Source organism: Crinia signifera, chromosome 8 (assembly GCF_055691185.1).
Source record: "Crinia signifera chromosome 8, ASM5569118v1, whole genome shotgun sequence".
NCBI lineage: Eukaryota > Metazoa > Chordata > Amphibia > Anura > Myobatrachidae > Crinia > Crinia signifera.
In genome coordinates, this window is record NC_139224.1 from 99,456,155 (window position 1) to 99,600,333 (window position 144,179).

Here is a 144,179-nt window from a genome sequence, read left to right on the forward strand (position 1 = left end):
GTACCACAATTGGTGAAACCCCTGGGGGTTTGAAATGTACACTATACCCCTAGATGAATTCCCTGAGGGGTGTAGTTTGCAAAATGGGGTCACTTGTGGGGGGGGTTCCACTGTATTGGTGCTTCGGGGGTCTTGCTAATGCTACATAGCACCCACCATTCATTCCACCAGAATGTGTGCTGCAAAATCCAAATATCACTCCTTCCCTTCTGAGTCCTGCCATGCACCCAAATGGTATTTTTTGGTCACATATGAGGCATTGCCGTACTCGGGAGAAATTGCGGCACAGATTTTGGGGTGCTTTGTCTCCTTCATTCCTTGTGAAAATGAAAAATTTTGAGCCAGAACTGCATTTTTGTGTAAAAAAATGTAATTTTTCATTTTCACAACCCAGTTGTACCAAAATTGGTGAAACCCCTGGGGTTTGAAATGTACACTATACCCCTAGATGAATTCCCTGAGGGGTGTAGTTTGCAAAATGGGGTCACTTGTGGGGGGGTTCCTAACTTTTAGCATCTTATGGTGCCTAGAAACCTACATGGTGCCTAAAAAATAATCTCATAAAAAGGAGGCTCCAAAATCAAGTAGGTGCTCCTTCTATTATGAAGCCTGTGGTTTGGTCAACGTGCACACTAGGGCCACATATAGGATATTTATGAACACAAAAGAATTGGGGGAATCAATTTTTAGTCACATTTCTCTAGTAAAATCTACTGTGTTCCTTAGAAAAATGTATTAAAATTGAAAATCTGCAAAAAAAATTAAATTTTGAAATTTCACCTACACTTTGTTTTAATTCCTGTGAAACACCTAAAGGGTTAACAAACTTCTAAAATGCTGTTTTGAATACTGTGAGGGGTGCAGTTTTTGAAATGGCATCATTTATGGGGGTGTCTCACATACAAGTCCCTCAAAGTCACATCAGAACTGAACTGGTCCCTAAAAAAATCAGTGTTTGAAATTTTCTTGAAAATTTGAGAATTTGCTATTCATATTTCAAGCCTCCTAGTGTCCAAAAAAATTAAAAGGAGGTTGAAATAATGATGGCAACATAAAGTAGACATATGGTCTTTGTTAGTTATTAACTATTTTGAGTGGTATGATTATTTGTCTCACAAGCAGAAAATTTAACATTTTGAAAATTGCAAAATTTTCAATTTTTTTACGACATTTTGGTATTTTTCACAAAAAACACAGACTGTATCAACCAAAATTTACCACTAACTTTAAGTACAATGTGTCACGAGAAAACAATCTCAAAATCACTGGGATAAGTAAAAGCAAAAAAAGTTATCCCCACTTAAGTGATACATGTCAGATTTGAAAAAAAGGGCTCTGTCAGGAAGGCAAAAACAGGCTGCGGCGGTAAGGGGTTAAAAAAGCAATTTGCTAAAAATATCGATAATTCACCCATTCCACATGAATAACTTACACATGGATCCGGATCGGGTTTAAAACCTAAATCGACTTTTTACCCGGTCGAATCCCATGGTTCTATATAGAGACATTTTCTAACCATATTAAACAGGATTTTGAAAAATTATGTAAAAATAATATATCCAGAAAAACTAATATGTCTAGAAATTAATATACAGCTGTCCGTAATTTGAAAACCAATAATGACATAATTATAAAACAGGCGGACAAGGGGGGGATAGTCGTTTTAGATCGAAATCACTATATGGAGGAGATTACAGATTATTGAATGATGTTGGTAGAAAAAATAATCACACTAGTTAATTGTGGAGTTAATGATAACTTATAAAACCCCCTGGATGACCTATCGTCGCAGGTATAGGCTCCGCAACATCGTCTCTCTCTGAATTTATCGATGTTCATATTAGAAAGTATGTGGTTAGTCTTAAATCCTATCTTAGAGATTCCACACAGGTGTTATCATTTCTGGAGAACTTTAAATGGAACCCTAGTTTTTTTTATGGTGTACTGTTGATGTAGAGGCACTTTACACCTCGATACTCCACGAAGGGGGGTTTGCAGGTGTTAGATACTATTTAGAAAAGGATACCAACATCGATAGTCGATTCTGTGCTTTTCTTTTAAATTGCTTAAGATTAGTATTGGAAAACAATTACTTTGTCCTTCAAAAGGAATATTTTTTGCAAAAACATGGGGTTGCTATGGGGACGCTATATGCCTCGTGAATTTATACCTTGGTGAATGGGAGAACAACATTGAGATTAATAACATCTTTAAGTCTTATATCAAATGCTATAAAAGATATATAGACAATCTCTTAATTAAATGGGACGGTGATATGAGATCATTTGAAATGTTTGTTGAGAAATTGAACATCAACAGTTACAATTTAAGATTTACATCTAAATGTAGTCCAGCCAAAATTGAATTTTTGGATCTTGTTTTGGACACCCATGATTGGACCGAAGGTTCCGATATATCTACTTATACCGATGATAAAACTGCCGATAGCAACCGTTATTTACATTTTGATAGTAGTCACTATCACAAATGGCTATCGAACATACCATACTCCCAATTTAGACAAATTAGAAAAAACTGTAATTCCATTAATAAATATGATGAACAATCCGAGATTTTCGATAAAAGGTTCAAAGAAAAGAAATACCCTCCAGTTCTGATCGATAAATGTCCAGATAGAGCAAGGAATCTTGATGGAAACAAATTACTTGTATATAAAGATAAGTCTGTTTCGGTTTCCAAAGATAGTAGTATTTTTATACCATTTATTACACTCTAGTCTGTTTCGATTTCCAAAGATAGTAGTATTTTTATACCATTTATTACACTCTACAATTCATCTGATGGTGAGATAAGAAATATATTAAATAAACATTGGGATATTCTGCTGCTTGACCCTCTATTGGCTGATGGTTTACCAAAAAAAAAAAAACCAGCTAGTTTTTAAGAAGGCCAATACTTTAAAATCTGTGTTAGCCCCTAGTAATTTGAAGAAGGTACAGAGTGCCGGTTGGTTACATTACACTCTACAATTCATGTGATGGTGAGATAAGAAATATATTAAATAAACATTGGGATATTCTGCTGCTTGACCCTCTGTTGGCTGATGGTTTATCAAAAAAAAAAAAAAACAGCTAGTTTTTAAGAAGGCCAATACTTTAAAATCTGTGTTAGCCCCTAGTAATTTGAAGACGGTACACAGTGCCGGTTGCTTACATCAACTTAAAGGATTCTATCCATGCAATAAATGTAAAGTCTGTCGAAATGCTAATAAAGACAGGTTGAAAGTTTGGAATTATGATAGAAGTAAATCCTTTGAAATCAAAAGTAAAATCACATGTACGACTATTAATGTTATAAATGTACCAGATTATAAATGTGGTAAACGTTACGTGGGAAAAACAAAACACCCACTTAAAATTCGTATCCTCGAGCATATGAGGAACATTAGAAATAATTTTTCTCATCACAGTGTTCTTAGGCACTTTAATTGTTGCCATTCTAACTCAGATAAAGCAATAGAGCATGTTATTTTAAATAACAGGGGTGGTGATCTTAGTATTAAATTAGGGAAACGTGAGACCTACTGGATATACATGTTGGGTACACTTAGTCCAGCAGGTATAAATAAGGGTTGCGAGATCACTCCTTTCCTGCATTGAGGGCGCATGTTGGGAGCATTCGTGGTATCAGGGGTGTTGTTGGGTGAATAACCCCACTCACTGAGACCTTAACGTATGTTTCCGAAGCGTCCTGATGCAGGGCTGCATCTCTCCTTTATTCATTGCCGCTAATGAGTGTCTACGTGTGTATCTATATATCCCCCCCCCCCCCTTATATATAGATAGATAGATAGATAGATAGATAGATAGATAGATAGATAGATAGATATTTTATCAATCATTATTCTGGTTTGCTGATATATAATTTTTTTTTATTTTTTATGCATTTAGTTTGTATTAAAAAATAATCATCTGTATGCTTTTGAATATGTATAATATGTCATGTCTTGCAGGCTGATACTGTTGAAAGCTGTTACTACAGATATTTAAACACTACTTAATTAAAATTGTATGTATTATATATAGTGATATGCTATATATTTATATTATTTGCACTTTCTATTAATATATGTAGTTTTTTTTTTTTTTTTCGCACTCATCACTTTATCACTTATTATTAATTTACCGTATTTGCCGGTGTATCAGACGACCGGCCGTATAAGACGACCCCCCAACAATAGGAGGGCCCAGCTAAATGCAATAAGGGCCAGGAGGGAATGAAATGCCAACGGGCCGAGAGGGCCCGACTATCATGCCCACAGGCCAGAGGGGCCTGATCTGTACCCACAGGCCTAGTGCCCGATCACCCGGTGGTCTAGGGAGGGGTAGGTGGCCTGGGGCCGCCTACCTGCTGTTGGGAGAGGCCGCAGGGGGGAGCTTCGTCAGCTCTTCTGCTTTCCACCCCTGCTGGCCTCTCCAGATCCGGCCGCCATCTTTCTTCTGCCGCTGGCCTGTCCTGGCAAGCGGGGGCGCTGCTTCTCCTCTTCTCTGCCCCGGCGTCTTCTGGCCTCTTCAGCTGCCGCGGGAGCTCTTCTCCCCGCCGCAATCTTCTGTGCCGTCCTCCAGCGGCATCCGGCGTCCTATTGCTCCGCAGCCAGGGAACTTCCTCGCCCTCCCAGCGGCATCTGACGTCAGACGCCGGGGGCGAGGCTGAGTACGGCGCGGCAAGCGCTGATTGGCTTGCCGCAGCCATCTGCCATTGGCTCCCGACTCGGGAGCCAATGGCAGATGGCTGCGGCGAGCGGGACAGCAGAACATTCAAACCGCCATGAGCGGCGCTTTGGATTGGCGGCCGCAGCGGCACCAGATTCAAAGCACCGCTCCATTCAACGCCTCTTCCATCCCTGCTGCATCTGTACTGTGGGTGCGGGGATCATACAGCTGATCCCCACGCCCGCCTCCATTAACCCTGCGCAGACCCGGCGTATAAGGTGTATCCGGCGTATAAAACGACCCCCCCCCACTTGGAGGCATTTTTTTCAGGGGTAAAAAGTCGTCTTATACGCCGGCAAATACGATAATATAATTGTAGATATTATGTATTTTCAAAATCTTTATAAATGTGTTTTTCATCTTTCAAATATGTAGCAGTGTGCACGATAATAATATGTATGTATTTATATGTTTATGATATTATTACTGCAAATGAATGTTAAGCACTTTAAGGCTATTAATTCTTTGCCTGGCGGCACCTGCGATAAATTGAATGCGGGTATAAAAGTATGTGGATATCAGGAGATAGCCACACCACCTGATGAGGTCCGTGACAAATCGCATTGGGCGTGGCTGCTGTGGTCTTGACGCTGTGAAGTCCTTGCTGGTCCGTGTCATCTATCGGAGTTCCCTGACTGGTGGCTGCCGGTGCCGTGTTTCCGCCAGTAACTGATCATCCCCATGAGCTGCTTCTACATCTGTGCATGCCCTGCAGTACCGCCTTGTGATCATCTGTGGCAAGCTTTTATTTGATAACCCCCATGTATGTCAGCATATTATAAGTAAATGTTGTTTATATATTCTGCTGATTGGTGCGCTTCATTGGTACGCTGTGGTCTCAGTAAAGACTTGTTACTTTTATTGCTGTGGTCATGTCTCAGGCTAACTGTCCGGGGTGCCTCCTGGTAGGCACAACAACCTTATCAAGGCCCCCGGTTCACTTACCAGTCAGCCCCTATGCCTGTGGTTACCTCCAGTCAGGATCTAGCCACAGGTGTGACATGCCCAACACGCTGGTCACATCCCTCTACCTCGGTTGCCAAGTATGGGGGTTGTAGACATTAGAGCTGGCAACAGGACTAGTCGACAGGAGTCAGGAACAGGGGCAGAATCACTGTGAAACTAATGAGGCCTAAGCTTCAGGGCCCCTAATCTTAGACATGGCCTGAAGCAATTTTTTCTATTAATCAGTAAAAATTTGAACAAAATCAATGGAGTTTTTATATTAGTGATAGAATTAGTACTAGTCTCTCATGTACATTTTAACACCAAAAATCCAATTTTCACGTTGTATTTATGTACTGTATGATTATAATATAGTTCATCATCAATAGCACTATGATAACCAGGCTTCTAATATAGCAAAGCTGCTATTACAGCTTAAATGCATGTTGCTTAGAACAGCTGGAGCTGTTGAGAGTTGTAGTCTAGCTCTGTGATTTGCACTCTGTATACAGTGCAAAACATTTAGGTTCAGATGCACTAAGCTTCAAAAGTGATAAAATGGAGAGTGATAAACTCCATTGTCTGTCCACCCACCCCAACCTGTCCCTGCTCATGGCTGTGTATACTAGAAACTTTTTTTTCTCAAAAATCTAGACCAAATTACTTTTATTCTGTATCTTTAAAAAAAAAACTACTAAGGTGTCCTACTAAGCAGTGTCAGGCCAGCTCTTCTTTATGCACATTATGTACAGGGGATGCAGTTTAAATCCCGGCGGTCGGGATCCCGGCCTTCAAAATCCCAACGCCGGAATCCCGCATGCCGAAATCCCGACACTTTCTCCCCCCGTGGGTGTCCACGACACCCTCGGAGGGAGAATAAATTAGCGAGGGAGTGGCGAGCGCAGCGAGCCTGCAAGGGGGGGCGATCCACGTCCCCCCCTTGTCGGGATTTCGGCATTCGGGATTCCGGCATCTGGATTTTGAACGCTGGGATCCCGACCGCCGGCTTTTCATGCCGAATCCTATGTACAGAGGTGAGAGCAGGAATCCCCACTGTGTGTGACTACATCCATATAGCCTCCATGCTGTGCTCCTATGTGTGAGCTTGATTCAGTGGTCGTGTGGGTCTTGAGCTGGTCCTGTATGCCAACATTACAGAGGAAGGACAACCATGGTTCTTATATGCTGTAGCTTTAAATAATACAACTGAATTTGTTCTGTAATGACTCAATCCCATAAAATCTCTAGTCAGTTAGGTGATAAAATGTATATCAGCATATATGAATGTAAACTACAGAATGATGAGCAAAAATGTATGTAGTCTTGCAACAATAATTTGTATCCTAAAATAGATAGAATTCCATAGATATATAATGATAGGCATGTGGGGAGATTTGAGGGGTATCTATGTAGGCCTGAGGGATAGTATTTGGAGGTCTGGATACATGTAGAGGAGTAAGGTATGGCATGTGGGGGGGGGGGGGGGGTGGGGTCAGAGTATTAATGTGTTTATTTTGTGGCATGTAAGGGTCTGAGGGAACACGGGGCTATTTTGGAGTAAGTGAGGGACACGCGGGACACTTTGATATTAGTGAAGTGGCCAAGCACAGGTTGTTCTGGGCTGTTTTTAATTCTAAATTAAAATTAAAAAATTCTAATTAAAAACTAGTGTACAACTTTTTTAAAGTTTAAGAACTCATGAAATGTATGATGATGCCCTTTCCTGTACAACAGAGTGTTTTTTGGGGTAATACTACTGTTTGTAACTACTGTATACATAGGTGCCGATTCTGTGGGTGCTCAAGGGCCCGAGCACCCACGAAAATTGATGAGCACCCATGGGCCCGAGTCCTGCTGCTGGGCCGCCATATTAACTTGCTAATTTGCGGCTGCAGCACCCACATCGCCGGACCGGCCACCTGAAAAACAGAATGCCGGGAAGAGTGTATTCTGTCCGCAGAATACCTGCACTGTGGGGGTATTTATGTACCTGCACTGTGGGGGCATTTATGTACCTGCATTGTGGGGGCAATTATGTATGTGGAACTCTGTTGCTGTAATTTGAATATTGGAGACAACTGTGCTCCATAATATAAATTGGTATTATTTTGTGGCCACACCCCTTCCCCATGAAGCCACTCTATATTTTTGGCTTGAGCACCCGCCAGCAAACACAAAAATCGGCACCTATGACTGTATATAGTACAGATGGTGTAATAGTTAGCATTACTGCCTCACAGCACTAAGGTCATGGATTCGATTCCCACCATGGCTCTAACTGTGCGTAGTTTGTATATTCTCCCGCACTTGCGTGGGTTTCCTCTGGGTACTCTGGTTTCCTCCCACAATCCAAAAATATACTGGTAGATTAATTGGCTTTCAACAAAATTAACCCTAGAATGTCTGTGTGTGTGTGTACATGTGGTAGGGAATATAGATTGTAAGCTCCATTGGGGCAGGGACTGTTGTGAAAGTTCATATATATTCTCTGTAAAGCCAATATCATAAGACAATACGTTCCTATCTGATTGGGAACGGTCCTCTTCTCCAAATAAGGAAAGCCAAAAGAAATATATATCGTACGCCCCTTGATGGAGACAAAGGATCCTCTTCTCCGTATGCAAAGCTCAGTGTAATCCCAGATAGAAGCTATCACATTGATTTGGGTGGGTCTCCAAATTTTTCCTCCCTCGCAGGATATGTGATCACAAGATGTTACCCAAAACAGAGATGATTGGAAGATATTGTTAGGTTTGACTGAGGTTTGTGCACTAGTGCACCAGGAAGAAGGGAGTGGGAGGTCAGGCGAGAGCCCGTAGCCGTGACCGCTGTTTAGGACGGCCACGGCGAACCCTACACTCACTCTGTTGAGCTCCTCGGACAGATGGCAAACCCCTGCAGAAGCTAGTCTTCACCTGTTGCTGACGCGTCCGAAGGAGCGAGTTATGCCAACCCCGCTGCAGCTAGGTCTATGTTCGGACAAAGAGCTTGCAATCGTCAGAGGTAGGCACAAAAGGAAAAAGACTAACTACCAGGCCAAGGATGGGATCGCGACCCAGTCGCAAACACCAGAGAGAGTAAGGGGAATCTCCACGGTAATACAACAGGAGGGGGAGTGAATTCCCAAAACAGAAATACTATGAAACGCCCTGCCTACAGAAAGACTAAAAAGAGAATAAATGACATAGGAAGTGGAACCTGGTAACCACCAGGAAGGGTGACAGGCCAGACCCACGGCGGGGAAGAGGCCTGAACCCACAAAGTAACCCCACAGGCAGGTCAGACAGGTATGCAAAGAATTGTTGATGTCAATTTTTCTAAGCACAGAACACACATAATCGGCACTATAAGGGATGAAAGCCCATATGCCGACCTGTATAAATGACCGCTGAATACAGCAATAAAAGTGTAAAATAACCGCATGGGTCATAAACAGGCTGTTATAGAGTGCAATAAGTTAAATTGACAGACAACATATGAGTAAAAAACTAAGGTTCAATTGAATGATCACCAATACGCAAGTGATCAAATAAAACAAAACTAACAAAATTGAACGCTTACTGGAAGAATTGGACTGTGTATGTGCATTACTAGAACCCGCAAATCAGCCAAATGACCGGCTATGAAGGTGTAATGTTGAAAAAATCACATTAAATACACACGAATAAATCCTTAAAGGACTGTACAAATATATTATCTGCACTCCACTGAGAAGTTGGACTGCAAAAACGGGGTGGAGTGTGCGGAATTAATCTAAATATCCAACATACCAAGGGAAAGTCCAGGAAAATTGGTTAGTGTGTATCACTAACACAATTTAAGTATAACACATCCGCACAGTGAAATTAGTGCTTTATGTCCAGATATTAACCAATCGAAATCACAGTGTATTAAAAGGTTCATAGGCACATAAAAGAATCAACAGCCAGAAAAAATACATTTGGTCTGAGCAAGAATATCAGAATCAGGCAACTGATTAGTAAAAATAATAAAGTCTTCTTCTTCTTTCTCTGAACAGAGAGAAGCAAAATTTGGAGACAGTATCACACATAAAATTGAAAGAGCTTCTACAACACGATCTTTTTTTAAATCACTATTTCTAATCTTTACTCACTTCAACGCATTTGTTCTAAACTGAGAAGCAGTAATTAGGATACTACTTCTCTTTTAATGTATATTCAATAAAAGCTAATTTTTACAAGTGTAAATTATCAGTTGGACGCCTTAAATAAATTATCTGCAGTGTGCACCCCCCAAATCTCTACTGTTCCCTTCCCCTTTTTTGCATATCTAAAATTTAGAGAAGGGTAGCACCACCACTCTTTTTGAGAATAAAACAATTGAAATTAATTTAAGAATCAAAAGAGAACGCAGATATAGCCTATTAAAGGCGAACAATAGGATATCAGTGCGGAACTTATCCCCCTTTCCCCTTTCCCTCATATTTTTGAGGTATGCAAAGAACAGCTGACGGAGAAAAGAAATATAACCAGGCTCCACTGGAGCACTAACGTAGATAGGGAAGGTGGAAGAGGATCCACAGGCAAAGGGTAGAGGAAATGTCCGAACAGGACTGCACCCTGCACCAACCAGGAACCGGGTCAGCAGATGAGACACCAGGAAAACAGCAGACAAGACACCATGGAGGCAGCAGGCACAATGGGGAGCCTCTGCCAGGAGAACCAGGAAGCTGAAAGCAACGCTGGGGACCAGGAAAAGCTACCCAGAGCTATAACCGGCGTCTGTATGCAGCAGATGCCGGTCTTTTATTTGAATCAGACGCCCCTTCAGTGAGGCTGGCATCTGACGTTGCCAGGCGCCGGGCGGAAGTTCAGGTGCGTTGCCTAGCAACGCCCCGACGCCCGGCGTCAGATTGCAGGCTGGGACTTTGCCTAGTGACGTCCCCCGGCCTGCCGTTGTACACGCCCCCCGCCGACCGTCCGGAATCCCCAGTATCCGGACGGCGGCTGTTGGGACATCGCTGGGCGGTGAGCCTGGCGCTGCTGCGCTGCCCCCGCACCACCGTTCGCCCAGAATCCCTGGCACCCGGGCGACGGTGTCTAACAGATATATAGTGTAAAATCATTTATTGTACAACATATACATATAAAAAAAACTGGATGTGAAATGAACCAAGTGGCATGTTACCGTGGATGGTGGAGAACCAGACAGAAATCTGAGTTCTCAAACAAGCATGAGTGAGCAGGGCTGGTCTCCTGTACCAGCGCCGCGTCAAAACAGAAATTGGAAGTCGTCACCTGCCGACCGGAAGTCATGTTTAGCATGACGGAGATCGCGGGATTCGTGACTATTGGAGACAACATATGTTTGTTTTACTTTGTTTTTTTGTGATTGGGCGGGAGGGGTATTTAAGGTATACCCGGGAACCCTATCATCATTCTCCTTGAAAAAGACTGCAGAGGCAGTCGAAAACGCGCTCAGAGTTCCATAGGATTTCCTCTGGAGGGATTGGACTTGGTTGGACTTTACCGTGCAACACACAGAAGGAGCAGTACCTGCTGTCCCAGGCATCAGCCCTGCTCACTCATGCTTGTTTGAGAACTCAGATTTCTGTCTGGTTCTCCACCATCCACGGTAACATGCCACTTGGTTCATTTCACATCCAGTTTTTATATGTATATGTTGTACAATAAATTATTTTACACTATATATCTTCCAATCATCTCTGTTTTGGGTAACATCTTGTGATCACATATCCTGTGAGGGAGGAAAATTTTGCAGACCCACACAAATCAATGTGATAGTTTATATCTGGGATCACACTGAGCTTTGCATACGGAGAAGAGGATCCTTTGTCTCCATCAAGGGTTGTACGGTATATATTTATTTTGGCTTTCCTTGTTTGGAGAAGAGGACCGTTCCCAATCAGATAGAAACGTATTGTCTTATGATATTGGCGCCAGTGGAGGATATATCTATCTGTCTTCTTGCAATTTGGTTTTTAGTGGTCATAGGGTTACCACTGTCTGGTACATCCACCACAAGGCAGCCAATCAGGGCACACGTACCGCAGACTCTCTTTCTTTTGCATTCTCTGTAAAGAGCTGCGGAATATGTGTGCGCCAAAATTAAAATTGTTAATAAAATAATAACATAAATATAAATCACTATAATCATACAAAGTCATATCATTGTATCGTAACGTTAGGAGAAAAGTGTTAAAAACTTGAAAAGCAGAATCAGTGCACAAACCACTTCTCATTATGTATTCATGGATTTTCTGTGCTGTTCAGTAGAAGGAAGATTATCACTCTGCCATAGCACCGTGCAATATAATCTAGGTGCTAGAAGGCTCGGGCTATCATGTGTATACACAGATCTCTGAAAACTGGTGAAGCGAAGCGAAATTTTTGCAGCCATTTCTGCATTGATGCTTCCATCATTGCGGGACTCCTAGAGGGGTATTAGGAGCGGGGCTGCCATGATGCACCCCCCCCCCCCTCCTCCACTGCCGCCGCTGTTGTGCACCGCTACAAAAGAATGTTGGTTCCAGCCGCCGGTTCCCTGCATGGGCCAGCGCATGCACAGTAGCTTCTTACATACTGCGCATGCACTGGTCCCAGAATTTATGGGCTGCTTCTTGCAGCAGCCCCCAGAGTCCTGGGTCCGGCACATGCTCGGTATCATATGCGGTACTGCGCAAAGGCATCCCGTTGGGAGGAAACATCTCCCAATGGGACTGACTGCCTTGAGTGACTGGCAGGTCGGACTTCCAACAGGAAGTCACCGCATGTCACAGTGAAGCCAGAGCAGTCTCAGAGACTGCATCTGGCCTCACTTAGGCCGAGAACAGTGGCGCATTTTACTGGGGGGGCGCCAGCGTATAAGTAGTGGGCCAGTATGTACCACACCCTACACCAATTTTGAATGCGCTACTGTCTCAGTGGCTGTGCAGTAGAGAGAACACAGAGACGCCAGGATGTGAGAATAAATCTGTGCATGCGTAGGAAGGCAACGCGACACGGAAACTATTAGTGGGCTCTCTGCTGAGGCGAGGACTTTCACCCCATTTAGCATCAGAATTATTAGTAACCTTCCGGGTAGTAGTTGCCTTCTGCTTGGCAGTGAGGACTGGCTCTTATTCTGCAGTAAGTGACCACATTGTGCATATACTGTATCTCAAAATTTAAAAAACAGATGAAAAATGTAGACAGAAAAATGTGACAAGACAGTGTCACAACTGTCTAACACTTACTGATTTGGATTGCTGTGATACATGCCTTTTTTAATGGCATAATGTATTGCAATATTTAGGGTCGCTCTATCATTTTATTTCAGAAATTATATAATAAACAAGGTTTGCAAACTTGATTCATTTAAGCCTGCATATATCACCAGAATTATCACATCACTGTTTTATTTTAACACCAACCACAGTAAAAACTCATATCCCATGGTAAAAGTTTGTGTGGTCAGAAAATGACTTGGTTTTGAGCACCACATGTTTACACACACATCATTTGTCTGGCGCTAAGAGAGATTTCTGGCTGGTACCATCTAGCCCAGCTTATAATGCAGCTTTGTTTTAAAAGCAATCTGTCAGTCCTTGCTCTGTGAATTACTGGGAGTGTCTCTCCTAGGATCCCCATAAACTGATGCCATATATTTTTAGTGTTGTAGATCAATATTATATCAACATGACTGTTGACATGTAAGCAATTTCAAAATAATTATTTATTTAGTTTGTAGTCATAGGGAGCAGTGTCATAGTTTCCTAGATTTAGAGTATAAAGAAGGAAAACTTTTGTAAATATTTTTTTATGTGTTTTTCTTTTTTTTTTTATAAAAGTGGTCAGCAGAAAGTAGGAGTAAATTGTCCTTAAATAGTTCCCAGGTGTTGCAAAGTCTTGGATAAAAAAAATGTTGGTTATATTTTATACAATATATTCATTTCAAACTATTTTGAAAGCAATTTACATTCAACTTTTTATATTTTATCTGAGTTTTGACTCCCTAGTAAAAATTTTATATGTAAAATAAGTAAAAATATTATATGTATTATATTATAGGTACATGCATATTATATGTTTTATGTTTGGCTGCTCACAGAATTTTTTCTCAATATACAGTATTCTTCTCATAAATCAATCAAATTTCCAATTTCTCATTTATTAATTAAAGTATTCTTCTTTTTACTGTTGGTTTGAGCCCCATGGTATAGATATGTCTTTTTACATCTATCCTCCATTAAATTGGCAGGTAATGCGCCCTGCAACTCGCGTTCTGCTGTGTTGCTTCTGCCCATTGTAAGTCATCAAATGCTTATTAAGTATATCATAATGTAACATAGTAATAGCAAAGTGTAATAACACGTTCTGTACATATGATGTCGTATTTCCTAAACTGCCTTGCGCATGCATTAAGTTGCAAAAGAAGTGCTGGTTGCCTGAAGGAACCTGTATTGTAATTCAGTACATGGTAGAACTGAACAGTTACAGTAGTTTGAATCCAGTTAAGGAGCATTGACAGCTGCAAATCATTTTAATTTTATCATCAGCAGAATGTACAGGAATTATTTTTTAATTGTTTATTAATTGTTTTGTACGTAAGAGATGCTCGCTCAGCATTTCACTCAGTGAGCTCAATTGAAGTTTCTCAGAATCCTGGTGGACAGGTGTCTGGGTGATGCCTTTATAAACCAATGCTAGGCACTGCACTGCTGTAGACATGCTTACTGCCCCATAGCCTCTCAGAACTTTGGAGCCCCTCACACAGTTGGGGCCCAGTATAAGTGACCACTTTGACCCCCTGTCACCTGCTATTTGTAGATGACATGAAGGTCAAGGTGAAGCTGTACATTGCAGGCACCCTGAATTCAAATTCAGGGTGCCTGCAATACAGGGCATAAAGTGGTCGTGCCGAGGTGGGGGAACTCATTTCTCTATGTCACCTAATTAAACCCCCTCCCCCCATTAGGCAGAGACAGGGTCAGTGTTAGGGTTTTTGGCATCCCCCTGCAAACTAGAATGCTCTTCTGTGAGAATTACTGTGCAGGGCCAATGTGGAGGTTAAAATGTACCACCTCACCATTAGAGGTGGTGGAACTCAGTTCCACCCCGTTCCCCCTCCCTTAAACCCCTGCCATTGGTGCCTGTAAATCTTTTCCATTTTATCACCAGTACACTATACAGTAAACATTATTATTATTATTATTATTATTATTATTATTTGCAGAACAGACACACAGCCTTTCATGCAGTGAGACCAATTCAGATTCAATTATGTTCAGTCATCTTTAATTATGTTCAGCTATTTTGCTGAACTCTCTCCATATAGATTGTAAGCTTGCGAGCAGGGCCCTCCTACATTTTGACTGTCTGTAAATACCCTGTTTTGTTGTATCACTGTCTGCTATTGTAAAGCGCAACAGAATATGCTGCGCTATATAAGAAACTGTTAATTAATAAATAAATAAATAAATAAATACTGTCAAAAGCTACTGTAGGCATGTCTGCCCACATTTTAACATCTACAGTTACACTATATCCCCAAGCTGCATTGGATGGTAAACTGCATGACTGTCTAGTGATAAAGAGACCTCTTTTTCATAGATGAGACATTCACATGGCATTTCACACCGTGAGCCTAATTCAGGTTCAAACCTTCTGTCACAAACTACTGTAGATTCCTTTGCACAAGCTTTGACTTTTACAGTTATGCTATATCCCCAAGCTGCATTGCACTCTAAACTGACTGATTGTCAAGTGGTAGACTTTCACAAGCATTACACACAATGAGCTCAATTCAGGTTCAATCATGTTTGGCACCTCCACCTTGACTACAGTTATGCTATGTCCCCCTGCAACAAATACTAAAGAGCCTCATCAGCAAGTGGTAAAGAGCAGTGTTCCCTCTAAGCTGTGCGCGCGTGCGCGCGCACACAACTCGACAAGCATGCGCACAGATATTACAACAGAGCGCACAAAGCAGCAGTGGTCCCTTTTTGCAGTTGTGGTCTCAATTAATGTGTGTTTCACCCATTAACTACATTGTGTGCTGTGTTTTGAATGTTTAAATGTTTAATATAATTTTAAAGTAAAGTTAACACAAATGGTGAACGTCATTTTCCAGTTATATATAAGTGATGCACAAAAATTTTAATTTCCTTCCAAAGTTGCACAGCCAAAATCATTTGCCGCACACAGCCTTCGTAAAATTAGAGGGAACATTGGTAAAGAGACCTTCGTACTATTGTGGAATAATCAGTACACTTTAGAGTAATTATTATTATTTATCTATTTTCATTATTATTATTTACCTATTTGCGGAAGAGATGCTCGCACAGCATTTCCCACAATGAGCTCAATACAGGTTCAATCACGTTTGACTACATGCAGTTATGTGACCTGAGATGCAAAAACAATTTTTTGATACACACACACACACACACACACATATATATATATATATATATATATATATATATATATATATATATATGTGTGTGTGTGTGTGTGTGTGTGTGTGTGTTTAAGATTGTGAAAGTAAACGGAAAAATAAACACATTATAATTTAAGAAAAATGCATTTGTTACATCTGCCCACCTGCAGTGCAAATAGTTTTGTCCATTAAAGGAGTTTGTTTTTGCAAACCGACCTGAATCATCCCATTTGTCTAATGCTGAGCATGAGTCTTTTAAACACCATAGTTACGTGTCGCGGTCTTTCTACAGTAAGGTACATTACAAGGTGAAAAGCGCTTTAGCATCCAATGTAGCAGAGTGTCAGAGCATAGAGATGAAAGTTCTTTGGGGAGTTGCCTAGTTACGGAAAGAGTTCAGTAGAGTACCCAAACATTAGTGAATGTGAATAGAAGGAACTCTAATGCTGAATGTTTGTTTCATTCACACTAAAGTTACGCACGTGTGCCATTTTGCAAAATTTAAATAAATAGAAACACATTATAATGTTAAAATAACACAGTAATAATAATAATCAATCACCACTATGGCATGGAGACTGCATGCAGACCTGTAAGGTCAGTTACACCTAATATCTACAGCAGCACATACATTGCTATTGAACATGAATAGAAAGCACTATGTCGATTTTGTCCGTACAGCATTTACCATTCAACTCTGGGAGGCAATGGAGTCATCTGCCGCCGGGCTCTTGCTCCTAAGGGGGCACCTCTTTTCCCCTGAGAGTTTAAATCAGGTTATAGAAAACCATTGGTAATGCTTCTTTGGCTGACTCCCACTCTTAACAGGGCATTACATGTCACATTCTTTATTCTAAACATCATTTTTGCAAGTGTCACACCCTAGCTATATGAAGTTATTACACTACATAGCTCTTCCTAATAGCAATGGTTTGAACTAACAATTATACATAGTCAATCTACTACACAGTCTGCATACTGACTGTGTAGTAACAAATAGCTCTATCAGTAAGGTGACTGCCTCCAGTAAGATATATCATAGTTTCTAATCCTGGGTATTACTGCTAAGCAATGTATTTTTTTTTTAAATACATGATAATGTAACTAAATGTCATGCAATGTAACAAGATTTAAAGAAATATTTTCTGGATTGATCTTTTAAATATATATATGGGGGGGCCACCAATATTTATCTTGCCTCCAGGCAAATGGGACGAACTTGCGCCACTTATTCAGTGCAACTAAGCATTGTGTGGCTCTCTTGTGGCATGGCACATCTTACTGAAATGTGACAACTTAGATGCCACACTATGCCATGCTGCAGCTGGGAGGCTTGAATACCCAGTTATAATGATAGGTGTAAGAGCACACATCATTCACAATGTTGACATTCATAATTTCAGCAGTTGTGATATAAACATGGCATCAGTGTCAACATCATACCTGTCGATATCTAGAAAATATTGCAAAATAAAATATTGACATTGTGAAAATGGCAACATTAGCGGTAGGGTTAGGGATAGACTAAAGTTAAAGATAACCGGTACTTGTGAGTTATCCGGGCGTCCGATTTTAAAATCGGGTCGGATCGGGACATCGCATCGCATCGCATGCGACCATCGGATGCGATGCGATGCGATGACCCGATTTTTCCATAGGAATCAATGTTAAAATGGACTGAGTCCATTTTAACATGGAATTCAATGGGAAAAAGGGGTCCTTTTCATACCCCTACTATCCAAGTGGGCATGGAGTTGGATATAAACCTGTGGCGAGCGTAGCGAGCCACCGAGCCCGAAGCGTGGCGAGCGTAGCGAGCCCCGCGAGGGGACACGGAATACCGTCCCCTCGCGGGGCTCGCTTCGCTCGCCACGCTTCGGGCTCGGTGGCTCGCTACGCTCGCCACAGGTTTATATCCAACTCCATGCCCACTTGGATAGTAGGGGTATGAAAAGGACCCCTTTTTCCATAGGAATCATTTTAACATTGATTCCTATGGAAAAATCGGGTCATCGCATCCGATGGTCGGATGCGATGCGATGCGATGCGATATCGTATCGCATCGCATCGGATTGTATGCCTTAACTTAAGGCATACAATCAAAAAATCGGGAGCCCGGATAACTCACAAGTACCAGATAACCTATTGACATTGTGACCATGGCAAATGGCTAAGAAAATACAGAGATTGCGGTTATTTTGCAACTACTGATGGTGTGCTTAAAAAGGGATACACATAACATTAACATGTGAAAGAAGAGATACATAGAGATTAGATATAATTGTAATGTGGCATTGTAAACAATAATCATGTTTCCTGAACCCTACAGCTCTATGACATTTAAGTCCTTGCCTTTTAGGGAATGAGCTGCCATGGTACATTCCGTGAACGTTCTGTGAAAATGTGAACATGGAAAAGCTCTGTATAATATTGATTTACTGCATCACTTCAACAGCAAAACCTCTCAGTCTTGCGTTAGCCACGCTCTAGTTCCTGGAGCTCTGGGCTTTCCTCACCTCCCTCTCAGGAATAAGATCTAATCTTTATGTGGTCCATGTAAAACTCAGAGAAATGTAGCACAATAGCAGTCTGATTGTTCAGACGCACTCTCTTTTGAAATTATCTCTATCATGGAAAGTCTGTCCCTTGCATTTATGAGTTTTATTTTTTCCCCCTCTGAATATTTTTTACTGCATTTGACAGAGAACAATCTCAATGAAAAGAAAGTCTTTCACTCAGTAATAGTTTACACATTAGAGGTTTTTTTGGCCACCTTCTCTATCTACACCTTCTTCTGTCTCCAGTACCATCTCTATGCTGTTGACAACTATATCTATTTGTCCTCCCCTGACTTCTCTGCCTATGTCTTACTCACATTGGCCACCAACATCTACAATGTTCCCAAACTTAACATGTTCAAATGTGACCTCATTATCTTGGCTCTGCTTATGTAGGTCAACATGCATTGGGTTGACCACTGAAGGTCAGCAGGCCTTAGGTTGACACCTGAAATAGGTCAATATGGCTAAGGTACACAGTGTCAGAAGGTTGACACAATCATTAGGGTGACAATGGCAAGGTCGATAGTCAAAAGGTTTGTTTTTCATGTTACAGGAGTCCCTGTCTGTCACAGGAGAGTGCTGATGCGGAGGCCTAGCTGTCACCTGGTTCCTCTCGGGGCACTACAGGATAGACGCTAGCTAAAAGAACCTGAAAAACCTGGAGATATCCAAGAACTGCTAAAGCAGCAGCTAAAAGGGGATTGGAGGCGCTGCTGCTGGTGCTTCTGCCTGTCAGACTGTATGACGAACGCAACAGCTGCACAGCAGCAGAATACAGAATGAGAAGAGCGCCTATCCTGCCTGGTATGTTCCCACTCTGCAGACCAGGTGTGTGCAGAGGCACCGATGGCACACACCTAGTCGCAGCCCTAGCTGTGTGCCACACTACAGTACAGGCAATATGATGAGCTGGAGGGCATATGCTACATAATATTGAAAATGTATGTACTGTACCTTCCTAAAAGGCTACATGCAATGTAAAATGTCTACCTTGTATATCACCAATTAAAAACCTTATATTAACTGAGCCTCACATGAGAGCAATGTAGGTTAAAATGCATTAAATTGTTGTGTGGCAATACAGTGCACAATCCAGTACACCCTGCCTGTCTGCCAATTTGGAGACATGATTGTAAACTTGCAAATTAAAAAGCAGCAGGAAAGACAGGTTTGGATGCCTGACCGGTATATGACAATGAGTATAATGCTGCCAAAAAATGTATTCTACAACAAGTCATGTTCCTAGAAAGACCTGAGGTAGACACCTCCCCTTCTCATTCAGGCTTAGCTGAGGACTGACATAAAATAATCAACCTTTATGATTAATACTTATGAAGAGGATTGGAAGCTATGTGGGACATTGTCAACGGTAATGTCAACATTGTAATTAGCTCATCACAGCTCCCAGAAACCATACCTTATCCACAGAAATCCCCCTCATCATACCTTCCTCACACCACACCCACTGAAACACTGAAATATTCACCACCATGCTCTGGCACTTAACGTCACCCACAGAAATACCATTTTCAAAATAAAAAATGTATTTCTTGAATGAAAGTATCCTACTTCTAAATGCCACATTGCTCATTCCTCCTCCAGCAGAATAAATTCATTTTTCAGCTTGAGGTTGTTGCTGTATTCCAATAGCGGCCTATCATACACTAGTTTGTGGCTATAAAGGGAGTTTTTTTCAAAAAAGCAAAAACAGAAATAAAAGTGCACACCCTGCACCATGATATTCAATACTTACCTTTCTGGAGTCCCACATCAGCAGTACAGCAATTCATAAGTCTCCAGAAATGGTGCAGTGCTCATTTTCTCCATGATCTATGCATGTTTCTGGGTGGAGAAAGCACACAGACCCCTACTTTCTGTATGTGCCCATGCTTGTATAGAATGTATATTATGATGGCAATTGTGATGTTAATAAAAAGGCTAGCTATCCAAATTTTTTAATCTATCTGAATATTTAAACTTCAAAGCACTTTATTTTTATGATACTATCATTGATGAGACCATTATAGCCACAGTATAAAGTTCTACAAGCCTATAACAGCTGCTCCTGTTCCCATAGAACTCAATGTGTTCACCGGTACTTGAGATGCCGCCAGGTCTTATGCTCTCATGCTATAGCTGCTATCTAATACAATGGCAGATCGTAGTTGTAATTTAAGGTGAAGTATCAAGGACCAGATGAAGAAACAGAGTAGCAGCAGGTGTACTATGCAAAGTGAAATGGTGCAAGGAGCAACTTACACTTACACCTGAGGAATCTTAATGGTTGGGGACCAGTCAGGGCCAACAGATAATCGAACATACAGCTGATGGACATTGTATACATGAGCAAAACTGGTGTATTGCACACACACAGGGACCATGTGTGTGCTTTGAGTGCAAGCACTAACAGGAATGTACTGGTCGGATATACATTTATTAGTAAGCCCCACCAATCACAAGAGGCACAGAGAAGGCAGGTAATTATTTGGTTTATCACAGAAAGGTGAAGGGCTGCATGTAGCAGCACTTCCACAGGGTAGTTCAGGAACACGGAAGCACTCTGGCATGCTGGTTGCCTAGCAGCAGGTGGCACCCATCAACCCCTGTGCATAGCTGGCACGACCTCCCAGTTTCTAGCGAAAGCCAGACTCGCATTGGGAATCAGCAGCTGCCGCGCTGTAAGAAGGAAGAGTCGCTGCATGGCTTGAAAAGAGGGCGGCCATGTGTCTTCTAACACTTATAGAGAAAGTAAATGTGAGCTGTAGTTAGAAAAGATAATCGATATATAATAATAATTGTGTACAGATCTAAATGACCTTCTCTATAAAATGATTTGAGGCTTATTAGATTTAAAAAAGCCTTTATACTATCATTATTTTAATCATAATATATTTTAATTTTTTTGTTTGTCTTGTCCTTTTACATGTGAATATCTATGTCTTAGTGTGCTCCTCAGAGTCACCTCATTTGTCAGCAATTACCACAATGTACTCCAGACACACCCATTGCTTAAGTAATTACCATTCAGAATGAGTTGTAGTTTTGTGAAGATTCGCAAAGCCACAACTCACAGTGCAAGCATGCAGATGCCAGGCCTTACCCCTCACTTACATGTGCACACTTCACTATACAGCGAAGAGCTTGCATGTCTAGGGTGGCCTCTGCCTGGTCAGTCTCACGGGTGTCAGGCTGCCATGGTTATAGTCACAGCTGTTGACTTAATTTAGACCTGCCCCTGCAATGCTACTCCGCCGACCACCGCCAGCCCTAAAGGCCCTCACACACTTGTGTGACTCCCCTTGAACTGCCCAGCAGCTTCTCGTGCAGCAGGATCGCATACAATACACAGTATGCAGTCATTTTGCATATGATGTATCATAATAGAACCCAGCAAGTGCTGCGGGATCTGACAAATCCTTAGTTCGGCAATTGCTCATAAGATAAGAATTGGAGACAAAACACATACGATTGGCCACTTTTCTCCTGATTTCTCAGCCCGATCCATCAAAATTGGGTGAAAAGGGCCCAAATTGTATAAGTGTATGGTCAGCTTTATTTAGTCTGTGGTTGCATGCAACCACAGTTTCAGGACCTGCGCATGTGCGCTACCTTGCGTGCAAGCACAGAAGTGCAGAAATCACTGAATAGTAATTTCTGCACTCCAGTGTTAGAAGCTGAATAATGCGCAATGGGGTAGATGTATTACTCTGCCCCTAACGTTTTTTAAAATAACGGGTCCCGCTTCTCCTGCATAACGTGGATAATGATGGCCAAGTGTATTAACCCATTATCTCCATAAGGAGAGTCATTATGCCCAGCATTAATGGTTCTCTTTATCAGCACCCCGGCATCCCTGCCCATGCACATTATTCCTTTCCGCCCAGTCGGCTGTGATGGGCATGGGCAAGATCTTGCTATTACCGCAAGATCTCCAGCACAGCCCGAAGCCAGCAGCAGGGCTAGTGTTGTCCCTGCGGTGGGGATAGAACAATGCTAGCCCTGAGCTGGCAAAGCGGCCAGGGTGATTTAACTCCTAGGTGGCTGTTAATACATGGCCTCGGCTGCTCAATACTGGGGGAATTGCAGGGGACAGCCCCACCGAGCATTAATCGGCAGGCTGTCCCTAGCGCATGTAAGGTGTGCTAGTAATACATTAGAAAAAATGTAATCCCCCCCAGTTAACTAGCATTAAGTGCAGAAATGTACTTAACGCTAGTTCATACGTCTGCCCCTAGTGTCCTGCAGAATCAGTAGGTTTTTTTTAATGACACTCACCTTCCTTCTATCCATATGCTCTATTATGTGCTCCTTACACACCACCCTATTACTGATCACCTTAATATGTTTAGTGTGTAAATACCATATTACCCTACAGTATCCCATGGCACTGTAAATTACATAATGGCCCAGAAGCACTAAGTTTCAAAAGTGATAAAATGAAGAGTGATAAAAAACCAACCAATCAGCTCCTGCCTGACATTTTTCAAACCCAACCTGTAACATGGCAGTTAGAAGCTGATTGGCTCTCCATGTTAATACTTTTTGATGCTTAGTGCATCTGGCGCAATGTCTCTCCCTGGCTGTAATTAGAACAGAGTGTACCATCCCAAACTGTCATAATTTGCCTCTGAAAGCCTGAAGTACCATAACCCCCTCCGCCACACCTCCACTTTTAATTACCAATAATGCCCCCCTTTGTTGTAACTACAACAATGTACTGTAGCATCTTCCCAAGATCTAACTTTCTAAATGTAATTTAATTTAAAGGGGAACCAGATATTGTAGCCCAACAAACATTTAATTCTGCAGTTGTCAATGGGAGTTTGAGGGGTTCACCTATGGAATAGCACTCCCTGACTGGACTGTGAACTCCAAAGTGCTGCGAGCCATCTCTGAACAGAATTGAAGAAGGTGGAAGTGTGGAGGTAGCATGGAGGTGCAAATAAATTAGGCTGGACACGTTTCGCCATGGTATCAATAAAGTCATGGCATCGGAAAAACACTCTGGTGGTTGAGAGCGCGTATACTGCCCAGCCCCATTGCCCTACAGGCAGTGCTTAAAGTGGTCCAAGGGAGGTGGTGGAACTCACCCCTCTAGACCCACCCTTGTGGGCCACACCCCTAGCACCTCCCACCTGGCAGAAGCCATGCCCATATCCACGCCCCTTTAAGTATATTCATTGTTTACCCATTTGCTATTGGACTTTAAATTATATCCACGCAGTAGGAGGATCAGCTGTTCTTTTATTTTTACAAATAACATAAGTTTTTAACCATATAAGATACAATAGAGAAAATTGTACTTGAAATACCCGGGAAACTGGCGGGGGCTACTGCAATTAGCGTCCAGCGGAGGCAGCGTGTGGTAAGCTGGAGGCTGCACAGCGTCCGCTCTAGCTTGCTGCCGGTCTGTGTCTTTCTGAGTGACAGCCTGCGCATAAGCGCAGGTCCCTCCTCTGTCCCCTTGGTGGCCAATCCCAACAGCAGGAGGGGAAGGCAGTCAGTTCAGTCCCCGCCCGGCGCTGTGTACCGCTCGGCGCTCATAGTCACAGCCGCCTGTCACTCAATAGAGCAGGGGTGGCCCGACTTTTGTTACCCAGGATCTACTTTTTGTACACTTACTTACCGGTTATCTACTGGCGTTTCCCATGTGCAAAAAATATTCCCTTCCCAGTGCAATATGCCCCAAAATTTACATTAGGACAAACGGTATGAGCCAAAATTCACATCCTGACACAGCATATAAACCAAAATTCACATCAGGACACAGCATATGAGCTAAAATTCACATTTTGCCACACATGAGCCAAAATTCACATCCGGACACATGCTTTGAGCCAAAATTCACATTTGGACACACAGTATGATCCCAAATTCACATTGTGACACAGGGTTTGAGCCAAAATTCACATCAGGACACAGCATATGAGCCAAATTCACATCAGGACACAGGGTATGAGCCAAAATTCACATTTTGCCACACAATATGAGCCAAAATTCACACCAGAACACAGGTTTTAAACCAAAATTCACATTTGCCACACAGTAGGAGACAAAATTCACATTATGACACAGGGTTTGAGCCAAAATTCACATTAGGACACAGGGTATAAGCCAAAATTCACATTAGGACACAGGGTATGAGCCAAAATTCACATCAGGACACAGGGTATGAGCCAAAATTCACATCAGGACACAGGGTATGTGCCAAAATTCACATTAGGGCACATGGACATATAAAAAATATATCTGTTATATGCAACATTTTTAATATGCAATATTTTTAATATGCAATGTAGCCCACCACCCTATAATGGCGATGGGTGGTGGGATGTGCCATTACTGCTTGGTACATCCCACCCACTGTGTTGTAATTCTGCTGATATTTGGAAAACAATAAACCACAAATGTGAGCTTATTATTCTTTATGAAATGCTGCCAGAATACAGTTGCCATAAAGCAGTATGGTGGAGGCAATATCAATAATGCAGACTGTAGTACAGTATGTAGATTTTATCTCCCACAAATGCTCCCATATCAGTATATTGGTAAAAGTGTCAAATTGCGCCAGATCTAGCTCATTTGACACACTGTAATTTGCTAATATAATTTTAGATTTGTCACTAACACTTATAATCGAATAATGCACACACTGCCCATAAGACTCAATCCCTTCCAGACATTCCACAGCAGCTGCAGGGTCCACATTTGATGCTCTGGGACAGTAATTGCCTGGCTGGACATGGCCACATAAGGTAGTAGTAGGTACAAAGACATGTATTTATTCTTACAGGGCAGGCATAAAAAACAGTGAGAGTGAGGCTGCCTGTCAGCAGGGGAAGAGGCGGGACCCAAACAGGCACTCACTGTAAAGAACAGTTGCGGACCATGCAGCGATATCCCGGCATATGGAGCATGCAGCTACAGCAAGCCAGCGGCCCCAAACAATGAAGTTACCTCCCGGTCCCAGCTCGCCGCTGTTGCCACTGCTCTCCATGAGCCTTCCGGCAGCCGCTGATCCCCGTGAGTCTTTACACCCGCGCAAGGCAGACTCACCAGTCGTACGCGTCACCATAGCTCCTCCTCACTAGCGGTGCGCGGTGACATCACTCGTGCACCCACGCACCAGCCGCGGTGCTTTCCTGGGACCGCTGCACTCAGTCTCACGGCAGCCGCAGCACCCACATCGGCGTATGCCGCGTGTCCCCGCATTGAGATCCATATGGATTCTTGGCAGGGCGGCAGCAGCAGCAGGCTGGCTGAAGGAGGCGGAACTGAGTTCCGGCTTCAATTGGAACTGCCGGAACTCAGTTCCGGTGCGTTCCGGCCCACTTTAACCCCTGCCTACAGGACCCTGCTTTTGCACCAGAGACCAGACCAGACTCATCTATTTGCACCTCCATTCTACCTCCACACTTCCACCTCCTTCAATTCTGTTCAGAGGTGGCTCGCAGCACCTTGGAGTTCACAGACCCCCAAATGATCAGGACCCTGCAAAAGGAGCCAATTATCCCATTCACAACTGAGGAATTAAATGTTTGTGGAACTACAATATCTGGATCCCCTTTAAAGAGGCACTATAGAAACAGTTCTGGAGACCAAGCAGACTTTCAATACGGTACTGTATGGAGTAGCTTTCCAGTTACTCCCTCCAGGCATTTAACTTGCCTTTTCCTTTTAATGTTATTGCATTATTTTTTTATATGCGCAATGTTTCATTTGTGTTATTAAATATTATTTTTTGTCATTATACATATTATTGGCACCTCAATATTTAAATTTACTGAATATTATTACATGGAGCACAAACCTCTTTTTCCTCCATTGTTTATCTTTGTACAGGTGTGACAACCCCAATATGTGCACCGCAGCTTGACGATGCATCTCTACCACCTGCTCCCCTTTTTTGATAACTTGTTATAATTTTCCTTTTTCCATTCTAACTACCTTAATGTGCCCTTTACTGTTATTGCTATAAATTGTTACATCATCCCTCAGGTTGTAATTACCATGGTGTCTCCCAGGTTTTGTTAAAAGATGAATGCGCTGCTACGCACACACTAGAATTACTGTCCTCAAGGGGGATTTCATGCCCTATCCCAAAATTGATGCCGAAAAAACTACTGAGCAGGGGCCATCTTGCCTTTACTGTACAATGACAGGGTGGGAGACCGAAGCCTTCTTCTAAGCTCCTATTAAATACCTGCTATAAAACTGTTTCAGCATCCCTGTACCACTTCCAACTTGCAGCATACACTCTTTGGCTGGTGAGTTGTATGATCTCCTACTCCACCTAAGTTCCACTCCATCACCTGTGTACATGCAACAGTGAGTACAACAATACCTGTGGTCTTTCAATAAACCAACAGTATCACACACAGCGGGTTATTCTGGTTGAATCGCTCAGATGCGAGTTCACACCCTTGCGAGTCAACCAGATCCCGTTCTGTGAATGGTGGTACGCGCTACCGCCTCACAGCATGAGTTCGCACGCAGGGCCTGCGAATAGATGTTTAACATAAACATCTATTCTACGTGAACTCACAGGTCACGTAGACTTGCGTGCACCCCCCGGAGGAAGTGGGTGGGCAGCTGACATCCGTTGATGGCCCAACTACCCCAGGAACGCCCTGCGGTTACATGGGAACACCCGTGAAATGCATGGCACGTTCCCATGGGTGCGAATATCCACCGCCGCCCCACAACCCCTGGGCGCAGCCTTGGGTGCGTGTACCCAGCGAACAGTCTGGTGTATGCATATGCTTAGAAATGCAGCTGTGCATGCGCATATGCCAAACATCAGTCCCCATGCGAACGAACGCTGCCTGCGAACAGACCAGAATAAGGTCCATCATTTTTAGCACTATGTTCGGTACTTATGTATTATCTGGGCTCCCATGTTAAATGCACCCCATTTTTTCATACCCCTACTATCCAACTACGCATGGAGTTGAATTTATATAGTGTGGCGAGCGCAGCGAGCCACCGTGCCCGAAGCGTGGCGAGCGCAGTGAGCCTCGCGAGGGGACGCGGTCTCATAAGAAAAACGGGAGCCCAGATATTACATAAGTACCCTATGTTCTTCCCTGCCCCAGCTGCAATTACAACAATTATTATGCTGTGCCTCTTCCTCCACCTCACTTGGCATCCTGAGGTGCATATGACATGGAAGCTCCATCTTGATAAGCTACATAAGTCTCAATCTCCATCCCCCCACCACATTGGCTCCCTACACTACAGTTGCCACTTAAAGCACTTGCTCAATGTTCTCTGCCCACACTATACCCCTGCCAGACACCTTGCTAAGCAGGCAGATTTCCAAAAGGAAGGCCATGGAGCATGCTGGCAACGTTTATGTTTTGACTTAAGGCTTGTTAAAAACTTTGTGAAAACATTAGTTTGTCCATTCCAGTCTATGGCATACCTGTAGTTAACATTTATTTCCCAGTATCAATAGTGAAACTCCACCACCCATAACAATTCACAGATGAATAATTGGTCGCTTAACATAAAAGAAATTGTAAAACATTCATCCATAAATACATTTGTCAATCAATGTTTTATTTTTTGTACTGTGGTATAAATGTTTGTGGATTTGTTTGTGTACATGCGCTGTCTTTACAACGGAGGTCATCATGACATGAATAAATGGGTCTAAACCAGGGGTGGCCAAACCTGTCCCCAAGATCTACCAATGGTGCATGTTTTCCAGGCAACCTGTGGATCTATAGTAGGAATGAATGCAGCAAGTTTTAAAATGTGACAGTTAGTAATGACTACAGCTGTGCATTAGCTAGGTACCCTGGAAAACGTGGACCGGTTGTAGATCTCGAGGACCGGTTTGGCCATCCCTGGTCTAAATGATATTTTAGATAGGTGGGCATAGCTATTTTTCTATCTACAGTCTCTTACTCATAAGGCAAATTCATAAATACAGCTGTCTGCTTCAATTCCATAAACAGTTAAAAGAAAGTGGAGCTCATAAAAGCATAGTAAAGTGCCTTCTGCATCTGCTGGCAACACAAACATCCATTATTAACACTGCACTAATCAATTTAAAGTTTTATAACATACGTGATACAGATGCATCTTTCAGACACGATCTACGGTCTAGCTGTGAAATACTGGGAGATTCAGTATCAAGGATAAAGGATGGACAAAGAAGTTTGATAAAGGATGGATGCAAGGCTGATGTTTGCGGATCTGTTTCTACTGTCACTGTGCATGTACCGAGTGACACTGAGGCACTGAATGTGGGTGGAATTCCCTAAACCTACAGCATTTACATATTTTTACATGTGTGGTTTATACGCAATTGCAGTGGAATTGGGATTTGCATCTACCACTGAATAAGGTCCTTACACTTTAAATATTGCGGAAAGCACAATTTCACCTATGGTAATGAACTGACTGCAAATTGATTCACAAACCCCAAAGGAGTAATTATTAGAGATGTGCAGGCTCAGATTTCCCAGATCCGAACCTGCACGCACGTCATCAATCCGAGCCCGGATCCGAGCGGGGCTCGGAGCTTCCCGCCTAACTCGTATCCAGGTGGGCAGGCAAAACATCATCGCCAGGCATTAGATTCTCGCGAGATCACAGAATCCCTTAAATTCCACATCCCCGCACCGCTATCTTCACTCCAGTATAGGAGCAGGGTGGGATAGGGTGTGGTGCTGTGTACTGTCTCTGCTGGGCCTCGTGTGCTGCTGTCTACTGTGTCTCTCCTCTCCTCAGTGGGATCATCAGCATTGCATGGACGACTGCTGTGTACTGTCTCTCCTCCTTTGTGCTGGGGCCTGCCTCAGCTGTATAGTCCACTGGTGCTGCTAGTGCCTGCCCTGCTCTGCCTAGTGGCTGCCAGTACCTACCTACTTACCTACCTACTGCTGTATATAATTCCAGTCTGCTGGTGCCCTGCCAACCTGTACCCAGTGGCGTAAGTATGTTTTGCCCCCCCACCGGAAATTTCGGCTGCCCCCTCCCCTTAAAATAAAGCCCATCCCCAACCCCGCTACTTAACCCTCTGCTTGCCGTCACCGGGACACGCAGATTTACTTGTCTCTTGTCTGCGGTCCTGGGCGATCTCCTCCGTTCTTGAGGATGCTAGAGGAGGCCGACGCCTCCTCTAGCATCCTCAAAAAGTGTCCCCCTTGGTTGCCCATTTTTTATGGGTCATTTTCATTTACAAGCCTGCATGGAGGAGAGCCGCCCCAGACTGCAGACGAGAGACAAGTAGATCTGCGGGTCCCGGCGGCGGCGAACAGAGGGGCCCCATCAGTAGTGCAGCGCATGATAGCCCCGCAGACCCCCGGCGCCCACACTTAATCAGTGCCTCCCCGCGACCGCAGGGTCTGCGGGGCTATAGTTACGCCATTGCCAGTACCTATTGCAGTATATAATTCCAGTCTGCTCTCTGCTATTGCCATTGGCTATCCGTACCTATTGCAGTTTATAATTCCAGTCTGCTCTTGCTACTGGCTCCCAGTACCTATCGCAGTATATAATCCAGTCTGCTGTTGCCCCTGGCGACCAGTACCTATCGCAGCATATCATTCCAGTCGGCTGTCGCCCCTGGTGACCAGTACCTACCGCAGTATATAATTCCAGTTGGCTGTTGCCTCTGGTGACCAGTACCTACCGCAGTATATAATTCCAGTCTGCTGTTGCCCCTGGCGACCAGTACATACCGCAGTATATAATTCCAGCCGGCTGTTGCCCCTGGCTACCAGTACCTACCACAGTATATAATTCCAGTCTGCTGTTGCCCCTGGCGACCAGTACCTACCGCAGTATATCATTTCAGTCAACTGTTGCCCCTGGCGACCAGCACCTACCGCTGTATATAAATCCAGTCGGCTGTTGCCCCTCGTGACCAGTACCTACCGCAGTATATAATTCCAGTCTGCTGTTGTGAAATACTGGGAGATTCAGAGTCAAGGATAAAGGATGGACAAAGAAGTTTGATAAAGGATGGATGCAAGGCTGATGTTTGCGGATCTCTTAATATTTGTTTCTACTGTCACTGTGCATGTACCGAGTGACACTGAGGCACTGAATGTGGGTACAATTCCCAAAACCTACAGCATTTACATATTTTTACACGTGTGGTTTATACGCAATTGCAGTGGAATTGGGATTTGCATCTACCACTGAATCAGGTCCTTACACTTTAAATATTGCAGAAAGCACAATTTCACCTATGGTCATGAACTGACTGCAAATTGATTCACAAACCCCAAAGGAGTAATTATTAGAGATGTGCAGGCTCAGATTTCCCAGATCCGAGCCTGCACGCACGTCATCAATCCGAGCCCGGATCCGAGCAGCGCTCGGAGCTTCCCGCCTAACTCGGATCCAGGCGCGCGGGCAAAATGTCATCGCTCTTGCTACTGGCTCCCAGTACCTATCGCAGTATATAATCCAGTCTGCTGTTGCCCCTGGCGACCAGTACCTATCGCAGCATATCATTACAGTCGGCTGTTTCCCCTGGTGACCAGTACCTACCGCAGTATATAATTCCAGTTGGCTGTTGCCTCTGGTGACCAGTACCTACCGCAGTATATAATTCCAGTCTGCTGTTGCCCCTGGCGACCAGTAAGTACCACAGTATATAATTCCAGCCGGCTGTTGCCCCTGGCTACCAGTACCTACCACAGTATATAATTCCAGTCTGCTGTTTCCCCTGGCGACCAGTACCTACCGCAGTATATAATTTCAGTCAACTATTGCCCCTGGCGACCAGCACCTACCGCTGTATATAAATCCAGTCGGCTGTTGCCCCTGGTGACCAGTACCTACCGCAGTATATAATTCCAGTCTGCTGTTGCCCCTGGCGACCAGTACCTACCGCAGTATATAATTCCAGTCGGCTGTTGCCCCTAGTGACCAACACCTACCGCAGTATATAATTCCAGTCGGCTGTTGCCCCTGGTGACCTGTACCTACCGCAGTATATAATTCCAGTCTGCTGTTGCCCCTGGTGACCAGTACCTACCGCAGTATATAATTCCAGTCGGCTGTTTCCCCTGGTGACCAGTACCTACCGCAGTATATAATTCCAGTCTGCTGTTGCCCCTGGCGACCAGTACCTACCACAGTATATAATTCCAGTCTGCTGTTGCCTACTGCTGAATATAATTCCAGTCTGCTAGTGTATCAGTATCAGTCCAGGGGTGCCCGCATGTGTGCCTTGTAATTCCATGGGTGCCCCCATGTGTCCCGTATCAGTCCAAGGGTGCTTGCATGTGTGCTGTATAATTCCAGGAGTGAGCCAAGTCTGACGTATGATTCATGGGGTGCTGACAAGTGTGCTTTATCAGTCATGGGGTAATGCTAAGTGTGCTGTATCAGTCCAGGGGCAATACTAAGTTTTCCATATCAGTCCAGGGGTGCTATTAAGTGTGCTGTATCAGTCCAGTGTTTGTGTCGCCCACTTATGTCGCATATCATAGTCATCCAGCTACCTTGGTGCAACCTTTTGGCCTAAAAACAATATTGTGAGGTGTTCAGAATAGACTGGAAATGAATGTTATTGATGTTTTTTTTTTGGTTTAAAAATCAGAACCCAAAACCTTGAGGGGGTATTTTGGCAAAACCTATTAGAACCCAAAACCTGAAGGTAATCAGAACCCAAAACGCGAAAAAGTGGCCGGTGCACATCCCTAGTAATTATATTGTCCACCTGTACATTTCTTTTCAAATGTAATTTATAATGTTTCAAATGGATTCCATTAATCATGGTTTCTGTAAGTAAAATCCTGAAAGCTCTGTATTAAGTTCTGGCTAATTTAAAAAAAAAAAATGTAGAGGAGAACCGAAGGCATAACTACATGGCCAACAACTATTAGACACAACTGGAAACATTCTAGCCAATATTTATATTGAATCTCTAGTACTGAATAGCTGACGGAGCTAGCAAATGAATCGTCAAAAATCTTAATCTGATCTCCTGAGGGGTAAAGGAGATCTGCAAATTGCATTCCCAGTCTCCTAGAAAATTTGGGGGTGAGCATTTACAATGAGCAATCCATAACATAGAGATAGAAAATGAGATGGGTGTTTTGATTCCATGCAACTAATGTACATTTTAAACTGGTTAATAGTCTACTGCAGGCCAAGTGAACATCTCTTCTTTGCACAAAATGCTTGATCTCAAGATTCCACCAGATCTCCGCAGCCGGCAAATCCCATTTGGTCTAAAGGCTACAAAAAAGGAAACACCTTTCCGGATTTCACCAGCTGGCCGACTGTGCTATCCAATTATGAAATAAAGGACTAGATGTACCTGGAGGGAAATCAGGGTTATCAGAAGGGTTAGCAAAGAAAAGAGGGAAGAAATCCAAGTGTGTCTCCTCAGTTCATTCCATCTGACTAGGGCCAATTGTAGGGTGATACAAAGTGGGCACTTGTCAGCCAGTGAGAACTCCGCGATTTCCGCTGGCCGGAAGTGCCGCGCCTTCCACACAGCACTTCCAGTTGTGTTCCGCCAGCCGAATCGTCACTTCTGCTTCCGGTTTTTCAATCGTTTGCGGGGACAGCTCTCATAGAGTCTTTCAATACAGTATGCACTTTTTCCTTTAATCTCTTATACTCCTGTTGCTTTCCATTTCACTTGAATCCTCTAACTTTCAAAGTGTTTTATTTTCTTTAATATTGCGCTGAATCTCCTCCCACCATCTAGATTATGGGCAGAAGTGAGGGCAACTGTAGGAATGCCTTTTCTTTTTTCTTTTCAGGATTACCAGTGGGGAAAATGGCTTCTCCTCATAATACCTTCTGTGCAGTACTTCGTATTCCTGCATAGTCCATCCCTCATTACCGAGAGAGCCTTTCCGCACTGGATTCATATTTGGATTCAATATCATCCGGAAATACATGTAAAAATAATGATATTAAGAGAGAAAATTAAAACCAGAGTAATATAACATGATAAAAGATAATTGAATAAAATTAGTAATTAAAACTAATCTAAAAAACACTTTAATTAAAAATCAGCATTATGACCATTTGGGTGAAGACTAGTCAATGTAAAAATCCACTTCATCTCACTTTTTGCCAACCTTGTTTCAAGGTCCCTGGTTTTCCAATTCGTAACAACTTGTTGGATCCCCAGAAATCTTTTTATTGCTCCCTCACATTTGTGATAGAGTTTAAAAAAAATGGTCCAAAAGTGGATGGGTCAAACAGCCTTTTTTATGTTATAAATATGTTCTGCTGACCGCATTTTTAAATCTTGAGTGGTTTTTCCTATATATATTTTATTGCACTCACATTCCAATAAATGTATCACGTTTCTCGAGTGGCATGTGATAAATTGATTTATCTTATGTTTCACCCCATTTACCTCAAAATGAGTTGCTTTCTTATCAAATGGTTTGGTGTTGTTCGTGACTCAGGCAGGACCTGCATCGATGGAACCCCTTATTGCGGTCACTGCCTCCAGTTTTTTGTGGCAGAGCACTCTTCACCAAAAGGTTTCTTAAAGATGGTGCTCACCTGTAAATAAATCTTGGTTTTTCCGGCATAGCTTTACCCAAAACCGGATCATCTAAAAGGATCTGCCAGTTTTTCTTAATAATTGTCTCTACCTTTTTGTGATGGGACCCATACTGTGAGTGGAATGCCCACTCGGTGAAACTAGAATAATTTTTTATGTCTTTTTTTGGTTTTACTTTCAGTAAATAATTTCTACTCATTTTATTTACTTTTTCTTTTGAGTCTTGTAAGTTTTCATATGTGTAACCTTTTTGGATGAATCTTTGGTCAATCTCAGTGAACTGTTCTTCTAGTATTTCCTGTTTTGTACAGTTTCTTTTTAAGCGCATGTACTGTTCGACAGGGATACTGCTCACCCATCTTTCATGCTGTTCACTGTTCTTTTAAATATACAGTATGAATTAGAATCGGTTTCCTTTCTGTGAGTTGTAGTATGGATTTTTCCTTGATCTATGTATATGTTTAGATCAAGAAAAAATAAAAATTGACTTACTAATATTAAAATTTAATTTAATATTAAAATTATTGAGGTTTAAAAAGTCACAAAAATCATTTAAAAAACTTTCCTCACCCCTCCATATGAATAAAACATCATCTATGAATTGCCACCAGGCCACCAGGTCCACCCCCCCCCGCCAACCTTTCATCCACCGCACCTATCTCCCAAAATGCCATGAACAGTTTGGCGTAACTGGGGGCAAACGTGGTGCCCATGGCTGTTCCCTTTATCTGCAAAGAGTAGCTGCCATTGAAGTAAAAATAACTGTTGGATAAAATTTATAAAATGGACTCGACTATAAAATCTTGTTATTCACTTGAATACTCTTTTTTTTTTTAAATAAAGTCAGTGCAGATGCACTATATTAGATTGGAATAAAGGACAAGAAGCAATTAGATTATTTTTAAATAAAAGTGAGTATTCAAGTGAATTACAAGAAACGTGATATAATTACTGACTTGAGTAAGTCATATCTATAGGATTCCCTTAGTGGCCAAAAAATGTATCCAGTTGTGCTTTAAATTTATTAACAGTTGTTGTTGTAATCACCCCCACTGGCAATGAGTTCCAGAATTTTCCTGCTCTAATGGTGAATAATCCTCTTCTTAATTAAGTATGGAATTTATTTTCCTCAAGCCTCAGTACATGCCAGTGTGTCCTAAGTATAGGCCTGTTAGTGAACAAATCATCTCCCAGTACCATATGATTCCCAATCCTGTATTTGAACATATTAATCACATCACCTGTCAACCTTAGTTTGTCCAGTGAAAACATATTCAGCCTGGTTAACCTATCTTTGTATTCTAGTGATTTGAGACCTTTTACTAGCTTAGTCGCTCTTCTCTGTACCTGTTCCAATTCATTTATGTCCTTTTTAAGTCCTTTTGGTGCCTAGAACTAGACACAGTATTCCAAGTGTGGTCCAAGTGTGGTCTCACCAATGACTTGAAAAGAGGCACTATGCCTTGTAAAGAGGCAGCTTTTGCTGCTGCACTTGAGCAGTGTGCGCTATTACCCAATTTTTTCATCTATGATGACCCCCAACTTCTACAGCAGAATTACCTATAATAACTCCATTTTGCCTATAAGTAGCTTGTATATTTTTGTTACCATAACAAATCACTTTAAATTATGCATTTCCCATAATGAATTACTTTAAAACTGCATTTTCCACCTTTACACCCACCTTTCCAGTTTAATTAAGTAAACTTCATATCCTCTCCTAAGTTAATTTCCTTACTCAATTTTGTGTTGTCCGCAAATATTGCAATTTTAATCACTATGGGCCTTATTTTGGTTCATTCTTTCTGACAAAATCCTTCTTAGATGGAAAAAACCATGTGCACTGCAGGGGGGCAGATGTAACATGTGCAGAGAGAATTAGATATGGGTGAGTAATTTTGTTTCTGTGCAGGGAAAATACTGACTGCTTTATTTTTACACTGCAATATAGATCTCACTTTGAAGTAAAACCCCACCCATCTAATTCTCTCTGCACAAGTAACATCTGCCCCACCTGCAGTGCACATGGTTTTGCCCATCTAAGAAGGATTTTGTCAGAAAGAATGAACCAAAATAAGGCCCTATGTTACTTCCTATATCCCCCAGATGGAATGTATGCCATTTTACCACCACTCTCTGTCCCTGATTGTGCAACCAGTTATTAATCCAATTACAAATGTTATCTCCTAACCCTAAATTACCTAGTGTCATTAATAACCTTTTATGAGGCACCTTGTCAAAAGCTTTAGCGAAATCAAGCAGTATTACATCAACAGATTTCCCTAAATCCAGTCCCCTACCTACCTCCTTAAAGAAGCTAATTAAATTAGTCTGACATGATCTATTTTTGACGAACCCATGCTGAGCAAATTGAGAAATTTTGGATACTATCTCTTATTATTCCTTCTAATATTTTCCCCACAATGGATGTAAGGCTGACTGGTCTATAATTTTCAGGGTTAGTTTTGCTACCTTTCTTCCATATTGGTACTATGTTCGCTATGCACCAGTCCCTTGACGCCGTCCCTGAGTTTATTGATTCCTCAAATATCAGATATAATGGTAGTGCTATGACAGAACTCAATTATTTTAGTATCCTAGGGTGTGTTTCCTCTGGGCCAGGAGATTTGTTACTATTTAGGTTCTGTAATCTATTTTTGACTATTTACTCACTCAAAAATATAGTTTGGGAACAATCAAGAGATGAGCATTTAATCTGTGGGAAATCTTCTGAAGATTCTTCCCTTGTAAATACTGAAGCAAAAATGTAATGGAATAACTCTCTTCCTTCTATTGCCAGGGTACCCTGCTTTTTAGTGGGACAATATTTTCCTTCCTTATCCGTTTCCCATTTATATAACGTTATAACTATAAATTTTTGGGATTAGATTTGCTATCTGCGGCTATTTTATGTTCAGTCTCTAATTTAGCCATCTAGATTGTATTTTTACATTTCTTATTCCATTCTTTAAATATGGCAAATGATTTGGGTGTCCCATCTTTTTTAAATGCTTTCAATGCCCTCCTTTTTTAGGATTCAGTATTAAATCCCGGCAGCCGGGATCCCGGCGTTCAAAATCCCGACGCCGGAATCCCGACCGACGAAATCCCGACAAGGGGGGAACGTGGATCGCCCCCCCTTGCGGGCTCGCTGCGCTCGCCACGCAGCGGGCCCGGTGCCTCTCTACGCTCGGCATGCTAATTTATTCTCCCTCCAGGGGTGTCATGGACACCCACGGAGGGAGAAATTGTCGGGATTTCGGCGGTTGGGATTCCGGCGTCGGGATTCTGAATGCCAGGATCCCGACCGCCGGGATTTTAACTGCATCCCCTTTTTTAGCTACAGTATTTCAAATTTGACTTTGCTGTTGCGGTTAAGGCAGCGAGCTTGCTGCATATAGCCGCGAGCCTCGACGTTTTTATGGATGCACTCAGCGTTTCCACCTCGCTTTGTAGAAGTGGAAATGGCGAGTGCAGGCTGTCAGTTGAATATTGAGGGCAGGCTATTACAGTGACCATTAGGCACTACTCGCCATCGTAGCTCGCCTGATCGGCATTAAATATACCCCAATGACTGAGTACCACAGAATATATTTTTTTTATTTAGACTAACCTGGATATAGATTGTCATTATTATTGGACTAAAGAGGACAGGATTATATTTATTACAGTGAAGATGACACAGATTATCATCATTATTATTATTATTATTATTATTATTATTATTATTATTATTATATAAATGCTGCAACTAATCATTACTATTATTGTTATTGTTATTATTATTATTATTATTATTATTATTACTATCAATAATGAACTAAAGAAGGCAAAGGTAAAATGTATTAAACTAAATTGGGCACAGTCCTGTTTCAGGGAAAATCAGAGAATGCAAAATATAATGGGTGAAATTTAATAACATGAGAGATTCAGAAAGTGAGAGATTTGCTAAGAAATCTCCAGTTTTTTTAAAGCGACAATCATTTACCCTGCAAATAAAACTGGTATTGCAGTGTAAATGATTGCCGCTTTAAAAAAAAACTGGAGATTTCTTACCAAATCTCTCACTTTCTGAATCTCTCATCCTATTAAATTTCCCCTATGTCTTTGTGGGATGGCCATGCCCCCAACATAGATGACCATGCCCCCAACATTGATATCGAAACCCCTTCAGCACCCTTGCAGCTCCATTTCCCTGGTGGGCCCTTAGTTCACAAGTCACTATCATAGGGTGCACTATAACATAGACTGTCTGTAAGACTGTAACTGTGCAGACACAGTGAGATCTGGTTTTGATTCGATTTGGGTTATTCGATTTGTTCTATTTGATTTCTCTACTGCTTTTCAATTTTCACTTTTTGGCTTTACATGCAGCACTGAACCCGCTGTGCCTTTCAGTTTATGCAAGTGAGCATAAATGTCAATCAATATGCATGTTTCAGAGCAAATGTGCTGCAAGTATGGTATATGTGCAGCAGTCTGCATTGTTTTTCTGTGCAATGCAAAAACATGATTTTCATGATTTCATTTTTTATCATGTTACATAATAAAATAATCAAATGTAATCAAATTATGTAATACAGTATAATGAAATATTGCAATATAATGAAATAAAGTAATATAATGAAATAAACAATAATCACACATCCTGATGCGACAGTAAATGTTATATATTTTAACTGATTTTTGTTGTCTGAATTTTATATCAAAAAGTTGTCTTACATGTTTGTGTCTTTATATCTGATATAAAAGGTTCTACTAACAATATTGTATAGTGCTTTTTATTTATAGAAATGAAAATGTATTCAAAGTCCCAAAACGAAAATAGTTTTCTAGCCCAGATCTACTTACACTATGGAAATGAATTGAGATTGGCTTGGATCTCCTTTTACCCATCAGTCCAGATGGAACGTATGCTTTAGAACAAAAGGGGAGTTATTGATTTGAGGTCACACAGCATGCTGTGGATATAAGGAGGGGGGTGGGCAGTCACTCTTTGGATGACTGAAACCCTCCTTTCTGCCTTGTCCTGAAAGTCAGAGGTCATGGGAAAGGATCAGATATTAGGTAACACCTCACACACCCTCTCTAGAGCCCATATGAAATATATTTCATGTCCTGCAGATTCTTATGGCCTGCCTTCTACCTGAGACAGCAACCCCTTTTTCTTGCATTGATTGTATGAGCTGCTGGCTAAAGTCAAGTAAACACTATATTGTGTAGTGTGTTGCCCAATTTGTGCAATAAGCGTGTTTGATAGTGTCATCTTCTGGTTGGCCCTGCTACAGGGCCTTGTGAGGAGCTGCCTTGCTCTGGAAAAGACTGAGAAAACAGTAAGGCTGTAGTATTATGTTTAAGTGGCATTACAGTGTGTAGCATTATGTGTAAGAGGCATTATGGTGTGTGGCATTATGTGTAATGGGCATTATGATGTATGGTAATATGTGTAAGAGGCATGATGTGGGCATTATGTGTAACGGGCATTATGGTTTGTGGCATTATGTGTAAGAGGCATTACGGCAGGCATTCCCAACCACGGTCCTCAAGGCACACCAACAGTGCAGGTTTTGTAGATATCCAGGCTAGAGCACAGGTGACTTAATTAGTATCTGAGGGATTCTGATTAAACAATCTGTGCTGAAGCCTGGATATCACTAAAACCTGCACTGTTGGTGTGCCTTGAGGACCGTGGTTGGGACTGCCTGCATTACGGTATGGCACTATGTGTAAAAGGCATTACAATGTGTGACATTATGTGTAACTGACACTACAGTGTGTGACATAATGTGTAAGGGGCACTACGGTGTCTAGCATAATGTGTAATGGGCATTATGGTGGAGGCACTTTTAGTGGTGCAGGGCTGCACGCCCATAGCAGCACTCTTCATATATTTAGCTGAGGGGCTCTACCTGGTATAATGTGTACACAGGCTGTGGTCACTCCCGTTTGCAATCAATAGTGGCACTACTGTGTGGTGTAATGTAAATAACAGACACTACTGTAGGGTGTAATGTGAATTGGCACTTTTATGTGGCACGACCCTTCCCCATGAAGTCTTGCCCCTACATTTTAGATGCGCACTTTTGGCATTCACTGGCAATATTTTGAGAATAAGTTGGGGGGGGGGCACCTCATTCACTAAATGGGTAGACCCATACTGTATGCTGGAACACATTGTATCATAGTAGCCTACCTTTCATATTTCCTCTCAGGAGAAACCAGAGAGTAGATGCAGGTGGGCAGTGATGGGGGTATGAGCTGGCTATTTCTGTCACTAGGCCCTGCCCTCCATGAGAAAATGTCATGATTTATCCATTTTTGCATAGGGAGTGGCCCTAAAATGGTGCAATTACAATAGTACCAATGGACCACATAGTTAAGGTACATTTCTCCACCATTCTGCCCACTTCGCTAGAAAGGGGGCAGGATGCGGGAGGGATGCCACTGATTTGGGGGCTAGGGGGTACTACCCCAAAAATCAGGTATCTCTGCAGAATCCGTGAAAGCAGGTAAGTATACCTTGTATGCTAAAAATAGTTAACAAGTCTTTAATAAATTATAATGATTTAGAAAATCCTTAAAGTATACAATAGTGAGATGTGTTATAAAACATTATTCCTTTAAACTATCTCCACATACTGTAAATGTGGAGAAAAGGCAATACTAGTCACAAAAGGAAATATATAGCAGAATATCCAATGAAAGTTAATTGTGTCTATATAGGATTTTATAAAACACTAGGTGATTAATCGCGCCCTATGGGCGCTCTTCACACCGTCATAAGGGGATCCGCCCCCTTAACATGTGAATGCCTTTGTTGCATGAAATATAGTTTGGGTTAGTGTGTCGTGGATTGGGAGGGTGCGGTTGTACCGCGGGTGCGGGAGGGGCGGGTGTGGTGTTTTACAGGTGGATGTGGGGGTGATGGAGCTACTCTCCTCCTACATAGTGACTGCTGCCATGTTCTCAGGCTGCAGACCCCACTGGGCGGCATGGAGTGGTGAGTAGGGCTCCTGGTGATGCTGCGCCCGTAATAAATTATAGTGCCAGGGCTGGCCGGGGTCCCGCGTCAGGAGGTGCTGGCTGGCAGGAAGCGCACCACATGCTGTTGATGGAGGGGGTGTGGTGGTGATGGAGCTCCCCTGGATGGAGTGCTGCGGTGCCAGCTCTGCCTGTCGCCGGCTATGTGGGCCGCCATGTGCCATTGCTGCCAGTGTGTACATGGTACTGCACGTACCCCACAGCATGCAGCTCCTGCTTCACACATGCTGGGCATGAAGTGCCTGGTCCGCAGTGATCACTGGCCCCAACTTGACTGCCGGTGGGCCGCTTCGGAGTGAGTGGGGGATCTTCGGCACATGAGGAAAGGAAGAAGGCCGAGACCCCAATGACAGCATGGGGGAACTGCCTACTCCCTGCCCCCTGTCAGCGGCAGCAGCCTAATCCTGGGCACCCGGCAGCACACACATCAGCCCCTATGTACTGTCTGTACATGCTGCTGTGCCCCACTGCCCCCCTATTACTGTACATGCTGCTGTGCCCTACTATATCTCTATATATCACTATATACCCCCTATATATCTCCTCAGTCGTTGGTGGTACGGTGGAATCCCCTGATGTGTGGTGACTGTAGTCAGGATTTACCGCATTGGTGGTACAGCGGTAGGTGTCCGGCTACTGCTGTGGTCCAGACGGCAGCTACCCTGCGGCAATGCAGTCACACACTTGTCCCTGCTGGAGGAGGCACCGTTGGTCAGTGTGGGTTGAGGTTGCAGGCGGCAGTGCTAGTCCACGCTCACCTTATAGTGCCGGGGGGTTGGGGAGCAGGCGCTGTCAGTGTGTCTTGAAGTTGCAGGCAGTGGTGCCTTATACTTACGTGGGTCACGGCTGCTGCTCTCACACACTTAGCTGCTACTTCCGAGTGCGGGGGTAGAGGGTGGCATGTTCTCGAGAGATTTCAGTGTCTCACTGCACGGCACAGGACAGGAGGTACTGAAATATATGTGGGTGCAGTGGGGTGTGGGAGCAGTGGGGTGTATATATATATATATATATATATATATATATATATATATATATATATATATACATATATATGTCCAAGATACATTCATTAGTGTTTAAGTGTTACACAGCTCTATATGCCAGATCCTTGTGTGTATAATGCTGGGCGGGGGCGGAGTTAACTGCATGTCTCCGCCCAGCGTTATTCACACACTCACAGAGCGACAGTTCTGGCCTATTTATAGGAGATAAATAAAAGTAGTCATAAGTCTTAAGATTTGGCAGCCGCCGATATCGATTTGATATTGGTGGCCACCAGGACCCAGTGGGGTGCCAGCATCAGCTGGCAGGGAGGGAGGGACGGTGGGGGTGTGGGGGTCATGCTGCATTGTGTGCTTTGGGTACTTGTGTATTATCTGGGCACCCATGATGTACATCGTAGGGCATTATGGTCGCATCGCATACGATCATATCGCATGCGATGCGATGCGATTTTTAATTGTACAGCCACCCTGATGGGTGGTTACTATTTAAATGCACCCCCCCCCCATTTTTAACGCCACCCCCAGTATCAAAGCGAACCCGAAGCGTGGCGAGCGCAGCGACCCCGCAAGGGGCGGCGGTACGCGTCCTACGACCTTTTCATACTCCCACTATCCACGTCGGCGTGGAGTTGATTTTATAAAGTGTGGCGAGCCCAAAGCATGATAGTGGATAGTGGGGGTATGAAAAGGTCGGAGGAGGCGTATCGATGCCCCTGGCGGGCTCGCTGCGCTCGCCGCGGTTCGGGTTGCCGTGGATAGTGGCCTGGTTGTGGGCCTTGGGGACACATTCACACCACCAATATCAATCATCTGACACAGTAATGACAACAGGTGTTAACGAAGAACTTCATTTTTAGAAGATTATGATTAAATAGGAAAGAACAATAAATATCATAAAAAAAACAATAAAAGTGGCAATGACAGGCCAATGAAAATGACATTAAATACAACATGAATCACAATAACAACTAAAATAATTAGAAAAGTCAATTTGATTTTGGGAGCAGTGTCAATGTATGCAAGATGCGGTCAAAAGGTTGGTCTCCTGCAAGGCATTTCCTCCACGCAAATTCTTGCATATCTGAATCAAGGTTCTGGTGAGCAGTACCTCGATGGCGCTTGTTTCGCCATTTCCCACATCCCCAAAGGCGCTCAATATGATGTGTGTGAGCTCCACTGTCAGGATCAACAAAGTTATATCGATGGTTAACCCGCTCATGGTGGTATCCAGCGCGTTCAAGTTCCTGTGTGCTGTAAGCACGCCAGCAGTCGCTGAATATAGTTTTGCCGGTTCATTTTTTGCAATGATTGCCGCCATGAGGGTAGATGCGTCCCGTTGCGGCACAGGGGTCATGAAACATTGTCCCGTCTCTCTGGAAATTCCTCCGAAAACCCACTGTTGGGGTAATACTCGCCTCACATTGCTCTGTCTTTTGATAAATAGGGTCTCATCAATTTCCACAATTTAACCCGGGCCCCCAAAGCGGCGCTGCAGCTGTGCCAATAAATCAAGTTCACAGGCCTCCCGCATTAAGCCATTATACATCACAGCTGTCTTGTTTGAAAGGTTTAGCTGCCGATCACAGAAGTCAATTGATGTTAGCTCCTCGCACCAGGAGTATATAAATCTGACCAACTTCACAAACGGCAAGTGGCACCCGGGGAAGAAAAGCCCTGCCCTCAGGCTCACCTTCTTCCTACAGCTCCTGATGTGGCACCTCCACTTATATTCTTTTATGGACAGCTTCGTTGGATGTCCATTGCTGCATATTGCCGTCACTGGAAGCAGATTACGGTCCTGCAAAACCGCACAGCATACTCCTCACTCTGCGGCAGGCTGAACAGGCTCACAGAAGATGCTGAAGATGCAGCCATCGTCAGATCGATCAAATTAAGTCCAAAACACCTCACAATCACAGCAGCTCTCCAATACACTTGTTATCACCTCACTAAGGGGCAGATGTATTAAGCCTGGAGAAGAGATAAACTGAAGATAAAGTGGAAGGAGAAAACGCACCAGCCAATCAGCTGTGTTTGTAATATGACAGTTGGGAGTTGATTGGCTGCTGCGTTATCTCTTTCCACTTTATCTCCACTTTATCTCTTCTCCAGGCTTAATACATCTGCCCCACAATCACCTCAGAGTGAAATTCTGCCAGATGTGCCAGAGGGCGGGATTAACATTGGGCGGGAAGGGTTAAATCGCATCGCATTGTATGCCATTTTATGCCATTTTATACGATTTGGGTTGTACAAGCACTCCCCGTTAATTTCACGGGGAAATCGGCTCCCATCGCATACCACCCACCCAATAGGGCATGCGATGCGATGGGCGCCCAGATAATACACAAGTACCGTGCTTTGTACTATTTGCTATGCGATTTTGACTATATAGTCAAAATCGACAGTGCAAATTGCACCTTGTGTTCACAGCATAACTCTCTACACAAACACACACACAAGACATAGATAGGCCCTTATTCTGGTTGGTGCGGTAATGTCCGCGTGCGTTCGTGCCGCCGATGTTTTGTGTCTGCGCATGTGCAGAGGCGTCTCTGCGCATGTGCGAACGGGACGCACGTCCAAATTCCGCATGAAATGTGTACACTACGAACAGGGGGTGGAGAGGGGCGTGAAGGGCTGTTTGGGCTCATTACCATATGTTTACACCCTGCGTTTCATGGGCGTTCCCATGAAAACGCTGGGCGTACATATGGTAATGCGGCCGTGACGCACGTGTAGGGGGCGGACATATGACATTGCCGGATGTCAGCTGCCCGCCCAGATCCCTGCTTTTGCACGGAGAAATGCCCGTGTGGTCTGAGGTTGCGGGAGCTGGCGGACCACTCGGTCCTGCATTCGATGGTCTGCGACCATCGAATGATGGGGGAGGTTCCAAGAGATGGAGGAGGTGTATCCGTGAGAAATCCACTCGTGCTCCGTGCGGTCAGCGGCTTACCGCATTCGGACGGAGTGAGCGATCCGTACGAAAGGCGGGGTTTAGGACGAACGGTCCTGCCCGCATATTCGGCTCGGTCCGCACCGACCAGAATAAGGCCCATAGACACAATTCCTATAGCTGTGACCGCTGAGAAAGAATACAGCAGACAGTAAAGTTCCTGAACAACATACTGGGTGATAGCTTCCGTTCGCTGAGCAAATCACTTTATATGGAGCATTTAGTGACACAGGTGTCATCCTACCTTGTGCCCCCTGTTACACAGACATTTTGTTGTGACAGAATTGCTGCTGTAATAAATCATTGTTATTGTTCTCTGTTCAGTATATCAGTCTGGAGACAAGTGTTGTGACAATTTTATAGAGAAAGGAAGCAGGTTTACTGTGTCTGTGAGTGTGGATGGCTTGCATTTAGCATGTTACTTCTATTGCTGCTCCCTAATGCTGATCTCTGCAGGGAACAAAGCAGGCTGGAGCACCTGAGTAAAGTGCTAGTGTTGCTCACTAAAAGCAGAAGCTTTTGTTTAACCCCTTTGTTCACAGACAGCCAGACATGAAACTGTTGTGATTTCGTAAGCCAAGTGGAACTTCCACAATGAGAAAATTCCTCCAGTCATTCTTCAACACACTAAAAAAAAAATTCTAATAGGAGGATCCCCTAAGGCATAGAGTTTTTAATTTGGCCAATCCTGCTGCCTTAATGTCTGTAAGTGCAGCCAATGTTCAGGCCCAGTGCCTGTCATGTGGTATCACCCACCCCTCCTCTCCCTATGCTGCCTTTTCAGAAGACAGGGGGAAAAAAAATCTCCAGTTCATGTAAGGTCTGCAGCACTCATAGACGCACAGTCCCCAGCAGCAGACCAGGCTGCTTTCATTTGTTTCTCTGCGTCTACATCCAGGAATGCTTGTGCAATGTACCTGAGCAGAAGACCCTGCAATATGCTGTAAGTAGCCTCTAAAATCTACCATATATCATTAATATTTCTTGGTACAGTATATATTGTCAGAGAACAATTATTGGCTGATGGTATTTTGAAAGGAGTTAACTCAAGTCAGTGATTTCCATTACAGAAGTGTATTACTTGCATCAATGAAGCATACATCAATAGAATACTTGACATTTAACTCCTTAGCTTTCAGCTACTATTTCTGTATAATACAAAAATAGTATACAGTATGTCACTCACTATTGGTTTTACAAATATTTAACTGAAAAAGAATGATCCACCACTATCATCTGTTTAATATTGTGTGCTCCTCGGGGTGCTGTTGCCTGCAGTGTGTGGCAAATCACCACGTTGTTGGCTTTTACTGTGAATTTAACTATAAAAGACCAGTTAGCAAGAAGGGAAAATGAAAGATCCCTCAAGTTCAACACTTCAGAAATTCTGATTCAGTCAGACCAGAGAAAGACTAAACAAAGCCTTCAGTTGCTGTCTTACCCCACCTGGTTGGTAAAAGCTTATTTTGCTGTATATACTTGCACAGGATGGCTGATATTTCTTCACACTGCTTACAAAGTGTCCTTTCCCATTGTTTTCTTTATAATGAGATGTACTGCATTTCTATTGCAGATTCAATTGCACACTACACTCCCAATTAAGCACCAGCGCCGCGTGTAATTTGTGTTACAGTATATCATAAATGAATGGCAATTCAACCTGCACTCCGATAACTGTCAGTTAAATGAAGTGCAGCGTCATTTTTCCAACTGCTCATCGGTATTGTCTAACGTAATTCTGCTTCTGATGTCCGTGGAATACAATAGTAAAAATGAGCTTCACCTTTCTTCTCAGTTCACTATGAGAATGTACTGTATTTGAGCTGTTTATATATTACTAGAAGGTTTCATTAGAAACCATGCAAATATGATTTATGACAGAAATTGGTCACAAACTATCATTCTGTTTCTTATTTCTTTGCGTCTTATCCATCGGGATCAGGTACAGGTGACTGAATAGGCCTTTGGTGACTGAATAGTTAATGGCTTACTCTTTCTAGATTGGGCTGCCTCTGGGATAAAACCATCATATTGCACACTATGTGATCACAGATCACTCTCACGTGTTAGAGAGCACCAGTGACATTCTATTGTACACTTCATGTTGTGGAAACAATCCTGGGAAAAATCTAACTCTCACAGCAATGTTTTGATTAAGGCCTTTATGATACATTGTTTTTAAAAGGAAGTATAGTTTTACGCATTATAATCTAGAATGTCTCAGAGCACATCTCTAGAGAATATGATGTAACATAGGGAGTGGTTGTTCTGAGCAGTAATTGTAAGAGCCAGACACAAGAATAAAGAGAGGTACAGTAATGGGAGGGTCTACAAAAAGTAATAAGGAAAGTTGCACTGAGTTGCTGTATGAAGCTGCATCTCTGCCAGGGTTTTGTTGTATATAAAATTCTATCATCATATACTTTGACAAATAGGTCTACCACATGAACTCATTACTTGTAATGATGCATGCTTCAGAGTACTTAGTTAGTCCATATATCACGGCTCCGTCCTCTATTTCTTTGTCTGTTTAGTGTTCCTGTCTGCCATCCCCCACCCCCTTTCCATCACCCACAATGTTGGAGACACCTGAATGCCGACAGTGTGATCTGCAGAGGTTCAGACTGTCTGGAATTCAGCCATGTACCCAGACTTCATTTTCTGCCATAGAGCAGACAGCACTTTGTATATTCTTGGCTGTGAATAATTATGATCTCTTTGTAGGGGGAAAATAGGGTGAAAGATTTGAATCATCTTGACCGTTTTCTTGTTCTCCAATATCAATATACAGAAATCTTTGCAGAAATCCATGTGTATTCCTTTGATTCTTCAGATTTTTCCCCCTTAAGAGTTTTCACCCATTGCCAGTTATTGGTCTTCGCATTGCTTGTTGTGGGTATATATACTATTATTATTAATAATATTATATTAATACTATTATTATGTGGGATCAATTTGTACAGCTTTATTATTCCAGGTGTATACTGTGTTCAATAATAAGCTTGTTAGATTTAGCAGTTTTGTGCATGAAGGCAAATCCAACAGCCAAACAATTGTTACAGATCAACAACCAAATGCAAATTATTATTCCCAAATGATTGTTTTCTTTATATAAGTTCTGCACGGTGAGGTTCTTACGTACACTTTAGTCAGTTTTGATTTCAGACATTGTTAGTGACTACATTGACTTGCATACAGTATGCAATAATATACATTGTTTTATTCTTAGGCTCCCCTACACCATAACTTGACTGTTTTGTATGGTACTGGATACCAAAATAGGACCATAAGGATCCAGGAACACAACTCCAAATAAATAATGTCCTATAGGCTGCTGGCTAGCAATGCTTAAAGTGTCATATTTTTGGAGGCACAATTCTATTGTAAGTTCATCCGTTATCAGATGATTACATCCACTGACTTATACAGACTCTGAAAATAATAGCAGCTTGAGGATAAAACAAGGCAAAACAGAGCCAAATGAGTTTCTTACCGCTGTGATCTCATTACATTATTCCTGCAGGGTAGAATTTAGTGTACAGACAGATATGGAGAAGACCTTCAAATGGAATATAGGAACGATAAATTAAAATCTTTTAACAATGGTTAATTGTTTGATCATTTTCATTTAATAATTCTTCTAACCTAAATGCAACATGCATGAACCCACCTTAATACTGCAAAGGCCATATACAATAACGCCTACATATCGATCATGCACTATAGTAGCAATTCTCAAGAAAACATTGCTGAAATACAGCTAAATTATGGAGTGCGGTCTGAAAAACGACATTGATGCAATGTATATTTTAGTGTATAAATCATTGTTTTGTGTAGCCAAGCCTATAACCACACTTCAATGTTCCTCACATCATATTGACCATTTATACTATTTAGTTTGTATATAAAACAAAATTAGGTATACTGTATGTTTAGGTACGGAGTAATATTTTTGATCAAACTGTTGTCACTATAAAAGAAGCCACAGTCTCAAGGTTTAATTGATGCCTTTTTTGTTTATTTTATTTTGTATCCTGTGTTCACAAAGTATGGTGTATAGTGTATTTAAACTGCAGTTGTTTTTAAATTTTAATTAGTTTCCTGCTTTATTTCCAATTGTTGTATGTTGCTATTAAGTGACAAGATTGTTCTGTCCTTCATCAACACCGCTCTAGTGTGTACAGGCAATGCGCACTGACTGGGATTTGTTCCGATGTTGGAACAAATCCCTATCGCTGGAGTTCCAAACACCATATACATGGGGCGATCCTGCTTAGCATTGTGTGCTAACTAATCTAGGGCTAGATCATCCATTTACATGTAGCAATGTGTGTATGGATGATCTGTGCAAACTCATTGTTCTTTATGCACATGTAGGCAATCTATCTAGATCTTGACTGCATGTGCTAAAGATCTGAGTGGCTATGGGCATACACATGGGACGATGTGTGCTTAATTTCTAAGCAATCTAGACCGATCGCTTACAAAAAAGGAAAAATCGCCCGTGTGTGTGTATGCCCCCTTAGACTTATATGTTTTGAAGATTCAAAAAAAGTTGCATTCGCTTTGTGCTGAGCTCCAGAGATAAACCTGTTTCTCACCGGTGTGGCATTGAGTTAGTGCGACCTTTATAGATCTGCTTTTGATTCGTCATTTTATGCTGTATTTTTATATTAGCAAATATTATCACATTTGTATTCTTTGAATTAAAGTAGGTTGATGATGATTATTTCAATGTGCTCTGTGTTATGGTTGGGGGAAGAACACATAAGGCAAGCACTATAAAATAAAAATATGGTGAGATGTGTCCTTCCCTTTGGACACCGATATTTGATGTATTGAGCAAGGTCCTGTCACTTTCCTATAGCCCATTGTTTCCCAAACCCTGTTTAATCACTGCACCCTAGATTATCAGCATTTGTTTCATGGCACCTCTAGAATAAGTTTTTTTTAGTGATTAGATTTTGTGAAAACAAAGTATGAAGCTTATTAAATCGTGTCTACCTTTCATCCTTCGGGTCAGTGATGTGTTGGTGTACAGTATTGCAACTAAGTTCTGCTAATTGGATGTCCATCTCTTTTTTCATTGTCTATGAAATATCTGACATTGGTCTCTGTGCAGCAATGGTTCTGAGGAAGTCTGTTTTGCTGACGTAAAATAATTTTATATTGCTTTACTGTACAGTCTCCTGTTGCCAGTTATTGTAAAACTATGATGTTCTCAGCATAATTCATGGTGTCTGTAGTAAATGAACTTAAACTCCTCTCTGACATCAATAGGGCTGGTGTCACCAATAACTAAATTGGGGGAAGCATGGGGACATGACATTGAAAGTGTGGCAGTTAGGAAATGATTGGCTGGTACTGTAACACCCTCAACTTTAACAATTTTCAAGCTAAGTACATCTGGCCCTAAATAACCTACATATAACATCATCTTTTCATGTACAACTATACGATTTAATAAGATACTTGACCCAATACAGTGCAATAAGCATTTTTTTGTTATATATGATTACATATGTGATGATACTATACCAGTGGTTCCCAAACTGTGCGCCTAGGCTCCCTGGGGTGCCTCGGGACACTTGCAGGGGTGCCTCGGGTTGGTCGTCCAGGACCAATTCAAATTATTTATGATCAATTATTTCTGGACAAGACCAGTGCTGGTGGCTGCCAATCATAAAATGTGTACAATCAGAACCAAATCCTGCCTTGTACCAAATAACTGAACCTTAGAAGCACATATAAACACAATCTACTTAATTTGATATATATTTTTGGGGGCCTAGGGGTGCCTTGGAAAAATTCTGATACTCTAGGGTGCCGTGATTAGAAAAAGATTGGGAACCCCTGTACTATACTATTGGATTAATTTTGGGAGCTCTTTTCTGTATATACATTTCTGTGATACACATATTGAGTAATAGGAGGAGTTAACTAGATGTGTTTCAGGCCTCTAAGCAGTGGAGCGCCTGAGAAAATAATAGAGCGCTTGTTCGTTTGGTGTATTACGTGCATAAAATGAATTCGGTAAAGTTTATTTGCAGTGGGCCATGGAAGATTAAAATGAAATCTTTCTGCAGGCTCAGCAGTCCTGCTCCCCGCTGTCTGTGTGAGGGAGACTTTACTCTTTTATTCCAAACAGCTTTTTTTCCTCTTTCTGCCTCACTGGGTCAAGTGAAAACAAACATTTTTGCCATTTTCGATGACTATTTATACGTAGTTCCACATTAGAGACCATTTGCTTTATTTTGGTGTTCTTTGCACATGTGGATATTACATGCTGCACACAATGACTGTGCGTGGCTGATGCTTCTGCACTAAGGGCCTTATTCAGATCTGAGCTCAGTACAAATTTGTTTGGAAAATGGGCAAAACCATGTGCTCTGCAGGTGGGGCAGATGTAACATGTATAGAGAGAGTTAAATTTGGGTGGGGTGTGTTGAAACTGAAATCTAAATTGCAGTGTAAAAATAATGCAGCCAGTATTTTACCCGCACAGAAACAAAATAACACAAATCTAAATCTCTATATACATGTTACATCTGCCCCACCTGCAGCGCACATGGTTTTGCCCATTTTCCAAACAAATTTGTACTGAGCTCAGATCTGAATAAGACCCTAAATGACAGTTCAACTGCTTCTGTCTGTTCAGAAACTCTAAGCATTCCAGCTTGCAAATCGTTGTTCTTTTATTAATAGTCATTTTGGGTTTGTGTAATAAATACCACATGTTCTGTCTTAATTGACTTAATATCTTGACTTGACAAGTAAACAGCAGGTCTCAATGATTTATAGCAATAGACAGGTGCATTTGCTACTGTTGGAAATGTAATTTTAGTTGTTTTTTTATGTACACAATTTCTACTTTTAATCTGTACTATAAAGGAATGATATTGTAAATCCTTAAATCTAGCTAAAACTGAGAAAAGTTCTCCCCACCGCTGTGTTATAGGCATTGCCTCACCAATGTATACCATTCCTTAACACTGCATACTGTGGCAGTGTTTGTGGTGTTCTGCTTTCATTTCAAGTTCTCCTCTTGGAGCAAGTATAGGCTACTGGTGAAAGGTCTTACAGATTTGCAATTGCTCATTGCCATCTAAAAACAGTAATTACTAGCTTAACCAATACAATGTGCCAAGGTCAGGTAAATGTGACTGCGGCAGGGGTTAAAGTGGGAGAGAATGGGGTGGAACTGAGTTCCACCACCTCAAATGGTTAGGTGGAACTAGTTCCACCTCCACCTTGGCCCTACACCGTATTCTAGCAGAAAAGCATTATACAGTAGTTTGCAGGGGGTGCCAAACACCCTACCACAGGCCCTGTCTCTGCCTAATGGGAGGTGGGGGATAAGTTGTCAGAGGGAATGAGTTCAACCACCTCTCCAGGTCCACTTTAAGCCCTGGACTGCGGCATCTTTTGCCTAGCACAGGAGTGATCACGGATATATTTGTATGATTTTCAGGGATATTTACTGTCCTAAATAGGCCCCTTAGAGCTCAGACCAGGCAGCCTGATCTCACTGGGTCCAAAGAGTCCAGTCAACCGATGACATATGACCGCTGTCAGCACACAACTGGATTTGCAGTTAATCTCCTATGGCAATAGGTAGTTGTTTCAGACCACTCAACAATCTGATAGATCTGAAATAATCAAATTTCATCTTCTAACCTGCTAATTATATGATTGCATTACAAATTCATTATATTTCCTTTTCTTTTCCTTGCTGCATGCTTTTAAGTAACTTTGCTATGATAAACTACACTTTCCGCATTGTCAACATCAAGAAATTAGCTATAAGCATCTTATTAAAAACAAAGTATAATAAAGTTGCATGACAAGTGATACTGGTTAGTTAGGTTTGATTTTCCATTTATCATGCTATAGTTCAGCATCTACAATCCAAACTTTACAACTCTTATCATTTTTAAGATTTCTTGTTTAAGAGAAATGTTTTAGATATTTTCTCATAATCCCTGCATCAGTGCCACTATTTTCTGCTTCATATGACGTCTGCCAATGACAGCTAATGTCTTATTCACATGAGAGCTTGTTTCAATAACATCTTTCTTCCTGAACTTATTATAGATTCAAGCGCATTAAAATCAACACCACATTTTCAATTCTAATTGGACTTGTGTGCAGGGTGGGAGTAGGAAAATAAGAGAGTTCTTTGTAGGCTGTCTGCCCCCAGTCAATCTTCCCTTTGTCTTTTTTCTGTTATGTCCCTGGTTTAACCCAAATTATTGAAGAATTTAGAAAGTAAAAAAGGAAAACCAAACATTCTAAATTCTACATGTTGAAATAAGCAAAATAACAAAAAGTTTGGTGATCTTACTGGGAAGATGCTTGACAATGCTGTATTGTGCGTCGATAAATCAACTATTTCATTGCTTGGGGAGTGTCTGAAAGTCTACCAACACACGTTTCACTGTATCACTGTTGCAACCCACAATGGAAATGTTTCAGCAGAAAATCGAATAGTAAAAAATATGATATTCTTTTATTTTGTGTTGTGTATCTATTGAGATGGATTTTGTATTTTGATTAACTGTCTTAGGAATGTATTTCTTTGCTTCATTTGGTGTTGCGAATGGTTTCTTTTTCAGCACTGAAATCAGTTACACTTTTAAGAACCACTTTAGCTGGGCTACTGGTTACAGGGCTACAGGCAAAAGGTTGACCACTATTGGTTGGCATGTATTTGGTCGACATAGTCCAAAGGTCAACACAGTAAAAGTTTGACACGCAAAAATATTGATATGTGTTTTTTTTAAGGGGGGTGTCTATTTTGACATAAGTCGACATAAGTGTACAGCGCCTGGCACAGTGCCCCGCTACCCTCGCCACAATTCTGGCACACTGCCCTGCAGCACTCAGAACACTATTATATCCCCCCCCCCATGACAAGGGGGATGGTAAAGTATGAAGAAGCCTTTTAAAAAAAAAAACATGAAACGCATGTCAACATTTTGCTTGTGTCCACCTTTTGACCATGTCAAACGAATGCATTTAGACTTGTTTTCATGTGTCAACCTTTTGGCTGTTGACCAATAATGGATGACCTTGACTGTTGACTTAATGACAGCATCCCTTTTGGTACATTTTAGATAATAAAACCTACTTTTAAGATTATACCTGATGCAAGTTGTGTTTTATACAAAGAAGATGTTAATTTGGCCAGTCGAGGCCCTCGAGGGTAGGATAAACATGTAACTTCAAACGGTATCTTTTGTTATTGCATCTATTTTAGTTGAGCACATTTTCTATTATGAACACTCCAATCCAGTTTAAATATTGATGGGAACTTTAGTTTTCTGGTAATTGCTGAACTCACTTCTGTACATGTACTAGTTCTCATTCTACTGGGTGTATAGACAAAAGAGAAGACCAATATTGTTGAAACATTTTTGACACATGAATTTAAGGATTTTTACTTCTCATAGTAAACTTCTATTAAAAGCATTTTCATTAAAGGCGTAATTTGCTGTTAAGAAATAGTCAGGAAGTAGCTGCTGTACTGGGGTTATTTTAGGCAAGCCTTTTTTTTCCCGCCTAAATACACTCCCTTTTCTTCTTTCTAGCTCCACACTAAAATACATACTGTATGGATCTCTTTTCACATATATTTTTTTTATTTTTTTATTGAGAGAGGCCTTGTGTGCATGTGGTGACCAGACCTGCTGTTTTTATCCAGGATACATCTGAATGAAATCTGTATCCTTGAGTGCCATGAAGGAAGACTTCTATTTCAAATGAAATGGTGATGTAATTCATGTAATATGTAAATTGCTAACTCCACTTATAACTAACTTTTAGATCTGAATGGATGTAACAGACCTGATATAAAATTCTTTACCTTGGTGTATCAGGTTTGGTGACTCTGCTGATACAGTATATGATACATCCACCAACTGTCCCAGTGAGAGATCTCTGAAGTTTGTGTGCACCTTATGGCTTTTGTAAAAGCCCCTCTGGCCATGTAAACTTCCCATTCTTGCCAATAAGATATACAAACCACACTGTGCTAGATGCACTACAGCAGACAGCGACACCCCAGGCAGGGAAGAGGAACTGCATAGGTTTTCAAAGATGGCGGGTGCTAGAATGAACACTACATTCATGCTCTTATGATAAATTCTTCCCGCTCTAGCAGTTGCTCCATTTCAAGATTTGTTTTTGTTCTGTGGATGATGTGCTTGCTATTCTGTCTATTTCTACCTTTGAACCCATTCCCCACTTCTTCTCTGCTTGCTTTTTCTCTACACCTACTAACACCTCACCAACTTTTTTAACACAACCCTCTTCTGTGGGGTTTTCCTCTAAAAGTTAAAACCCTCTAGTCCTCCAACTAAAACGCGTTACTTGTGCAGTTTCACGGCGCCAGCATGGCGCCGTGCTACTTCCGGGTTCTACACTCGCCACAAACTATGTTAAAAAAAAGTAACTTAACTCCATGCCAACATGTATAGTTCATACCTCCACTATCCACGTTGGCATGGAGTTGATTTTAAATAGCGTGGCGAGCGTAGCGAGCCACCGAGCCCACAGTGTGGGCGAGTGAAGTGAGCCCCGCAAGGGGACTCAGACGCACGGTGCCATACTGACGCCGTGAAACTACACAAGTACCTAAATCTCTTTCTAGCCCACATATTTACATCTAAATTACTAATTGTTGCAATCCACTTTCTTTTTTAATTCTGCAGTGTGCTCTTACCAGAAGTCAAAAATAATCCCTCCTGAGGGTCAGTCTTTCCTCCTCAATCTCTTTGATATTATAGTCCTTCCTCCAACTGGCACACCCTGCACTCTATTGGCCAGTATTCTTTCCTGATTCACTTTCTACCTCTACAACAGTACTTTTTCTTTTTTTGCCTTTGGCTCTTCCTAAAACTGCATCTTATGGGGGTTTGCAAAAAGAATACATACTTGGCCTTCTTTCTATAGTGAACTAATCAAATCTGTAAGTCTTCAGTACCACCTGAATGCAAGTGGATCAACACACCTACGGTACCTTTCCTCTCCTAACATGTTGCATTACCATCTTTTCGTGGATGTCTCAACATTCTCTAAATCTCAGTTTACTGTTTGCTGAACTATTCATTCCTCACCCCATCTTAGTCACTGTTAACAATTCATTGTCTCATCTGTACCTTATGGCTACTGCCTGGGTTTCATCCTCAACCCCAACCAATTATTTTGTCTCTCACAAACCTTCCTTCATCCAATCCTTTTTTGACCATCACAACATTTCCAGGATTAGACCTTTTACTCTTGATGCAACCAAAACTGTAATAAAATTTCTTATAATTTGTAACCTTAACTACTACATCGCTCTACAATGAATCTGCAATGTTATCACAAGATTGATTTTGCTGTCGACACTATGCTTCCACCTTCCCTCTGTCAATACCTGTACTGTCTCCCCATCTTCTACAGAATCAAATTCAACCCCCCTTCAATTCTCTTGCTCCCTCTGGTCAGACAACTAGTGTAGTCTTAATGTATTCTTAAATATTCACTGACAATCACATATTGCTTCCACCACCAAGACATCTGTGCCACCCCTTATATTCAGACTCTCCCTCATACTTCACTTTATAAAATTCTTCCTTGTATCTGACCTATTCATCAATATCTCAGTCCCCCTCTTTCCCTACTCTCACATCTTCTGTGTCACACACCCTTACTCCATCCCTTTTTGGATCATAATATCATGGCCCTCCTCTCCATCTTTTGGCCCTCCTTTAGCTGCCACCTTACTTATATGTTATAATAATAATGTCTTTATTGTAATAAAATGCCCACATGCATGAACATTAAACGAAACTCAGTGTAAACAGTACAGAGTAAAAGACAATGGGCCGTATTCAATGAGATTATTCGCCGTGTACGGCGAGTGGTTTTTTTTCGCTCGCCGTGCACTCACCGTGTTTTTTCGCGATTCTCTAAGTTTGGAGATTCGCCGTCACGGGACTTTATACACTATTCAATGTGGCTGATACTCGCCGCCCCTCACGGCGAGTATCAGCCAATCCGGCGTATGAGGTGACGCCGCAGGGAGCCCGAGGATGGTGGCAAGCAGGGAGATGGAAGTCTCCCTGCCTGCCCCAGAACATATGTGGGGGGGAGGTGGGCTCCCCGGGAGCCAGGCAGCACAAGCTGCCCCCCCCCCCCCAGAGCCAGCAGGGGACCGGGTATATTCACTGTTCCCGATCATGCATATGTAATGATCGGGTGCAGTGAATATATGAATATCTAATGAGCGGCTCGGGTCCCGGCCCCCTGCTGGCTACTCTGTGTAAAAAGAAAAAAATATATATTTTTTTTGTAAATTAAATATATATTCATGTGCTATAAGCACATGAATAGAAATAGCATGCCCCTTCACAGAAAAAAAATCCTGATTTTTTTACACCAAAATTAAAACAAAAAAACTTTTATTTTAAAAGTTCACTTTCCACTTCTCCATGAAAAGATGGAGAATTGCTACACGGAGAGACACGGCGAAAATCACTTAGAAAGATGGCGAAAATATCACATTGAATAGGGTGGTTCACTTTTGGAGAGCAAAATGCTCCTTCCAACGCGAAAATAGCACAAACTCGCCATAAAACACGGCAAATTTTTCTCATTGAATACGGCCCAGTAAAAGGAAATGGCATTGGAGAACCGAATTATACTTAGTACAATATGCCCACTAAGTATTTAAAGTACAGATTGCTACCGGGAAAAAACTCTCTCTATATCATTTAGTCTTACACAAAACTGAACGATATTGCTTATTTGAAAGAAGAAAAGAAAACCAATCGCTACTAGGATGGAAAGCGTCCCTCAGAATACTTTTTGTCTTTGAGAGAAGCCGGTTTTCAAATACGTGTTTTATACTTGGTAAGGCAACACCTGTTATTTTACTAGCCGCAGGTACCACCCTCTGAAGGATTTCCAATCAGCGACAGAGCAAAAGACAAACCACGCCACAATACCATAAGTGAGAACACTCTCGATAACACTGGTGTAGAAATTCACCAGGGTTCTCCTACACATACCAGCCAAACGTAGTTTCCTAAAAAAAAAAACATACGTTGATGGGCCTTTTTTGTAACATTGTTTATGTGGGTACTCCATAGAAGGTCTTTAGACATGCTTATACCCAAAAATGTAAAAGAATCAACTAACTCCACTTGTTGACCATTTAAAACCAGTGGGCAGTATGAATCTTTAGTGGATTTCCTAAAATCTACAATCATTTCTCTGGTCTTATTCACATTTAAGACCAAACAATTTTCCCTACTCCAAGACTCCAGCCGGGATACTTCCGGACTGTAGTCAGACTCATTGTCATTAACAATAAGACCCACCATAGCGATATCATCTGCAAATTTAACAATTTGAACAGATTTAGAACCTGAGGAGCAATCATGGGGAAACAGGGAATACATCAGGGGGCTCAGGACACACCCCTGAGGGACTATCAATTCACCAGACACTCAATCCCTGATCCTAACAACCTGAGGCCTATTTGACAAAAAAATCCAAAATCCATCTACACATAGACCCACTTAAACCAATGTTAAACAGTTTGTTCACTAACGTTGATGGGACTACCAAATTAAAAGCCGAGCTATAATCTACGAATAAAACCCGGACATGATTCAAGGTGGGCCAGTGTTTGGTGTAATAAAAGGAGCGCTGCGTCATCCGTAGATCTGTTTGCTTTATAGGCAAACTGAAAGGGGTCGAAGCCAGATGGAATACTTTTCTTAATATGTTCTAGGACCAGCCTCTCAAATGCTTTCATAATGAGAGATGTTAAAGCAATCGGCCGATAATCATTTAGGCCAGTGGTTCCCAACCTGGGGTACTAGTACCCCTGGGGTTACTCTGCAGACCAGTTGGGGGTACTTGAAAATAACATTGGTAATGGCAGAAGAAGAAAAAGTGTCCCTATGGCAAAAGAAGTCTACCATTGCCATGGAGACGAACCACATTGCGTCACATCTGGTTCTATCTGCAGCATCATCAGCATCTCCTTGTGTTTTGCCCAACCAGCAATCCACTGAGAGCTAACTGCGCTGCCCTCAGACATCAGCAAACATCTGCCCTGTACTGACATGGGTGGAAGAAGCATTAATCCTACAGGCGTTAGCGGGAACTCTGGAGACAATACACAGCCAGCGGCCAGACAAAGAGGGACCCGATTCCTGACCATATACTGTACTAGTCCACGGCTACCGCTCACTTCCACTCATAAGTACTGTGGATATTTCAAATTGAGAGGAAACTGTAACCCAACTACCTGCATCAACATCTGTTTTTTCATGTGCCTGTCTGCCCCTCCCTGTTAGAATGTTAGCTCTCACAAGCAGGGCCCTCTCCCTTCATATACTTTTTCTCCTTAAGGTGCATTCACACTATGTGTTTTTTGCCCAGTGAAAAAAAATCATGTCCACCATGTGACTGTTGACCACTCTCCCGTCTAAACGCAGTCAACTATCTTTAGGTATCTAACTAGATGGGTTCAACTAAGGGTGGTTGACCATAACATTGACGATCTAGGCAGCGTTGAGCCACTATACCATAACCCTATTATGCAGGGAACAATATTATAGTTCCCCTTTGTGCAGACATTTTTCCCTGGGCTCTGTTATAAGTCTCCCAATCCTCACTGCACAGCTGTTTATTTTTTTATTGAGGGGTGAACAATAAAAATCAGCACTTACTAACAAGGAAAGGTTGTCAGGAATCACAGTGAACACCTACACCACTTACTGGCACGCTGGTGCATCTTGCGAAGCACACCCTCTGTCAGCTTTCTCTTTGGCCAAAATCCATGGCAGGATGTCCTGATGATATCTCCCGTTATTGCCTCAGGCCTGTTGGGCATTCGCTGCCAGTCCCACACTGCATGGGCACCACCGTGACACCTGATGTCAGCTGACCTGTCAATCGTCCATCGGTTACCTGCAAACACCATTTCTCTTATTTTGCACTAGTCACATGACTCAGGTGAACAAAGGTAACATGCTTCCTGGTTCTAGCTTATGGCTGCTGCATCTTGCACCTTGGGGGATATAAGCAAGGCTCCCAGAATCCCACATTACCTTGTACAACTCATCTGATCCCTCTGTATTCCCAGAATCAGCTACCAATGCTCCAGGTTATCTTTACCTGGCATGCAGTGCCTTGCAGTGGTCAGCGCCCATAGGCAGATGCCTAATGGTGGAGCCAGCCCTGTTTGTTGAGCATTTCTGGTAATTGTGACCAAATTAGCTTATCAGTGTACTGTGTCTGTGTAGCCAATGCATCCTTGAACAAAACCTGATTTAGTCTGATCTGATTGTTGAATGGAAAATGTGGTCAGACAATTGCAGAGTGACCACCAATCTATAATTTTTCTGGACAGTTTGAGATTTTAAAGCTGTGTGCGTGAAAATGTCACTAGTCTTCAAAATTGATTAACTTCTAATATCATAATAAGAACTGCCATGCTCCTAGACCAAACTGTGGTTGACTTGATGTACAGTACCAGTACAACAATGTTCATGGAAACTACTTTTGATATGTTGGCAATTGTGTAGGCGCCAATTCAGCTGCAAAAAGAATGTGCCAAACGACCAAATGCACATTTGTGATCTGCTGCCAGAACAAACTATTTTGTTATATTGCACAGACCTAATAGGTGCATTGTACACCTTTTTATAAAATCACTAGTATTCCTTAGTATACATCACTAGTATTCCATTCTCAGTCACATTCCCCATTTTCCCTGTCCTTCCTCCATTTCTCCCATCTCATCCTATTCCTCCATGCTCCCCAATCTTCCCCCTTCCCTCACATCTCACCCTATGTTCTTTTGGTTTGATTTGCTGTACTCTGGCAGGAGTTTGGGGGTTTATTGTGGCTTATGCGACCTTCATGTGGTCCTTCTGTGTGATAGATGGTGGTTCAGCAGGTGCCAATTTATGAGACCTTAGGCAGGGAGATGCTGAAAGTACTGATATGTGGAGGAAGGGGACATGCAGGTAGGTCTCTTTTTCTATGTCTCTAGTAGGCAAAATGGTTACCCTTTTGTGGTTGAAGCATTTTTGTTTTTACTGTTACAGTATTTTTTTCATAATCACCGTAGTGATGGTGGTGGTGAGTGCCGTTTATATGAAGGTGCTTCCATTAGAGCAGGAAAATCTGCTCCAGGATTGAACCCTAAGACCTATTGATTGATTCATGATGTTCATGCCAACACTATTTTTGATAGATGCAGCTGTCATAGAATAACATATATTCTGTTGACATTTTTTGTTAAGTGAACTGCATAGTGTGTTAATTTGTCCCCAATACCAAATGTGCCTTTTATATGATTATAGTGTGATGATCCTGTTAACAGGTAGTCATGGAATAAATCGTACTGCCGCAGTTTGCAGTTCCACTGACTTGGAAGTGATGGGCTGTTTACAATTTATAGCTATGGGATATTTATCTGGAAACCCAGAATATATCCAGAAGTAATGAGTAAAAACACACACGCATGCACTGTTAAACAGATTAAGAAATGAATGCGAAAAACAGCACGCGTAAAGGTATGGGTAACGTAAATTTAAACTCTAGCATAACATTCAGTAGTACAGGGAAAAAAAACCTCGCCTTCTAGATTTACTCCCAGTATTGATTGCCATTCTAGCAGTTTACGGTGTTTCTATGAAAACTTGTTTGCATTGTAGTCTGGCAACTGTTCTCCCTAACTGGTCACCTGGGTAGTATATTATCTTGTTGCTTAGGTTTAATGCAGAAGCCATCATCAATCAGACGGATGAGCCAAAGCAGCAGCTGATATGCAGGCCGCTAGCTGTTTCAAGAGAAGAAGATACTCAACTACATTAGTCATTAATTTACCACTGCATGCAAATAGGTCACACAGTCACTTTATAGGGAACAGGGAGTACAAGCATTTTAGACTTGTGCTTTGGATCCTATTTTAGCTACCAGAAGTGTTAAGTGCTTGGGCTAGTGCATTATGGGTAACACTGTAGTGAAAGAAGGGACAGACAAGGAATAAGGTAACACCCTGCAGGGATTCTGTCTGACAAAGAAAGGCCTGTTTATTCTATGTTTTAATGCCTAGGCTTGACCCCTGACCTTCTTGTCTTTGTGTAGCCAGGTGCAAGTTTCAGTGGAGGTTCATGCACTATTAACTGCCTAGTTTCCAGAAAGTACTGCGCTGCTTTTAAAAAATATAGAATTTTTCTCTGTTTATAGAAACTTCTTTACCTTTAGCAGGAGTTTTGTGCAGGAATGTGCAAGAATGTTCCAGCATTTATTTTTACCCCATTAATTTTTAAAAATAATTAATATTATTCTGTCGGTATGTTGTTGTAAGTGTTTTGATTTTGACTCCAGGTTTTTATTATTATTATTATTATTATTATTATTATTATTATTATTATTACTACTACTACTACTACTACTACTACTACTACTACTACTACTACTACTACTACTACTACTACTACTACTTATGTTGTTCTTTTGCCACAAATAAGCATTTCACTTACCCAGAGTTGTAAGAACTGGGTGTCCAATATAACACTCATCAGTGATGCCAGTTGAGTGGGACATTACCCAACTCAACAACTCACAAATTGTAACTCCTGGGTGTACCACAGCTGCCGGATACTTGTGAAGTCCCTCCACAATTTACTCCGGCATTGCCTTTTGGTATAATCTCCCACATCTTCCATGTTGTTGTGGCCCAGCAGTATATTGTGCATAACATCATGATGCTGCAAGTTTTTTAATCATTTTGCTTGGAGCACGCTCTTGGAGACCTCATGGATATGGTAGTAATTCCAATTGTCAGTCCTGATCAAATAAATAATAAATAAAAAAATGACTGTTAAGCGCCATACACACACTAGGCGATTTTCTCCAGTAGCGATATCTTAACGCAATGGGTCCCAAACAATGTGGGCACCCTGGGATGCCAGAAGACCCTAGCAGGGTACAAGTGTTGGTGGTCCAGACCCAAAACAAATGTAATTATGGTTAAAGTGATAGGCAAAACTAGTGCTATTGGCTGCCAATCATAAAATACAGTATGTGGACAAGTAGAATCACAATAATGTTTACTATTACATAACTGAACCCAAGGGTGACAGGTAAGCCCAAATTTACTTTTCCCTTTTTTTAAGTTACCAATAAGAAACTTTTGAACATGGGGTGCCTTTAAAAAATGCTGATACTCTAGGGTGCCATTAATCAAGAAATTTTGGGAACCACTGCCTTAACAATATCGTCTGAGCGCCCGGCAACTAACTGAACAATATAGTTAATGATATCTTTCAGTGGTGTCACTGGGTGCCGCTGCCAGCATGCCTTGTTTGATGATATACTGTATAGTGAACATTGAGTGTGCAGCACAAATGAAGGGGGAATCATTAACTATGTGCAGGAGCACGCATTGCTTATAAGTTAGCTTAGTTTGTATGGGGCTATACTCAGTGACTTACATTATTTAACTGGATACATAAGGCCCCATTTAACACCAAGTGATAAAGCTATTATCACTTGTTACTCATGTTTAAAAGGTGCTTAATTACCTTGTTGCTATCTAATAACACAGATAGCCCTGTTTAACTAATATGCGGCTGCAGTGCTAGACAGATTTCTACTGTCCATACAGAATCTATGGATTTGGGATTTAACAATAAATTGTGTTTTTAACATCTCTTCTCCTGGTCTTGCAGGCTTAATTTAGCGTATCCCAACAGTAATATCCCAGTAAGAAGGTGATGGCATCCATTAAATTGCCCATGATGCACTGCTACTGTTCCTTTTCCCTTTCCTTCCACTTTTCTCCCACTTTATAATATTATATTATATTTATGATGGGGTTTTTGTGTGTGTTATAAATCACACTAATCCAAATCATTATTTTTTAATTCGCCCCTTCTAATTTAACATAATATCCATTCACAGCCTGTGGGTGAACACCCACATCATGTGATGGTCACCGACCATCACATGATGTGGAACATGCACACATATCTAAGTGACTCTCAGGTCACTTAGATTTGCGTGCACCCTCGGGAAGAAGTGGGCGGGCAGCTGACATCTCTTGATGTCAGCTGCCCAACCCCGGCACCGGCGTCACGTGCGACTACCATGGGAGCGGCTATCTGCCACCACCCCATGCCCCTGACCGCAGGTTTGGGTGCGTGCACCCGGTGAACAGTCTGTTTGCCGTGGCCGCATGTACCCGGTGTATGCGCATGCGCAGAAATGACCCTGCGCATACACATGACCCTGCACATACACGTAAGAATGTTCTGGTCCGTGCGAATGCACAAGAATAACCCCCAGTATGTCTTGTTGAAAATGATTGTGGATACTTACAGGGTAGCCTATTAGCACCAATGCGCTTTCACATGAAATGAAACAGCTGATGGTTATTATCGGGGTATCTAATTACTGTCCAGTTTTTTGGACAAAAGATTTCCCATTTTTAAGGGGATAACACATCCCAGATGTGTCAAACATTACAAGTGGTTAGCCCACCTGACGCACACTACAATAAAATGCTTAGAATAAATTAGTGTGTGCCCGTAGATTGATTCGTGTGGATGCCTGTTTTTCTCAGCAGAGATAACCCGCGCCGTGCGTAAAGTACCTGTTTTTTCCCCTTTATTACCCATCTCAGTGATGTCATATAGAGGTACTGTAATACATACCTCAGTTTATTTCTAGGTCACTATACAATAGAGAAAATGTCATCTAAATTCATCCAATAGTTTTGGCATGATGCCTGAACGAACAGTCATACTGTAAATTCTGAATTTATTTTTTCATCTTTATAGTTCATTAACAGTCCATAGAAAAAAATCTATGTACAAACAACACTTTTATAAAAACAGTTTTATAACATTTAAAGATATACTGTATATTGTTTTTAGAAATGTATCAAACTATATTTTATCATTATTAACATAAATAGACCTATCAATCATATTGTGGATCTGTGTTCTGACCATAAAAACATGGGATGGAATACCATCTTTAGTTTTCCAATAATATTCTATATATTTCCCTTAGCAAGCTAGACAGTCTCACGTAAAAAGGTCTCCTGATAGCTTTTTGTACTGTAGGTGTGTATAGCCCTTTCTTTCAAATGTGTTACAGAGTGTATGTACAGTAATTGTGGTTTGTGATTGACTACATAAGGGGGGGAAGCACACTTTCCTACTATGTAGAAATGCATACACTGCAGATTATTGTTGGCAATTAGGGGTTAGCATACACAGTGTGCTGCTGATAGATAAGCATCTGGTTGACGCCAGACAGTTGAAGAAGTAATGAGCCACTTTGCAAACCTCTCTGTTGGTTTTAAACCAGTAGTAGACACTAACGTTACATGTTCAATGCCAGATAGTCTCCTCTTCAAGTTATTCCCATTACAGAAAAATATAAAGTTTGACATAACTGTACGTGTGGTTTCTCTGATCTTATTTGAAATGTTTACAAGTAATATGTAAATCATATAGAATATATAGATGTGCAGCAAATTTGTAATACCGAGACTTTGGAAATCGTTGCTGCCATCAGCATGGGGCTCAGGACAGATGAAACAGTCTGGGCCCCCTCATCCAACCTGCATCCCCCAGCCCCAAGGGCATGATGTAGCAAGCCACAATGGGGACTGGTGAAGGGGAGGGGCTTGAAAAGTTGATGTGGCGATGCCCATTTATATTAAATTATTAGAAACGTAGGTATCCACGTCCTTCATACCATTTTAACACATTGGGTCAGCGGGAGGCAGAGGGGGATGTGGGTCAGAGCTCTCAGGGGTAGATTTATTAAGCTCGGTGAAGTGATAAAGTGTTTTTATTACCGGCCAATCAGCTACTAGCTGTCATTCTTCAAACTAAACCTGTAACTTCACAGGTAGGAACTGATTGGGCGTGATAAAAACCAGACACTTTATCACTTCACCGAGCTTAATAAATCTGCCCCTCAGTTCCTACCTTACTTGATCAGGAAGAGAGTCCCTCCTTCCCAGCCAGCACAAACTTCCCAGTTGTATTTGGGAGATTGACGCTGTCCACTAGAGAGCAAAGACTCTGACACAATGCTTTGCCTTCACTGGGAAGATTGCATCAACCCCAGATACACTTTGGGGATCAGCTGATCCAGGGTCATCCAGTAGCTCTAGCAAGCCCCCCTCCCCCCTCTCTACACACCCTGTTCAGTCATGTAGGCACAGAAGTGACATGGAGCCCAGGCACTCAGAGCAAACACATACTATGTCCCCGTCCCCCCTCACAGTGCCAACACATGTGCTTAAGTTTCCCAAAACCTCTGAGGCACATTTGCTGATGGAGCAGAGCAGATACAGTGTTGGGAAACTTCTTTCAATGTGCACCTCTTTACTATAAAGTATGATGGCAAATACAATGGGAGCAGCAGGTTAACAGGAAGTATAAAGGAAGGAAGTTGGGGCAGGATATATGAAGAGCCAATGATTATATTGAAGTTTCCATCATCCTATAAGAGGAGGACACAGGGCATGCAACGCCTATGCCCCACCCTTCATTTAAATTACGGATGTTCACCGGCCACTTTTCGTGTTTTGGGTTTTGGGTTCTGATTACCTTCAGGTTTTGGGTTCTAATAGGTTTTGCCAAAACACCCCCTAAAAGTTTTGTGTTTGGATTTTTGGGTTTTGGTTTCTGATTAAAATAATAAATATAGGAGTGCTATTATTAACCTCAATAGCATTCATCTCCACTCATTTCCAGTCTATTCTGAACACCTCACACCTCACAATATTGTTTTAAGGCCAAAAGGTTGCACGGAAGTAGTTGGATAACTATGATAAGCGACACAAGTGGGCGGCACAAACACTAGACTGATACGGCACACTTAATAGCACTCCTGGACTGATATGGCACACTTAGAATCACCCCTGGACTGATATGGCACACTTAGCATCACAGACGTGAGTGAGTCCGCACACAAAGATTCTTGCTCATGAGCGTTTTGGTTAGTATTATAGTAAAAACCAACATAAAGTCATCGTGGCTATTAATGCCTATTAAAGAGGTTGGTGGTGCTCCCAGTATAAGTTCAGAAGAAAACTCTATTTTAAGGGATTTGGGGTTCTTGCAAGAGAGATGCAAGAGAAAAAGGCTGATTAAGTCTTTTGGGGGCACTCTTTTATTGTTTAATTATTGTGTATATGTCAAAAATTAAGATTTAACTTTTATTATGATATGCCTTAAAATTTAATGTGCCCTGTCAAATAAGACAGATGTCAGTCTTATTGACAGAAAGGAATACACAAATCCCCAGTTTATTTCTGAGGTCATTAGATTCAGATCTGTGTCAAAATTATTCTCACACCATGTGGTATTTTGCCTGAATGGCACAAAACAGATCTGCAATGACTAATTAATTTTTTGGTGATTACCCAGTTAGCGAAATTAGTGTTTTAAATCAACATTGTTAGATAAAACAACTCCACATAATTGCGTGATACCCTGTACAAATATTCAGAGTTATTACTGCTCTCCTCCCAAAAAAGAAAAAGAAAAAGAGACACGCCCCTTAGTTGACTCTTAAAAATAATTAATATATCTTCTTTTGATTAAACATGTAAGATGGATATATAGAGTCTGGGGTTTGTGTCACCACGCTGTTATTCTAAACACTGATTGTAGTTAGATACTCTGTGCAATTGTGACTCTGTTGCCATTCATCAAAATTCTGTACGTTTCATATAATGTTTCAATTTGGTTGGTATACAGAAAGCAAAAAGGAAAGGTGCACTTTCTCTTATGCTGGGTCCTTTCTCTTTTCCAGTATCATGTAAGATTACATCAAATACTGGGTAAGAGTTAGATCCCTCCGTCCTATGTGCACTAAGGTATAGATATAAAGTGGTGTATTAATTCCCTTTGGACCAAAATATTCCTGCTCAGATTGTCCCTGTTGCAATTAATGCAGCGCAGAGAGTACAAACGGCTGGTTTGGCCCAAACAGGTTACACTGAACCTCGGTTGTGATAGAGGAGTTCAAAAAGGGGGCGCATGCACCTCTTAAGGAGAGAAAGAGGTTTGGGATATTCACACAAACCTTTATTCTGCTGTCTGGCATCTGTTTTATTACAAACATAGAATGGCAGATGAGAGATATTGGTTGGTGTCACCCAAACGGAAAAACATAGGTAGCAGTCCTCTGCTGTTCCGACAAATGGTGCCAGACGCTAGTCCTGATGCTAGTGCATTTGCAGGGCATGCGTCTGTTCCTGTCAGAATGAGAGAGACTACTGAATAGAGAAAGTTTAAGGATTATATCTGAACAGAGTAGTGCTCCTTTGAACACAATTGTGGATTGGCACGTGTATCTATATATCAGAGTCACAATCACTCGGACATAATGGTCGACACATCAACAGTGTCGGCTTTATTTTAAACAGAGAAAGTGTTTTTCTAACGCATATGAATATCCAGCAATATTGACTCCTTTTAAGGTGCAGCTTTAAATATTACATTTAATTTGGTTTTAAAAGACAGTAGTCGACATGTGTCGATTTTTTACAAGAAAAAAATATACATAAACATATTTTCAGGTCTGTGCACGTAATTACCAAATATTCGAATGTTGTATCTTGCTGCCAATATATCCACAAATCACATCAACAATTTGTTTATAGATAGTTATTATGCAACCTTTTCTGATAATTGATTCACTGAAATAGTTACAATCGCTAGTTACGTGTAAGCAAATGACACGAACTGTGAGTAAGAAAAGCAACTGCAACAATCACATAGGAGGAAACAAGAGGATTTACAATTAAATCTTCATCACACCCATTATCAACACAAGGGTCGACATACCATAAGTGTTGACGATTTTTGTGGTAGAAAAATTTCTATAGAGTCTATGCAGGGAAAGGAGCATGCAGTCCTAGGACTGAGTTATTCTAATGATATATACAGTTTTTAGTTTTAGGCACAATGGTCGACATGTAATCAGTGTCAACTTGTTATGTAAACTGAGCTTAAAGTCTTGTGCAGAAAACCTAAACTGTGTTACACGTCATACACTGTTGCTAGTATATCAAAAGCACACATTTTTGACCGTCATTGACAGTAACTTTTGCTGATTCTTTAATAAGAGCCACACTTTCCACAGGCAATTAGGGGAGAGATAGCGCTACAGCAGCAGCCGCCACATAGAGTTTAAAGTCCTGTGCAGAAAAATTAAACTGTGTTACCCGTCATGTAATGTTGCTAGTATATCAAAAGCACACATTTTTGACCATCATTGCCAGTAACTTGTGCTGATTCTTTAATAAGAACCAAATTTTCCACAGATCTACAGACAAATGAGCTCCCGGCCGCAGCTTGATGATTTCCGGCTGCTACTTGTGGCCACGCCCACTTCTTGGCGCTCAGGAGGTGGGAAAATTAACCCCGCCTGCAAAATCAAAGTAGAGCTGGCTGAGAACGGGGCAGGGTCACGGCTGTCGGGCAAGCCCGATAGTCATGACCATACATTGAATACCCCCCTAAGTCGCTAAGCTGAATCGCTGGTGCACATCGCTGACACTTTCTAAGCAATCTAGATCCCGGGAAGCTCAAGGGGAATTGCCCATGCTTAATCATTTATGCTAAGTTGCTGGTACAAATAGCTATATGTAGGCCCCATCTCACTAGATCGCTTAGAAAATGCCCCTACATCGCTCCGTATGTAGGGGCATAGTGAAAGCGATGTGTTGCCCAGCACTTCACTATCACCCCGGCAATTAATATCAAGCACACTGGTTAATCTAGTTAATCACCAGAGGATGGGCCAGTGTTGACATGGAGAACAGGTGCACATTGCTGTGCAGCACTGTGTGCTGAGCGATCTGAGCAATCTAGCATTGCTCAGAATGATCATCGCTACGTGTGTAGGCCCCATAACTTCTGAGAGTTGTTTGGTCAGCTGATCAAATGAATGGACCTGTTTGGAACAAGAGCTATAGGGGCTGATTTATCATATGTATCGCATTTTAAATGTGAGTGAAATATTATATATTGCACAAATTTAAGAGACCTGGAGACCGTCTCTGATAATAACCATACTTGGAGAAGAGTTGGATGCAGCTGGATGCTTATGTACAGATGGAGCCGGGCTCCCTCTTGCTGGCGAATCACCAGAATGTCACCGCTGGCGATCCGCCAGCAGCCCAGCGTCCATCTGACTGAAACGCGCGTGTGTCTCACGCGCACGCGCGTCTCAGTTTCCGGGCGGCGGGGCGACGGGAACCCTGTCCATCTCCGCTTCAGGGAGATGGACAGGGTTAGGGGCGGTGCGGGGAGGTGGTGGGGACCCCGGGGAAATCGTGCGAAAGGGGACGCGCGCGCATCCCCTTTCGCAGATACAGATGGCGGGTGGCGGGGGATGGCGGGGGATGGCGGCTGGCGTCGCCATCGCCATCCCCTGCAAGGAAGAGACCCGCATCATCTGTAGCCCCCAAAATTTGTGTTGCAATAGCCCATAGGCTACTAGATTCTAATACCTTGTTAAGATGGAATTAACGCTCGATGCCAAGCTCCAGAATGCTATACATTCCGCAGCATAGTAAATCCTGCAGCCTATAGGCAGTTCTTTGTTGTTGTAAATGGATGGACCCAGCAGATAAGATGATGGAATGAAGCAATTGTATCTTTTGCCCAAGGGAGGGCAGAGAGAAAAAGGGAACTTTCGTGTTGGGGCCCTCTGCCTAAGATATCTGAAACGTAACTTTAAAACATAACTTTTATCAAGTGTAGTAAAAGAAGGGCATGATTGTCCTTGTAAATGACAATATGCAAAAAGTGGAAAACTATATGGACATATATACACAGTTGTGATTAGAGAACAAATATTTCAAGGTGTGCTGCACGACAATAATGTATAAAACATTGATATTAAGGAGCAAATATCTCATGGTAGGTTAGTATACCATTATTAAAAAGCCACCACAGATATGAAAGTTCCAATATTATTAATTATGAGAGGCTGTGTTCTATAGCTCTTGCAAAAAAAATTGCTGTGACTAATAGAGTATACTCACAGTTTGATGTAGTCTATTTTTATATTCCATTTTGTTTTTATAAGCTAAGTTAAACGCATTTCGATTTGATCCCGATGTGCGGCCCCGCTGCATTGAAAAAAAAATAGATTTTCAATGCCGATCCGATTCGATTCCAATCAAATCAGGATTAATTAGGAAAGGAACAGCACCATGTGTACACCCCTTAAGGATGGATTCCCCCTATTGTACCGACAGAAGAAAAACATACATGATCTGTGGCAATAACATTTATAGCAGGATAATCAATTTTACTTTTTTTTTGCAGGAAGTACAGATCACAGCTTCTCATGATTAATAGTACTGGAACTTGCATATCTATGGTGATTTTTTAATAATGGTATAGTAACATTCCGTGAGATACTGTATTTGCTCCTTAATCACAATTGTCGTACAACACATCATGAAATATATGTTCTGTAATCACAAATGTGTATATGCTATTGTTTTTTACTTTTTTCATATTGTCATTCACAGGAAAAATCATACCTTTTTATATATTTTTAAATGTTTTTATTAAGGCACAATAAACAATAGAATACATCTTATAGGTATGCTGGTTGTACAATGTCATCATTTACAGTGAAACAAGCTGATAAGTCAAGACAGAAACTCAGACTATGATTGTGGATACATATACATAGATATGATTTAATATCTGTCCTTAATATTGTGGTATATCATCCATAAGTTTAACTATATCAAATAATGTTTAGGATAATGAACGATATAAAATATGACGACTACGATAGGATACATTGTCATACAACAATAAACTGCGTCCATGGTAGAAACATGTTAAACAAAATATTAAAATAAAGGTACTTGTGTACTAGCACGGCGCCCATCGCATCGCAGACCATAAGGCATGCGATGGTATGCGATGCGACGCGATTGGCACCCGATGGTATACAATTTAAAATTGTATGGCATTGTATATGGCATACAATACCATGCGATGCGATGCGATTTTAAATTGTATAAACACCCTAATGGGGGCTTACAATGTTAAATGCACCCCAACGCCACCCCCACTATGAACGTGAACCCCGAAGCGTGGCGAGCGCAGTGAGCCTGCGAGGGGCGGAGGTACGCGTCCTACGACCTTTTCATACCCCCACTATCCACGTTGGCGTGGACTTGATTTTATATAGTGTGGCGAGCGCAGCGAGCTACCCAGTCCGAAGCGTGGCAAGCGAGGGGACGCGGAATACATGTAGAGTAATACGTGTCCCCTCACGGGGCTCGCCACGCTTCGGGCTCGGGGGCTCGCCACACTATATAAAATCAACTCCATTAGGGTGCTTATACAATTTAAAATCGTATAGGGGGCTTATACAATTTTTAATCGCATCGCAGTGCATCGGGTGTATGCCATGCGATGCGATGCGATTATATGATGTGCGACCAAATATTGTGGGCGCCGTGCTAGTACACAAGTACCAAAATAAATTATAACACAAAATAAAGATAAATGCATTAATAGATAATTGAAACTAAGGTGTGACTCTACCTCATCTCACCCCCCCCCCCCCCCCCCCCCCCGGCAACCTTACCCCATTGTAAATAGTACGATTAGGTCATTGTCTCTACAAATGTGATGGGAGGGTCGTTAGCTACTAGGCGTAGTAGATACTAAGATGTGTTATGTAAACTTTGGTGAATTTGTTGCCTCATATCCACCGACAGAGTGGCAATATATCTTTTCCATATTGTAAAGAATTTATTAATTTTGTGCTCCTTGTCCAGACTGACTTCAATCCAGTCCATCCTGAACAAGTAAAATACAGTAATTTGCATTTAAATAAAGAAAATGTTGGAGGTAACCTTGAAATTCACTCATGAAGAATAGTTTATCATACTCTTTTTTATTATACTTATTAAAAGTTAAGTTGTTTAGATTTCTTAGGCAGAGTTCCCTTTTTCTCTTTGCCCTCCCTTGGACAAAGATACAATTGCTATATGCCATTTACTCTCAGGGAGCACCATCACTGAGACGTAACAAATTATTGTTTGATATTTCCTATTATGTAAATTAGCCTATCCACTCAATCCATTACCAGCCTATGATATACCAGTGCCCTACCATCATTCCCTAATCCCCACTCCCACATTACTAACTGGCAAATAAGCCAGTTAGTTTTGAAGCATTGGTTAATATATTTTGCTGCCCTTTAAGTCCCGGAGTGCCACCTCATTTATTATAGTACTATTATGTGTTTTTGTGTGTGCTGTTGTAGGAAGGCACTATTACAGTATCTCCTCAACCCATTTATTGCAGGTCCTACTGTGGATTCTTTGTGTGTGTGTGTGTGTGTGTGTGTGTGTATGTATGTATGTATCTATATATATATATATATATATATATATATATATATATATAAAATGTTATTATTTATCCTGCATTCAAACGTATAGAACTGAATGTTCTGTTAGGGCGCTTAGATGATATATTCAGTGAAAATAAAGTTAAGCTATGAAAATCATTCCAAGTTTTCAATTGTAATATGTACTTTGTGTAATATCAATGGTCAAATGTTGTATATATAATTTGTTATTATGAAGTATAATCGTATAAAATCTAGAGCTTGCCCAAGCAATTATCAATAAACTCTAAAACTGCTACCTCACATCCATAAGGTACAGACAAGTAGACCAAACGTGTGACCAAAATGAATACAAAATTTAAAACAAGTTTATTAAAATTACCGTAAGTAGATACTGTATATAAAATTCTGTTGTCAGCACAACAATGTACAAATCTATAGTAGAAATGGAATCCATACTCCTTCCATTAGAGTGTGTATAGCTGACTGTTGTAATTCCAAACGCGTTTTGTCTCCCACCGAGACTTCATCAGGGTACATGGTCTGCTGACTGAAAACTGATCTATCTATCTATCTATCTATCTATCTATCTATCTTTAGTGGTTTGTGTGTATGTATCTATCTATCTATCTTAGTTGAACAAATTAGTGGCTCTACATCAGGCATGTCCAACCTGCAGCCCTCCAGCTTTTGTGAAACTATACATCCCAGCATCCCTTGCCACAGTTTTGCTATTAGGGAACGCTAAAATTATGGCAAGGCATGCTGGAATGTGTAGTTTTAAAACAGCTGGAGGGCCGCAGATTGAGCCTGCTCTACATTATCTTTCACAAAACAAATGCTTTTTATCAATTTTAGTATGTTTATTGATTTTTATCATTCTTTAGGAGGGAAACTTGGTGACCAGGAGTTTTCCCTTTCTTGCTATATAGAAAAAAACTTTTTGCACTAATAACCAGGATACAGTATGTGTTTGGTTGAAAAAAACAAAAAGCACCTTGGAGATCCCAATGATAGCATGTAGCTAATAGCTGGTGCTAATTACAAGCACAGACAGTAATTAGGCAGGTAATGATGCAGTAATTTTTAAACAGCTACAGTATAGAATTCAGGGAATACACAAAATACAGTCGCCTGGCATATGTCACAGATATTATGGGGTAAATTTACTAAAAACTTCTAAAAATGAAAAGAGGTGTTTGTTGTCATTACCAATCAGATACTGTCTTTCATTTTCTAGAATGCAATAGAAAAATGATAGACATACTCTGATTGCAACATCACCTGTTTTAATTGTTAGAAGTTTAGTCAATTTTCGCCCTTTTTTTACTGGGCCTATTTTCCCTAAGGATCTACAGTAGCTCTGATAGCCAGGCTTTAGACTGTGACAGACGAATGCTGGTACGCTCGCACGGGCTGCGAATGGATGAGTGACATAAATGCCCAATCGCAGGCTGTGCGAAAACACCCACATCATTCGATGGTCACGACCATCAAATGATGTGGAAGGCCCGCACATATCTAAAGTTACTCTCAGGTAACCTAAGATATGCGTGGCCATTTGTCAGGAAGTTGCTGGGCAGCTGACATCAGTTGATGTCAGCTGCCTGTCCCCGGTACCCACATATCGGGCTGATTTCAATGGAAATGCCCATTATTTTCATGGCAATGCCCATGTAACATTGGGCGTTCCCATGGACGCGACTATCCGTGCCCCCCCCCCTACCTGCTGTCTTGGGTGCGTGCACCTGGCACACAGTCTGTTCACCATGGCTGCAGGCACCCGGCATATGCACATGCTCAGAAATGTGGCTGTGCGTGTGCATACGCCAAACATAGTGAATAAGGTCCAGTATTTCAGTAGATCAGAATAAGGGCCAGTATTTTAACCTACATTTTGATGTGGATTTTCATTCTGTAGTTTTAGAATGCATTGTTTACTAACATCAGTGCTAACCGTGACTAGATATATGTGCTTAACTTGACTTAACATTTTATCTGTTACATTTGGATGTAATTTTTTTTTAATTGACATTGCTAGTACCATCTGTAGCCAATAAAGTAATGGAATGTTCATAATTCTAGAACAGACCTGTAGCCAATCAAAACATTTGGAATGTATTCAACAGACGTTAACAGACAAAACTATAACATAAACGGCAACTTCTTTTAAATGAATTCAATCATACTTATTGAAAAAGTAACTGGTACTTTCACACTACTGCATATTCAGCATGTATCTCATTACCATAGGCGAATCAAAGGGGTGGTCCGGAGGTGCACCGGACCACCCATTAGACTGCCCGTGTCTGTACCTTTAAATATTGAATCACCGCCGTGGCCCGTTTTTTACACAAAAAACATGGCCATAGGAGGGCTGCGCGCATGCCCGACTGCATACAGGTCCTCCCATGGTCCTTCGGTAGTGTGAGCAGTGCACCCTGGCCTGGGAGGCTCCCTCCGTGTCCTCCTCAGTCTTCCCTCCTCCACGTGCTGCTGCGGCTTAACTCGTGTGTGCAGCAGAAGCCAGCCAGCAGGGTCCGGGTCACGTGGCGGCGTCGGGGAATGACAGTCCCATCTTGAGACTGTCTCTGTCTGCTCCTGACTCTGACCTCTGGACGCCGGGCAGTGCAGTGAGGGACTGTCTCACTGTGATTTCTGTGCATTGCGTACGGTATGCCTTGCCCTGCCTGCTGTTTACTGGGCACTCTGCAATGGCCTAAAAAAACGCGGTAATCTGTCCCACTGCGCAGTGCCCTGCAAATTGCAGGGCACTGGGCAGGGCACTGCACAGTGGGACAGATTACTGCATTTGTTTTTTTTAAAGGCCATTGCGTACGGTATGCCTTGCCCTGCCTGCTGTTTACTGGGCACTCTGCAATGACCTAAAAAAAACCAACAACGCGGTAATCTGTCCCACTGCGCAGTGCCCTGCAAATTGCAGAGCACTGGGCAGGGCACTGTGCAGTGGGACAGATTACTGCATTTGGTTTTTTTTAAAGGCCATTGTAGGCTGCAATGGCCTTAAAAAAAACAAAACGTGGTAATCTGTCCCCCCCTCCTGCCTGGCCCTGTTTTTATTTGACTGTATGCTCCCACAGGGTGCATTGGGGTGTGGAAGTGGGGGGAGATGGGTGGATGGGTTGCGGTAGTGTTGGGTGGGGTTGTGTGACAAAGATGCAGGGAGACACAATGTGGGAGGGACTTGCCCCTGTTAAGCCATGCCCCCTTTTTTTCATGCGCGGCTTTGCAGCACGCAAATCCATTATATTTAGTCTGGGACCACTCATTAGCATATTTCTAGATTCGCCTAAAGCTGGCCATACATCAGAAAGATCGATCTTAAGATCGATTGCGCTCATGATTGTGTCCAATTTCCCTTCAATACCCCGGCAGTCCTTGGTGGTTTCTGGACACACAATCTGCATACAATCCATCTTACAATCAATTAAGATTGTATGATTGGGTACAATATCTTTCTGATGTATGGCCACCTTAAGCTCATTACATACTATACAATTTCTTCCAATGGGTTGCGGTAGTGTTGGGTGGGGTTGTGTGACAAAGATCCATGTAGAAAAAATGTGGTAGTGACTTGCCCCTGTTAAGCCATTCCCCTTTTTTTCACACGCGGCTTTGCAGCACGCAAATCCATTATATTTTGTCTGGGACCACTCATTAGCATAATTTTAGATTCGCCTATGCTCATTACATACTATACAATTTCTTCCAACTATACCAAAATGCGGTGGTTCCCAAACTTTTTGAATCAATGCACCCTAAAGTATCAGAATATTTTTCACGACACCCCTAGGCCAAAAGTTGGTTACTAGTTTCAGGAAAGATATTAAATAAGTTGTTATTTAAATGTTTCATTCGGTCCACTTTTGTGGTTAGAAACATGATTCACTTCTGTTCCCCCACATATTCTTAATTGGAAGCCACAAGCATTGATTTTGCCTACTTCATTGGCCATAAATAACTTGAACCACCAACCTGAGGCACCCCTGCAAGTGCTCCAAGGCACCCCAGGGAGCCTTGGCGCACAGTTTGGGAACCACTGCCATAATATCATATTAAAGAGTATATTGTGTTCATTGGTATTCTAGTAATTGTAAGGCCACTGATGCAGAAATCTGAGATTACAGGTCTCGTTATGTCCCAGCTTCAGGAGATGGTTTTGGTTTTGGTCTCCATACAATGAGAAGTCTATTTGTGTGCAAAATGATTATGCCCAATATGTTTTTACCTATACCATTTATCGATTTCATTAAAAGTTTGAAATGAAGAGTAGCATGCTTAAGAGTCCCTGTAAGAAGACTCCATACTGTATACAGTATCCACAGACATCATTAAAGAATGCACTGAATTAAATAAAAAAATAAAATAAAAATAAGTAAAACTAATGGTTTTTGCACAATAACATAAAAGGTCTCACATGCACATGCAGTATTTAATATTCTAGAGACGAGCTGTTCCGCTTTGCTCGTATCTCAACCTCATATTATTGTCTATCAGCATTCACATATTTTGGATAGTGAATAAGATAAATCTGAATAAATCCAAACAAATCCGAACTTGCTCTAGTTTGACGAAAATAACTGAGTAAATCCGAACCAGCTCATCTCTAAGTTATCGTTAAAACATGGATTATCATAAACAACTGCTGAGTCTCCCATCCAGGATTCAGCCCAGGAACATCTTGTTTAGCAATCCTAACTGGACAAGCTCAGATCTAGAGGACCTATAGTTATATTCTATCCAGTAGAAGGGGAAAACAAACTTTAATTTCAGACAAGCTATACAGACTTAATACTATCTATTGTGATTAATTCAAGTAATATTTTTTTAACTATAGAATTATATGCCGCATAAGTAGATTTAAGTAATAAACACAGTGAAGAGAGTAATACAAAACAAAAATATTTGAGCACAAAGGGCAGTATTCAATGCTCCCGATTCACTGTTATTTTTTGGCAAATTGGACTGTTTTCACTCCTTGGGGTGAATATTTTTCACCCTATACAATGTTCACTGTGCGCCCAAAGCGAACAGTAAATGCTGGCCAGTTCTCCGTTTCATGCTCGCTACAAGTCGCTGGTGTATTTCAATGGGGTTTTCACTGGGATTCGCCGAGAGTGTATTCAATGCTAGGATGGAGAACTGCTTTCAGCATGATTTTCACCATGATTCACTATTTTGCATTCAACATATTTTTAAGGTGAACTGGATTGTGATCTTTTAAAATAAAGGGTTTTGGGTTTTTTTGGTGTAAAAAAATCAGTAATTTTATTCTGTGAAGGGTCATGCTATTTTTATTCATGTGCTTGCAGCACATTAGATATTCACTTCACACTGGTCCCGCTCATTACATTTGCACGTGCGGCACCAGTGCAGTGGCTCCCTCCACAGCGCCCCTGCCAGCTCTCTCGGGGGGGGGCAGCTTGTGCTGCCTGTGTCCCCGGGAGACCTCCTACCCCCCCCCCCCTTACACACACACACATTCCGGCACAGGCAGGGAGGCTTCCATCTCCCTGCCTGCCGCCATCCCCTGGCTCCCGGCGGCATTAGCTGCAGGGGTTAAAAATCAACGTCAGGGGCAGTGAGCCCCTGCGGTGTTGAATAGGGTGACAAGGAGGGCTGGCAGCGAATGCTCCAGCCCTCCTGAACCCTGCAAATGTGCAGCGAATCCTAAACAGGATTCGCTGCACATCGCGATCACCACAATTGAATACTGGCCATAATGTTATAATTTTATATACAACATATCTAAATCAAAGATTTTCATATACACTGCTGAGTCTCCCATTAAGGATTTAGCCCAAGGGAAATCAACCTCATCAGACTCACAATTAAAGAACCTCAGGTCTTGATTCATCTTTCAGGAAAAGTAGAGGAAAAGAGAAATAGAGAGGATAAAACCCGAGAAGATTATGGATAATTAGCCTACATTATTGAGTTCTATGTTCTCATTAAAACCCTCTGGGACCATAGATCCCATTGCAAAGATCCAGTATGCCTCACTGGTACAATCTATCCCCCAGCTGTATGTTCTTTAGACTCTAACCCTTTTATAGAAATCTTATGCTTTAAAGTCATGTGAATTAGTATTTATTTTTATTATATGATTAATTAAATATGTCATTTTTATTTATTTCAATGGTGGTTTGAATTTTTGTACAATATCTGATCTAGTACACTAGAGTGCATTAACCTTTTGGTTTCTGTTGTGTTTACATTGTAATTAGACTTAATCAGGCTACTGAGGGGGCCAAGTGATGCTTGTCTGTCTACTCCCAAGGCCTCTGCTTTTCTGATCAAGAACAGGTGTTGGTTAGGGAATGATGAAGCTCCATTTCAGCTTTCAATTATAAACCAACACGGGGCTTAAGCCTTGGCTTCAGGACCTGGTGAATAGAACAGTGTTTAAGGCTTGGGAAAATTGATGGTCATCATAAGGCCTATAGCAAAACTGAGGAGAAGGGAGTGCTGGAGATGTACTGTATACCTCAGACTCAAAACTGCATAACAGTGCCTATAATTTTACACTTACCCTTGTTATACACAAGCAGATGCTAAGTGTATTTTGTATTTTATTGTTATTAGAGAGCATAAGTTTTGTTTTTAAATTGCCTTACCTACAACTAATTTTCTCTTTCTAGGTAGAAGCCTGATTTAATCAACGGTGAGTCACTGCTGATGATACCCTACCTGAGGTGAGGTTAATACTGCACACCTCCAAACATTCCATATGGCATCATAATGTGAGACATTTTAACATTAGAATGTAACTGGGTTTTTTTTTTTTTTTTTTTTTTTTAATACATAATGGACTTTTATTTATCTACACATAATGTAATATATATAATATATCAGTTTATTTTATTTTAGGTAGCCTTCAGTGGTATGCAGTACAGGGGTGACGCCCTTTTTTTTAAATCCAATTTGAATTTTTTTTAAAAATTTCAGAAACAGTGAGAACTCAGTCAAATAAAAAAAATTATCTGCATGCTTATCCTGAGTGTGGGAGCTATTATAAGGGACCTGCTCATCATCAGAGGCTAGATAAAACTTGCCGCGCGATGCGGAGCGAGATACTTTTCACTAGAGCAATTCAGCATTGCCTTGGTGCGGAGGCAGCTGCTCTAAAAAATAGCTGTCCCCGTGATCAGTAAATGAGCAATGTTACTTACTTATCCTATCACCAGTTGCTGTGCATTTGTGACCTGAGGTCATGCATGCAGCGAGTATGGTCACATATATTGAGGAGGCAGCGGAGGAATCTGCTCAAATTCCTCTTCACATCCCCAGAAATCCGTCCCATAGGAAGGAACAGGGCTCTGAGTTTAAGTGCCATCTAAAGATGGCATTTGTTCTCTGTCCAACTTCATGATGAACTTCCTGTTACACAAAATATGGAGAAACTAATGTTTTTGCATGGGTAACAGGCCATTTAGTGATAATGAATTGGCCCCATTATTGTTCACACAACTTGTGTCAAGGTATCAATATCATATTAATATTTAATTTCTGTCTAACTACACAAAGGCCAGGTATAATGGGAATAGGTGTTAATTTTTTATATGTTTGCCATCAAGAAGTAGGGCTATGTGTATGGTGATGCGATTTAACCCCTTCACGACATATGACGTATATATACGTCATATGTCCGTTGCGGGGGAATCAAGCCAGCTCACGGAGTGAGCTGGCTTGAAAGAAAGCAGGTAATGGCTGTATATTACAGCCAGGTCCCTGCTCTCACGGCCACGAGCGGCGAGTTCGCCGATCGTGGCCGTTTAACCCTTTAAGCACCGCGGGCAAAGCGCCCGCAGTGCTTAAATAGCTGATCGGAGGGGGGGCGCCCCCCTCCGGCGCCGATCGGGGCCCCCCGCAGCGAGATCGGAGGGTGCCGATCGGTTGCCATGGTAGCCAGGGGTCTAATGTAGACCCCTGTGCTGGCCGTGTATGCATACCTATTACATCCTGCCTCAGGCAGGATGTAATAGGAAGTGCATAAAATCACTACGTTCAGCCATAGAGCTCTATGGCTGAACCTAGTACAGGCGATCGCGCCCCCTAGTGGTCAAGTACACTAGGGGGCCTTGTAGTAAAAGTAAAAAAAAAAAAATAATAAAGTTTAAAAATAAAAAAAAAATAAAAAAATATTAAAAGTTCAAATCACCCCCCTTTCCCCATTTCCCAAATAAAAATAAATAAAAAATAAAAAAAATAAACATATTTGGTATCGCCGCGTTCCTAAAAGTCCGATCTATTAAAATATAACATTAGTTATCCCGCACGGTTAAAGGCGTAAACGGAAAATAATCCCCAACGCCAAAACTACGTTTTTTGGTCGCATCGCGTACCCAAAAAAAAATAACTAAAAGAGATCAGAAAGTCGCCCATATCCCATAATGGTATTAATTAAAAAGTACACTTCAGCCCGCAAAAAATGAGCCCTCACCCAGGTCCGTAGGTGGAAAAATAAAAAAGTTATAAGCCGCAGAACATGGCGACGCAACGCAAATTAGAAAAACCGTAAAAGTTGCGATTTTTTTTTTTTGTGGTAAAACATAACGAAAACTATATAAGTTTGGTATCGCCAGAATCGTAACGACCCATAGAATAAAGATAACCCATCATTTTAAACGAACTATGAACTCCAAAAAAAACGTAACCAGCGCAAAATTGTGCAATGGCGTTTTTTTTTTTTTTTACCCCACATTGAATTATTTCCTGATTCCCCAGAATATTATACGGTATAGTAAATGATACCATTACAAAGTACAACTTGTCCCGCAAAAAAAAAGCCCTCATGTGTCTATATAGCCGGAAAATTAAAAAAGTTACGCTTATTTGAACGCAAGGAGGAAAAAAAAAAAAAAATTACCTTAAAAGGCAATGTCGTGAAGGGGTTAAACATTCCTGTCCAAATTTGCATTCTGGGAGTGTACATAAATGAAGGTGATGAAGACTTTCTTTTTAAATGTATATTGGAAAATATTTAAGACTCAAAGATACATCCTACCACTGATCTTATGCATAGGACCTCGGTATGCATTTACAAATGCAGTCACACTTCCAAAAAATTGCAGTTGTTTTGGTTGCATTTTCATTGTAGCATATCCTGCCCAGAAACAATTTCTATATGAGACTATATCAATTCAATTGCTCATGATATTAAAATGCATAAGTTAGCTTGAGCATTTGTCCTGTAATTCTCATGTAGACTGATTGCTTATCTGCTGCTGAAGCCTGTATGATTGTGACAGATACATTGAATGAGTTATGAAGACAACGATTCTTCTTATTTTTCCAATATAACCCCTTTATAAGCCTTTCGGTTCCAATCTGGCTCTGTTCCTGCAACTTCTATCTGTAAAATGGTTAAATGAGCATGTGACTGGACGTCACTTTCACAGCAGGTCAGTGCATGAATCCCTTACTACCTCGTGATTGAGGCACTATCAGGGGATGGTGACTGGTATTGACATCATCAATTTGATCTAAGTTGAAATATTATCAGTGAGCTGCAGGACGCGTGATTGTACTTAGCTGTGCGGCACAAGACAATGGGATAAATATGACATACAGTACATAAACAGGAACAAACAAGGTACACAAAATAAATGCATTCAGAAAAACAAAGGTAGGGAGGGCCATGCACATGAGACTTGCTTACGTTCTGATTGGTTCATCGCACAGCTGTTGCTGACAGTGTAGCTCAGAACAGAGATTGGGACCATTATGAGGAAACGTTTGTGTAGGTAGCATAAAGTGGGCGGTATGTACTAAAGGGAAAATGCGGTAAAACGCCTGTTTTACCGCATTTTCCTATGTACTATTACCCGGCTGCATGGATTTCGCCGGGCAGGGTATCGCTAACCAAAGGTGGTGATACCCTATAGAAGCCTATGGGGCTTCTTTCTCGCCGCAACCCCGCCGCTTTGCCGACCCCCCCCCCCCCTTTCCCCCTCCCTTGGGCTTACCTTTTTGCAGGTCCTCCTGGACCCCAGAAGGTAAGCCCTTCCTCCCCCTAACAACGCAGTGGACGTCCTTCCGGCTGCAGGGGGAGGAGGAGGCGCCGGGGACAGCCTGCTTAGCTGTCCCCAGTGTGGAGGCAGCAGGGAGGACCCCCCGCAGACCACAGTACAGGTATCGCGGGGGGTCTCCGTTACCGCACCGCGATGCCAGCCGCATATGTTAGTACATATGCGCTGGCATCGCGGCCGACATTAATACATCCCGCCCAGTAGGTTGGAGCAAAATAAGATGAAATAAGATGATACGTTTTATACATACTGCCAATAGCTGAAGTTGCCAGGACGATGTGGGACATTGCTATGCGCCCGCTATTTAATGCCAAGATTACCAGCATTGTACAGCTGGGGCATGGCTTAGGATGACTTCATACTTTTTGATTGCAAGTTTACTGACATAGCTGGAATTATTAAAACCTACACATAAATGTATTTTATTGCCTTGATGCATGAACTACGGGGTCTTTGAATGCAAATGTCTGTGATTGCATTTTATTTTCTTTAGCTGTACCTATTGATTCCACACATTTAGCCATTGACTGATAAATATGTATATTCTTCAGAGCACCTCATGCTTTGCAGTCATGCACAATACTTATTAATCGTATTGTTATTGATTCAGGGAGGAACGTTACACCCTATGTGGATTCATTTCCCATCCTTAATAGTATAAATGTTGTGGCAGGCCCTGAGTGCTATACCTACTGTACTAGATGTAGATACATACTTCTGGACACTGCCACTATATAGAGTTTGTGTAAAGGCAAACCTCTTCCATTACATTTGAAGTGGAAAATGTGATGCCAGATGTAGTGAAAAGTGGGTCACCAAGCACATGAGCTCCCATCCACATTGCTCATCACATATGTGACCCACTACACACACAGCTACACTAATCCGCCACATTACAGCATTTTATATCCTTTCTGTCCAGAACTTCACCATCTGCCATTTATTCAGACGTGTTCATTCTAGGTTCACTGAGTAGTTTTTAATTTTTACTGTAAATAAATCATGTCTGTCCCTTTTCTTTTTCTTTATTTGGCTGCATTCACCATGTAGAAGAGATTTGCGGGTGTCACTGCTTATGGTGACATTGTAAACATCACTATTCTGCTAAAATTCTATGGGGGAGATTTATCAGAAAAATGATAAAAGCCAATTGGTTACCATGAACAACTTCTCGGCTTTGGGACTGATTCAGGCCTGATTGCTGCTGGTTGAATTAGCAGAGCCCTGCAGTCAGATAGTCGACGCCCAGACATAAGGGCTTATACAGACCTGAGAGCCGGGCTGCTCATTTGCAGAGCCCTGTGATCAGGTAAACGCTGCCCAGCCACAGTGAAATCCCACCATGGGGAAGCCTGTAAATTGACATGCGAGGTTTGCGAAAATATCACAGCCCTGCGAATAGCAGCAGAATCATATGCAAGCCGCTCAGCATTGAATGATTTTTCCAGTGCATGTGCATAGCCAGGACTGTGATAGAAACAGGCTGATCGGGGCCAGAGCTGATGTCACGTTCCTTCCCTTCAGATGCCTGGGCATGCCTGCATTTTACTTAGTTTTAACATTTGGCCCATGGTCATGAAAGGGAAATTTTAAAGGCCTTTCATATGACAAATGAGTCTTGACAGAGCTCACCTTACCCACAATTGCTTATAATAGTGGGTCATTTGCCGTGACTACATTGCACGCAAACATGCACAGAGGATACTTGGGATCGCTCCGTGTCTATGCTACCATAAACTAATTGCAATGCATACCCTTGTGCGACCAGTTCGCATGTATAGTCAGCGAGGACACATCTGTATTTTTACCGTCACATATTTTATAGAACCTCTGTTTGTTTTGCTGACTAAGGAGGCGATTCAGTCCCACTCACTGTGGGCTGAATTCGCTCCCCTGTCTGATGGTCGGGTTTGCGCATGTGTGAATATGCGCATGTGCAAACCCCAGGAGCGAGCGATTAGTTTCACGCTCACCGGGCCTTTAGGTCAATGGTGCACTGGAATGAGGCAGCAGGGGAAAGACCAGCGTTTTATGGGCGTACCCATAAAAATGCTGGGCGTACCCCTGCAGAGGTAGGTGTGACGATGCCTGCTTGGGGTGGTTGGCTGACGTCACATGACATCAGTGCCCGCCCCCTTTTCGGCCATCTCCGTCCAGGGTAAAAGTAATATAGACTTACTCTTGTCCACGAACGGAGAAAAAAAATCCTTCCATGTTGAGCGACCATCAAATGATGTTTCCTCCATGCAGCAGCATGTGATTGGATGTGTAAGCATACACATCCACTAGCAGCCTAGGGAGCGGATTCAGGGGCGGACGTTCGACGGGGCGGTGTAGAAAACAGGCCTGGGTCCTAAATAAACACTAAAACCTTGCTACCACAAAAACTATGATATATGAAATATATCGACAATAATTAATTTTGCATTAGAGCATGTCTAGATGATAGGTTAAATATAGAGAAAAAGAAATAGCTTTTTGGCAAATAACCTATGTACTTGTTTAACAGAACATGTATGGACAAGTTCATTCAAATGTATGTAGAGAATACTGCCACTTCCCTCAGTGGCCTCTTATTGTATGATTTATATAATCAAAATATATTCATGTTTTCCAAGAGGGGCCTCATTAAAGCTTTTGAGTATGACCTCTTGTTTTAACAGTTCTTGACTGAAATGCACACTCTCCTCCCACTGTCCTTCTGCCCCTAAACATACTGTGCAAATTCCAGGGACGCACCATAATCCGCTCATTTAAAAAACAGAAAATATTCCAGCAGCTTCGTTAGCGATTGAAATCCTTCCGCCCTTTGATATATTGTAGAAAGTGGTTTTCTGATGTTCCCGACACGCTGTACGAAAGCCTTCAATAATGAACTGATCTTATCGCCCTGTCAGACTGGCCTGTCTGTTCAGCACCCGTCTTTCCTCCATCCCTGATCCTCTTCCCAATTAATCCCATACGCCCCTCTCTGAACATTATCTGACTGCTTGCAGCGGGGATGCTGGCTTTATCTCATGAATGCAGTTCCACATCATAATATATTCTCTGGGAGAAAAAAAACGAGATGTGTGGAATTTTGTAGAGGGGGTGCATTGTTCATTTTAAAAAAAAAATAATAATCTAGGCTGTAGGATTGTAGCAAGAAAATAATTAATATGTATAATTTTGATATGTTAACCATCACTGAAATAAAAGGATCGGCCTTTGAGCTGTTAAAGAATAAAATTCTTACCAGAAGGAAATTGCCTGTGTGCTTCCATATGTTTTCTATGGCAGCCTCTAAAATGAAAGAATGTGCGGTTAAAAGCTTCATGTTTTGGGCTATAACATCTTCACTGTCAAACAATATTTTTGGGGTATGTAGAACCCTGCATGGGTAATCTCCAATGATTCCCAGTATGTCTGTCTGACTCTAAATGAGTAATTCGTTTATCTATGTTTATTTCTCTATATTACAATTTGTTGTAGAATTTTGCTGTGTTGTCATCATATTATACATGCACATGAACAGGAGCCTAACATTTTGCCCCCTATCTCCTGCCTCTTGTCCAGAATCTTAAATCAACTGATTGGGGTAAAGATAAAGCAGAGTTTTTGGGGGCCCCCTCAGACTCTCCATTTTTCAGTGCCATATTCATCCCAGATTTCTTTCCAGCACAGGAAAACCAACATCAGCAAAGGCCATTGCTATCCTTTCTTGTCCTTCACGAAGCTATGGCTGCTGGAGTTAGATAATATGTAGATAGTAGACTATCTACTAGAGTAGGGATTCTCACCTTTGTACAAACCTACTACTAGAATGATTCAGTGACCCTTCAGGATACCTTGTATTATTGTCACTGGGGGAGGGGGAGAGAACAGGGATTGGCAGTTGCCCCTGACTTCAGTGGATGGAAAGATTCTGCAGTGTTGATGGTGCCTTTTGTCATGATGTATGCATGGTCATTACAAAGGCAGGCGCCTCAGCCATCCCTTAATTCACCTCACACACATGTAATTTGTGTACTTCCTACACTGGTGTGCAAGGTCCAGTAGGCTTGGAGGAAAGGAGAAGACAAAACTTTTTGGAAAAAAAAATCACAGGCTTACTGCCCATATCTGTGCCCAACAACCAACAACGTTGCCCTCTATATTTACCTATATGAATTCCAAATTCTGGTTCCAGAGTTGGGTTTAAAATAAGTAACCAAAGCTCAATGAAGCCTTTCCAGTCAGTGGAACTTCAAGTAGTTTGTTTCACTGTATTCCCTTAACAACTAGGCACCCCTTCAAACATAGTGGAATCAACACTTAACATGGAAACATAAACTGCAGGAAAGTAATGGTACTAGACATAATGGATTGTGTTTGCTGGGATTGAGTAATATGCTGCACAATGGCATAGTGTAGACTGGGGTTTTATACTTGTCCAATAGGGACTGGACTGTGTCACAGTTGGCCACCAGGGACTAAGCCCAACCTTTTTTATATATACATTTCAAATAATTGAACAACCTCCTTTTTTGTAGTGTTGCCTTCTACATATTGTTTCCTTGGTTTTGTGGCCTCTTATTGTATAATTTATATAATCAAAACATATTTATGTATTCTGAGAGGGCTTCATTAGAACTAGAACCACTCAAAAAGCCTGATAAATGGGCTTCTAACTGACATAATAAAGGCTGTGTTTGAAAAATGACAGGTAGGAGATGATAGGCTGGTGGTTCGTCACTCTCCATGGTATCACTTTTCAAGGCTTAGTACATCTCGCGAGAATGTTATAGCTTCAAACTCGCAAATACACAGGCTATTACATTTTGTTAAGGAAATGTGCAAGTTTATCCTGCCCAATAAACTTTAACCCAATACAATTGGCCCTTTTATGGTTAATGTAGTTGTAATAATATTAACTACATTATTCTGGATTTACCTTTTATTAAAGTAATACAAATAACAAGTGTATCTTTCTGGTTCAAGTTGAAAAAGCACTGTTATTCAAATTCAGTAGCACTGTAAATTCAATATTGTACTTTATATCAGGTACTATATTTACTTTCCTACTATATTGAAATGTGGAGAAGACTCCTGAGTATTTGGCTAGTTCACCGAACCCTTGGAGAGTGGGCAGTCCTTTCACATCCCGCCCAATACCTGGTCAAGTGGGCAGGACAGGAATCTAATGTCATGCCTCATAGGTTCATAAGCAGGAGGTGGGGCCATTTATGCCTTGCCTACAGACTTGCTTTTCATGCCATTATGCAGGGTGAGGCGATGGACCCAGCTTTGCTCCTCTGTCTTAAACTACATCTCCTCTCCAAGTTTATTTTGGGGAGAAAATAAAAAAAAGTGGCCAGTATGGTATTATATTTATACTTTATATAGGGCCTAATTCAGTATGGATCGCTAATCAGAGAATTTGCAAATCAAGCGATTATGGAACGACTGTGCTTGCATACCGTATGCATTGTGCATGCACAAGGGGAAATAGCGACTGAAAATGCATATAGATCATAAACGCAATGGAACCACAGCTTGACTGCCAGGAAGCTGGTATTTTGGACGGAAAACTGCCAATTTCTGGGTGTGCAGGCATGATATCAGCGCTGATAACTTCTCGTCTCATTCGCAGGTTAGTGGACGCCTCAGACCTACTCACAATTGCACAAAAGGCAAAGTCACTTTGATGTTTCTTGAATTGCGAATGGAAAACTGGTTATCGACACGTTTGCAATTTTGCATGGGGCATGTTTCCTTTCAGACTGGGCGGTGGCTTTCTCCTCACTGCAAATTCTCTAAATTAGCAATTCATGTTGAATAAGGCCCATAATACATCATGTATGTGTGCTTCATAGTTAATTGGTGAGGATATACAAACTGTAATTTCTGCAGTGTGTGTGATATTAACTACTTTTTTGTTTTTTATTAAAAAATGTGTAAATACTTTACTGTGGGAAACAGGAATTCCAACATGTGCTATTTCATAGGAAATAGATAAATAAAATAAAAAAGAGAGTGAGAAAAAATTGCCATGTCTCAAACCGAACACAAAGATCCTATTTACAGAGTCTTAATATATACACTGAGGCTCCTGACCCAGTAGGGGAGCTTCCCCTGTAACTGGATTTTTGGCCTACATGTGTAAAGTTAACCAGGAGCAGGACATAGTTTGTGAGAAATTAGCAGAGCCTGTGCCTGAACTAAAATAACATTTTAAATATAATCTTCAGCCACATAGTCATTTTGTGCAGCTGACATGGCAGATTTGAAGGTAAATCTGACGTCCATTGCTTTTATTGAGGAAGACCAGAGGCTTATTATCTCTGGGGCTCCAGTATTATGCAATTATGTCTATAATTTGTAGCATTTCATTTTAGCTCTTAAAAATACATTTAACACATGGTTTGAGGGAAGCAGCATATCTCTAAAGCTTGAAGCAATGACCATATTACGGGATGTGGCAGGTTTTTGCGCATTTGGTAAAGTACTGTGATGTAATTGTTTCTGTCATAGGATTGGCTTAATTTGTCACCCTGTCTTTTCTTATTTGAACATGTATCTGTTTTAACTCTTTTCTTGGGGTTACATTTTCTTTCAAGTAACTATTGGCTGCCAGAGTCCTCTGGTTAACTCAGTTTCTACATGAATCAAACTGGATGTTTCACACCATTTTATATTGTAGGCAGGGGTGTGTGTGTATATTCCTCCAGGGACGTGCAGTCAGGGGAGGCAGTGCCTCCCCTGTCATTAATGATTAAGAAAATAATACAAAGAAAATACTTATGACACGTGTCATAGGTATATGCTTTATATTATTATAATAATTTTTACCCTGAGCTGAGCACCGGGCTGTAAAAGCCCATTCAAAAAAGATGGAGAAGCGGCACCTATAGCAGTGCCTCAGTGACAGGGACGTACTTTCTGCCTATATGAAAGCACACCCCTGTCACTGAGGCAGATGTGAATGCTATTTTTAAAGGTGGATGAGCGGGTGCAGCTGTATGGCTTGTCCGCTGACTCAAGTTGCGGGGGCTTTTGTTCTGGCACTGGAACGGGAGCTGCCGGGGCCGCTTGTGGCTCTGCCTTTCCCAGCCACTCCGGTCAGTGCTGCCAGTCTGTGCTGTGGGGTGGCGGGGGGGATAGGGCGGTGGATCTAGTCCTTCCTGTGCGGAGATCCAGCATGAGTCAAGCCTGGGGGCTGACGCTGCTCACACATGCCTGCTGACCCCTCCAGCCCGTCCCCTGTATCCCTGACTCACATCAGACACACATTCCGTGATGCAGGCCTAAGGCTAGCCACTGCGGAGTTAGCTGTAGCAGTGGCCTTTTCACGGAAGCTCTGTCCATGCCCCCAGCACTGACAGTAACATCTTGTCCTGCTCCCTGGGTCGGTGCAGCTGCAATACCAAAAAGAGGAGCCCAGTGTGTGCAGCTGCTTCTTACCTGAAGGGAAAATACTATGGGCTTGGCTGGGGTGACAGGAGGGGTGGTGGTGGATCTGGCACAGCAGTCATTATGTGGAGCCAGGCCCTGACCAAGGAAATCGGCAAGACGGAGGAGCAGAGTTTACCCAGCCAGGAAGGAAAAGATAAGTGACCAGTTTGAGTGCCTCCATATTCTGCCTCCATAATAGTGCAGCACTGTTTAAGTAGTTTCACCTGCCTGCACACTCTCTGTTTCCTGGCTCCTGCTGTTTCCTCTCATGGCAAGGCTGCAGGGTTATCTTCCTTTAAAATGTGTATGGCAATTGGCATCTAAACTGGCTTGGAAAGTGGTGCTTGTGTGTTATTATTGATCGTTTAGACCACTAGGATTGTCCCCTTTCACCTAGACTGGTAATTAAACTTGGATAGTTTTAGGGGGGAGCTTGCTCGACCGCCGTGACCCAGTCCCGTTCTTGGTCAGCTCGACCGAGAACATGCAGGCGGGATTCAATGTCCCGCCTGCAGCGGGACGAGAAGGGGGCGTGGCCGTGAGTTGCGGCCGGGAAGAGGCGAGCTGCAGCCGGCAGCTCGTCACTTCCCGGCCGTTCTCGGCAGAACAAGCCCGACAGCTAGTGATGTCGGGCTCGTTCTGCCGAGATACCCTGCTCAATGCTGTCGGGGAAGACAGCATTGAATAGCGCCCGGCGGGCATCTCCCCGGCGGGAGATGCCCGCCGGCGATTGAATACCCCCCTAAATGTCTCATAGAGCAACATAAGTATCAGGGCAGTCTTGCTGAACTATGTAATGATACATGTGTAACATTTCTTTACAAATTACAATAGTTTGCACTACTTCAGAGGTTAAGTCTGTGATTATCAGTATGAAGCTATGGATAATTCTGTATACCATTAACATTATTGTTACTATAAGGTTTGTGTAATACTAGCTTTTATACTTCATGCTTTTTGAAGGGTATTTTGTAGTCAGTGTCTATAGCAAATAGGTTGCAGCCTTTTTATCTATAATCCTTTTCTTTTTTATTCAAATATATATATTTTTTAAGCGAATGCAGCATTTAGTACTTTAGGTTTCACTTACTGTACCTCTGGAGGACACATTCCTGAGTGGCACTAGATACGCCCATAAATGGGGCTGGACACACCTTATAGGTGGCGCATGATGCCCACTAAACAGTATGCCGCACGAATATTCTTCTACAAATTATAATCTCAATGAAACTAGTTTTCCAAAATAGGCAAGTGTGGTTTAAGGGACAGAGGTGTGTGTTTGTGTAAAATAAGTGTGTTTTTAAATGAAAGAAGTATATCAGCCATACTGTATGTACTAGCCTCTGAGTTCACTGGCTGTACGGGATGCCAACTGAACTCAGAGGTTCTTTTAAAGAGGCAGACATTTACAAGGCAAAACCATGCCTTGTAAATGATTGCCCTTTTAAAAAAACTTTAGAGTTCGTCCGGGATCCCGCACAGCCAGTGATCTCAGAGGCTAGTACATTTGGCTGCATGTGTTTTTAATAACACACACATACTCTTTTAAGTAAGAGTATGTGTGTGTTATTTATTTATTTTTCTTTACCAACAGTGGCTCTTAAATAATGTGGTGTCTTTATTTGTGTAGTATAATACATGCAAGTTTGAAAAAAATGTTTGTATACTAGTTGGTATTTTAAGAGGTAAAACACTTTCTGGAAATGTTACGGCTACTAGTGTGGTTATTGTAGGACAGGATTAAGGCAACATTTCGGTTCATAATAGCCATTGTCAGGATATGTGTAGTGTGTATATTAGGGGAGAGGCAGGAAGCGCTGGGTTTGGGTTGCTTCTCCACGGACAGGCATGAGCTGCTCTGCGGGTCTCTGTGGCTTATGCAGGTGGCAGCTCCCGCACCTGCTTGTCAATGCAGAAGCAACCTGGACCAAGCTCTTCTCACAGAGCTGGTCGGTTCTGGCTCCACCAAACCAGTGCCTCACCAACCACTAACTTCACCGCATGTCACTGTATTCCTCCCCAGTGTCGACAGATTTGGAGTGACGGTTTCTGCCCTTTTCAAACATGATGTCTCTGCTCCAGTGGGTGCTTCACCTTTTGGGACTTCTGCATGTCATTGAATCTAGTAGGCACCATTAGCAGTCTACCCACAACCACTCTGTTTCGGCTGCCAGTGTGGGCTGTACTGTAATGACTACATGCCTCTGCTAAGTTCAGGGACTGCCATGCAGCCTCCGTTCCCGCAGCGTGGCAAGCGCGCAAGGGGCTTTGTTGCGCTCACCATGCTGTCTCAGTCCGGGCAGTTTGGATCCAGTCATCGGGCAAATGACTGGCGGGATCCCGACTATCGGACCACTATACCACACCCCTAAAGGACTATCTTGGATGGGAGACTGAGAACATATGCAGCAAAATCCCCATGAAAGGAGCTCCAATCCTCCATGAACAATGAGAGTACTTATTAAATGTAGTATAAAAAATCTATTTAAAAATATTTTTTTTCGAGCCGTGTTTCTATTATATAAACCGTTGGCTGTGCCAAACGTTAATTTCCACAGGTGCTACAGTGCCATATATTTTGTTTAAACATTGTAAACTTTTAATATGTATATTTTCTTCATTTGCAGAATTTCATCAAATATATGGTTTGAGATGAACTTGACCACAGTCATTTTAATATTTTTCTTTGCAATGCAAAATGCATCCGTTAGACTTATGGCAGCCGGATCACAGCAGGGAGGCAAATGTTTAAGCTGGTCGCATTGGACAATGTCTTAATATTTCATTTATTATATTATATGCTTTATAATTTTTTCAACTGCATATGTAAATGCCAGAAGTCCCAGAAGATTTCCGGGCATACCACTTATATGCAATAGGTGTGCGCCAGTGGTGTCCAGGTGTGCACCACTGACGCACCACCTCTAGAGCCCCCCCCCCCCCATCATCTTTGCTCTGGTGATCGTACGCCAGAGCTCCCCTGACCCCTACCGCTTCCCCAGCCACCATTCACTTTACAGCAGTGACATAGGCGGCAGGCTCGGGATGTTCAGGGCACCTCGGGGGGACTCGGGAGCTCTCAGGAGTTCAGGGGCCAGAGTCCCCCGGAGCTGCCGTGAAAACCCCGAGTCTGCCTCCTGTGGTCACTGCTGTGACTAGTTGCTGGGGCAGTGGCAGGGGAGCTCAGCCTCCGGTGTACAAACGCCAGAGTGAAGGTGAGGGGGGGGGGCTTCTAGGATCTGTGGTGGGTTTTGCTGGGGCAGGACAAACCTGCCCTGGTATTTTTGTCCTGCACCAGCAAAACCCACCACTCAAGGGGTTAAGTCAGTCAAGTTGGGATGGGGCATGTTGAAAAATCCACTGAGATTGGTTTTGAATAATGCGTAACAAGGTTGGGATACATGTCAGCTAGAGCCATGTACTCTTGACCCTTCCCGACAGCAAGTTGTGTGCACTCTTTATGTGGTGGGTGGTGGCCTTTAAGCCCTTTTGCATGGCTATCACCCTTCCAGGACTTCCATAGCATCTTCATTCTTCACCTGGCGGGCGGTGGTTTTTATGCTCTTTTGCATTTCCGTGGTTATCCATTTTTCATCTTGCCCTGGGTCCCAAAACCCCATTTATGCCTCTGATTGTGAACCATGTTACTGATTACTCCAAGGCAACTTTTGTGTAAAAAGAAAACCTCAGACATAAAACCAGAGTGAAACGTATACATTTAGTAATTGTGCTCTGAGAGCTAATGCCGTATGGCAGAAAATACTGTACATAACTGCTGTGTTGTTTAGATTTCAGCATCCAATACAAAATTATCCTATGGGAATGATTCTCAGACACTATGCCAATATTCAGGCACACACCCAATCTTTTTCCTCTGCCCATTCATCCCAATGTTATACATAGTTGTGGTTTGGTTTCACAGTAGTCAGATGGGAGGTGTGTTCCTGGTCAGTAACTGAGAGGTGACGTGGGGTGGAGAGAAAGCTACACGGAGATGTTGCATCTTATAGGAGTGTTGCATATATGACCCTGAAAGCTAATGCATTTAGAGCTCACACATGGAAAAAATATTCAAAGCAGCATTTCGGCCTCTGCTGATGCTAAGATCTAGGGGAGGTCTTTGTAGCGGGATTTGCATAAAGATGCAGGCGTGATGCGGCATAAGACACAGCTGTTTCTGTATTCGACTCAGGATCAGCCCCTATGGCTATAAATCACTCCCCATTAATTGTACATCAGTGCTACACAATGAATATTGAAAATTGCTTGTATGTGTGTTTTACCTTATACAAACCATTCATTGGGCTGAGGGCCAAGATCAGGCTGAAAAGGCCTCTTTCTATCTTTGCACAGACAAAAATAGCTAGAAAATAAACCACAGTCTTCTGGTGCCAAGATTAACTCAGCAACTTAAGCTCGCTTAAACTTTTATTCAGTATTTTTGAACTGATTCAACAATCCTTGACAATGTAAGTATATTTCAGGCGATGAGGGTGTTTTTGCAAACAAATGTTTAGGAGATACTGTATGCAAGATGATTTTGTCCCCAGTAGTTTCCCCATTATTCTCTTTATGAAATCTTAAAAATCATGCCTGTAGCAGTTATATAAAAATATTTGTATAGTCATATTTTTTTTATTTGCTCCTTCCGAACTAGAAATCCTTTAATTCTTCACCAGAATGGAATGATAGTGAAATGGAAGCATATAAATTCATTTACACCCTGATGTTCCACTTTTAGAAATCATTACAGTCAATAAATCTAAAAGAACCATGAGATCCTTAACCTACCACTGATCTCATAGTAAATTTCAAGCGTATTGTAAAAGTTAACTGCTGCTCATAATATTTGTTCCAAATGAATTAATTTTAAAATAATATGTAACATAATCATGCACTTAATATAGTATATGACATGTCTCTGACTGAAGAATAGGTAAATGCACACTAAAGCTGCCCCTTTTCCATTCTAATTCCCTTAACACATCCATAACATGCCCACAAAGCTGACCATCTCTGTCTGCCCACTAAGTCACCTGTCTCACTGCCATGAAGGTACAATACATTTTCAAAACTTTTTAGAGACCATGATCCTACTGTGCAATTCAATAATGGCTAAGTGGCATATAATCAAAAAAATCTTTAACAAAATTAATGTTACAAAAGGTGTTTTCATACCCATTTCACATTGTTTTAGTATCAACTGAATGTACTAAAGGGCAATCAGAAACCAAACCTGGACCCTTTATCTCCCAGAAGCTAACGCCCTATCTCTCTTCTCCCATTTGCCTCTAAAATACTAGAATGGCTGGTTTACCAGCGTCTCACCAGCTACCTGTCTGACCACTCCATCAATCTGGCTTTCTGCCCTAGTGAAAGTCACCAATACCTGCTGTCAGCCAAATCCAAGGGTCACTTTTCCCTGCTTATCCTTTTGGGCCTATCTGCTGCCTTTGACACTGTGGATCACCCTCTCCTCCACCACACATTCCAAAACATTGTCCTCTCTGGCATGGTCTTCAAGTGGTTTTCCTCTTACCTCTCCAACCGCTCCTTCTCAGTCTCTGCCTCTGTCTCCACCTCACCACCTTCCATCCTTCCTGTCGGGGTCCCTCAGGGTTCTGTCCTTGGCCCCCTTCTGTTCTCCCTGTTCTCCCTGTACTCTGGGTGCACTCTTTAACTCCTTTGGCTTCCAATATCAGCTCTATGCTGATGACACCCAAATCTACCTCTCCTCTCCTGGTCTGTCCCCCACTGTTCTCTCTCAGGTTTCCAGCTGCCTCTCTGCAATCTCCTCCTGGATGTCTGAGCGATTTCTGAAACTGAATATGGACAAAAACTAACTTATTATCTTTCCCCCACCCAGAGCTATGCCCCCTACTAATATCTCTATCACTGTTAACAACACCATCATCTCCCCCGTTCCCCAACTCCGCTGCCTGGGTGTCACTCTTGACTCTTCCCTCTCCTTTGCACCAACCAATTACGCAACATTGCTCGCATCAGGCCTTTTCGCTCACAGAGTGCAACAAAGCTTATCATCCACTCACTGGTCATCACACGGCTCGACTACTGCAATGTTCTCCCCACTGGCCTCGCTTGATCCCAACTGGCTCCTCTCCAATCTGTCCTCAACTCTGCAGCCAGGCTTATCATCCTCTCCCGCCGCTCTAAATCTGCACTGGCTCCCATTCCCCTACAGAATCCTCTTCAAACACCTCACACTGATATACAGGGCCATCTCTAATTCCATTGCTCCATATATCTCTAACCTCATTGCCATTCATACACCCTCCCGCCCTCTACGGTCGGCCGACGACTGTCGTCTCTCCTCCACCCTGATCATTGCTAGAGTACAGGACTTTGCCCGTGCTGCACCGTTCCTACTAGATTGTAAGCTCCACCGAGCAGGGCCGTCTTCCCTCCTGTTGTCAAAGCCCTCTTCTCTTCACATTTCACTCACAGCTCTCCAATACTCAAACACTCAGTGACCATCTTCATCCGCATACTCATCTCCATCATTGGCCTCAACCCTCTTATAGTATGTTGATTGAGTCCTCACTATATGACCTAATATTTAAGCTGTAATGTATATTGAACTGTGGCGCTCTTTATTTGTACTCTATTTTTGTTATTTATTCAATGTTATGCCAAGTTTTGTCTCCCTGTACTGTTCCTTTGTACGGCGCTGCGAAACACTTGTGGCGCCTTATAAATAAATTTATAATAATAATAAAATCAGAAGAGAATTAGGAAAATTCTCCTCCAAGCCCTTAAATTTGCATTCCAGATAACATTTCCCACACTAATAATGGGAAATGCGAACTGCACACATTTACTAAAGAATTATTGTGAAAAAACAAAAACCTCTGGGATAACGCTATCTGGAGATAGCATTATCTAGGTTTCCATCCAGTTCTTTGAATAATGCACAGTGTTTTCTGTCTGCTAGCAGGGAAGGCTAAGCTTGGACCATGGAGTTAATTCTTGTTGACTAGCATGTCTGTGAATTTCACAGGCTTTTAAGTCCACCAGATGTCACCTGTGTGCCCGCCCACTCCCCTCATATGCCACGATCCTCAGCAGGCAAGCTAATTGATGATTTGCATAATCATCCATTTGCAGCCTTGCGTTCGGGGAAAAAATCATGATGATTTTGGAAGCACTCACAGATATGAGACACCTCTGTAGTGCAGGAAGCTGACATCTGCTGACTTCAGCTGCCCGCCTCATTAGGGAATTACCATAAGAATGCCAGCATTTTCATGGTAACACCCATGAAATGCTAGGCGTTCCCATGAGCAGATCCCCTCGCTCACCGGTCATGGCTGAAGGTAAGTGTATTGGAAGAAGGGGGCGGGTCATGAGGGGTAGCTGGCGTTGCATGCACAGAGACATTCTCAGGGCATTTTTCACAAAATTCCCCTGATCACGATGGAGCCGGGCTTGTCTTTGCAGGGGATGGCGATGGCGATGCCAGCCGCCATCCCCCGCCACCCGCCATCTGTATCTGCGAAAGGGGTTGTGCGCGCAAGAGATGCGCACGCGTCCCCTTCCGACCGCTTCCCCCGGGTCCCCGCCGTCTTGTCGGCGGTCACCCGGGGTCCCCACCGCCTCCTCGCACCCCCCCTAACCCTGTCCGTCTCCCTGAAGCGGAGACGGAAAGGTTCTCCTCACCCCGCTGCACGGAAACTGAGACGCGTGTGCGCGTGAGACGCATGTGCGTCTCAGTCAGATGGAGAGCCGGGCTGCTGGCGGATCGCCAGCGGTGACAGTCTGGCGGTTCAATAGAACTAAGGATCCTATGTAAAGTTTCAATTTTTCCAGATTCATTTAGACGAGGCATGTCCAAACTATGGCCCTCCAGCTGTTGTGAAACTACTAGTCCCATCATGCCATGCCAGAGTTTTTCTATTATGGAGTTCTAAAACTATGGCAAGGCATGTTGGGCTGTGTATTTTCACAACAGCTTGAGGGCCACAGTTTGGACATGCCTGATTTAGACTAAATATAAAGTAGCAATTTTTTTTTTATAGAGTCACGAAAAAGGGACACCCCATACCATGGAATGCAATAGTAATTACACAATATGGTGGCTTTTTCAATTGTTTTTGAAAGAGATTCCTACATATCTTTCCTCATATCCTTCGTGTGCTTCAAGTCGCATTCCACATAAGCATGAGCGTCATGTAACTCTGTAGCACCGAATATTTTTTTGTGTAATTTTTCCTGTTAAATAGTGACTTACTTGCAAAGTGATGCATGAATGATGCACAAGCAGCTTTTGCTGATTAAAATATGTGACATGCCTTTATTTTGTGTGTGGCTATATATGCATGCAAAATGCTATGTTACAGTGTCAGTGGATGACTGTGATAGTGTAATATAGCATCCTGTATGCAGAAACATTCTATTTAAAATAAATGATAGGATGAAAAATCAAGTGAGAAATGACCAGTAGGCCTGAGTCTTTACTCTCAAGACAGAGAGCCAAATAACAGGATCCACTATTGCTAGGCCATGTTAATACAATTGTAAGCTGACCGCACACAGGTGAATAACTATTCTTGTCTGACGGCATTTATCAACATTCCCAATAATGATCTATTGTAGGTGATTTTTCAAAACCAAATTTTGTATGGGGAAAATCATAAAAAAAGACTGTTTAAAGCAGACAATGTAAACTGTTTAAATTATGGTGATTTAAAAGTAGCCACTATGTACTTTATATACTAACAGGATATACAGTACTGTGGATTATTTACAAATTTGCATACATCCCATCATGACCCTCTCCAGGAGGGACAGAATGATCTATTTATGGACTTCCCTCGTAATTAATGATTGCCATAACCTTTGTTGAAACACCTTACTTATTAGTTAACCTATTTAACACAGGTGATGGCAATTATATATTGGGGAAAGGCCAGGAAGCGAGCATTGTGACCCTACTGGATTAGGTCTCATTGGGGGTATGAATTTGCATTTTGATGCTTCTCTAAGCTATTACACCTGCTGCTTTGTTCCTGGTACTTATCACTAGAGTGATATGAGTCTGACACAGTACATTAACTTCTTTTTTCAGCTACCCTACGTGGCACACATCTGCTGTATGGTCAATGGACTGTGCCATTCCTCACTTTCTCTGCACATTTTTTTCTTTCAAAGACTCTAGTCACTATAGATCTGTACATTCCCAATGTAAAGCTCAGAAGTTTTCTATATTTTGCATGCATAATAAAATGTATAAAGTATAAAATATTTTTTACTGCACTCTAGATGCTTGAAAGCTGAATCAAAAGTATGGTGCTGCAATCAAATTAACACTGTACACTAACAGATGGCATTGGGCATGAAAAGTAACAGTCTGTGTTCACAAGAGTTGCCTACACATGCTGATTATACATTCTGTACATTCGGAAATAAAACACATTTGATACAGGTTCAACACAGATCCCCAATTGTAAAACATCTACCATACCATGCTATTCCTCTGTACCTGTTAACACCCAGTCTTTTATTATTATTATTATTATTATTATTATTATTATTATTATTATTATATTACAGATTGAGTATCTCTTATCCAGAATGTTTTTTTTGGTACTTGTTTCCTAGAACGGCCATACCGATTTTGATCGGGTCGGAAAAATTGCGTCGGTCGCATCGCATGCGACCAAATCGCATGCGATGCGACCGACACGATGGACCCGATTTCTACATTGAATCAAATGTGAATAGGGTCCCTGGGACCCTATTTTACATTGGATTCAACGTAAAATTGTCCCCAGACCCCAAATGGCCCCATTGTGAACGGCACCCCACGATTGACGCCAACCCGAAGCATGGCGAGCGGTGGCGGTACGCGTCCTCCGACCTTTTCATACCCCTACTATCCACGTCGGCGTGGAGTTAAGAAAATAAAGTGTGGCGAGCGCAGCGAGCCACCGAGCCCGAAGCGTGGCGAGCGGACGCGCATTACTTCAGACTAGTGCACTGCGCCAGGCCCAGTCCTGCGAACCCACCGCAGCCCGCGTACCCTCCTTCCCTCCACATGTAAAAAAACCCCAAAAAACGCAAACTTCAATTTGTCATGCCGGGCAGACGCCGGCATCGGGCCCCATTAACCTTTTGGGCCCCGGTGCACTGCACTGTCTGCACCGGCGGTAGTTCCGCCCCTGTGACATGTAACAGCACTACTGGGGACATGATATGTAACTGCCACTACTGGGTACATGATATGTAGTTGGCACCAGTGGGGACATGATATGCACTACTGGGGACATGATATGTGACAGCACTACTGGGGACATTATATGTAACTGACACTACTGGGGACATGATATGTAACTGGCACTACTGGGAACATAATATATTACTGGCACTAAATATGTACAAGTACATGATTGCTTAGCATTAAAATTCAGTGCCTGAGACAGGACACAAACTTTGTTTCATGTTTTGAAACCTTGTTTAAAATATAATTTTGTGTCATTCATGTGTTTGATGTGTTTATACAACATAAATGCAAGATACCTCAAGATACATCTTTGAAATATAAAAATATTACGAAATATGAAATAAGCCATTATACAAAATTCTTCTGAGAAGACGATAAGGTGAGTATCCCTTATGCAAAATGCTCAGGGCCAGAAGAATTTTGTTTTGTAATTCTTTAATTAAAACAGGTTGAGATGGTCGCTGATAAAAAATGCCTGTGGAAGCTGCTGGTCGCAGGAGCAGGCTCCTCTGACCAGCGACCACCTCATGCTAGCCTGTCTAGCAACCACACATGGGGATATGGTTGTCCAGCGACCATATCCATAGCGATTATGGCTCAAATCACCCCATGTGAATGGGGCTTTAGGGTATGGGGTGGGTAGGGGAAGAGGGTTAGGCATTAAGAAACAGAGTTGGGATTAGGGGGGGCTGGACATCTCACTGACAGTTGGGATTCCGACAGTCATTACTCCGACGTCGGAATCCCGACTGCTCCCTTGCGGGGGTCCACGACCCCCAAAGAGGGAGAATAAAACGGGTGGCGAGCGTAGCTCGTCACCGTGCCCGCAGCATGGCGAGCGAAGCGAGCCCGTAAGGCGCTTCATTGCGCTCCCCCCGCTGTGCAGTCGGGATTCCGACGTCACGCTAATGACTGTCGGAATCCCGACTGTTGGTGTGTTATACCACACTCGGGATTAGGCTATGGGGGAGGGTTAGGCTGCAGAGAACAAGTGATAAGGTTAGGTACTGAGCAGGAGAGTTAGGCCATGGTGGGTGGAGAGTTAGGCCGTTGTGGGTGGAGGGTTAGGCAATGGGTCGGGAGGGTTAGGTTATAGGGTAGGGGAGGCAGTTAGGGAGCAGGTAAGTAATCTTTTTAAACCCATCAGGATTATGTGTTTTAGGATGCCAGTGTCAGTCTTCTGATTGCCGGCCTTCCATAAGAATTCCTATTTATGTATTTATCTTTACCATATATTTCAAACGTATGCGGTAACTGGGTTGATAACAATGCAACAGAAAAGATGACAAAATAATGAAGACAAAAAGAGGAGGAAGAGATGACTTTAAAGTAATATATCATCTTTTACCAGTCTGTTAATTCTATCAGAAGATCTTAGATGATAGTACTTCATTTTCCAAGTTGAAGCAGAGTTACAGTACTTTCATTTGTAAAATCAATCCTTCAGTCTTTGTTTGGGTGATGATCTACTGTTCCTTCATCATCTAAGCACTCAATTGTCATTGCAGGAGTATACAAGGGAGGAGAGAGAGGAGCAAAAGCATAACTTAAGGTCAGACAGGTGAAACATGTTCAAACTGATGGATCTGGATGATTGAACTTTTGGCTTCTAGTTTCATTTTACAGAAGAAAATCGCAAAACAATTCATAACAATGAAGATGATAATGATGATAATATTTATAAAGAAAATCTGAAAATTTTAGCAGCCCTGTGAGATGAGGGCTCGTGGTGGATACAGTTCCGGAAATTGGAATGCATCTTGTAAGTCTTTCTACTGTATGCATTCCATGTAACTTCCACTATTGACATCCTGAGATAATGATGACCATACTGTACATTTCGCACTGTGAAATGTCTTAAATTCGGTTCTCCACAAATAGCCACTAGCAGGCAACGACGCCATCTTAAGCGGCATTCACATGGTCTGAATTTAGCACGTTTTCTAAGCGATCTGATGGAGCTCCCCGTCGGTCCCCGCTGCCTCCCCGTCAAACCCCCTAACCCTGCCTGTCTCCATGAAGTATAGACGGGCAGGGTACCTGTCCCTGCAGCTGGAAAACTGCGACGTGCGTGCATGTGAGACCCTTGCACGTCACAGTCAGATGGAGTGGCTCTCCACCAGCGATCGAGAGCGGGGACATTCTGGCGATCCCCGGCGCTGGCTGAGAGGCGCCTCCATCTGTAGCCAATCAACTCCTAACTGCCAATTTACAGGCTGTAAAAAAATGACAGTAGCTGATTGCATGGCACTTTATCTCTCTTCACTTTTCACTCACCAAAACATAGTACATCTGCTCTATTATCTTTGGAACTCTCACTGTAACCAACAAGAAGACTACGCAGTTTTTTGTTTTCAAGTATATAAACAGTTTCCATAAGATTTTTTACTACAGTATGTCAAGTTCATCTAGAGTTTTCTGCAAGGTTCTGGTGAATACTTTGCTATGCAAATTGGTGGCTGACTATGCTGATTTACTCTAGTATGTTTCCATGTAATACTGATGGCATACATCTGATTTTTTGTTTTGATTCAGAGTTCACTTCAGCCTCATTTTTTTGTTACATGGAACTGTACTTCATGCTCTATGCTGTGTTGTCTTGGTTAAAACACCCTTCAGTACTTCTGTATCAATGAGCTCCCACAAGTCCCACACTCTGGCAGTATACAAACCTTACATTTCCATAGCTGATCGTACGTAATTGTATTACTCACTTGTTACTGTGACCAGTGCATATAGAATTTCATAAGAATGTACTTATAACTATCAATGTTTTCAGACCTATGGTGATGGGCTTTCTTTTTCAATTCAAGGTGGGCAATGCCACCATCTCTTCCGCCGTGATGTAATTTCCATTGCACACATCACAAGATCTGTGGCAGTATTCCATTTTCTCATTTGCATATGTGCATGAGTGTGCCATTGATACCGTTGCTGAAACAAACTACTGAAACAAATAGCTGGCATCACGAAATTGCAAGCGCAATTTCACACAGGGCAAGCAAGTGGATGTTACACAGTACCACAGGCCAGGGGGGGGGGATGCCCACATCTTTCGGTGGTCGCCGAACATCCGGGAAAAACTAAACCTGCACATATCTAATTTAATATTCACTATTTAATCATTTGATTCAAGAGTTTTCTTTTCATTTTAGCCTTTTTCAGTTCCCTTAGTACACCACTGATCATCAATTTTCTTAATTCCCACCAATTTCTTAATCTTTTGATATTACAACTCTGATGTTCCTCATGATAATTATTGTAAGCTGGCATGCAGGGCCCTCCTACTTTTTAACTGTCTAATCACCAAGTTTGTCGTGGGTGCTGGACGGGGTCCTAACAGTAAGGGTCCCGACGTCGGCATACCGACTGTTAAAACACCGACAGACGGGTTCCCGACGGGCACCGGCTATTCTCCCTTGTGGGGGTCCACGACCCTCTTAGAGAGCATAGAATAGGTGGTGAGCGTAGCGAGCCACTGTGCCCGCAGCATGGTGAGCGCAGCGAGCCCGCAAGGGGCTTTGTTGTGCTCGCCATGCTGTCTGAGTCCGCCATGCTGTCTGAGGCTGTCTGAGTCGGGATCCCGACGTCGGGCTAATGACTGTCAGGATCCTGACTGTCGGAACCCTATACCACACCCGTTTGTGGTACAGGTTGAGTATCCCTTATCCAAAATGCTCGGGACCAGGAGAATTTTGGATAACGGATTATTCCGTATTTCGGAATATTTTAATATTTCAATGATGTATTTTGAAGTATCTTGCATTTATGCTGTATAAACACATAATATACACACAAATATATTTTATTACCACATAAAATACACACAAATATATTTTATTTGTTCAAAAAACAAGGTTTCAAAACGTGAAACAAAATGTGTGTACTATCTCAGCACTGAATTTGAATGCCAAGCAATCATTGTCTTGCACATATATAGTGCCAGTTACATATCATGTCCCCAGTGATGCTGTTACAAATGTCCCCAGTAAGTTTTTAGCAAAAAAAAATTTTTTTTTTTCACTTTCTGGAATGTCTGGTTTTCGGAATAATTCGGATAACAGATATTCGGATACGGGATACTCGACCTGTATTACTATTTCCAATTGTAAAGTGCAACGGAATTTGTTGTGCTATATAAGAAAATGTTAATAAATAAATTATGATGTTCCACCCACTGTTATTTTTACATTATGGATGTTCACCCTACATATACTAATCTGCAATCACATTGTATAAGATAAAAAAAAAATAGGAGAAATTTACATAATTGACAATTTAATGAATTTGGAAGAAAGAGGAATGCTGAACTGGTATAAAATCCCTTGCTGATTTTTTGTGTGGAGAGTATAACCTAACTTGGGACTGCTTTTCACAGATTCTATACTTTTCAGTGCACTTTGGGGTAACCACTTTCACGTTAGCTAGCCACACTCTTATCGGAGCGCAGAAGGTACTGTATATTTTCTGTTCTTGTGCAGTTGTGTTTGTATCTATAAATTTCAACTAGCTGTTTTATAATAGCTGTTAAGACATTTGTGTGTGTGCTTGTTGGGTGCAATGTTGTAGCTAGAATAGTTTTGCAGTGAGTTCTACCCAAATTGTACATGCATAGTTCCAAAAGGGGATATTTTATAGAAATAAAAACTCAAAGATGGGACCAAGTAATACATTTCCATGGTGGAGGCCAATGTTCAATCTGGAAAAAAATAAAGGAAGAGGCTTTTAATTCTCCAATCTGCATTGCATAAGACAGCTAACACTCACTGAAAACCATACAGGCAGATATTGACTTATTGTAATTGGCTTTTTCTTGATGACCAATAACTCAAGTAGACCTTGCCAAGAGGTTGGATATTTGTTTCCTCTATCACATGAATGCAGAGCCAGCCAGCTTTCCCCTTTGTGTACATGAAGACCTTTAAGGTATAAAAATCAGTTTGGTGGATCTCTCGGTCTGTTGCTGGCCTCCTAAAATAGACCTTTCACATTTCATTGTTCAACTCAGATATGCATTAAGTATTTTAATGACATATGGACATCTGGTTATAAACAAAGCTACCAGCCATGCATTGGCCAGCCCATGCCCTTCACATCCACAGGGTCTTTACTAGGTTTTCAGGTAGTCTAGCCCTAGATAATCTGTTAAAACATAGGAAAATCATGACAGTTATTTGTATAGTGAAAGATAACCATATCCAGACAAAATTAACATTTTAAAAAGTTATTGCAGTAGATGTTTTTTAAACTCCACATTTTTTGTTGTAGGGCCTACAGCCAGCCGTAGCCTTGTTCTGTCCTCGTTTGCTCTGCCTGTAGACATCTGTCTGATAATCTAGTTAGGAATGCAGCTGTTTATATGGAGTCCATATGCGTTCCTTTCACATGGTTCATGGCATTTCAACCGTTGCTCTAAATCTACTGAACTGAGGAGCAGATGTTTCCTGTCTAATGTCATAGCATAATGAATATAGATAGGAAAGGATCTTTTTTATGTTCACCGCCCTGATCCTCTACGTACAGGTGAATTTCTGAAACACAGCTGCTTTAGGAAAGTATGTCGACTATTTCAAATCCACCTGTCTATATACTGTAAGTAGCTACATTATACAGTACCTTTTATTTGTGGTAGTACTTGTAGTTTTCGTGTAATGCTATAGTCAAGGGAAAACTGGTTTTAAATTGATGCAATGTGTTATTTTGTTTATACACTTGCATAAAATGAAAACACATTGATTATTATACAGTTTTCTTTCTCTTCAAATATACTCAGGCATTATACAGAGATATCAGCCATCCCTTGTACAAACTTGTACACTATTCTTAAACACGCGAGAACAGAGTTAAAGAGGAAATCCAAATGTTGACTCACTTGGATCTTGTCTATATTCAGGCTTCTGAACTTCAAAATACTCTAGGATTTATTATAAATCTGTATAAATACAAAAATTTTGTTTTTGTTCACTAGATTCCTGTACATTGGGCCTAATTCAGACTTGTTCACAGGCAAATTTGTTCTCAAAATGGACAAAACCATAATCCCCTGCAGGTGGGGCAAATGTAACATGTGCATAGAGAGCTAGATTTAGGTGAGTTATTTTGCTTCCATGCAGGGTAAAGACTGGGTAAAGAACATTCATCTATGTTGCTTTAGTGATAATTGGTGTAGGTAACTTAAGCTGTATGAGAGTTGAGTTTCTTTAAGCAGTTACTTGCTACTTCTGTTCTCTTGTTGAACTCAGTTTTTGTGCGATTTCACAGTTTGTAGTGTTCTTTCTAGTACCTTGTATCTTAAAAAACCCGACACCCCAGGCAGAGAAGTTCCTCTTCCCTGCCTGGGGTGTCGCTCTCTGATGTGGTGCTTCTAGTATGGTGTGGTCTGTATTTCAGCACTGATCTGACCTGTGCTAGAAGCGCCACAACAGAGCGACATCCCAGGCAGGGAAGAGGAAATGCACAGGTTTTGGAAGATACAGAGTACTAGAATGAACACTACGTTTAGTTTGTGTATCATTAAAAAGTTCAAGTTATTCGCATGCGTCTTTTACGATGCAGATGATTACATTTTCTTTGTAAAGTAATGTATAATTTGTTGGAACCACACAATCAGGTCATTAATGATAATCTGTGCCAGTAAGGTTGGAAAAAACTGATTGTACAAGGTTATAGATTAATCATTGGTTCCCTTCTGCTACCACTATGCTCTTCCTTATGTAGAATTGCTACACAAACACACTAAGCTTATGAAAATAATAATAATATCTATATAATGTGTGTGTTCTTTCTTGTGGCATTTCCTTGGCAAATGTTTATTTTTTTCCTAACGAAAAGCATGAGTGAAATTAGGTCAGAGGAGAGAGTTCCTGCAGAAACATTGCTTTTATGCTCCAGTTCCTTCACTCGGCCACTGGACGTGCAGCTAACGCCGTCACTTAAATTATGTCCTTTCCATGAGCACTGGTACATAGGCCACCGGAGATGAGCCATAGAGACAGCAATAGTCCCCGTGGCTGTTACAGAAAGGGAGGGAACCGTTTCCTTGCCCCAAACACTGACAATGCGTATTAGGATTCTTGTATCTGTGAAGAGAACTCTCATGTACATTTTCACCCCATCGCTTACGGCACACAAAGCGCTGATTTATTTATATCCTGTTTTCCCGCTAGCCCCCCTTATGTTTCATTCATATCAAGTAAAAGCATTTAGTTATGCACACAATCTATTTTATTATCATCAGGGCAAAATGTAAGAATTTGTGTATGATCCTGGAGATTTGGTTCTGCTCATCTCTTATGTGTGAAGATGGAAGGATAAATCGCAGAAATTCTAACTTTACGGATCTTAGGCGCCTTTTTATACAGGTTTTTTAATTCAAATATTCTAAAAAACGTCAGATAATGTGAGCCATGCAATATGATGGGTGTGAAATATTGGTCTATTCGATTCCTGTCCATACTAATGTAAGCAATCTTTGGCGCTGTAAGTCAGCAAACGTGGCAATAATTTACATCTTGACTTTACATTCTAATTGTAAGTGGCAGCTGTTTAGATTAGGCATGTGGTGTAATGTAGAGCTGTGCCGAATGTAGGACTAGAAGTATCTTGTTCTGTTTATGTGAATTTATGTGAAAGTACCCTTGAACTTCTATTTTAGGAATCAGGTCAATGTTAATCCCTTTTGTAATTTAGAGCTGAAAATTGAGATTCTGCTCCCTTGTAATCTAGAGATTACTGCAGTAAATTTCAACGCAGGACCATGGTTATATTTCAGAAGTTTGGAAGGAAGTATGTTTGAGTGTTGCATAGAGCAAGACAAAGCCCTGTTATCCATTCTCATCTTCCTGCTTTAGGATATCCATGTTCTTTACACTCTTCAATTGATCCTATACCAACTAGTCTTGAGGCTTGGTCTTCTGCCCTAAATTCTTCATAGAAATGCCCTTCATGATTGAAGCAAACAAATTACTTGAAAAGGTGAGGCTGTTCTAGGAAAGTGCTGGAACACAGAAATCGGGTATAGTACTTTCCATTCAGCAAGTCCATACAGGGATTTTGAGATCTGCACAACTAGGACCATTGGTCCACAGGTAACTTATGTGTCCGGTATCACTAATGAGATTTTGTGGCTTTATTTGCTAAGCAATATTAACCCTCTTAAATGAATGCATTGGTACTGACCACTGGTACTGTCATACCCTCGATTTGACAATGGTCTCTGTAGCAACCCTGCATATCTGTCACACAGTATTGTAATACAGTAGCTATAGAACACATGATTTTGTAGAACACAAGCCTCTAAGTATTTAGATTTTTGAAATGTCAAAATATACATTTTAGAGTGACAGCTTATGAGCTGGTTTATTAGTCTGTCACACATGCTGGTTTTCAGATGGTTTCGGATTTGACAAAATTCCTACATTCACTTGGAATCCTCTTATAACGAAAATAAATATTTCCCTCTCTCTCTCTGTTTATTTGCAGCACATCCATCTTGATGGCCTGCCAGCTGTTCTCGGAGCACACTGATTACTCATCCCTCTGTAATTACCTCAGCTGACTACAGGGTATCAATTAAATAGATCTCTGAGCAAGTCCTGGGAATGGGTTAATCCTGCAGTCTTAAACACAAAGGATGCACAAAGAAGATTTCTGTTGAAAATGTATGATTTGGCTTGTTAAGTACTTGCATTCGTCAGGATAAAATGGCAGCTCACTTCCATATGAATACAGTTCATGCTAATGGGAGTCTTATGACTGTCTTGATGAACATTCAACGCTGTCGGTGAGTTTGGTATTTGTAGGCAAACCATCGATCGTTGACTGTACATTACGGCAAGAACAATGTCTGCTTGGATACCAGTCCAGTATTGCTGCTTCTCTCCGTATGAAGCTATTACTTCAATTACATGGAACCAGTCAATCTTAAAATTCTTTTACAGGTCATTCACAAATACACCATTACGCTCTCACCATACCTGGAAGCTCTCTGTATACAATCTTTTATGTAACTGTGTAATTCCACCAGCCAATGGGGAGAGGATGTTGCAGTTATTCACCAATTATACATGATTGACAAGATGAACAATGGATTTAGCAAATTTGTGATTGGTTTAAGACAAAACCATCATTATATGCAATGTATACTGGATCATATCATGTGTTTCATTTTAACAGCCTTTACTAATGATCAATGATAGTATAAAGACTGTACACCCTTCAGATTGTATTGTCATAATGTTTCTTTTCTGGATAAACCATTTACCTCGATGTTTGAATATGATGTTTGAACTTCATAAAGAAACCAAATAACAGGTCACAATTAACATTCATTGCTGTCGGTGGGTTGAGTTAAGAGAACAAGCTCGCTGAACAATGAATGCAACTGTGTCCCTACCTTATACAGGAGCGTGCCTGTGCTTGTTTGGAATGCATTGTGACTTTCAAGAACTGTTTCACACTTCTCACACTCTATCAGAGTATTCTTCTGCTGGACATTGCATGTGAGAGAATCAAAATATACTGTACATCTCTATGTAAATATTATGCAGGTGCATCTCAACATAGTGATTGGTTTATTTTCTGACTAAAACAGCTGCAGAATTGCCATTGCTGATCAATGATTTCAGACAAAGAATTCAAAATGTTAAGTGATTGTTCCAACGTTAACCTACAAACTCAGTGTTACTAAGAGCAGGTAAAATAAGTACTGATGCTTTGAAGACTTTGCTACATATTAGTATAGTGAACCAACAACAAGCATTATAGCAGTGACTGTCAGTGATAGGGTGAATTATTTAGACATGAACGGGACTCATTTGGAGTTTGGAACAAAACCATCTAATGGGAGCAGATTTACATCCGGAGGACCATTTTGTTATGCAAAGGGTGGAAATGAATTCACTGGATAGCTATATTGTAATTCTATCATTGAAACATAAGCTACGACTCCTGGCCATCAGCACCAATTATTTGTTTTTCATCTGGTTGACCACTATTCGTCGCCAGGGAAAAGATGAACACATGAAAAAGGATGTCACGCATTAGGTCAACGTGGCCAAAAGGTCGACACACACACAATACAGTATGTGAACATACAAAAGATCAACATTAGTTTTATTTTGTTGGTGTCTGTGTCAAAATAAGTCAACAAGGACACTGTATACAGTAAGTGTTCCACGCCCCCTCGCATGGCTTGCTTCGCTTGCCATGCTTCGGGCATCAACCAGAATCACCCAATTAGTGGGGTGGAATAATAAAGTGGACGGATTCACCTACTCTAGCACGTAGAATAAAAGTGGCACAGAGGAACTTAAATTCAACATCACAAAAAGAAAGATATCTCACATTAGTAGTTAGGTTGGGCCAGGGCTGCACTTTATATAATTTAACTTAGAATATTATCTGTATATACAGAAGGATGTCGAAGCAGCTCCTTGGCCACAGCAGAAATAATAGTATTCACTTATATACTGCAGCAATTGCATTAAATGACAATAACACTAATTTATAATTACATGCAAATAAAAAATACTTACTTTTTTACCTTGTATCTTGTTTAGAGCTGGCATTATTATCTCTATGGAAGTAAGCAGTTCTGAAATTCAAGTAAAGACATCCAATAATTTAAGTAGCATCCAATAAGCAGTAAAGTGTATAATGTTATATACTGTGTTTACTAATTAGGGAATTTGCCTAAACCACCAGGAACAGTGACTTTAAACTTGACACATGGCCGATTTTTCCTGATGATCTGATGAAAGGTACGAAGGGTTGAGTTGTTTTCTATTGCCACTGAGGGATTTATAGTCACGATGTACAGCACAGTGTATGAAACTGGCTGAACTCTAGTCTAACAAATTCAACTTTAATTTGAAATTCAATACCCAGAAATTACACATTTTATTTTGTGCGGATTATCATTCATACACATACAATACAATGAATAACAATTAACTGCTTTATGTGGGCATACATCTATGGCACAATTCCTCTATCTGGCAGTAAAGTCCTACATGTTAAAAACCTCCACTCTGTGTTTCCGATAGCTGACTGATGTATGGGGCCCTTTACATTGGATAGATTGGCTGAAAAAATGTTTTAGTGTATAGCCAACATGGGATCATATAGACTTTCTCCAAGGCAGTAAGTGCAAAGCACAGCTGGTCGCTTCACTGTTTCTCTGCAATAAACACAATCATGGAAATGCAGTCTCTTTTCCCAACCAACACTACGGTGTGCAGACCTGTTAATAAGTGTCTTGTCCTACTTAAGACACTAATGTCCAGTGATGACTAATTTATTTGTTGTACTATATATTTTCCAAAGGTAAAAAGCTATTTGTAATCTCCTCACCTGTTTGTAATTGTTAATAAAACATTTATGTGTAATGTAATTTATTTAAAAAGTATTACATTAATAATTACAGCATAAATACCTGCTCTGTTACAACGTATCCCTGAAGTGGATTAAGCATTGACCTCTGCCTTTCCTTTTTTCTAAAGGGGCCTACACACAGGGCGACACTGCTGAGCAATGTAGATCACACAGCACTGCACAGCGATGTGTGCTGTGCGATCCGTCAGGGCCAGTGTTCTCCGGTGAGAAAACTGTCCCTGACCGGCAATCTCACCAGATTTATCCAGCATGCAGGATATTAACGGCCAGGCGTGTAGTCGTGCATCGCTGTGACCGCTACACATGGAGCGTTGTAGGGGCATTTTCTAAACAATCTAGTCAGATCTCTTAGAAATTGCCCATGTGTAGGCCTATAAGAACCATTAAACAAACATATTAGAATTAGCTATGCTCAATGCAAATTAACTATCCTAAGTATTTTCTCTTACTAATCTATCAAGCATGGACAATACATAACCTCTACCTGTACAATGAATTCTGAGAATGTGTGGAACTCAGAGGTGTATCTGGGTTCAGGGTGTGCAGCATGCAGTACATTCTGGCCACCGGGCTCGATCCTCTGTTTAAAGCGTATGTTTTGTCTCTTTCTCCCCTCTACTGATGGCTAAGAAATCCCCCCTAAATTCTGATAAGTATTTCCATGGAAAAATACAATGATTTAAAAATACATTCTACTGTCAAAGTTTTATTCCTGGTCACCTACATTTTTTATATAGGTGGTCCATGCACTAACCTTGCACATAAGTCCCCACTAAATTGATAATATACCAGAAATAATTTGTGTCCTCCCTACTTCCTGAGCCATACACTACACTATACAGGGAGAAGTATTCCTGATTCTGCAAAGAGCTCTTTGATGTGATAATTGCATGTTATTGACCCCAGATTTTCTTGTGTGACTAACATTCTTGAGCATCAAATACAAAAATGCCGCATGTAGGATTGATGTCTCAGCATTTATTCACCTCCGAACATTATCTGTCAGTCATGCTTAGCTTCTCACTGCAAGGAGACTGATGCGAGGTTATCAGCACCCTCTGATTGCAAAGCTCACCTCCGCAGTTAATGCATCTGCTCAGGGGGACCGATCAGTTCCCTTAACAGTATTTGACAGTGTTGCTCTGCATTTGTGCAGTGGTGTGAAGAGGATGGAAGGGAGTGTAATTGAAGGGGTTAAAAATGGGGCAGAGGAGAGGGAAAAGGATAAGAGAGGAGGGAATAGCTTCAATGGAAGACAGAATGATGAGTACAAAATGGTTATTATGACTGATAAAAGGGATGATGATTGGGAGAGAGCTGAAGAGAGCGAGAGATGCACAGTGGGACTGAAAGCAAAACTTACTGCTATAATTTCTATTACTTACATATATTCACCTCAGTATTTAATAAAATGACTTTATTGAACTAAATGTGTTAAGAAAAAGTCTAATAAGCTATAACCATAGATAAAGATGCTTACTTAATATTGTATTTACCTTTTTTACTTTGCCTTAAGCACAATGGTGTTTAGAGAATAGCTACTAATTTGCGAACATTTATATTTGCATATCACTTGTAATTTCTTATCCTTAATATATTACGTAGAACTAATATCCCATAACAGTTTTACTGTAGATAGTTTTATAAGCCCAAGACAAGATGTATTAACAGCCTGTCTGCCAGAGTAGTAATAACTCCCCCCTCTGGTGATCTCTGATTGAGCATGTAGCACATCCGTCTAGTCCTGACTCGCTGTGTCTCCCTGCCTTGTACACATGCGCGAAATCTTGCCTACAATTTCCCCTCATTTCTTTTTAGATAGCATTTTGTGTAAGGATTTCTGTAAGGTTAATGAGGATTTCCGCCTACCTGTGTGACTAGAGAGACAGTACAATTGTATAATAGCATTGATTGTCTCTACACCATTCATCAAAAGAAGGCATTAAGTTAAATGCATTAAAGGACAAAGAGCGTACAGTACAGTAATTCAGCATAGATTGCTAAATTGAGAAAAGCAGTTGCTGCAATCATATAGTTGCCGCCCAGAAAGAAAGAAAGAAAACACTCATTGTCGAAATCGCGAATACATCGCAAAATGTGATCCACACGCAGCTCCATGAACAAGAACTTTCCATCTGCACCAGTCAAAGGCTTTAACAATTCTGCTAAAGAAACCGACTGGAAGTGGTCATTGCTGACATCAGAGACCTGGCGAAAAAAAAAAAAAGCCTGGTCATGCCTGCATTTTGATAAAAGCACACACTAAATGCCATTTTTCCTCCCCTTTAATGCTGGCTGTAAATCAAATACGATTGCATTAAAGCAGATTGCTTTTGCACAATATTTCTGAAATTGTGGTCACGAATGCACAATGCGAACACTGCACATGCGTTTCGTCGCTCACGCCTTATTCCCTAGGCTGGACTTCGTCAGGAGAGTAGTCCAGCCTAGGGAATAAGGCGTGAGCGACGAAACGCGTTGAGAGCACTCCGTTATCCACTACTCTGTCTATGTAAGATTTTTTTATGATTATTCACTTTTTGCACTTTATTAAAAAACTCACTGATTGGCTGAGAGAAGATGAATGAGATGCTGGACACACTGTTAAATTTGTAATTTTATATGGAAAAATACATCAATAAAAATACATACATTTGATACATACAAATAGTTAATAAATTTATACTAAAAAATATCTCATAAAAAGAATCCCTAGGTTAGGAGGAAATATATCTGTAACTGATAAGTTCACAGCCTAGTAGCCTGTTTTATAAGGTTATATAACCAAAAAAATATAAGGAAGGTGGTGGTTGTGATGATAAATGGAGAATAGAGTCCGGTTCATATACAGTCAAATGGTCATTTGATTTGTAAATATAAATCGCAGGTTGTATTGCTCACCCTTGATGATATTACGTGCTCTGTGCCAGTATTTGGGGGTATCCAGCGAGCGGTCTCAGATGTTACAGGATGGTGGTTCCTTTTTCTAATGCGACTTGCACTCCTCTCGGCTTGTCGCCGGTGTAGCCTGCCTGTAGTCAGGTACGGATTCACCGCACCGACCACGGCGGTGAAGGAGTGTGTTGGATAGTTGATGAGATGCTCCGCTCTGTGTGGAGCCCCGGCTCTCCTGATGTAGCGTGGAGAGCGGCTGGATGAGAACAGCTGATTGCCGGCAGCGAGGGGGGGGGGAAGCTGCACTTCAGCTGTACGGCAGGGTGTGCAAACGGCGGTGAGCCAGCGGGTGAGCTTGTGCTGCGATGCGCTTGTTCAGCGTGAAGTAGTTAGAATACCGGCAGCATGTAGTGAGCTTCTCCTTGTATGAAACAGGCTAGAGGCTGGAAGTAGGATGGGTAGAACACCTAACCAGGTGTGTGATGACGTCAACGCGTTTCGTTCCCGTGGTCTGCTGGTTAGGTGTTCTACCCGTCCTACTTCCAGCCTCTAGCCTGTTTCATACAAGGAGAAGCTCACTACATGCTGCCGGTATTCTAACTACTTCACGCTGAACAAGCGCATCGCAGCACAAGCTCACCCGCTGGCTCACCGCCGTTTGCACACCCTGCCGTACAGCTGAAGTGCAGCTTCCCCCCCCCCCCCTCGCTGCCGGCAATCAGCTGTTCTCATCCAGCCGCTCTCCACGCTACATCAGGAGAGCCGGGGCTCCACACAGAGCGGAGCATCTCATCAACTATCCAACACACTCCTTCACCGCCGTGGTCGGTGCGGTGAATCCGTACCTGACTACAGGCAGGCTACACCGGCGACAAGCCGAGAGGAGTGCAAGTCGCATTAGAAAAAGGAACCACCATCCTGTAACATCTGAGACCGCTCGCTGGATACCCCCAAATACTGGCACGGAGCACGTAATATCATCAAGGGTGAGCAATACAACCTGCGATTTATATTTACAAATCAAATGACCATTTGACTGTATATGAACCGGACTCTATTCTCCATTTATTATCACAACCACCACCTTCCTTATATATTTTTTGGTTATATAACCTTATAAAACAGGCTACTAGGCTGTGAACTTATCAGTTACAGATATATTTCCTCCTAACCTAGGGATTATTTTTATGAGATATTTTTTAGTATAAATGTATTAACTATTTGTATGTATCAAATGTATGTATTTTTATTGATGTATTTTTCCATATAAAATTACAAATTTAACAGTGTGTCCAGCATCTCATTCATCTTCTCTCAGCCAATCAGTGTGTTATTTTCAAAACTTTTTTTTTAGCAGCGCAATCTACTTCAAATCCCCCCCCCCCCCCCTCCCCCAGTATTCTCTTTTTGGGTGAGTCGAGACGGGCTCACAGAAGTGTATGCTGCAGCTGGGGAAACCCTATATATTGTTAAAATTCCACTTTAAAAACTGCTAAGCGCCAGGAGGTGTGTCTCGGAGTGGTCTAATTTATAGTCACTTCGATCCACACTCACCCCCTCTTATTAAAAAACTCCACTAAAAATTTTAATTGGAGTTTCTTTCCTTGTCCACTGCGTGGCACCAATACCTTGGATCCTATCCAAAAAACCTGTGGGGGAAATCCTGCCTTGAGAGGCTCAACTGAATTATCCAGGCAGCACCCTGGTAACCCACTAGGACAGGAAATCCAGAAATCATTTATGATGAGCACAAAAGTTTTTTAACACGGTACGCACAATTTAATTTGAAACCAATTGTGGTTTTCTACTTACTACACCAGAGAGCGCTTTCTTCTCATTCCTTTTTTTAGTACATATTTACTCGAGACGTTGCAACAACGCCTTAAATGGAGAAATAGCAGCAGCCACCCTCACTAAGGGTGTGTGGTTGTAAGAAGTTCTTACTTTGAAACAAATTCATCCGGACTTACATACAGACCTACCTGGGTTGTTAGCGCTTTACAGTACCTCCCCTTTTTGAACGATATATATATATATATATATATATTAGTCCACTCAAAGCAAATGCTTTGAAAGATAGTCTGCTACCTTGTGATTGCCTCTGTGTTTGTTCATTATTGAGAGAGAGACACAAACACTAAACATCGGCACTCACCTTTCCTAGTTTTGGGGTGCCCTATGGCTTGTGACCACATTGTTTAAATAGAAATTGCAAAGGCTCTCCACTAAATTAACTGATATTAATAAATAGTGGAGATTTAGTTAATGTATTGACCAATGCGTTTAAGCCTGCAGCCCTCTTCATGGGACACCACTTTTCTGCAGGTCCTAACCCTATTGCTCAAAATTATTACAGTAAACATAGCTATAACATTAAGGTTTAATTTCAGTCATGCTAACTGGTCTAATGCTCACAGCAGACTATGCTTTTATAGGTGATGCAATTACCAACACACCTGTTGCAAAGCATCTAGAGAAATAGTTAACATAAGCTATAAAAAAATAAGTTAAAACAGGGTGATCACAATGAGACTAATTTAAAAAATTCATCTAATAATATACACTAAACGTCGGCACTTACCTTTCCTAGTTTTGGGGTGCTCTATGGCTTGTAACCACATTGTTTAAATAGAAAATGCAGAGGCTCTGCACACACTAAATTAACTGATATTAAAAAACAGATTTAGTTTATGTATTGATCAATGCATTTAAGCCTGCGGCCCCCTTCACGGGACATCACTTTTCTGCAGGTGTTGGTAATTGCATCACCTTTAAAAGCATAGTCTTCTGTGAGCATTACAAACGTGAAAAGGGGTACTTGTGTATTTTGGCGGCGCCCCCGATGTCCGTCGTACGACGAACAGATCGCATCGCATCGCATGCCATGCACCCGATGGCATGCGATGCGATGCGACGCGATTTTGACCCCCTATACGACCAAAAATCGTATAAGCACCCTAAAGGGTGCTTTTGAGCACCCAAATGGGTGCTAACAATGTTAAATGCACCCCCACGCCACCCCCCACTATAAACGTGAACCCGAAGCGTGGCGAGCGCAGCGAGCCCGCGAGGGGCGGCGGTACGCGTCCTACGACCTTTTCATACCCCCACTATCCACGTCGGCGTGGAGTTGAGAATAGAATAGTGTGGCGAGTGCAGCGAGCCACCGAGCCCGAAGCGTGGCGCGTGCAGCGAGCCCCGCGAGGGGACGCGGATACCTTCACAGTTATACGCGTCCCCTTGCGGGCTTCACAGGTGTCCGTGGCGACGCGGACACCTGTGAAGCCCGCGAGGGGACGCGTTTACCTATGAAGGTATCCACGTCCCCTCGCGGGGCTCGCTGCGCTCGCCACGCTTCGGGCTCGGTGGATCACTGCGCTCGCCACACTATTATATACTCAACTCCACGCCGACGTGGATAGTGGGGGTATGAAAAGGTCGTAGGACGCGTACCGCCGCCCCTCGCGGGCTCGCGGCGCTCGCCACGCTTCGGGATCACGTTTATAGTGGGGGGTGGCGTGGGGGTGCATTTAACATTGTAAGCACCCATTTGGGTGCTTAACATAGTATAAGCACCCATTAGGGTGCTTATACAATGTTTAATCGCATCGCATCCTATGGCATCGTATGCCATGTACAATGGCATACAATTTCAAAATTGTATGCCATCGTGCACTATCGTACGATATCGCGTCGCATCGCATACCATCGTATGTGTTATGGTATGCGATGCGATGGGCGCCGCCAAAATACACAAGTACCTGAAAAGGTTTTCCAGCTTTTCAGTGTATTTCTGAGTCTTCTGAATGCCCTTTTCAAGGTTTAGGGGTGTATCCTTTATACCAGACACAAATTGCATGTGTTACAGATTCATCCAAAACATGGTAGATACCACCCAGCATCTTTTACACAAATGTCCCTATTCCTATCTAATACAAACAACCATATTCCTATCTAAAATAATCAAACACTACTAGACACATCCACATTCAAAACATATTGTGTTGAAAAGGTTGGAGCCAACATACCCCTATATAAAAGATTACCAGGTCAGTTTAGCTATATAGGCGAGCACCGGAGATAGAGACTGGGACGCACACGCGTGCGTCTCACGCGCACGCGCGTCTCAGGATTACGGCGGCTGGGCAGCGTCTCCCTGCCCGTCCCTGCTTCAGGGAGACGCTGCCCAGTTCGGGGGGGGGGGGGTTTGGGTCAGCAAGGGGGACCGGTGGCGATGATGGGGGAAGCAGCAGGGACCCCCGCCAAGCTCGGACGCCACAGGGTGCGCAAGCGTCTCATGCGCACGCGCCCCTGGTGGCAGCCGGCTGCTGGGGAGGATGGCGGTAGAATCGCCTTCCACTGTAAAGATGGAGCCAGCTCCCTCTGTATATATAATTTTACTAGCAAATGGTATAAAAAGGAAAAGTTGTTCTAGCAAAGGTTCTTTATATTACCATTTGAGTCAATATATGCACATCATCATTTAGCTGGACTGCACTGTAACTTAGTTCATAATAGATGGAACTGGGTTTGATATAAGTAATCCAAATTCCCCTGTAGAGCAGTGAGTCTGACTTTGTCCCCAATCCCTATATTTTTTCATTCAATAGGAAAATTAATTTATGTAAAGTACATAGTGGAGAGAAAGCTCCTGACTGCATGGAAATGAGATGTCAGGATTTAATCTCATAAAAAAGAAATGGGACGGATTATAAGCATTAGTGCCGCAATAGTATGTCCCACTTAGTAAAATACATTTGCAAGAGAGAGAACAGGAGCTCTGAGCATGACAGACGAACCAATGACCTGAATTTACTAATAGGAATGGCAGGTTTCCAGTGTCAGCCCCTTCTTGGAACCAAGCATTGTAAATTTGTGTATATATTTCTACCATCCACTGGTCCTGGTCACAGCGTCTATACAACTGCCAAATTTGTTGTGAAGTAGAGAATTGGAACTTGGGAGAAAAGATTATGTGCACGGATTATTAGGTACTGAACGTGGACATTTTGGAGGCTTTTATCATGCCTCATTAAGTTAAGTTTCATTTCTGAAAGCTGCCCTTTAGTTGAGTCTGCTTTTCAGAAGTGGGAGACTTCTTATTACTTGCTACCTGAAATGGAATTGTCAGAAAATAAGCTGCACTGGCCAATTCTGGAGCTGGTCTTCAAATATTGGGGCTGATTCTGTGGCTCTAGCTGGGGGCATTGGTGGAAGCCTGATTTACTACTACCTTATGCTAAAGCAAGAAGCTGTGCGGTTCATGAGCTGGTTCATGCATATGCAAGCAGAAACCCCAGATGCCTGTTGTTATATGCCAGCTGACACATCCTTACAGCTGTACAACCACTTGCACCAGCCCCATAAAGGATGCAAGGATTCATCAGAAACACATTCACTTCCCTGTTTGTATCACTCAGAATTACATGGAGCTTTGATACACACCCAAAAAACTTCCATTATAATGCCAGAAGATATGGCCATTCCATGCACTAACATTGTTGCTGTCACAAGTCAGAATGTACTTGTTGGCACAGGTACTCGTACCACTCGGGTATATAGATAAGGCTGTAATGAGATAGCTACAGTGTGAACTTTAATGATGCTACTACAGTAGAAGACTCTAGGAATGAGGTAAGGCAGAAGCAGGCTGGAGGCCAGACTGGAACTAGATGAATGGACTGGATGTTGGGCAGGGAACAACTAGCTGGATGCCGGACAGGGAATAGATATACAGGAATCCGGCCTGTAACTGGTTACACAGGATACATAGCTGGGACTGGCTATGCTGCGTAACCAAGCTGGAGCTGTAACTGGAGTTCACCAGTAGTGCTGCAGAGCACACAGACTAGAACATGGAGCAGGCAAATAACTTCTTTCAAAAATATGAGTGGTTAACTGCATGCAGATGTTAATAAGATCTACAGGAAGCGAAGGGTGCATTATTCAAAAGGTAGAATTCAACTGGCTGTTAACAGATTAAGGGGTATTCAATCCCCTGCCGCTATTTCCGACGGGGGAAATAGCGGCGGGGACCTATTCAATGCTGAACAGGCATCTCGGCAAAATAAGCCCGACTTTAAAAGCAGTCGGGCTCGTTTTGCCAAAAATCAGCCTTGTCCCCCTTTCGGCACTCAGCAGGCGGGACATTGAATTAGAAAACGGGGCCAGCCCGACAGTTCTGATCTGGGATTGATTACCACCCATAGGCTGAACCCTGCAAGTGCTTGAAATCAACAGACAAGATACAGTGGAGTACTGTAGGTTAAATGAAGCTCTCAGGTGGAAACAGGAGAGAGTCACAGAAGGCTCAGCAGACAAGGTTGTAGATTTCAGAAGAAGATTCCAGCAGTCAGCTGAGAACTTCAGCTCACTGAGTAGTCTTCTAATCAGTGAAGTGCATGTGGAGGTAGTTTAGAACTTGAAGCACAAATAAAAATAGTAGTTATGAACTTTGAAGCTTAGCTGAGTAGGTGCACAGTAATAACAGGGGTAATCTGCAGCTTGGGAAGTACAGTATTGCTGATTCTGGCAGAGAGAAAACTCAGCTCTACTGGAACACTGTAATCACACCGGGAATTGCAGACTTGCTGCTAAACAGGATTTCAGCAATGTGACTTATTGCTCTTGCAATGCATTAGTAAACTGGAAGGGTTTAAATAGGCTGGCCAGAGAGCAGATAGGCTGCAGTGATTATGTGGAATAATACAGAAGCCAGGCAGGTGCAGAGCTGACCACAAGAGTCCTGATGGATGCATCAATCTTATATTGTATAGACCAGTGTTTTTCAACCAGTGTGCCGTGGCACACTAGTGTGCCTTGAGCTGTTCTCAAGTGTGCCCCCACATCTAGAAATGCCCAAACCCATTTACAGCCACCACCAGTTCAAATGTTATTTACTGGTCTCTTCTTTTCATGTAAAGGGCCAATGTATTTTATTTTTGTTACCTGTGGGGAACAGTGTGATTGTTTTTAATGTGGGGGCCAATAGGTTTTTTTTTTCCTGTGGTGGCCAATGTGTTTTGCTCTGTGGGGATCTCATGGTGTGCCTTGGCAAATTTAAAGTCTTATTTAGTGTGCCGCAAGGTAAAAAGGTTGAAAATCACTGGTATAGACTGATAGATTGTACATGTATTTTCCAAATAGCAGGTAATGGACTGCTTTATGTTACGTTATTCATAAATCATATGTAGGTTTATTAAGGTTGGCATTCAGTACCATATTCACACTTAAGTGAAGCAGGTTCCACACATACGGGTGTCTTTATAAACAACTCGCTTTACTTTGTATAAATGGACCACCGGATTGTGCATATGCCAATGGTTCCCAAACTTTTTTGGTTTAAGGCACCCTTTGGGCCTCCATGATTTCATCAAGGCACCCTTAACCGAAAATAATGACCAATCTGTCCCTTTTTTAACCCCTTCCTGACACAGCCAGTTTTTGCCTTCCTGACAGAGCCCTTTTTTCAAATCTGACATGTATCACTTAAGTGGGGATAACTTTTTTTTGCTTTTACTTATCCCAGTGATTTTGAGATTGTTTTCTCGTGACACATTGTACTTCAAATTAGTGGTAAATTTGGGTCGATACAGTCTGTGTTTTTTTGTGAAAAATACCAAAATGTCGTAAAAAAATGGAAAATTTAGCAATTTGCAAAATGTTAAATTTTCTGCTTGTGAGACAAATAATCATACCACTCAAAATAGTTAATAACTAACATAGACCATATGTCTACTTTATGTTTCCATCATTATTTCAACTTCCTTTTAATTTTTTTGGACACTAGGAGGCTTACAATATGAATAGCAAATTCTCCAATTTTCAAGAAAATTTCAAACACTGATTTTTTTAGGGACCAGTTCAGTTCTGATGTGACTTTGAGGGACTTGTATGTGAGACACCCCCATAAATGATGCCATTTCAAAAACTGCACCCCTCACAGTATTCAAAACAGCATTTTGGAAGTTTGTTAACCCTTTAGGTGTTTCACAGGAATTAAAACAAAGTGTAGGTGAAATTTCAAAATTTCATTTTTTTTGCAGATTTGCAATTTTAATACATTTTTCTAAGGAACACAGTAGATTTTACTAGAGAAATGTGACTAAAAATTGATTCCCCCAATTCTTTTGTTTTCATAAATATCCTATATGTGGCCCTAGTGTGCACGTTGACCAAACCACAGGCTTCATAATAGAAGGAGCACCTACTTGATTTTGGAGCCTCCTTTTTATGAGATTATTTTTTAGGCACCATGTAGGTTTCTAGGCACCATAAGATGCTAAAAGTTAGGAACCCCCCCACAAGTGACCCCATTTTGCAAACTACACCCCTCAGGGAATTCATCTAGGGGTATAGTGTACATTTCAAACCCCCAGGGGTTTCACCAATTGTGGTACAACTGGGCAGTGAAAATGAAAAATTAAATTTTTTACACAAAAATGAAGTTCTGGCTCAAAAATGTTCATTTTCACAAGGAATGAAGGAGACAAAGCACCCCAAAATCTGTGCGCCAATTTCTCTCGAGTACGGCAATGCCTCACATGTGACCAAAAAATACCATTTGGGTGCATGGCAGGACTCAGAAGGGAAGGAGTGATTTTTGGATTTTGCAGCTCAGATTCTGGTGGAATGTTGGTGGGTGCTATGTCGCATTAGCAAGACCCCCCAAGCACCAATACAGTGGAACCCCCCCACAAGTGACCCCATTTTGCAAACTACACCCCTCAGGGAATTCATCTAGGGGTATAGTGTACATTTCAAACCCCCAGGGGTTTCACCAATTTTGATACAACTGGGCAGTGAAAATGAAAAATTACATTTTTTTACACAAAAATGCAGTTCTGGCTCAATATTTTTCATTTTCAGAAGGTATGAAGGAGAAAAAGCACCCCAAAATCTGTGCCCCAATTTCTCCCTAGTACGGCAATGCTTCACATGTGACAAAAAAATACCATTTGGGTGCATGGCAGGACTCAGAAGGGAAGGAGTGATTTTTGGATTTTGCAGCTCAGATTCTGGTGGAATGTTGGTGGGTGCTATGTCGCATTAGCAAGACCCCCCAAGCACCAATACAGTGGAACCCCCCAAAAGTGACCCCATTTTGCAAACTACATGCCTCAGGGAATTCATCTAGGGGTATAGTGTACATTTCAAAACCCCAGGGGTTTCACCAATTTTGATACAACTGGGCTGTGCAAATGAAAAATTACATTTTTTACACAAAAATGCAGTTCTGGCTCAAAATTTTTCATTTTCACAAGGAATGAAGGAGACAAAGCACCCCAAAATCTGTGCCCCAATTTCTCCCGAGTACGGCAATGCCTCACATGTGACCAAAAAATACCATTTGGGTGCATGGCAGGACTCAGAAGGGAAGGAGTGATTTTGGGATTTTGCAGCTCAGATTCTGGTGGAATGTTGGTGGGTGCTATGTCGCATTAGCAAGACCCCCAAAGCACCAATACAGTGGAACCCCCCCACAAGTGACCCCATTTTGCAAACTACACCCCTCAGGGAATTCATCTAGGGGTATAGTGTACATTTCAAACCCCCAGGGGTTTCACCAATTTTGATACAACTGGGCTGTGCAAATGAAAAATTACATTTTTTTACACAAAAATGCAGTTCTGGCTCAAAATTTTTCATTTTCATAAGGTATGAAGGAGAAAAAGCACCCCAAAATCTGTGCCCCAATTTCTCCCGAGTACGGCAATGCCTCACATGTGACCAAAAAATACCAGTTGGGTGCATGGCAGGACTCAGAAGGGAAGGAGTGATTTTTGGATTTTGCGGCTCAGATTCTGGTGGAATGAATGGTGGGTGCTATGTTGCTTTAGCAAGACCCCCGAAGCACGGTGAAATGATGAACCTAATAATCCATAGATGTGTGGTATATTTTAAAACACTCCTTTATACATAGGCCGGGTTTGTCGCGGCAAGTGTCACACTGGAAAATAGTTTGCTTTCTTATTCCCTTTTTATAGCAAACTTTGCACCTTTTTTGTGTCCTGCCCTTTTTTCCAGTGGAGGGGATTTCATCAGGAAAATGCTGCCCTGGTACAATACGGGGGCCAGTACTAGAAGTACTGGGGCCCTCTGCCTGCTGGTTCCCAAATATTAGGCCCTTTATGACTTCCTCTTGAAAGTACATAAATGTCCCCCTCTGGCTGGTAGAACGGAATAGCACGTAAGCGTTATACAGTGCCATCTGGATGATATACACGGCCAGCTTCTTGTACCAAATTTTTGTTTTCCGCAGGGCACTGTACGGCTTCAGTACCTGATCTGAAAGATCCACTCCGCCCATGTACCTATTGTAATCTAGGATACAATTAGGTTTTGAGGTGTGGGTACTGGTACCTCGTACAGGGATGGAGGTGGTACTGTCTCCATGAATTGTTGTCAGTATAAGGACATCCCTCTTGTCCTTATATTTGACCAACAACATATTTTCGGTGCATATTCCCCTGCTTTTACCCCTTCTCATTACTTGGGCAATGTGCGTTTTTGGGAGGCCTCTTTGGTTCTTGCGCACAGTACCGCAAGCTGCTGTACCTCTTGAACCAAGGGCCTTAAACAGGGGGATGCTAGTGTAAAAGTTATCCACATAGAGGTGATAACCTTTATCCAGGAAGGGGTGCACTAAATCCCAGACAATTTTTCCACTAACACCTACGAGGGAGGGGGGGCATTCTGGCGGTTCAATTCTTGAATCCTTCCCTTCATATACCCTAAACCTGTAGGTGTACCCTGAGGTGCTTTCACACAGCTTATACATTTTTATGCCATACCTTGCCCTCTTACTGGGAAGGTACTGGCGGAATTTAACCCTTCCTTTAAAATGTATAAGGGACTCGTCTATGCAAATGAATTTATCTGGGATGTACATCTCAGCAAATTTGGCGCTGAAATGATCAATGACCGGCCTGACTTTAAATAGCCGGTCAAAGGTGGGATCATCTCTGGGTGGGCACTGTGCATTATCGTTGTAATGCAAAAATTTAAGGATAAACTCAAAACGAGTCCGGGTCATGGCCATACGGTAAAGTGGGGTGCTGTACAGAACATCTGTACTCCAATATTGCCTAATTTCTGGCTTTTTTACTATGCCCATATGAAACACCAGACCCCAAAACGTCATCATCTCTACTGCATCTACAGGGGTCCACCTAGCAAATGATGACGTGGGGTTTTGAGCAATAAACTGCTGGGCATATAAATTAGTTTGGTCCACCATTAAATTTATAAAATCATCAGAGAAAAATAATTTGAAAAAGTCAATTTCTCTGAGACCTGTGGAATTAAATTGGATTCCTGGGATGGCCAAAAACTCAGGAACCTGGGGCTCAAAATTGTCTGGTGGTGGGGTCCATACGAGATCAATTATTGGGGGGGGGGGTCTCAGCTGCTCTACGGGGGCGTCTTTGAGGGGGTCCCTCATCACTAGAGGAGGAAGAGGAGCTTAAGATGAATCCTTCAAATTCCCCGCTTGCATCACTGGCTGTGTCAGAGTCAGAGGCAAGCATGGCATATGCCTCCTCCGCTGAATACATTCTTCTGGATGACTGGGATGACATTTGGGATGACATTTGGGATGCCATTTTTATTTTTGTGTTTCTGGTAGTGAAATGTTTCAACACGTGTATAGTGTAGGGGGGGTACAAACTTTATTTCAACCCGGGGGGGTATGTAGTGTGTAGTGTGTATGTAGTGCAAAAAAAAAAAAAAAAGGTCCTGCGCCAAAAATTGAGCACAGATGTTGGTCAGTAACGTCCGTCACTGAACAGCGCTCAAAGGCAACAGGAATTTGATAAAAAAAAAAAAAGATCAACCCTGTGCCGAAAAAGCTGATCAGTGATGTACGTCACTGATCAGCGCACAGTGGCCACAGGACACCCACAAAATCACAGTGTGTGTAAAAAATTTTTTAAAAAAAGACCCCACAGCACCCTCAAAAAAAACAAAGGTGATCACTGATGCGACACTGATTACCAGTGAGGGGCAGCAGGTGCACAACCTTTGGTGCAACTGACAGTGCAACTGGCAGCAACTGACAGGTATATATATAAAAAAAAAAAAAAACCTGCACCCCCAAAAAGTTGCTGATCAGCACAGATATACTGATCAGCACAAAAGGGGGGGCAGCAGACACAAAATATAGCACTCTCTATCACTCTCTTTCACTATCTCTCTCTATCTCTCTATCTCTCACTATCTATCACTCTATGACACTGCAGCAGCAGCAGCACTGACAGTTATATATATAAAAAAAAAACCTGCACCCCCAAAAAGTTGCTGATCAGCACAGATATACTGATCAGCACAAAAGGGGGGGCAGCAGACACAAAATATAGCACTCTCTATCACTCTCTGTCACTATCTCTCTCTATCTCTCTATCTCTCACTATCTATCACTCTATGACACTGCAGCAGCAGCACTGACAATCACGGCCTTTGGGGGCGGGTGGGGTGAGGTGGGGTGACACCAGTATACACAACAAATAGTGAATAGGCGCTCCTCCAAAGTCCTTAGGAGGAATGTGAAGCCCAAAATGGAGTTAGTCTTCCATGATCCAAAGTATGAAAACATAAGCGTCCTCCAAATTAATTTTATTAAAAAGTTCTTAATGCGGTACTGCACTGTATTTCTTCAGTATTTTCATAAAATAACCCAATGCATTCCGTCTTTTAAAGACTTCATCAGGGGTCACAATTTCTAAAAATGACATCCCGCATATTAAAATAAATACAATATGAAGTACACTTATGCTTCATATTGATAATGTGCAAATAAGACTAGGAAGTGCTGAGTGCATAGTTATGATTAAATATTTTGGGGAAAAAGTGATGCAGAAAAATGTGTTTATAGGATAATAATGGGTGAAGCAAAATAAATTTATGGGGTAATATCAAACGTACCTCAAATTAGGATTTCTGTCACAATTCAGGGTGCACTTCAGCTCGAGAATTGGCTTGACCTATCACAGGGGCGTGGAGTCTAACCGTGCCGGGGGTTTTCTGCCAGTGACCCCTCCAGGCGGGATTTGGGCATCTGCGGCTCCCGACACGTCGGTCGCAGCCCCCTGGATAGGTTTCCTTAATGAGCTGATGTGCTGGATGAATATGGACGTGGTCGTCTAGCCGGGTCAGAACCAGATGGACAGTGCGGTGCAAAGGGGTGCAGCGAAGAGTGGTCAGGACAGGCCGGGTCAGGTACACTGGAATGACTAGTATCAGGGATCAGGCAAGCGGATAATCGGAGTCAGGCTGGGTCGGTACACGGGAGATCATAATAGGATGCGATTTAGGGTTTTTTTTGCGATTTTTGTGTGATTTTTAGGCAAAAAACATCAGAAATCGCACGACCAGGGACGGGATGTTCTAACATCCACAGCCCAGCTCCGCCCCCCTTCGCCAGCCCATCGCATACATAATTATCGCATATGCTCTAACATATGCGATAATAAAGGCAAATGACAGCTCTTGCGTTAAGAGCTGTCCTTTGCGGTGAGTCAGCAGCTCTCCTCCTCCCTGCACCCAGAAGAGGATCATAGTGCAGGGAGGAGGATGTCACAGGTCTGGGCAGCACAGCTCTGGTGAGGGGGGGTCGGTGCGGGGACAGGTGAAGGGTGGTCGGTGCGGGGATGCGGTGGGTCGTGGTAGAAGCCCATAGGCTTCTATGGGGCATCGCCAGATTTTTCTGGCGCTGCCCCCATCGCGGTAACCGGCGGTAACCCGGAGGTAACCCGGAGGGGGATACTTAGAGCATCCCAAAATGCAGTATAAACCCCGATAATGGGGTTTTTACCGCATTTTTAGTTTAGAGAATCTCCCCCCAGATTGTGATGGGCGATTTTGACAGAACCATGCACTCCTTGAATGGTCAGCATGGGCAGGGATACTGGGTAAGTGGGGACCCCCCCCCCCCCCCAGTGAAGGGGACCCCCTCCAGAATTTCCCGGCCAATGCAGAAGCCCGGGGCTGTCCCTGATGTAATAAGCCTGAATGTAATAAGCAATGCTGCAGGCTATTAAGTGAAAACCATGATTTCACTACCTGCAAGCCACACACAGCCCTCAAAAACATTGGTAAGATTCATTATACAGTATATGTCAAGGTAGTTATATTATAACCATATACACCCATTCAGAAAGTGTTTTGGTATACTTTAAAAAGCAGGACAGTGAATTCACAGAAGTCGACATGTGTCAACTTTTTCACTGTAACACAAACATAACAGTTTTTTATATGGAAAAAGACACTTAACCACATCTAAGAGCAACAAGGATGTTTTTGGACTCAATTTCTACTTGCACTGTGACGTACGCTCAGATATACGGAAGGTGTTGGTGTGAAAACAGACAACATCCGTCCGTACACGGTGGCGTACGCTCTGATGTACGCCAGGTATCGGTGGCTAAGAGGGAGATCCGTCCGTACACGGTGGCGTACGCTCAAGTGTACGCCACTCCCCATTGTCGGTGTTTGTGACCGTCCGTGTGCGGCTGTTCTGTGGGCGGACTTTCGCTCACCGCCCGCGTATGGGAAATGTACGGTGAAACGGACCGTACGTACGTTTCACTGACCTAACCAGAATAAGGCCCTATGTCCCTAGGTTAAAAATGGTTCTCATTTCAGTTTTTGCTAGGGATTCCTCCAAACATTTTTACACCAACTCCAACTAACAACTTGAATGTGCTATCACATTATCTATAGTCAAGTTTTGGGTTGCAAAGGATTATGTTAGAATTCCCAGATAACCTGCAGGGAAGCATGCACAAGGTCTGTAAGAATTAAGAAAGCCATCCATATATCTTCAGACCATGGGTGATATTTAATAGGATGAGAGATTCAGAAAGTGAGAGATTTGGTGAGAAATCTCCAGTTTTTTTTAAAGCTGTAATCATTTACACTGCAAAATCAAACTGGTTTTGCAGTGTAAATGATTGCCGCTTTAAAAAAACTGGAGATTTCTCACCAAATCTCTCACTTTCTGAATCTCTCATCCTATTAAATCTCACCCCATGTTTCCATAGAGCTCTATTGAATGGTTATGGAAGGAGTGAGTCCAGCAGCATAAACTACATCACAGAAGGCGGTACTTATGTATTATCTGGGCTCCCATGTTAAATGCACCCCATTTTTTCATACCCCTACTATCCAACTACGCATGGAGTTGATTTTATATAGTGTGGCGAGCCACCGTGCCCGAAGCGTGGCGAGGGGACGCGGTCTCATAAGAAAAACGGGAGCCCAGATATTACATAAGTACCCAGAAGGCAAAGGGCAATTACAGGTGTGGTAACTCTCCACTATCGCTTATTCATCAATTCTTTTCCATGTAAAAACGTTTACAGATATTTAATAAATCTTTAAACCAAATTATTAGTAAATTGTCCAATACTTTCTACCAGAGCAATAATGAGATTTTATGTTTTTTTCCACCTATCTTAAACAATTCATTCCTACTGCAAGTGGATGGATAGTTTCAGGATTATAGTGACCTCAGCCCATAGAGGCCAGTGGCTAATTAATTTGTAACTTCAGACTCCCACAGCTGGCATCTATATAATGTATAGCTCTCATCCCAATGCTTGCATTGCATGCATCATCTTCCCACAACTCAAGGGGGAGTAAGAAGAGTCGCTAGATATAGCTTGGGGACATTTTTTGATTTATATTGCTGGTCCTCCTGTTGCAGCTGCACCAGAATATCACTTTCTCATCTGAATCACTACTATATTCTTGCCAGTTAATTACATACCAGGGATTAATATCACATTGATGACAAGGCATTACATAATGTAATTTATGTATTGTACTGTTGTGTATTGTTAGATTGTTGATTTGTTAGGTGAAATGAATGGTGCCATACTAACACACTTTCTCCCATCAATATCAGACTCTTAAATAGGATGACCATAAGCTGGTGTGCATTTTGCCTGATGTAAACACATTTAGATCAGAACCTTCAGGGTGCATACGTCAGTGTGAGATGTAAGCAGATGGTTGTTTTGGAAGCCCAGATGACTGGTCTAAAGAGACTGGAGCAAAGCTTGCAGCTCACGGTGGAAACATTAGGAGAACGGGGGGGGGGGGGGGGGGAGCAGAGTTAGGTGAGGTTAAACAGGCTAGTTGGGTGATGGAAGAAGTAGTAGGGGGAGGAAGAGGCAGGTCAGTGCTGATTTAACAAGGCCCAGCAGTTTCGCCCGACTGGACGACAATACTGTAGTGTAGACGATATATCAGGCCTGGTGGTACCGGTAAAGACTGGCTCCTCTATCATCTAAAGGACAGGTTCTTCTAGAGACTAGGGATACTCAGGTGCCCAGACAGATTGTGGTGGGCGGGGACTCAAAAATTTTGATAAAGCTGCCCAGAGCAGTGATATGCGTTAGTGGCTGCTCAACATTCATCACTACGGCGGTACAGCTTGGACCACACTGATTGCTATCTTCTTGGAACCCCTTCACTCACCTGGACAGTCTCATCGCATTACTGCTTCATTCCATCTGACTACCATATAATCTTGAGGACATCCTTGCTTCCAGAGACCTCGCTTAAACTCACCCCAACTCCTCCATCGGTTTTGGTTGCTAGTAATTATACTGCATACTTTTGACTGCCATTAAGGAACTTTGCTCAATTATCCAGACATTGACTGGACCGCATTTGGGAACCTAGGACATATACAAATCTTGTCCATGTTGTAAGGTGTCGTAATCACACCACCTGGACAGCACTCCCCTCTATAAATGTGCTCACATGTGTCAATGAAATAAAAACATATCCACAAACACACCTTTCTCCTAAAAGATTTTTCTATTTATTTTTGTGACACAAACAAGTACATATCAGTTAAAAGCACACACTTGTCTTTTTCGGACAGACTTCACATCCCTGTAGTGTCGTGCCACCTTATTGACTTCATCTGTAATTTGGTCCCAAATCTTATCCTTCGCAGAGGGGGTCAGCTTCCTGGTGGTTAACTCAATCCATTCCTGTGCTCGGGGTACCAAAATCTGGCTCCTAAAATGAAAGGTTCTTGTTGAGACGGAGCCAGGACGAGATCTGCAATGCGGACCCCTGAATGCAGTGGCGACATGCAGAGGTGTAAGGGGGTGTTTATCTTTACTTGGTTGGGTGGGTGTTAGGGCTAGGGGGAGGGGGGTGGTGCTGCCGATATGTCCCGCTCTCGGCCAATCAGACACATACTAGTAGTAACTATAGCCACACAGACCGGTGCCCACAGTCCCTCAGCGCCTCCCCGCCACAGCGGGTGCTGCAGGGCTATAGTTACGCCACTGTGTGGTCCATGGCCCATAGTGTTAAAGTGTCATTCATCAATCAATATGTACGTAGAGTTTCTGTATATGTGTTTGTGTGTTTTAGTGTTATATTGCAATATGAATGGAGTAATAAAGTTTATTCAATGAACAGCATAACTTATATATGCACCTGCAATTATTTGCTGCGCCATTACCAATATGACTTCAACCAGGGCAGCACCCTTCAGCCCAAGGGAGCTGCTGGCGCTGGTCCAAGTAATGGACCAGCGCCTGGGGCCCTTGGGCCCTTATATCTCTAACACCCAGAAGCGCCGGGTGTATAATGCTGCCCGGAGAAGGATATTTGCCCACACGGGTGTCTCGCGGACCATCGCCCAGCTGGAGCGGCGGTGGTCTGACCTCAGGAGGCATCAGCCAGATCTCCTGGGGCGGATCCGACGCTACGTGAGGTGCTGTAAGTATATTTTAATCTCAATTTATGTGCATTTTTTTTTGCAAATGTTGAAGTGCGTATGTGTATGTAAATGTATGTATATGTATATATGTGTGTGTGTGTGTGTGTGTGTGCGTGGTGTAAAAAATCTTATTAAATTTAAATAAAAACACTACTAAAATGATTATTATGTTTGCTGTTTTGATTAATGTTTTGTTTTCCCTTCATATCCCACCACCTTCAATAACACTACAATCAACATTCACATTGCAGCACGCGCCATGGCACGCATATGGGCATGTACAATAGAACAAAATTCTAGGAGTTCCATGCGCTAAGGTATACAAAGTGAGTGATACAATTTACAATCAAGAAAACTGATGGACTTACACCAAATATTTTATAGGCACAGTTCACTGTGAATCCTGATAAGTCCAGTGACTTCACTTTACTGTTATTTGTGATCCTATAATGAAAAGAGACACATCGTGCAGACACCTTTTGTATAAGGGGAAGGCAGATTCTTTTAAATAGATGCACTCACAAGCGTAGGATATAAACAGGCATATCATCACCCATTGGTGATAGGTAATGGCACACAACCTTCGAATGTCGTTTTGAACTCCTACTGAGAAGAGAGATACAAATCGTGCAGACACCTTTGATAAAGGGGGGTACAATTTATTAAAAGGATGCACTCACAAACATAGGATAAAAACGGGCATATCATCACCAGCAGGTGATACAGAAATGGGATGATCTCACCCAACCGCAGATGGATTTCACAACCAACTCAAATGACAGGAAGCCAATGAAGGTATGCTTAGCGGGTCAGTGATGTTCTCCCAATGATAGCGTCAAAAATTTCTCCAGCCAGGGGTATGATCTGCTCAATGCATTTCGGACATTGTAGTCCTTCGTCAGGAGCATAACATAGCCCCCGGCTGGAGCTGTTTAAATAGGCTGAAAGACGCGCGAAAAGCCGGCATCCGGCGTGTTTCGCCGGAACCGGAAGTGCGTCATACTTCCGCATTGCGGAAGATTGCGTTCCATTGGAAACGGAAGCGTGCGTTCCAAAGTGCCGGGACTTGCGTTCCAAAGGCACAGGAAACGCTTACCTCTACGTAACCAAATAGAAAAATGTATAGGGGAGAAAATTCCTGATCGCTCTGCTATATACATTGTTATGCATGATATATAACAACAAAAAACATATGGTGTATGCTTGGATCGGTTCCTTTCGGGATCAGTAGAGTCTTTTCTTCTAATATTTAGATAGATTCATCCTCCAAGGTTAAAGTGCAATTGCTTAAAGGGACATATCCTTCTATTGCACTTCAAAGTTCCCGATAGTTCCACGCATATGGGCATGACCAGCTCCCCAGCAGGAGTTGGAGGAAGAGGAAGCTGCACCTGCTGATGCCTACCCCATCTCCCCATCCCCTACCCCCTCTCCTGTCAACACCCAATCCCCAGCCACCACCCCCTCTCTTGCCTACACTCACTCCCCTGCCACCACCCACTCCTCAACCCCCACTCACTCCTCAACCCCCACCAACACACTTTGACATCACACAGACATTTAAAAATAATCACCATAACATCACCGTATAACAGAACCTTATGTACCCGGGTACTTTTTATTACTAAGGCCGGCCAGTCCTGATGGAGCCTGTACCAGACTCAAAGTCCAAGAAGAATATCACAGGCTGAACATTAAAGATATTTCCTTTTAATATAAATGAGCTGTACTGTTGCTCCAGAGAAACCTTGCTTTAATTCAGGTTGGTAGACTAGTAAATACTGGTGGCTTTACCCCTTGGGACCGGGTCACAAGTTAAGTCCCATTAACATGCCAGCTCTCTGGCTGAGAAATAGAAGGTGGTATTGGCGAGATTCTGGAGTCTGCTCCACTGGGGCCAATGACAGTGGGAAGGCTAGGGTCTTTAATGGGATGGCCCTGGAATGGGGGATATACAGTAGTACCTGTGATTGGATGCCAGCTCCAGCTGGGGGTAGACGAATCTTCAACAGTCCACCGTGCACCCATTAGGGATCGCTAGTGTGGGCGCCAGGTGTTGCCACACTCAGCTGCACAGTACTTTCGGCTGCTGGGCTCCCAATGCTGCTGATCTCACAGTACTGCTGGGCTCTGTAACTGCTGGGCTCTGTCTGCAGGGCTTTGTAACTGCTGGGCTCTGTCTGCAGGTCTTTGTCACTGCTGGGCTCTGTCTGCAGGGCTCTGTAACTGCTGGGCTCTGTAACTGCAGGGCACTGTCTGCAGGGCTCTGTCTGTAGGGCTTTGTCACTGCTGGACTCTGTCTGCAGGGCTCTGTAACTGCTGGACTCTGTAACTGCAGGGCTCTGTCTGCAGGGCTTTGTAACTGCTGGGCTCTGTCTCCCGGGTCATGCTGCAGCCTTCTCCTGTACCCCATGTGTGTCCTTCTCTGCAGGCTTCTCACTACTTCCTCTTCCTGCCCTCACTGTCAATCAGGGGATCACTTCCACCCCCTGCTGCAATTAACCCCGGCTGGGCTGGCAGCATACATTGTGCTGGGGCATTGACCCCTTACTAATTGTGGCACCTGGTGACTGATGTCACCTAATGTCAGGGTGTTACATATATATTATTATTCTATTTAAAATGAAAGTTTCAGAAAAGTTAGAAGTTTTCTGTGGTTTTTTCATACCTCCCAAGTGTCACGATTTCAGCGGGACAGTCCCGATTTTCGAGTCCTGTCCCGCTGTCCCACCCGCGGCCGGCATTGTCCCGCTGCGGGGGGTGGCAGTTGGGAGCCACCCAAGCTGATTGAATAGACGCTGTGCACATGCACACAGCGTCTATTCGCGGCCGAAAATGGGGTTGCGGCTAATTTGCATAAGCCGTGCCCTCATTTGCATAGCCCCCCCCCTTCCAGGCGTGTCCCTATTCAAGCAGCCAAGAAGTTGGGAGGTATGGTTTTTATAGTAACATGTTAGAATGTTTCTGAGGGCAGGTGGACATAGGTACATGTAACATGTGTAATGTATCTTCTATATGTAATTTAAAGTGAAGGGTAAGTAATGAATGTTGTGTGCATGTGTGGGTTTTAGGGTTAAATAACAAATAATGTAAATGCATAAATGTTAGTTGTTGGTGGAGTAAAACATCACACATATCTTTAGGGTAGCGAGACATGTAAATAAAAAGAAAAATATTAATTATTGACATTATTTACAGCATGCATACAAACACCACAATCAATAAAAAAATAAGTAAAAAAAATACATTGGGGTACACATAGATAGTGAGGAAAGTGCCACATTAGAACAGAACTAATATACATGTAATGAGAGTTCAAGTGTAGTTTAATTAAGGTAGACAAATTAGGTAATATAAAGCAATCAAACAATAAAACTTAGTATAATTGGGTAATTGTCATAAGTTAACTTCAAGGGGAATAATTGCTGGACCAAATAAGTGAAGCATACGCTCCCGTGCTCGGGCATACACTACCGCTTATGATCGGAACAGCACGCTCAGTCTCCGATTGATGAGGCTACGGTAGCGTACGCTCATATGCACGCCAATTCCCATTGTCGGCTTCTCTCACCGTCTGTGTGCGGATGTTCTGTGGGCGGACTCACGCTTACCGAAAGAGTGCGTAATGCGATCGGTCCGCACGTCCGAACGCACGTTCCACTGATCCAATCAGAATAACCTCCATGGTGCTTATCCCAGCTTCTCATCTCTATCCCATTTGTCAGATCTCTCTTCCCCTTCATGTCTATCATTTTCCACTCTGTCCCCTCCCTATCATTTCTGCCCCCTCTCTTTCATCTCTGTCCTTCTCTCTCTTCTATCTTTGCCCTCCTTCTTTCTTTCATCTCCCCCCTGGCTTTCCTAATTTCTGCCTAAGTTGGAGCAGTGAGGGCAGGCATTTGTGCAGGGCTGTGCATATGGGGGATTTCTGTATGGCTGTGTGTGTATGTGTGTGTGTGTTTGTAAAGTTTTCAGGTACTTTAAGATTTTGCAATGACTTCTGTAAGTTAAATCAGGTTTCTCGGTTTGATTCGTACTCTATGCCCTAGATCAGCGGTTCTCAAACTGTGGGTCCTGACCCCAAAGTGGGTCCTGACCTTCTCAGCACGGGGTCGCGACTCCATGTTGCTGACCATCAGGCTGATGACTTTTCTAATCTCAGTCAGTGATTCAAGGGGTCTGGATAACCTGTTGAATTGTCTGTTATTGTTGACTCCTCCCATCACTCTGTGCCTCCACAATGCTGCCATTACAGTATGTGCTGTCTGCTGACTACATGTGTGATGTGATGGCCTTCTGCAGTAACTTACTGGGGTCCTGTATTTAGTTTTATTGTCTGATGGGGTCCCAGAGCAATATATTTGAGGACCCCTGCCCTAGATGGATGAGCTGTTGGATTTAGCCAGTCAACCAAGTCAGTATCTAACCACTCTTGATTTGAGAAAAGGTTATTGGCAGATTACTTTTTATGGAAGCTGCTAAGGTAAAAACAGCCTTCTCTAACCCAGAGGGCTTATTTCAATATAATGTGCGGCCATTTGGATGACATGGTGCCCCAGCACCATGTAAGCAATGAATAAGTTGTTGCTGCCCCACGGGGGATATGCAACTATATAATTAGACAACATTGTTATTTTTAGCTCTGACTGGGAATCACACCTACCAAAGGTAGAGGCTGTGGCAAAGACTCACCAGGCACACAGGTTTACCGCCAACAATGAGAAATGTGCCATTGGTATGGTGGATGCAAAGTATTTGGATTACATTGTAGGCAGAGGACAAGTTAACCCTCAGCCTAGTAAAGTAGAAGCAGTCCTCACCTGGTCTAAACCCAAATTTAAGTCACAACTTTTCTTGGTCTGGTGCGATATTATATATACGAATGTTTTAAAAAAACAGTCCCCACGCAAAACAATGTTGCCTAGACCAGTGAAAACTGATTAGCAAGATTTAAGACAAGCTTTGAGCACAGAGCTGGTCTTGCAAGCTCCTGATTTTATGAAAGGTTTGTGTTGCAGGCGGAGCAGTCCTTTTCCAGGAGGTAGATGGAGAGGAGAAGCCTATTCTCTCGATTAGCCATTAATATTGCCCAGAGTATGCAAGTACTGAACTGTAGAGCAGGAGTGCTTAGCAATTAAGTGGGCAGCGAAGTCTTTAAAGTATTATTTATTAGGATGATAATTTTTGGTAGTCACATACCATGTGCCCTAGCAATGGACGCGCACAGACAAGGAAGTGAATGCTCGTGTGGCCCATTGGTTTTTGGCCTTACATCCATTTACGTTTGAGGTGGGGCATCATCCAGGGAAACAGCACCTCAATTCAGATCCCCTTTCCAGGAGGTTTGTAGGTCCTAACCTGAAAATGTCTTAACTTCATCAGGGTGGTTGAAGCTAAGGGGGGGAGTTTGGCAGGGATAGCATATTTCCACAGAGCAGCAGCTTTAGAAAAATTTGATCCAGTCCAGGTTTCCTATACTAATGTGATCAAAGTTTGGCTGACTAGCATCACCTATGGCTTCCTGTTATTTGTGTATCCAGGTCAGGAGGTCATTGCTCCCTATGCTGAAAAGCAGCTTGGTGATAGGCCGGTAATGTACTATTATGTTAGTTGCTTTGGAGTAATACTCTGTGAAATCTGTGGAATCCTGAGATGCTGAATCCTTGTTTGCGGAGCTATTATTCTTGTATGCTGTTTACCTGCTACAAAATAAAGAGCAAGTGTATGTGATTCATTTTCACAATAGATAGATAAATAATATACACACACACACACATATATGTTATGTACGTATGTATATAAGTATGAGAACAAATCCTAATGCTGTACTGTAGAATTTGCAACATAGTGTGTTTATATGCACATACATGAGTAAGCTACAGTAACCAATGAAGTATATAGTAAGAAAATGCAATAAAAAATGTATGTTACTCTGCTTTTGAAGTCATTGAATTTAATTACAAGTACTGTGTATGACAAGTACATCAAAAATGCATAGAAAACACATTTACAGTGTGCTTTAGTTCTTCTGCATTTTCAATTAAACATAAAGTGCATATATGCATACTTAATAGTTTATGTGGCCATTGTCACTACCATAACATAAAAGAGAAATATTTGAATTATAAAAAAAATCATAAAAGTATAAAATAAGGTGACATAATTATTTCAATGATTTAAAAAAATGCCATCTCCGTGTCCCACATCTCTCTCTCTATCTGTCTCTTTCTCTTTCTCTCTCTATCTCTCTCTCTTCCACTGCTGCTGTCTCTCTTTCTCATATCTGTCCATCTCTTTATATTTGTCTGCACCCTCATCTATCTCTCTATCTAATCTACATGCCCTTCCTGTCTCCCACTCATCACTGTCTCCGATGCTTAGATGTGGAAGGGATTTGTGCTGCAAATGTTGAAGTAATGGCTCCAGATACTATCTGTCTCCATCTCTCATATCTCTTTCCTCTATGTGCCTCACCCATATATATTTTTTTCTCTGTGCCCCTCTTCTCCCCAGTACAGTACTGTCCTGAGCCTAATTATTTTTGGTAAGCAAATATGTTTTTCTTTTACCCTTTGGAGGACTTTTGCAAGAGCTTAAAAAAAATGATCTGTCCCCCCTCCATTTTTTTCATTATGCTGGGCGGGGTATATAATATGGAAGGTGGTGTTTGTATGTGTGTTTGTATGTACAGTATGTGGGCTTTGGTGCTTTGCCTACAGTGACATCAAGCCCAAGGATAGTGTAATATATGATATCATATGTTTTATTATTTTTTTTTTCCATTCAATGACTTCCAGCTCTGCATTTTCAATTCATGTTTAATGTATTTGTGATGTGCCTTTTATGATATACTGTAGTTCTTGTATCTTTTCTGATTATTGAAATGGACTATTCTATCTATCTGTCTGTTGTCTGTCTATCTAAACCCGAGCTGGGTTTTTATAGGTTGGATAATAGTGCCCACTAGTATGGAGTTAAAAGAAATCAGTAAAAATTTTACTGTGAAAGCAATCCCTTCTTTATATAGGGTGTCAGTTATTCCCATAAGTATTATAGCCGAGGTTAAGGGCTATGAGTGAGGGTATGTGAACGGAGAATAGGGGTTCAGTGACCAATATGTCATACACAGGAAACAAAACAGTACAGGTTGATTATCCCTTATACAAAATGCTGGGGACCAGAAGAATTTCGGGTACTTATGTATTATCTGGGCTCCCATGTTAAATGCACACCATTTTTTCATACCCCCTACTATCCAACTACGCATGGAGCTGATTTTATATAGTGTGGCGAGCGCAGCGAGCCACCGTGCCCGAAGCGTGGCGAGCTCAGCGAGCCCCGCGAAGGGACGCGGTCTCATAAGAAAAACGGGAGCCCAGATATTACATAAGTACCGAATTTCGGATAATGGATTATTCCGTATTTCAGAATATTTTTATATTTCAATGATGTATCTTGAGGTATCTTGAATTTATGCTGTACAAACACATCAAACACATAAAATACAAACAAATATATTTTATTTGTGCATAAGACATGGTTTCAAAACATGAAACAAAATTTGTGTACTATCTCAGATACTGAATTTAAATGCCAAGCAGCAGGGGGGCCACATTACCACCGGAAGTGGGTTTTAAGTGTGGGATCCATCCACATATATGTACTGTCAGCCTCTCTATAATCACATTATCTTACACTTTTGGTAAAATAAAACAAACGTACACACCCCACAGGATGTGATATTCACAATTTATTGAGGAGTCATTTCAGGTATAAATAAATGAACTGGTCCCTCTTCCCTTCAGCCCTTGAAGAAGTCTATTTTGATTAAATGCGTTGGTTGCTGCCTACACTCTCCTCTATTTTATTATATACACTTTTTTATATATGTATAATTTTTAAGACCACCCCATTTTAGACTAAGAAACCATTTTTAATCTCATATTACTTGTTCTGTTAAATAAATATTTTGTTTTCTACATTTAACATAGTTTCCTGTGTATGGCATGTTGGTTGCTGAACAACTATTCTTCTTTCACATGGACTACCCACCATACCTACAAGCACATAACTTAACTATGATGCTGGCACTGTTTGGTATGGATGAGTAACAGAATGGGTGACCACAGTCTGAAAACCCATAAACCAACTTATGCATATGGTATACAAAGTGTGGCAGCAGCAATCTAGCTCAGATACTTTAAAGGAGACTCTCGTTAAACCTATCCCTCCAAAGTGAAGCTTAGAGAATCACTCTATGTAATTCCAAGTGATACATTATAACTACTAGGTACTAACTGAATACTAAATTGCAAATAGCTGAGACTCACGGAGGCTGCATACCTAAGACACAGTATAGTGTCAGAAATTGTATACCAGACACATGATAGTGTTACAATTATAGTTAATCACTTATATTTTCGCTGGCCTAAGGTTTAAGAAAATGTACATTTCATAAGACAATACATACTGCTTAGTGAATTAGCTAATAAGCTGTTAATGTGCACACTGCGCTTTTTCCTGAGGGTAATTAATGTGAATAATTGATTTGATCCACTGCTAGTGTGTGTAGTGGATCTCTTTGTCTATGGGTTACTGATTGGAACATTGGATCAATCTTGACTAGTGGTTACCAACACTGTTATATAACACCGATTTGCATGGAATAGATCTGCATTTTTCTTTCCTCCATGTATTTTTCTATCAGAGATAATTGACTAATTGATGTATCCATATTCTGTGAGTAACCACACTGAATATGCAGATGATTTCACATTTTTGTTTGTCTGTTTTTCTTTGTGTTTAATTGTTTATGATTTAATGTATATATGTCCTCAAATTGTTAAATAAGCTTTAATAAAAGTTAAATTTTAGATTTATTATTTTTTCTGGGAATCACTCCCCACCTTTTTCTGCCTCTCAATAGCTACTTTAGGACACATAAGGATATATTGGACACCTTTACTGTATGTTGATTCTATTGATACGATTAAAAGAAAAATAATATATTTTTTTCTTAAACAAGAGTGCCCCAACAAAAAAGAGAGTACTTTTCTTTCTACCCAATTCATATATCTACAATGGTGAGTGTTGCGCTGCTGGGTATAATATAAAGCTCCGATTGTCTCTGCTTGCACAGAATAAATGAGGACACACTGTTTGCAAATAGTATCAAATTTAAATAAACAAAATGAAAAACAAGACTATTGAGCTCAAATAGCAGCAATTAGCGGTAGGGTCTCCACATTTTCTCTATATAGTAATAAAACCAGCAAGGAGCTTGTAGCAAATGCTCACATATAGTTGCAATAAATATCCATGGAACTGTTAGTAGTTACAAATCACAAGTATCCATATAGTATCCGTTTTATATGCAGGAAATTTGTAGAGTGAAGGATGAAGGATTATGTATTGTTTACTTTGTGTTTTAGCGTATTTTAAAAGTTAAAGCATATAAACGAGTCAGGTGGCTCAAATCAATTGACCAATTGATAAACGAATTGTTTAACAAGCAGCACTACAGCCAGTATCAGAATTCGTCTTGAAAAAGTTTCCAGGTGATAGAGGGAACGAAACGCGTTGACGTCATTCGACATCCGGTGCTGGGTCTCCCTAACTCTCCACGCTGCCATGCCAGTCGTTTGGTGGTGACGCGAGCGGACGGCTCCCAGTGCATCCCCCATTGCACGAGGTGAAGGAAAAATACTGACACCCGCAGAATTAGGTGTCTACCGTGGAAACATCTAAGTGCCTCCCACGTGTGGATCCTCCGACTCAGCGGCGCAAGCCGCCTACAGCGGGTGAGATAACTAAAACCCTGACATTTGTGCACAAACTCAATTCTGTTTATGGGAACTTAAAAGGGAGATGAGATAAGCTTTTACACACTGCTTTACAATAACTCTGCCCATTCATAGTAACACAGCCAAATTATATTTCTGCGTGTCTGCATACATGCTAAAGAGACTGCTGATTACTCTACAAATTTCCAGCATATAAAATGGATACTATATGGATACTTGTGATTCGTAACTACTAACAGTTCCATGGATATTTATTGCAACTATATGTGAGCATTTGCTACAAGCTCCTTGCTGGTTTTATTACTATATAGAGAAAACGTGGAGACCCTACCGCTAATTGCTGCTATTTAAGCTCAATAGGTTTGTTTTTCATTTATTTTATTATATGTATTGTGTATATTATATATTTTTGCTATGTATGTGATTTCTTTTAGATTATTATAAAATATAAAATTTGATACTATTTGCAAACAGTGTGTCCTCATTGATTCTGTGCAAGCAGAGACAATCGGAGCTTTATATTATACCCAGCAGCGCAACACTCACCATTGTAGATATTTTTCTGTGTGTGGTGTTTTTGTGAGTAAGGGCATACTCACTGGTGATGTGTACAGCAGCGGAGTACTAAAATTATTACTACTAAGAATTAATATAATTCATACTAAAAGCGCCAGGTCCTTCTTTGCTAAACCGGGTAGTGGACTGGTTTCTATCTAGCCCACTCCCAGTTGGCAATAATTGTTTTTCCAATTCATATATCTACTCAGTCATTTACCCGACGTTGGGATCCCAACTGTTAAAACACGGACAGACAAGTTCCCGACGGCCACCGGCTATTCTCCCTCGTGGGGGTCCATGACCCCCATGAGGGAGAATAGAAAAGGTGGCGAGCGTAGCGAGCCACCGTGCCCGCAGTGTGGCGAGTGCAGCAAGCCCGCAAGGGGCTTTGTTGTGCTCGCCATGCTGTCTGAGTCTGGCAAGTCGGGATCCTGACGGGTTAATGACTGTCGGGATTCCGACTGTTAGAACCCTATACCACAC

At 42.1% G+C, this 144,179-nt stretch overlaps 1 long non-coding RNA gene across 1 annotated transcript; it reads left to right on the forward strand.

Moving 5' to 3' along the window:
* Positions 1-45,973: 45,973 nt before the first annotated feature.
* Positions 45,974-112,692, forward strand: LOC146026308 (uncharacterized). The gene is made up of 3 exons (XR_014454426.1): positions 45,974-46,092; positions 80,258-80,311; positions 109,782-112,692. It is a non-coding gene; the product is annotated as an uncharacterized LOC146026308 (long non-coding RNA).
* The last annotated feature ends 31,487 nt before the right edge of the window (positions 112,693-144,179 follow it).